Genomic DNA, 144,179 nt, shown 5'->3' with positions numbered 1-144,179 from the left:
GAATCTAGGGGTTCCTTTTCAACAATACAACACAAAACCAGCTCAAGCCCCCACCCAGTGACCTGGGACAATTACACACCACCCCCTGGGTGCCTTTAAGAAGCAATACTTCCCCTCTCACTAGCATAGAGTCTGGTTGTAGCAATAACTTTTAATAAAAGGAGGGAAGTAACTCAGCATTAATTTGGGAAAACACTGCAACTAGGGTTCATAAACACAAACCAGGAGCAAAAGACCCACCCCCAAGTAAGTTGGGCAGTGTCCCTTTCCCCTCAGGGTCTTAAGTCCAGCAACCCAAAAGTCCCTTTAACATGCCTGTCCCTTCTCTGCACCCCCCTCACAGTTGCTGTCCTTGGCCAGTGTAGCCCCAGAGGGCAGGGGGTTGGGGTGTTGGGGGAGGAGTGCGGGGTCCCAGCAGCGCTTACCGCAGCTCCCAGGAAGCAGCCGCCAGGTCCCTGCAGCCCCTAGATGCATGGGCAGCCAGAAAGGCTCCGTGCACTGCCCTCACGCCCGCAGGCACCGCCCCTGCAGTTCCCATTGGTCGTGGATCCTGGCCAATGGGAGCTACAGAACCGGCACTCAGGGCGGGGGCAGCGCCATGGAGCCTCCCTGGCTGTCCATGCGACTAGGGGCCACTTCAAGGAGCCACGTGGAGCTAGAGCAGGCAGGGATGCCTTAGCCCCCGACCTGCGTTGTGCTGCCGACCAGACTTTTAACGGCCCAGTTGGCAGTTTCGACTGGAGCCACCAGGGTCCCTTTTCGACCAGGCGTTCCAGTCGAAAAACGGAGGCCTGGCAATCTTAGTGCTAGCAGAACGTATCGAAAGAGGAACCTGAGCTCAGATTGAGACCTGGAATTCAGATCGAGAACCTGGGCTCACGTCAGGAACTCGAATTCAGATCGAGAACACGGGCTCACATCGGGAACTCAAATTCAGATCGGGAACCCGGACTCACATCGGGAACTCGAATTCAGATCGAGAACCCGGGCTCACGTCAGGAACTCGAATTCAGATCAAGAACCCGGGTTCACATCAGGAACTCGAATTCAGATTGAGAACCCGGGCTCACATCGGGAACTCGAATTCAGATCGAGAACCCCGGACTCAGATAAAAAACTCGAATTCAGCTCAAGAACCCAGGCTCTGATGCAATGGGCAACGCGAACTCCTCCTGCAGTCCTCAGCCTGAGCAGCTCTTGTGCCTGCTGTGGGTGGGCGCTGCGCCCTGCTTTGCGCCTCTCAGGGAAGATGAACTTTGCAGATGCCCCCTAACGCCTCTGCCCCGCGGCGCGGCTGGGCGGGCAGCGGGCCAAGCTGTGCACCGCCCGTGGAGCTGCTATAGACTCCACCCCCGACACCCCCCCACCCTCGCTCTGCGCCTCTCCTGGAATCGAACTTTGCAGACGCTCCCTACCCCTGCGGGTCCCGGCCGCGCTGCGGAGGGGGCGGGGCCGCGCGCGGGTCACTCACTCAGGTAAACAGCCAAGATGGCGGCGGCGGAGGCCGGCGGGATGGGCCTCACCGACCTGCCCGGGGAGCTGCTGGAGCTGATCCTGTGCAGTGGGGTCCTGAGCGCCGCCGACATCGGCCGCGTCTCCTGCACCTGCCGCCGGCTGCGGGACGTGTGCCAGGCCCGCGGCAAGGTCTGGCGGGAGCGCTTCCGCCTCCGGTGAGCGCCGAGCCGGGGGGGCGGTTCCGACCCAGCCGGGGGGCGCCGGGGCAGAGCCGGGGGGTTCCGACCCGGGGGGCGCCAGGGCAGAGCCGGGGGGTTCCGACCCAGCCGGGGGGCGCCGGGGCAGAGCCGGGGGGGCGGTTCCGACCCAGCCGGGGGGCGCCGGGGCAGAGCCGGGGGGGCGGTTCCGACCCAGCCGGGGGGCGCCGGGGCAGAGCCGGGGGGGCGGTTCCGACCCAGCCGGGGGGCGCCGGGGCAGAGCTGGGGGGCGGTTCCGACCCAGCCGGGGGGCGCCGGGGCAGAGGCGGGCGGGGGGGTGGTTCCGACCCAGCCGGGGGGCGCCGGGGCAGAGGCGGGCGGGGGGGTGGTTCCGACCCAGCTGGGACAGAGGCGGGGGAGCCGATTCGGACCCAGCCGGGGGGCGCAGGGGCAGAGCCGGGGGGTGGTTCCGACCCAGCCGGGGGGCAGAGCCGGGGGGGGCGGTTCCGACCCGGCGGGCGCCAGGGCAGAGCAGTACTTCCAGGATGCTGAAATGTGGAATAAACTGAGTTGAGTGAATAATTTCTGATTCTGGTGCTGAACCAAAAAATCTGGGGAAAACATATTTAAAAATATTCCCTAGTTCTGTTTTTTCATGCCAACCTCCATCCCCATATTTTTTTGTTTCGGGTTCAACAAAACATTTTGATGGACCCAAAATGTGGTGGTGGTTTTTTTGTTATTTTTTAAATTTCCTTTTGGGTCATTTTTAGGTTTTGCTGCTGTTTGTTAAAAAATGGTTAAATTTCTAGTTAAATTCCTTTTCATTTTGTTTTGCCAAAGCTATTCACCAAATTTGACCCGAATTAATGAATAGTTTCTGTGTTTTCAAAAGTGCATTTTTGGCAAGTTTACTATTTGCTGGAGATTTTTTGCCCAGCTCTAGTTTGGAGAGAGAGATTAGAGGGCAATGATGCACCTGTCAGGTGGATGTGACTCAGTGCAACTCACTCCAGAAATTTTGGTGATAAAATCCAATAAACAGGACATGTTATTCTTAGGTGACCCTATCTTCTCTGAATCAAAAGCATCATACTCAACGTGATTATCATGTGAAGAAGTGTACATATAGACGAATGCCCTTGTAGTAACATAAGAAATGTTACATTTGTTTTTGTAATTGGGAGTCCATAATGTGTATTGCATCTGAAGACTGTAGCTCAAAACAACAACCAAAGCTTGTAAAATATTTTTTGCTGACTTCTGATGGAAAGGACAAAGGACTAATTAGGGAACTCTTCTGCCTTGCCCCATCTCACCCCTATCCATTACTGTATTTGGTAACCCATAGTGAGCAAGTGAACCAAACTTCGAGATTCTAGCTTGGTGAAACAAGGAAAACAACGTTGTCAGTCACTCCCATCACGAGCATCGGTCGAAATAGATAAGTATGTGTGTAGTTCAGAAGTCTTTCAATATAAGCTATTGTCAATAAAATTAGTTTTGAGGGCTGCCAAATTGGGTAGTGCAAGCGATTACATCTGCTTGTTTCACTTTCTCAGAAATGATAAACTCAACAGATAAAAATGTTCTCAAATTAATTTTTAACATATAAAATTGAACGCCTATAAAATTTCAGTTTGAATATACAATGTACTGTTCAAGGGCTAAAATCACTATATAATCTGTGATGAATCTCTAGATGAATCTCTGTAATTCACTAAAGCTACTGGGCTTTCTAGATTAGAATAAATTCATTTGCTACCTGGTTTTGTTCACGTCTTGGCACAAAAAGATAAATTGTGTTGCTTTCTCTGCCAGTTGGCTTCTAAAATTTAGGTTAGTAAATGAAACTATTCTTTCTCCACCTGTGAAAGAGGCTACTGAACAATAGCTGGTTCATCAATTCAGCAAGCTATGACTTTGGATAGGTAGCCAGATATGTTCATCAATTCAGTAGTTATAATTTCAGGAGCAAGCCTGAACTTTTAGAATGGTTCAGAGTCATTCTTGAAATTGATTATGGTGAGTGATTAGTAGATGCTCATGTTGCAGTAGCATCCACGTCTTTGATAATAGAACTTTTGGCAAGAGTTTAGATGTTGACCTTGTAATCCTGGCCAGATTCCATTTTGAGTATTTACATTTTATCTCTCTCAAATTCTCACTGTAATTTTAGTTGGACAAATTATTCTTGACTTACCATCCTAAAATAAACAGTTGTTAGTATTGTTGCAATGTGGCTGCATTTTAGTCATGGGTGAGTAATTGTGGATCCATTAAAATGAAAGGTACTATAGAAATACAAATGTATTTGGCTAGCCTCTGAGTTTGTGTGCCAGCAAATTCAGGGTAGCCTTATTTTTAACTAATACTAAAATATTCTCCATATGTTTTAGTTCAAACACTATTAGTTACACATTGACGTAGTTAATATCTATTATATAGAAATAAAACATGTCATTCATTACTTTAAGAATCTGAACACATTTTATTTAAGGCAAGTCATGTCATTGCTTGAAGAAAACCTAGATTTTTACTTTTCAGATTTGTGACAGGAAACACGGGTGCATGAAAACCTGTAACATTCTGATAAAATTTTAAAAATAAATATTAAAAATTACAGCAAGTTACAAGTAACCTCTTATCTTAAGAAACCGCACACAATATTTCCAGCTGTACTGAGTGCAATTCTGCTTCATCTTTTAAACACCTTCATTAAGCAGCTGATTTTCTGTGAGCAGTCATGGGTATCACTGTGCTGGTTCCTATTCTCTTACACTGGGGCTGCCGCGGAGCAGGTGTCTCAAATGATGCCAGTTTATTGGGAAAAGTGCTTTTGTCAATACTAGCCTCAGACATGTCAGTTGCAGTTGACCTTTCATTTCAAATGCATTTTGTGGCTTAGAGATAGTGAGAAGGGCTTTGTGCTTTGTTAGCTTTCAAACTGAAGGGCTGATCAAAACAGGTGCATCTTTAAGTTTGTGTGTGTTTGTGTACTTTAAAAGTACTTGCAGAAGCCGTTAGTAAGATCTGATTTCAGAATTCTGTGATTTTTCCTGCAATAGTTGGTCATTGTTTACACCTAACTCCGTATCCAGAGCTACGTTCTGCATACCCTTTTAGTTAGAGATCTCAGCTGTAGCAGGAAAAACATAGGGCAATGAATTCAAGTCCTGTTAGTTGAGAACAATGTCACCTTTAAGCTGTTTTGTCTTTAATATTAGAAAATATATGTAGTTTAAAACTATAAGCTTATTCTCTTATTGATCTGAGGACTTAAAATTATTTTGTAAAGCTTTAGGGGGAGATTCTCAGAAGTGCCTAAGATATTTAGGAACATAAGTCCCATTCAAGTCTCTGATATCTGTGCCTCTTCAGCACTTTTTCCCATAATGCTTACTTTGTGTTTACTGTAATTTCTTATGATTTAACCAGAAATAATCAGACTGAAGGGGAATAGGAATTATACTCTCCTTCTTTTACTTCAGTATGTGGATGAATTTTAAAAATATAACTTGTCTTGACTTAGTCTCAGGTACTCAAGTCACAGATGGTTAACCGCCTAGTAATAAGTAACATATTTTACAATATTAAACTGTCTTGCGGAGGCTGCAGTATTAACCACTGAACCTGTTCTGTGTGTGTTATATAGGTGGCCATCACTACTGAAGTATTATAGCCATACAGACAACGTCAATTGGCTAAAGGAATATAAAGCACGGCACAATGCTGGCTTAGAAACTCGACGAATTGTAGCATCATTCTCCAAAAGATTCTTCTCAGAACATGTAAGGTTTCTAATTTATTATACACTTGAAAATAACCTAGCCGTTTGTGCACTAGTATCTCTTACTTCATATTTCTTGTCGTCGTCTTCTCGCTCTGAGGCTGAATCTTTACATTTCCTTCTAGCCATTATTCTTATGATTTATTTGTATTGCAGTAGCATCTAGGAGCCCCAGTCATGGACCAGGACCTCATGTGCTAATGTGCTGTACAAACATAGAACGAGAAGACTGTCCCTGTCCAATAGAGCTTCCAATCTAAGTGTAAGAGAAGCGAGAACAGATGGATATGAGGGGAAGTACGAGGAAACAATGAAACACTATTGACCAAATAGACCAGATGGATGTAGAGTGGGGGAAAGGGTGTAACACGCAAGCAGAGTGAAAAAATATGATGGTGGTAGATGGCATGTTAGTTCCATGATTTTTTCCCCCTTGGGTGGGTTTACTTAGGAGGGGAACCGCTAAAGGGAAAGGAAGGGGGTAAGGCAAGGGAGGAGGGACAGATGTGGACTGAAGCTGATGTCAAGGGACTTGGCGGGGGCGGGAGTAGGAGCAAACAGACAATCAGCACAGGGCAGAGAAAGTCAGAAGTTGGAAACGTACTGATCCTTCAGAAGCGGCTATCTCATTCTTTTCAGATTAGTTGGCTCTGCCACTTTTATAGATTGTGTGACAATGTGTTCTCATAAGTGTTGGGTACTGGGGCTAGACCAGCATTTTTAAAGAAATAATATGGATATAATCAATAGACACACAAAGCACTATGTTTTACAGTAAGTAAAAGTAACTTAAGTATTTTCCATGTCCATTTCTGTAGCATTTGTGTAGTTTTACATACACTGTAAAACTAACAGGACCACTATGTCACCCACATCAGGAATTACTGCCCTGTTATTTGTTTACTGGGGCCCATGGCTGGTCATTGATGTTTACTCAGATGCATCTTTCATCATAGCTGGAAGACTGCAAAACTTCAGGTCACTTGAATTATTGGAGGCCTAGTATTATAGATGAGCACCCTCCAACCCTCTCAGTTGCCAGGCCTGGAAAATCTGTTTTCAGTTCAATTTCACTTGTATACACAAAGTATTAAATAGGCTCTTGAAACTTCTTTGAAATTACCTATTTCTTCTTGAGAAAGTAAACTCTTCAGTAGTGTATAACACAGTGTTCTGTTTGCAGGTCCCCTGTGATGGCTTCAGTGACCTTGAGACTCTTGGGTGCCCGGGTCATTTTTTTGAGGACGAGCTGATGTCTATCCTTAACATGGAAGGAAGGTGAGAGAAAAATTAAAGGAGTTAGAAATGGAAGCGGAAAAGACTAATTTCATCTTTGCTGAGTTGAGGTGAATCCTAAAGTGCTGAATGCACTCCGATCAAATTCAGGCTCATTTCATCCTCCCTCATTTAAAATAGATAAATGTCACACCCTAATAAATCTCAGCATTATGAAGTTTATCTTGATATTCACCTTCCTTTCCCTTAGGTAGTAACTGTCTCTTTGTTTTTAAACTTCAGAGCAAGCTTAATGGAAATAACTTTCCAGAGGGAAAACACTTGAAATATTCTACAATAAGCATGGTTTTGGCACAATGTGCTTGTAGTCCTTTTGTTGCTTTTCTGGTTTTTGGTAGGGAAGTGCAGCTTACAACTTTTTTTGTCCTGAAATCAGCTTGTTTGAGCCACTACAAAATGCACTCTTTGGTTAAATTGCACAAATACAAGCGTGTTACACTGATCATTTAAATTAAAGGTAGAAACAAACCAATACACCTCTGGTTCTTGTCTGTGTAAATATTTTTGTTGCCATTGTTAATCTCTGGTGCAGCGAAGAGGTGAGCATTATCATTCAAACAAGGGTCCATTACAGTGCTGTGCTATCAGTGGCATACAAACAGTAGAATGCTGCTTCTGTTGTGATTGAAGTGACAGTAGATTTCTCTTAATGTTGCCTGGTAGCCTGTTGTCCTGATTAAAGGGACTGTTTGAAAAGACATAAACTAGAATGAAACTATTCATTTAATTTTCTCTTCGTGTTTATTTGGTTACTTCTGTGTTGAAATGGTGGCTTTCATTTCATGTTTGACAACTGGTTAAACACAATTTGAGCCTTTGCACTCGCCAAATGCATTCCCATAAAGCAGAATTCATGCTAATTACACCCTGATTGAGCGTAGTCCTTGCCATTCAATATCATTAGGCTAAATGGTTTCCCTGGAAAATGTTCCAATAAAGCGGCTGTCCCTATGGAGCATCCTGATTAATTAGTGGAGGATAAAGTATTATGGGATTTGATTCTTTCAGTTGGCAGGATGCAGAAGAGTTGCCTGGTCTATGGCTTGGGAGGGAAGGAAGAAGAGAAGGGAATTCTCTTCAAGGAAGCAATTCAAATGTGCTTCAATGGAAACTCCACAACATGAAGAAGGAAGCCAGACTGAACAGCGACTTTTATTTTCTGAGCAAATGTAAGAAACAGAACATTCCAGAGGACTCGCCGTCTGTAACCCTCTGACCACTACATACAACTTCATATACGCTGAACAGCTCTGTAGAAGGACCTCGGAAAACTGAGAAGTCATTTTCTGTACCTTAATACTCCAGAATAGACCAGCTCAAACAAGAAATCATCATGTGCTCCTACACATTGGAAGAAAAAAAAATCAGGAGACCTACTAGTGATCATGCAGGAAACACAAAACAACTATTTAAAAAATCCCCACCTCTGACAGCCATCCAACACAAAAACAATAAGTGGAATCAACTTCCACAATGCACAGAATACCATCTCCGGGAGAAACCAAAGACACCATGACCAAACACAAGGACACCAAACAACAACCCAACATCATCAACCTATCAAGACTACTCCTTACCGGAACTGAAATATCTGTACACTCCAAGAGACTGAATTTCTGCCCCACCACGGAACCTGATACCTTACTAGCATGTGGAGAACTAGAAGAAATCTTCTGCTGACTCCATGACAACACTACTCACAACTCCACTGACAGTCCATAAGAAAAAAAAAAAAATCTGATTGGATGCACCCCCCCCACACACACGCGCGCAGACAAAACCACACACTGGATCATTACATCAATTGCTTTAAGAAAAAAAAATTGACTCTGAAATCCTCATCAAACGTTATATCCGCCACAGTCTCTACCACTGACTGGATAGCTATACAATCCCTGAAATCCCAACCACCAGATAGTGATCAAACCAGCAGACAAAGTGGGTGCCATGATAGTCTGTATGTTGTGATGTGTACATCACAGAGAAAAACAGATAACAACTCAGACACTACCTAGTGTAAAGAATTCAAAAAAGACCCCACACCACTGTTTACACTGGAGTTTAATGATACCATCAAATCCTTCCTCAAACAGCTCCAAGAAAAACTTTACAATCTCATCACACACAAACCCAGGGACCTTCCTTCTGCATGCTTCCCAGGATACACAAATGAGGGAACCTAGGCAGACCCATCCTAAATGGCCTTGGCGCTTTTCCTGAAGGAATATGAGGACTCATAGAAACCATCCTCAAACCATTTATGACACACAAGTTTCACCTTCCTCTGAGACACAACTGATTTCCTCTAGAAACCCCACAACATTAACAACCTCCCTGAGAACACCATCCTTGCCACTATAGATGTCATCTCCCTATATACCAACATCCCTCACAATGATGGCATTGCTGTCTGCCTTAGATACCCACAACGTAATTTACAACACTCAGAATTCCACCCTAAATGCAGCATCAAACTCATCCATTTCATCCTCGCCAGCAACAATTTCACATTTAACAGACGTTTTTTACAAACCATAGGAACAGCCATGGATATTAGGATGCCTCCCCAGTATGCCAAACTCTTCATGGGCCACCTTGAGGAAGAATTTTTGGGAAAATGCACCATGAAACCAATGATATACCTGAGATATATCAATGATTTTCATCTTCTGGACAGACAACCTAAACTCCCTCATAGATTTCTACCATAACTTCAACTACCATCACCCATCCATCAAACTCTCCCTAGTGCACTCCCACACCAGCATCAACTTCCTGGACATCATGATTAGCTTCAACAGTGGAATCCTACAAACGACTATACAAGAAACCCACAGATGACCACACTTGCCTTGACAGATCCAGCAATCACCCCAGACACACCGAGAAATGTATATACAGCCAGTTACTCAGATACTACAGAATTTGCTCAGAAAGGAAAGTGGGATACACACCTAAACACACTTAAAACTGCCTTCACTAAAGAAGGGCATTCCACCAGAGAAATAGATTGCATCATGGAAAGGTCCACCCAGATACCCTGGGAGAACTTGCTTCAATACAGGAGGAAAAAACCCACTGACTGCACAGTTGTCACCTGTCACCCCACTTTGGAACCCATATTGGGTATCTTCAAACAGTTACAATCCATATTTGATGGGAACCACATCCCCAAAGAAATCTTTCCCAACCCTGCTCTTCTGGCCTCCAAACAACTCCCCAACCTCGCTAGGCTCATCAGAAGCAAGCTCCCCACCAATATTGACACACCAACTCAAAGCTGCCAGAACAACAGATGCAAAACCTGCAGATGTACTACCACTGCTACAATGATCGATACACCCCACAACACACCTTTCAAGATTCATGGCTCCTACACTTGCCTTGTCTCATGTGGCGTACATCAACCAGTGTATCAAATGGCCCAACAACAATTGTGTAGGTGAAACCAGACCATCGCTGTGCTTTGAAATGAACTCACAGAAAAATGATAAAAGCCAGTGGCCGAACACTTTTCACAAAGCAGTTGCTCCATATGTGACCTCTCAGTCCTTGTCCTCAAAGGAAATCTGCGGAACACCTTTAAAAGGCGATTTTTGGAAGCTTAAATTCATAATTCTGCTAGACACCAAAAATCATGGACTCAATAGAGACACTGGTTTTATGGCTCATTACACCAATTTGTAACACACCACGTTACCTGCTAACTGTCAATTGCCCATTTCTTTTTAAATAGTTTCCTACAGCATGCAGAACCCGATTTGTTTAGCAATCTGTCCCAACATGTATTTAGTTCAGCCACTCTGTGAGGCTTGAAAGCTTGTACCTTCTACCATCAGAAGTTTGGTCCAGTAAACACATGGCAGTAATAGTGGGTGAAATAAAACTATGGTGAAAACGAATGGAATTCTGCTTTGCTATTCCGGGTCTTGAACTTGTCCACTTGTTAACATTCTGGAACAGAAGAGTTTGAGGAAATTGGCAAAGGCCAGTGGTGACCCTGATAGATGTGATTTAGAGTGTCTGTAAATTGGAACGGTTGGCATTTAAAGCCCCTAACCACGTATGCCTTGACTGCATTCAAGATCACCTCCTTAAACATCCCCTGATGGTTATTAGATCTTTGAAACAACAGGGCTTGCAGAGATTCCGCCATTACTTGTTAATTTAGTAGGTGATAGGGCCTTTACGTTTTTATGTTTAATTCTACAGGAAGTGTCTAACCTGGAAATACTATGCAAAGAAAATTCTTTACTTTCTACGACAACAGAATATTTTAAAAAATCTGAAGGCATATCTTGAACGACCTGGGGACCAACTGTCATTTTTGGAAGGTGAGTATTGGCCTGAAAGAAGTCTCATGGTTTATTGTGATGGATTCATGAGGTCTGGTCTATGCTTTACCCTGAAACCCGTGTCCTGGGAGTGTTTCTGCAGTGTGACAGACTCCAAGGATCCACGGGGCAGAGCTGTGGCCTTCACAACTCAGAAACTGGGCTTTCAGGCACCAGCCATCCCTGTCTTTTTCCGGGGCTCCCTGCAGTGAGTCCAGCCAAGCCAGAGTCCTGGGAGAGACTCATTTCCACCCCTTTAGGACAGTGTTCTGAGGAAGTATCTGCAGTGACACCAGGCAGCCTTTTCAGAACAAGGTAATATTGATTGATCATGTGCAATACAGAGTCTGAAAGTCTTTAGGTTAGCATGAGAGAGGCAGGATATGGTTTCATGCCCTGCTCCCCTTTTGTTTCCCAGTGCCAGGAGAGAATCTTCTCCGTGTCCGTATACCCTGCTCTTAATACAGACACCTGACACCTTCCCCCTTTGTTCTCCAACTTGCGGCCTTTGCTCTGCTTTCCTGCAGAGATGTAGGGGGAGTCTACTCCTCCTTTTGGCTGTCTTTTGGGTGTGACTCTTCCAGGGCCATTGGGATTTCCATTGTCTCTTCTGGATAGGGTTGCCAACTGTCCCGGTTTCGCCGGGAGTCTCCCGGAATCGGGCTGTACCGCCCAGTGGCTACTGAAGCCAATCTGGGAGATTTTAGGCCACTAAAAGTCTGGCAGCATAGTGGGGCTAAGGCAGGCTCTCTGGCCCTGCACCTCTCCCGGAAGCGGCCTTCAAGTCCCTGCAGCCCCTGGGTGGGGGGGGGAAGAGGGAGGGACGTGTCTTTGCATGCTTCCCCTATCCTGAGCACTGACTCGGCAGCTCCTATTGGCCAGGAACTGCAGCAGGTAAGGGCAGCACACGGAGCCCCCTGCCCCCCCCCCCCTCCCAGGGGCTGCAGGGATGTGCTGGCCATTTCTGGGAGCAGTGCAGGGTCAGAGCAGGCAGGTAGCCTGCCTTAGCCCCACTGCGCCACTGACAGGGAGCCACCCTCCCACACCCCAACCCACTGCCCCAGCCCAGTAAAAGTGAGTGAGAGTGGGGGGAGAGTGAGCAATGGAGGGAGGGGGGGAATGGAGTGAGCGGGACAGGGCCTCGGAGAAGGGGTGGGGCCTTGTGGAAGGGGCGGGGCAAAGGTGTTTGGTTTTGTGTGGTTAGACCATCGGCAACCTTACTTCTGGATCCTCCGTTCACAAGGGTAGGCTCTGTTCAGTTAGTTAATGATTCTGCTCTCCAACCAACAAACAACTTTTCCCTTCCCTTTACCCTCAGGCCATTTCTATGCTACAGGAACTGTAGAGCCATGGTTGTGGTGCCATACCTATGCCAGCATAATCCCATAGTGTAAGTACGGCAACAGCAGGGTTTTTCCATTGCTGTAGGAACACCAGCTCCCCAAATGATGGTAGCTAAGTCAATAGAAACATTCTTCCGTTTACCTTGCTTTGTCTACGCCAATGGGGGGTAGGTCGGCATAGGGTGGTCTTTCAGTGCTGTAACTACATGGACCTAAAACTTCACTGTAGACAAAGTCTCAGTGCATAGCTGTATAAAGGACTGAGGGAAACTGAGGCACAAATTGACTCCTCAAAAAGTTACCAAAATCCCTATGATAGTCACCATTATTAACAAGGTAGTGATTGAATGCTGTCTAGCTCAAACGGACTGTCAGCTGTTTGTATTTTTACTAGATCTTGTTGAGTGATTGAACAATAGACCTGAGCTCTTCAGGTAGCTGAAATCCTCAAAAACTAATGCTATCTGCTTGGACTTGTATCGCTGTCAAGACTTCATTTGTTTCTCTCTCTGCTGAGCACGATAATGCTCACAAATGCCGATGGGTGTGACTGGGAAAGCAAAAATACTTGTCAGATGGCACTGTCTGCCAGAAGGCCTCTAGGAGCCTGATTCAACAAAACATTTAAGCACATGCTTCTATCGATCTATGCTTTTATAGACAAAATACCATTACACATACGCGGAGGCAAAGCTAACTACAGCTCACATTCGAGTGCATTTCCTTTGGTCGATTATACTAATATAGCTACCGTACATCTCAGGCCCAGCTTTCCGAACCCCTTGCATCTACTCTTTTAGTCCCATCAGCTGTCTATGGAAATCATTGATCAGACAGTTTTTGCCCTTTTTATTGAATGCATTTTTAAAAATCACCATTGTTATTTTGTACATAAAATATAATACTTCTGAATTTTTTTGATGGTAGGAGAGGGAAAGGGCCATATAACAGTGTATTTAGTTGGCTGTTTTAATGAAAATGACTTAACAGTATCAGTTAAACCAAGCCAGACTGCAGACATACTCAGTGACGTGACATATATAGTACCTATGTGGTATCTTCTAAGGTAAGATGCACAATGATACCATTTCCCTGTTTTGATTTTATGTTGTTTCAGCATTAACTTTTTTGGAGGTGTGGGAGGTGGATGGGTGGCTTTGTGTTTATTTCTGCACCAGCTTGGCTATTTGTTAGACTATGGAGATGTACATTTTTTTTTTATTAGGCACCTTGGCCTAAATCAGAGGTTCTCAAACTGGGAGTCGGGACCCTTCGGGGTCGCGAGGCTATTACATGGGGGGGTCGCGAACTGTCAGCCTCCACCCCAAACCCCGCTCTGCCTCCAGCATTTATAATGGTGTTAAATTTATAAAAAAGTATTTAAAATTTATTAGGGGGGGTTACACTCAGAGGCTTGCTATGTGAAAGGGGTCACCAGTACAAAAGTTCGAGAACCACTGGCCTAAATTCAGCTGTCTGTCTGTATTCAGCAGAGCACTTAAACATATGCTTGAATTAAACACTTTGCTGTGAAAGAGACTCTGATAACTAGAACTGAGGTATATGGTAGCTGCATTGTTGTAATTGGTCAAAGTAAATGTGCTTTAATAAGAGTTGCAACTAGTTTTGCTTCTGTATATAAATAAATAAATAAATTAATGGAGATATCCTATCTCCTAGAACTGGAAGGGACCTTGAAAGGTCATTGAGTCCAGCCCCCTGCCTTCACTGGCAGGACCAAGTACTGATTTTGCCCCGGATCCCTAAGTGGGCCCCCTCAAGGATTGAACTCACAACCCTGGGATTAGCAGGCCAATGCTCAAACCACTGAGCTATCCCTCCCCCCAAATGATGTTTTATGTTAAATGATATTTTGTCTAGAAAAATATTTCTGGTGTTTTCACTTTGTCCTCAAATGTTTTAGAATAAATATTTACATTCCATGCATATTTGACTAACAGAATGAAGATTAATGTCACTATGAAAGGTTTGTTTTTATACCATGTTTTGTAACCTTCCTGTATACAAATGAAATCAACATTTATTAACTATCTTTCAACTTTGTTCCTCAGGGTTACTCTTTGCCAAAGGCATTTGCTGTCATTTCTTTTATCAAGTAATCTTACTTTTCTTTAAAATGTTTGCTCACCGGTGTCGTCTTAGGAGATGCACTTATGTGATTGTCCCAGGGGACAGTATTTATGTAATGTCAAGCAGCCTACTTCACTACTGTATTAGCATAATGTAAGGCACTCACACTACACGAGGCTTCTTAAAAATGAGATGTAGTTTATTTAAAATAAAATCCTCAACACCCTCCTTTTAAAGTTCTGATAGTGGAAACAAGTGCTCTTTAGAAAAAACTTGTGGTATTGCTGGACACCTGCTTTCCCCAAAGTTCATACTCTTGAGCTACGTCATGTAAGCCTGAAATAGAGAATTAGGGAGAGAATATGTTTAGACTTTGGAAGTGCAGGGTCCTCCCAAGATTTGGGGAAGAAGCAATCAGTCTTGGTGTGTACTCTAAAAATATGATAAATGTGAAAGTTAAAACATAGTTTAGAGAGTTTATTTTGGTGTTATGAGTTAAAAGTGGTGGTAGACTTTAGAGAAGGGAATGTGTTGGGGCAGGACATAGAAGCCAAAGGCTGACACTTTGTGGGCTTTTTTGGAGGGGAACTCTGGCTGATATTGCAGGAGGTGTTTTTGTCGTGCATATTGGGCTGCTGATGTATGTGGCACTTTGCAAAACTAGAAAAGACATGATCCCTTTTGCAGAGATCTTATAGACCTTTGGCAGCTGAATATAGTTAGGACAAGAAGTTGGACAATAGGGAGGTTTTGGAAAGAGCAGTGACAAGGCAACCAAGGAAGGATTCTCAGAAAGTGTTTTTTTCTCAAGGAGTTTGACACAGGACACTTGGACAAAAATGGGAGACTGTTCCAAGAATAGTGGACATATTAAATGAAGACAGCATCAAGGGTGGGGGTAGGGGACAAATGGAGCAATAAGAAGAGAGGCCTGAAGGAATGCAGGGAGCAAGGCTGTAGTAGAAAGAAATATGAGCAGAAATGGAGTTGGATTGAGAGTATGGAAGGCCTTAAAGGTAAGATTCTTGAGTTAGACATAAGTGACAGCAAGCTGCTGAAAAGATTCAAAGAGGCAGGGAAGAGAGATGACTGGTACAGAATTGATCTAATGCAGCTTCTCCTATTCCGTGTGAGATTCCATTACTTCTGCTTTCAAGAAACTGGGGGACAAATTCGCTCTAAAGAGCAGGAGGTTGCATACTTGAGATTCAAAATCTGAAAGTCTGAGAAGTGGTTGCAAGACTTAAATAAATGTCTCTTTAAGTCAAAGTATCCGTATCATTTGTGTCTGTGTCTCTGTTTTATGATTTGGGTATGACTTTATATCAGAACCAATGAACATTTTAAAAAAAAAGTCTTTTGTTTTGCTAAAATATGTGCTTTTAAACAAAGAGCTGGAAAGTGAAGAACAGACCAAAATCCTATTTTTAAATAGCTTATCTGTTCCAGGTGCTGTTTTAATTGACCAGTACTGTAATCCTCTCTCAGACATCTGTCTAACAAGTATCCAAGCGCAGGTTGACGATATCACAGACAAAGTTCGCAAAGTCCTGCGGACCAAAAACCCTAGGCATCCAAGCTTGGCTCCAAAGGCAGGTACTGTAGAGAAATGTGGTCCAGTTGGCCCTTTCAGACTGATGTTGCTATAGTCTTGATCTTGCCTAAACAATGCTTATTTTGTTTAACTTACTCCATAATTTTTAAATAGTCTTAACATGGGGCTTGGGAGGTATTCTTTTCTTTCTTGGAGCCATTACAGACTGAACAGCAATCAAATCACACTCTTGAGTGTCTTCTAAGATCTGAAAGAGGGGAGTCTCTCTCCCCTGAACCTTATGAAGTGTTCTGTGAAGTTTGCTCTCTTTCAAGGAATGATTTTATTATTACTTAATAATCTTTTCTCTCAGTCTTGTCACTCTGTATTCATTTTAGGAGAGGTCTTGATTGTTTCTGATGTGGAGTTTCAAAGGCAGGTACTGGATGCTGTGAATTGTGTCCTGTATGAACAATTAAAATACAAAGGAAATGAGATGGATTACTACAACTCCTTGAATTCATACATTCACCAGGCAAGTGTGTATTTACTGAACCAGCCAAGGAAGCCACTGCTAGTACAAGTGTGAGAGAGAATTCTACTTGCACTTCTGTCATGTTTGCATAGATGAGTAAGTAAAATAAACCTGTATGCACCAATGTCACAAAGGGGTGGCTTGCTGTAAACAGCGTAGTATGTTAACTCTCTCTTGTTGCTGGGTCAGTGCATTTTGAGGCATTTTGAATAAAATTGCATCTCAGCTGAGAATCCTGGTACTCTGTACATTGAATTTTTAACATCCTGCATTAAATGATCTATGATTTGTAAGCTTCCCTCTGATTTAGTCTCATTTTTCAGGTTTTAATCCGTAGGACGGGAATCCCTATCAGCTTGTCTGTGCTCTATTTAACAATTGCCAGGCAGTTGGGAGTCAGACTCGAGCCAGTCAACTTTCCTAGTCACTTCCTGCTGAGATGGTGTCAAGGGAAAGAAGGGTAAGATTTCTGTTAATTTCATTTGACTTTTGGGAAGACCAATAAACCATTTACCCCCCAGGAGGCAGTTTTCCCAGCCTGACTCTGTTGGCAGAGAGGTCAAGTAAAGCAACCATCTCTGATGACAAGATGTTAAAATAGATCAGGTTGAAAGTTCCTGGTTAACTATTTTTTCACATTTTTTTTTCTGATGCAAATAGAAAAGTTACTTCTTGTTTCAGCATTAAAGTATTTTCTGAGGTAACCCATAAATGCAGGAGCATCTTGTCCAATATAGATATGAGTTTAATTGCTAAATCTGTACATCAGCCAGCAAGTGAATACACAGCTGTGTATTCACTCAAAGGGTTCTGAATGGCAACAGACTTCCTGAATCAATATAACAGTAGTTAGGGTAGCACTTCTGCTTTTCATAATTTTATAGCTTTTTTTTTTTAAGGAATTTCATTTAATCCTTTGTGCAGCACAACTGATAGAAGCTGATGCTATTGTGTCATGTACCCACCTGCTCTCTGAATCAGTGTTGGTGACTCCTCGAATGACCTAATGATTGGCTGTTGGCAGTGATGTTACTCCCAGAAGTACAAATTTCAGGGGTAATGTTAATGATCTCATTCAATACAATGAACTTGATTACACAACCCCCTGATGGGTATTTGACTCCCATCCCGCCACAATACACTGCCATGGGCTGCATTGTACAACAATCTCTTGTTAGCCAAACATGGCCTTCAAATATATCATAGAATTAGGTAAAGCAAACTTGAGAATAGTTTGCAAGCCTCTCTGGGGAGACGAAGCACTACTGATTAAAATAATTTGACTTTTGTAGTCTTTTGCCGTGTGTTTGCAAGAAGGTAAATAAGAGGAAACTGACTAAACCCTGTCACTAAAGGAGCTGAGGTACTGACAATATTCACCTCAAACTTAAACAAACTTTATTTTCTTGGTGTTTCATTAGAAGCACAGACATCTTTGACTACATATACATAGATGCCTTTGGAAAGGGAAAGCAGCTAACTGTGAAAGAATGCGAGTACCTGATTGGCCATCATGTAACAGAGGAGTTCTATGGAGTGGTTACTTCAAAGGAGGTCTTGCAGCGTATGGTGGGAAACCTCTTAAACCTTGGAAAGCGGTAAGGTTTACATAAACCTCATGAAGAATTTAAAGCCTTACATAAATGTGGACCTGAAAAATTCTGCTTTGATCAGTAATATGCTTCTTTGTGGCAGTCATGAGTGGATTTACGGGGTATAAGCCGTATCAGTTATTCACTTGGCAGTTCTACCCATCACTTCTCGTTATTTAGTGACTCTTAACAAGAATATTCCTGTAGAGTGAATATCAGAGAAAGTATTTAGTAAAACAAATTTCATACAAGCAAATCAAGGGACTGTTTTTCCTTTAGGGCATATTAGAGTTTTCACTATCCTGTAGAGAAAAAGGATCTTCCATTGTGATCTGGTGGATTGATCCCACATGATCAACTGGGTGTGGTTACACTGGGGCTGTCATCATTAGACTTGTAATTCTGTTTCTATTTATGAGCACCTTTCTTCATTTTGTCTAAGGAGTCTTCGCTGTTAGTTATAGAAGACCAAAAAAGCACAACCCTAAAAGAATTGCTCCAAGCATGAATGAGCAAGGAGAACCATATCCCAATCTGAGAGAAAGAAAGCTTGCAACTTGGGGAGTGAAGTCTCTGAAAGGGGTCTTGGAACCATGAGATTTTTTTTTTCCAAAGGGAAGGAGTAGAGTTTGGTAGGGCAATTTTAGTGCAGTTCCCTCCTAGCAGAGTGTAGTGGATGCTGTTAGCAACAATAAGCCCCTGGAGTTGCTCCAATTGGATGAGTACCAGTACTGTGTAATGTCATTATTGATCATTGTCTCCCGGATGCTGAAGTAATAGGGAAAGGAAATGAAGATTTAACCTTAAAATTGAATTTCTTCTTTGCTGGTAGGGAAAGCACTGATCAGTCCTACCAGCTCTTGAGAGACTCCTTGGATCTGTACCTGGCCATGTATCCGGACAATGTGCAGCATCTAATGCTCCAGGCTAGGTTATACTTCCACCTGGGAATCTGGCCAGAAAAGGTACCCTAACGCTTGGTCATATATTTTATCATAGGGGTAAGCTATAAAAACAGTAGATGATTGATTCTGGGCTACAGTAGCTTGTGTTGTAGTCAGCCAAGAGCTGTTTCTGTTGTACAAACAATGTAAAGAATTATCACACTTCAAAAATCAACATCTCCCGTATAGAGAAGAGATTTTCCTTTTTGTAGTCCCCACTGCATATCTGTGGATAGCCTCTGACCTGAGTCAAAAGTTAGGATTACCTGCCCATAACTGTTTTTTTTTTTTTTTTTTTTTTTTTTTTTTCATTTTAACTTGGGCTTTCAGATTCTCTTGATGTATCTAGTGCTTTACCTCTGCACCAAGATTGTATGTTTCTAGGTAGACTTGAACAGCCATAGAGCTGTAAGATACACAAGTGTTTTACATAGGCTGTTCTCAGGGGTGGCAGATGACAGAACAAGGAGCAATGGTCTCAAGTTGCAGTCGGGGAGGTTTAGGTTGGATATTAGGAAAAACTATTTCACTAGGAGGGTGGTGAAGCACTGGAAAGTGTTACTTCGGGAAGTGGTGGAATCTCCATCCTTAGAGATTTTTTAAGGCCCAGCTTGACAAAGCCCTGGCTGGGATGGTTTAGTTGGGGATTGGTTCTGCTTTGAGCAGGGGGTGGGACTAGATGACCTCCTGAGGTCTCTTCCAATCCTAATCTTCTATGATACAGAGGTCATGGGTGTAAGAGCTCTTACTGGGTTAAGGAAAAATATTTCCTGATAAAGTAAATCTTTGGGATTACCTGTTATAAACTAAACTAGAACTGTGTTTTGGCACGCTCAACCCTTTCCCACTTCTTTTCACAATACAACAACTGCAAAAGGAATCCTAAACATGAGAATAATGGGGCTCATGCTTCAGTCACGCCAATCAAGGCAGGAGACCAAATAATTTGACAGAGAAAGGACCTGGACATATAAATTGTCTGAGTCACTCAAGCCTTCCATCAAGCTGAGAATAAAGCACATCATTAAGGAAACCATTTAATTACATTGAGCATGTTACAGTGCAGCTGCATATAACTTAGCAAAATTCAATTCATATCAGTGAAGGGGGATACCTTTTAAATCAAAATACATGTAAATCTCTGCTCAGCAGGGACTCGCCATTGGAACTTTACTCCCTCTCCCCCCCGAATATAACCCCATTCGCTGCTTTAGGGCTCTGCTGCCAGATCTTTGATTGTTCTGAGGGGCAGGAACAGTTGCTTCCTATATGTTGATGCAGTGCCTAACACAATGGGCCCCAATCCTGGTTGATTATGGAGAATAATACGTGGCTGCATATTCCACAGATCTTGTCAATCACTTCTGCACAGCACAATATTACCCAACGTAGTGATTGTCCAAGTGACGTGATGAAAGTTAGTGGCTAAATTAAGAGGATCATTATATGTGTACTGTGTTTTTTTTTGTCCATTTCCTGGAGTCAAGGGGAATACAACAAAACAAGATCCCCAAAACTCTATCACGTGTCTTTATTTGTAATATCCTTTAAAAATCAAAATCCAATAGCTGCTTGTTCGGATTGTGAAGAATGTACGAAGGGAGCCCAACCTTTCAACAACATTCACTTCATTCCTCTTGCGGTTGCTTCAGCAACTTCTAAGCAATCTCTTCTCTCTCCTCCCTTTCCCCTTCCCTCCCCCCCCCCCCCCCCCAAGAATTCTAATATTCTTGTCTTAATCTCCATGGACTTCAAAGTGACCACCTGTCCATTACCAATTTTGGAGTATATAGAAACACCCTTCTCATTACAAAGATACGTGATCTGACTACAAAACCATTGATTGAAGGCCCATATAACTAAATTCCTCTTTGGCAGGCATACTTCAGTAAGCTTGGGTGGTATAGCTAGCGTGAATGTCTACCTTTGTATAATAAAATGTTCACCAAGCTTGCCGTTGTCTGAAGGAAATATCAGATTTAAGAGATTCACCCACAAATAAAATGATACAAGCTAATGAAGATTCTCCATGGGACTCTTCAAGTAGAAATGACAGATGTACTGTGACATGGGACAGCTAAGCTTTGTGATTCAGAGAGCTACCTGTGGCAAATTCCCCAGACCATCAATTTACTTCCTCTCACACCAGTGATTTGAAGGTTTATGGTTGATTTATTTTCAGTTTCCACTTTACTGTCCTGCAATTTGTTGATCTTAAGTACAGATGATGTCCTTAAATTGTATTCTCCATATCACTAATTTACTGCTCCAAATTTGCCAAACACCTTGAAAATCCTCAACCTTCTCAGTTATTGAGGATTCCTGAATTGCATCCATCTGTGCATGTGTTAATTCCAGACTTCTGGACCAGGGATCCGTTACTGGCACCTGAGAACAGCTGACAGAGGGCCCAGCATCTTTCTCCAGCCGAGAATGTGCTTTCAACTAGTCTCTGTGATGTGGAATTTTTATTTTTAAGGGTTCCCTTTTAGCAAAGTGTCCATCCAGCATAGGAAAAAAAATAAACCAACAACAATGGAGAACATCACATTTGTGGAAATAAATGTGAAATCTTAAGAGCCAAACAGAGCTAACCAGAATGCATGTTTTACTATTGCTTAAATGTGTACCTTTTGCAAATGACTTAAATCCCTAAACTGGATTAATTAAGGATAGACAAATTGGAGAGTGCTTATAAACAACTTTAATGCCAGATGAAGAAAAGATCCCTTTCTTTTGGTGTCACTTGATGCAGAGAAAGCTTTTGATTAAATGTAAAGTTCCAGACATTCTAAGTCATGTCCCATGTGGACCTTGGCCCCCAATTCCTTAAATGGATAACTGCTCTTTACGCCAGCCCAAAAGCACCTGTGTGAGTTAATGGGGTTAAATCTCCCTGCTTGAATTACATAGGCTAGGTAGGGGATATTCATTGTCTCCTTTACTTTTTGCATTGGCCATGGAGCCTTTTGCAAAAACGGTAAAGAGCAATGAATCTATCGCAGGAATAAAATTTGCAGGAACATATCAGAAAATAGCTTTATATACTGATGATGTAATATTTTAAGCTAAACCAAATATGTCCCTAAAACTAGTATCTAAAGAAATCTGAGAGTTTGGAAAAGCCTCTGTATTAAAGTAAGTTATGCCAAATCTGAAATACTAGCTATAAATTTGCCAGACTCTGAGAAGTCATTCCTCCAGAAAACATTTGAATGCAAATGGGCAATATAATAAGTCCTATAAGATACCTGGGAATTCAAATCTCAAACACCCTAGATGAGCTGTAAGATTTCAATGTCAAACTGGAACTGCAGTAAATGGGGGGTGGGGGGAGCTGGAGTCCTGAGGGAAATATGCAATTTCTTGGTTGGGAAGAATAGCCCCAGTGAAAATGAATGTTTTGCCAAGCAGAGTCTTGTTTCAACAACTTTCTGTAATCATCACAGATAAAACCCTAGCAGGAATACAGAGGAAACTCTTAGCATTGATATGGAATAAGAAAAGACTGAGTGCTGATACTTTGTACAGATCTTTAAACAGGGTGCACTAGCTGTTCCAAATAGTCAATGGTACTAACATGCCAGCCAGCTCAAAGCAGTAGTGGATTGGTGGTGCCCTAACTCAGACAAACACTGAGGTTTTTATTGAACAAGAAAATTGTGGCAGTGCCAACATCACTAGACTACCATGGATAATAAATTAAAAAAAAATCATGTCCTCCAGACATTTATACTTACCCTTAACAAAGGCTACTCCGTGGTTTGGGATAGAACTAGAGAGAAGTTCTTTTCCCTCGCCAGTGACACCCATTGTAAATAATCCAGAGCTTAACCCAGATCACAAACTATAGAGCTTTAAAGACTGAGTGTGCCATGTTGGCTGGCTATTCAGTAAAGAAACTTCTCTAACTTAATTTTTTATCTCTAAGTTTAACTGGCCCATTCTTCCATGGTACTTTCAAATGAGGCATTATTTCTCAATTCAGCTGTTTTATACAGAAAGCTAACTTTAATAGAAGTAATGGTGTCTAGTCAATTAGGAAACAAAAATATATATGACTAATTGATATCAATCTTTGCAGGCAGCTTTCCTAACCAAAAAAATCTATGTGTAGGATAGGCTGTGAAAAGGATCTGGGTAGAAAGATTGCCCCAGAGGAATAGGATTTGATTTGGAAAAGAGGGTCAGCAGCCTCAGTCTGTAACGCAATCAAAATTTCTCTAAAATGCTGTTTCAATGGTACCTCCTACCAGGCAGGTTAATATACGTGTATGTATAATATGTGTATATAAAATATAGATTGAATGAAGATAAATGTGTGGAAAAATTGTGGCGAAAGTGCAGATTTCATGCGTATAGGGTGGACATGTCCAGTCGTTAGACTGCTGGATTGCAATTCATAACCAAACATTACAAAGTGTTGAATATTTATTACTAAATGGTCCTTTGGTAATCCTCCTTGGACTTCCTAGCGGAAATGGTCACACAAAAGGAAGTGAAGAATTAACTTCTTATCTGCTAGGCTACTGATAGTTTCTCAATAGAAAAAGAAATAGCACAACCGTAGAGGAATGGCTCAAAAAAATGAGGTTCTGGTTATGGAAAAATTAATGCACCAGTTACACCTCAATCTAGGACCGTTCTTCAGATTTGTCACCTAAAAAGAATGGCTCAGGTTTGGGAATCTCCCTCACATCCTCAGCCGTGAAAACCGATGCAAAGAATTCATTTAGTTTCTCCACAATGGCCTTATCGTCCTTGAGTGCTCCTTTAGCATCTTGATTGTCTGGTGGCCCTGTTGGTTGTTTAGCAGGCTTCCTGCTTCTGATGTACTTAAAAATTTTTGCTATTTACTTTTTGAGTCTTTGGGTAGCTGTTCTTCAAATTCTTTTTTGGCCTTCCTGATAAAATTTTTATACTTCACTTGCCAGAGTTTATTCTCCTTTCTATTTTCCTCAATAGGATTTAACTTCCACTTTTTAAAGAATGCCTTTTCACCTCTCAGTGCTTCTTTTATTTTGTTGTTTAGCCATGGTGGCACTTTTTTGGTCCTCTTACTATGTTTTTAAATTTGGGATATACATTTAATTTGAGCCTGTATTATGGAGTCTTTAAAAAATTTCCATGCAGCTTGCAGGGATTTCACTTTTGGCACTGTACCATTTAATTACTGTTTAACTAACTTCCTCGTTTTTGTGTAGTTCCCCTTCCTAAGTAATGTTTAAAACAAAAATTGAGCAGGTTGCTTTTAAATAGCAAAAGATCCGAGACAGCTTTGATCACTATGCCAGGACTTTGCTTTTCCAGAGATTTCTTGCATTTGATGCTCTTAGCTGAGACATTAAATGGGAAATAAGACCCCATGTCCTATGCAGCACATTTGACCGAAATTAAGTAGCAGAGGATCTTGAACTAGGCAGCACTGCCCTCCAAGCCCTCTGCTCATTACTTGTCTAAGTATTTTTATGCCCTCGTTCATTGCCTCTCTGCCTCTGAGTCATATGTCAAACAGATCAATGTTTACTCTGATATTAACTTGTTATCCTATCCCAGATTTTCAGTGTTCAGTGTGCTGCAGGCATTTTGTAATGAAAATGCATAACCATGTTGCAGAAGCTATTAGGGGGATGCTGGGCAAGGGATAATTGGGGTATTTGACAGCTGCTGAGGTGTGTAAGTCAGTTTTGTTTTTTAGCAAATAGTAAGCACATGAGGCTTTTGATACTGGAATGGGATGCATTTCCCCTTCCCCTGACCCTTTAAGACAAATCAGACTACTTAAGATGACTTGGGCCCCGCTGAGTATCCCATTTTTATAACGCATGTCTGTGTAATATATGTTTCTAGAATAGTCTCATAAGAGCGGTCTGGTAGTCTAGCAACAACAAGCTCCCACCATCTCGGAAGCCTTGTTTGGAATCCTGAACCCTTCTCCTAGCTCTCAATGGTTGTATGGCTTACGAGTCTTTCAGGGGCGTACCCCTCATGTTTTGCAACGCTAACCTTTCTGAGAAATTAGGAGTGACATTAGTTGGCTTTGAAAGGACTATTTCCACTCCTTCCAGCTAAAAGGCTAGTGACTGTATTAGTGGGCATTAAGGGTGCTTGTAATTAGAAACAACTCTGAAGGGCTCTTTGGCTCTGCAGTCTAGAGCAGATGCCGGTTTTTGAAGAGCTGGCTGGTTGCAGGGTGCTGGTTCCTCGCTTTCACTGCTAAACTGCAGTAAAAGGCAGCTGATATGTTAAATATTTTCCTAATATTACTTTTCCGGTAAGTAATTGCAGTAGTTGCCATGTGCATGTTACATGATGCTGAATGAGAAGGGAGGTAGTCTGTGCAGAGGGGGATAGGTGGTGACTTGTTCAAAATCTGTAGCAAATGTGCTTCACCTTATGGAAAAAGTTTAGAGAACCCTCATCTGAAGAGGAACGGACATCTAGAATCGGGCACTTAAGCTCTATGGAGAAGATAGTTTTCTAAAGCTACTATAGAGACCGGTTTATAAACCTAGTTTTCTTTCTCTCACTGCTGAAGGTTCTGGACATCCTGCAGCATGTTCAAGTGTTGGATCCATCCCAGCATGGGGCAGTGGGGTATTTAGTTCAGCATACCTTAGAGCATATTGAACGCCGTAAGGAGGAAGTGGGACCTGAGGTGAAGCACCATTCTGAAGAGAAGCACAAAGATATCTGCTTTTCTATTGGGCTGATCATGAAACACAAGAGGTAATCAATTCGGAACCTTTCAGTGTCCAAAAGCTGCCACTGTAACACTGCGGGCTCTTGTTTGTATATGGAATGATGTATTCAGCTGCTTCCTTCTTCCTGCGAGTGAACATCATTTTTATTACATGCTAAGGAACGGTTAGAGAAGTGTCTGAGAAGGAACATACTGCCCCTATGTGTAGTTATGCATGTATCCTTTTAGAGAGATGAAGCCTGACTTCTGTATACGTCACTGTCCTTTGACAGATTGCAAGTGTGTTGTCATTTTTTTGCTTAGTAAGAGGACGGTGAAGATGAGCCATCTGAACCCGAAGTGTTAATGTATTGGTAGGGATTCTATGGCTAAGCTCTTGAAATATACTGATAGCAATGAATATATCTCATTATTTTCTCTGTTCTTGCTCTTCTGTCCTCTTTGAAGGGACAGTGGGAAGGAACAGCAAATTCTTATACATCTTTTTTCTCCCATAATATCTTCTCTCCTCTTCCCTCATTCACTGGAGACTTCATTTTTCTGTTTTTACTTTTTTGGGGGTGCGACCTGCTGGTGATGTGCTCCTTCAGCTGCCTTTCTGGCCCCTGTGCCTGATAAATGCATGAGGAGCAGATTTAAGGGCAGAGACAGTAATTTTGGCTTCTCAAAGGATATCACACAATCACGTATAATGCTATAAAAATAAACTAGGTTTTATAGTTCTGGAAACTCTTTGCCCAGAATCCTTTGGTCACTTGGCAGGAATGGACAATAATTGTCCCTCCCAATACAATGACTTCTAAACTGGGTGTTAAATGTAAGCTGCCGGTCAGTTTGCATTGTAATAGGTTTGACTGCAGTTTTAGTATTTGACCAGCACATAGCAAACTAAATATGCTTTTCTTGCCAAATCTACTCTTAGAATGCATCTTGTCTCCTTCCCAATTCTTAATTTTTCTGTTTTACTGTAATTTCACTGTAGTTTTCAAGTTCGCTTTAATCTGTGCCACATACTGTTTGTCTTTTAGTATTTAACTCATGATTTGTATTTCAGTCATTTGGGAGTTAGTTCGTTTGAAGGGAACTTTACGAGGTCCATTGTATGAATTTACCAAGGGTTGTGTGGATTCTCCATCACTGACCATTTTAAATTCCATATTGGATGGCTTTCTAAAAAATCTGCTCTAGGAAATATTTTGTGAAAGTTTTCTCAGGCCTGCGTTTTATACAGGAGGTCAAACTAGATGATCACAGTGGTCCCTTCCGGCCTTGGAGTACATAAATCTATGTACTATGATAGCAAGGTGTTTGTTACCAAAGAAGATGGGATTGGGGGCAGTATACATGAACTACATACCTGAGGTTACTACAAGCTTGTACTTCACCCTTTAGAAATTCCTGTAACCTAATTCTACATAAAAAACTTCTTTATTGGAATTTGCCCTTGGGCTTACAAGTTGTGGCATGATCCCTTATGACCATTTGCTGCAAAGGAAGATTTATGGTGTATGGGCTGTGAGCTAGTGAATGCTGTCCTGCTCTGGGTATTCAAATACTATGGTGAAGGATAGGCTGGGACTGATCAGCCATTGAGTAAAGGGAAAGAAGGTGTCAGCATCTCTGAAGTGATTTGGGTGTGAGGCAGTAACCGTGGTGATAATGATTATTGGTTTATCAGCAGAGATGGGGAGAGAATGGCTGTTTGTGTTCAGTTAAACAAATGTGAGTTTGCTTTATTATTCAAAATATTTTCTTTGACCACAGAGTTAAAGTACAAGATGCCTGTTCCAATTCCCTCCTATATGAAGGAATATTATAAAAGGATCTCTTTGAACAAAAGTCTCCTCAGGTGGATTGGATTAGAATTGGCACCATGAGAACTCCATACATTTTTTGTTCTCAAAATGACTCTTAATTGGCTTTGCCTTCAGTTTGAAGGTGGAACGTGAATTTCTTAATCTACTTCGGTCAACGGTGTTCTTTATACAGAATCTCTCCCAGGAGCTCATGAGTGCCAGCATGCAGCTCCCATACCCTTTAGTGGCAGTCCTCCTCTCTCAAGAAGAGTATCTAGCTGTGCACCTTTCCAAGGTTTTGATTATTATTTTTTTTATACTTCTAATTAGATATGGCTATAACTGTGTCATTTATGGCTGGGATCCCACCTGCATGATGGGACAAGAATGGATGAGAAATATGAATGTCCATAGCCTACCTCATGGCCCCCATCAACCTTTTTACAATGTGTTGGTGGAGGACGGATCCTGCATATACGCTGCTCAAGGTGAGCAAATAAATCAGCCTGTAGATGTGATATGTGTGCATTTCATTTCTACGTACATGTGTGGTATATCAAATCGGTTATGCTTACTATTTGAACAATGTTAATATTTACACTAAAGTTATATGGCTACTAAATCACTAGTGTTTATTATTTAAACAAATTAATATGTACTCTGAAAATCAAGATTGAATCAGGAAGGAAACTGATATTCAAATCTTAAGTTGACCTACTTTGCTTCTGAACGCCCCGATAACTTCTCAACGAGATCAGGACTACTAGGAATAAACTCAAAAGTTAACTTCAGTTGAACTTGCCACCCTCCAATTTTATTTTGAAATATCTTTAATAGTTTACATAAGAAAACACTGCTGAAAACTTTGATTGCTATTATTTGGGAGAATAGATCCAACTTTCACTTAAATCTGAAAATTATTTGGTGGTATTATAGTTGATGTAATTCTGTAAGGGGCCTCAGAACAGTCTGAACACGTACCACGTGAGCTTCATTGTCTAGGCAGAATATGTTAAGGATGGAATTTCAGCCTTAATCCTGAATTTCTTGGCTTTTGTGGGTTTTTTCTTTTTTGTTTTTTGTCAGGTTCCTAAGGAGATTTGGACAAAAATCAGGAGTAAAGTAATTGTGTAATGGAAGGCTTCCTTTTTTATGATCACTGTGCCTTTTATAGAAATTGTTCTGGCCATTTTTTTAATGCATTGTGCTATATAAAAAAAGAAATCTTGTGGTCAGAACACAGGCATACTGGGTACTAGGAACTTCTGCTTTCTAATCCTTCCTGTGACACTAACTTCCCCTTTGAGCTTGGGCAGATTACTTCACTTGTCTTCCTCTCATTATCTATAAAATGGGGACAATACTTTCATCACAGGGGGGTTGCAAAAACTGATTAAAAGTTTCTGAAGCACTTTGATTATGAAAATTTATTTTGACTGAATATGGTTCAGCTTTCACTAGAGGGTGCTGTCTAACATAGTTTGCAGTACAGTACAAGAGCAAGTTTAAAAAATAAATTTAAAGGTCAGATACACTTGTAGGTGTAAAATACAGGGAGATTTGTGGTTCTAGATTTCCCCAAATATTTTACTTTGCACTTGGTAGTCCAAAAATAAGTATTACTTGGGATTCTTGAATCTGCCCCAATGCTTGTGTGTTTATGAAGCAGACTTTGGAAGGTCCTGCATTTTCTAAGAAACAATATTTTCTTCTCTCTGCACACGCTGCTATTAGGATGAGAATGAAGTATCTGCCCTGGTATCTTACTATAAGTGTTATGTTCTCATCTGTTTCACTTTTTTTTCTTAAACAAAATTAGTAACTATAGTACAGGTTGGTCGCAGAGCCCAAGTTCTCCTACATAAGCTGTGGGCTGGTACTGTCGTCTTGGTTCTCGAGCACAATCTTGTATTCTACAGTTGTTTTGTCCTTACTTGCCATCACGTATCTCCCTTGACCACTCGCACTTCCTGTCCCTTCCAAACTATGTGCAGGTCACTTTTTGCTTGTTGCATCAGTTTCAATTTTGTGCTTTGGAGACAGAGAGTGGGATTTTGAGGGGGAGAATGTCAAACAAATGTGTTTTGTTTTTTAAAGTTTTAACAGTTGTGGTTTATATGGTTTGGGTCACAACTAACTACTAAACACGTTACCGGTAATTCTAAGTGGTTTTCACCATATTGCTTGTGACCGATCAGTTTAATTGTTGCTAGTTTCAGAACTAGCGATGGATGGATTGTTCCTAAGTGGTGATCTCAGCATCTTCCCCAAGCACTACAGATAAGCCAAACAGTGCTATGCATAGCTTGTATCCACCCATATGCCAGTTACTGCCAAGTATATGTTACATCATTCAAGGCCTCCACAGGGATCGTACACCTGAGAGTCACTAATTGGCCACTGCACAGCAATGCTGCTTTACACAAATGAGAGCTTTTCCTCTGACAGAATAAATGAGTAGTAGGCATTTGGTTCATCTTCTTACTGTAGCACCATTGCTTCTGATCTTACTTTAATCTGTGTGTGTGCAGTGATTAAACGTTAATGTTTTAAAAATAGGAAAGAACATGAAAATACTGTGGTGGTAAGGAATAAACATTCACTTCTTATAGGACTGCTAGTCCAGAAAATGTGGGTTTTAAATGGTAATCTCTGTGTGCTAGACATAGGTCAAATCCCAGCTGATCCTTAGGAACCTTCAAAGTGGAAGACACAATTCTTCCTTCATGCATGTTTGAGACAACTGACTTCTCCTTAGCTCTTCAAACAATTTGGCAGTTTGTAAGGACCTCTTCTGGGAATTGTCTTCCTGACTGTGGGAGTTAGAGCCCAATTGTGTAGATCCTGCATAGATGGAGTGCCTATAGGATTGGGACCGAACTCCCAAATGTCCTTGTTCTCTCTTCAGTATGAACCATTTACTTCTCTTCTGCACAGTGAACTGGTATCCATTAATGACTTCACAGCAACAGCCAGTCACTCTAGTTTAATTCCAGCAGTACTGTTCTCAGACACAGTAGTTTGGTAGTAGTATAAAAAATATCAGCTCTGCTCAGAAAACAGAGCAGGTGAAACCCTGAAACAGAAGACTGACTAGCTTAAGGCAGAGACAAAAAGCTTCTTCAATGCTGGGCATTAGTGTGCTGATAACGGCTTTTTCTTCTCTCTACAGAGAACCTGGAATATAACTTGGAGCCTCATGAAATCCCACACCCTGATGTCGGCCGCTATTTTTCAGAGTTTACAGGCACTCACTACCTGGCAAATAAAGAGCTGGAGATTAGGTATCCTGAGGATTTGGAACTTTCTTGTGCAACAGTCCAAAAGATCTACAGCAAAGTCAAGGAATGAGTGAAACTTGATCACAAGGACAGAAGAAAGTTTATCACAGCTGCTGCTGTATCCTCTTTGTGGACAGAATTATGGAAGCCAATTTTCACAATAATCTTCAGGCGTATGCCCCAGGAATTGCATCGCACTTCATAACCTGTGAGATCACGTATGTCTAATAACCACTCAGTTACCATCTGCCCACACTAGTCCATTAATTTGGGATGCATTGGTATTCCAGACAAGGCATTCATTATCTTGAAGTGACAATCAAAGTATGAAGTGTATTGTCCCCTTGAGTGCTTGCATTTACCACTTGTGTGTTTAGGATCGATTTTTCATATTTAGGATGTGAGCATGTTACGACTCTAGCTGGAGTCTGGAATAATCCCATGTTATGGATAAAGAGATTGATCATACTTGCAGTATTTTTTTATATATCTATTCTGTGTATACAGTAGTTTTAAGGTCTCTCTGAAGTTCCACAATTGTTTGTTTCCTCAATTCTGATTTTCCTCTTACCCTGAAAATGATAAGTGTTGCTAACATTCCAATTCTGAAATCACTTGTCAGCCTCGGCAATGGCACTGAAACTTTCTTGAACAAGAATCATGAGGCACCATATGATGGTGAGTTCAACTGTAACTTGAATGGACCTCATACATGTAACGCTTCCAGCTGTTACAAACGCACCGTTGAATCATTTTATAGAAAATAAGATCCTGGCAATTTTCTCTCCCCAGTATACTTGTTGTTGGGCCCCTGATTCCTACCTGTACTTTTTCTTCCATTATGTTCTCTTCATGGTGTTGAATTTGTGATGTGGTCATATATGTATTTTTCTACATGTCTCCTTTTATCTGGTTGAAACTGTTAAAACTTGTAGTTTGAACCACCATCTTGTGGTGAAGTCTTTATTTAGTGAGCTGTTATCTATACTGTCAGATTGCAATTGTGCCATGAAAGCCAGTAGACGCCAGCATCTGGCAAACAATACATGGAGAACTTATTTCCTATATCATGATGCCTTCTTTCTTTTGATCAAAAGAAAAATGCCCTTTGAAGGGGAAAAGAGGGTTAACTATTTGTCCAAATTCTGACTTCTGCAAGGGAGGTGCTTCAGAAACGGAGGACACTTGAATTGTAATGAGGCTGCCGCCGTAGAGTCTGCAAAGCCTAGAAAAATAGTACATGATTATTTTCTTTTAGGGTTACATAAGAATTGGATGTGAAGTTGCAAAGTATTTACAAAGATATGGAATATCTACAGTACTTTCGTTTCTAAATTAATAACTCCTGGCAGGCTGCAGTCATGGTTTCTAATTACCGTGTGGTTACATAGTTATAGACAGAAGACTTAGTTATCCTGCCCTGTAGAGTAAAATGACACCCTTATTCTTGTAACATTTTAAATGTGTCTGTGCACTAACGTGCACCCTTCTTTTTAAGATAATTGATTTGCACGCAGTCTTGTGTAAATATTTAACAAGCAACTTATACTTTTCACAGTGAAGTTTCATGATCTGCAAGTTCCTCAACGCTTGAGAGGCAGCAGAAAAAAACCTATTAGTGCTAATAAAAAGGAAAGAATAAAATTACACTACAATAAATTTTCTGATAATCCCAGCTGAATTAAAGGGGATTTAGGTACAAAATTGTCACTGATTTGAGAGTCATGTAGCTAAATCCTTGTGCAAACTTCAAACTAAAATCCAAATCTCTGTCACTAAGGGGTTGAAAATTGTAATTTTTAGGGCATATCCTGAAAGATTGCCCATGTTTGGAACGACTCTGCTAGTAGAGTAAATGAGGGAACACTGCCTTCGGTTTTAATTTCTAGGCTGTTGTGCATCTGACCCTTAAACATATAGTAGAAAGAGACAGATGACTAGGAGTCAGGATTTCCAGGTTCCCAGCTCTGCCACTACCCACTGTGTGACCTTGGGCAAATCATTTCTCTCTGCTGCACTTTTTATCTGCAGAATGGATGGTCTAATATTTACCTGTTGTACCTCCCATGGGTGTTTTTGAATGTTTGGAAAGCACTTTGAAATTCTCAGCTGAAAGGTGCTTTATAAATGCAAACTCTTATTCTGCTATTGAATATCAGTGGTACATGTGCAATTAAACTCCTACACAAGCTCTGGTCAGCATCGTGTTTCAGTGTGACTTGGTTTTCCTTTGTCTTTAAAGGTAACATTAAAACAAAATTTTAACCTCAAGTTATAACTGTAAATATGTATTGACACATTTAAATATATGCTATAATTTAGTAATACAAAATGGGCTTGAAAGTAGCCCCTATAGCCTGTTTGTGTAAATTTTTATTTGGGCACTTATATATCTTTTTTTAGAAAGTGGATTTTGGACCTGATAAATCATAACAACTGTTCTGGACCTTTTTCACAAATCTGTGACCTAGTCCCTTGTCACACTTACTGTATCCATTTGTGAGGTGGAACCATTGCAATGTACTATTGGATACAAGTATTAAAAGTGAGTTATGTATAGCTACTTTTCAAACAATTGTTCAAACAACTGTTAGCTTGTGTCTATATTACAGAGTAGGTTGATCTTGTCCAGGGGTTCTCAAACTATGGGTCGGGACCCCTCAGGGGGTCGCGAGCTGTCAGCCTCCACCCCAAACCCCACTTTGCCTCCAGCATTTATAATGGTGTTAAATACATTAAAAAGTGTTTTTAATTGACAAGGGGGGATTGCACTCAGAGGCTTGCTATGTGAAAGGGGTCACCAGTACAAAAGTTTGAGAACCCCTGAATTTTCTTATTTATACAATGGACACATCGGCTGCAGAATTTTATGTACGAATTACTTGTGAATCATAGGATCTGTAGAACACTTCTGCATGTCTATGTACTAAAAATAGCAGAAAGATTTCTGTGGAGGTTAGAAGGGGAAATATCTTTGTATGAGAGAGTTTAGCCCACATTGTGATTCTGCTCTGCCGTATGATTCTGTAAAAATGGCATCATGTGACTATATGTACAGTTTTCTTTTTCATATGAACTAAGTTTAGGAGTAAAAAGATTAACTTTCTAACTTCCAGTCCTACACACCCAGTTTGGGATCTGAGTCAAGTTTGGGTCTTTTCTTAGATATCACTAGTAAGAAGGTTCTGTAGGGGAAATTACGTCCTCAGTGACACCCACGTGATCCTATTGCTTTCCATGGGGTTGCAGAAATGTAAGTGATTGGAACTTAGTAAACAACTCTGTTGCACAAGAAGAATTGCTCCTTCTTAGCTTCATTGATTCTGCACAGCTAACTGGAATAAAAAATAGTGTGAGCTTTAGTGATTTAAATAAATGGTCAGATCTGATTGTGTTTATACACAGATCTGATAAGTCAAGTGCCATTTTCATAGTGACTTCTTAGAGTAGAACTGTATTTCACCCGGAGTATATCATTAGTAGATGATGATTCGGGAAAATAAAAGATCAGGGCCTGGGGGAAAAGACCCAATGGTCAGGATTATAGATGTATATAGGGTCAGACTTGCTTAACTTGACAAATCACTTCACCTAGATCATTTTATCCTGAGTAAATCACATCCAAAGCCAAATTCTTGAGTTATCACTTCATACTCAACAAAAATCTGCCTTTAGAATAGTCAAAACACCTTTCTAATTTAGGAGACACCTTCCAGGATATAAAACAGCTCTGAGAGTTGTATCTTGTCCTATGAACTGTTGCATATGTCATCGGTAGTAATTATGTACATGTTAAGGATACAAAAGCTTTTCCTAAAGCAGTATTAGGCTTTATGAACTTGCCATTACAAATTGTATTCAACATTCTCTTGGTTTTGAACGGTTTCCATTCTTGCAATTATGTTCCACTCTGTTAAGCAATTCTACATGTCCGCTTTGTTCCTTTTCCGTATTCAGATTTTTAGTATCCTGTATCCCATAGCAAAATATTACTTGTGTATTTCCTATTGCAACTCCTCTCTAGTCTTAGTGGGGGGGAAATGAATGTCACATCTTGGTTATTATTAACACTGCTTGCATACACACCTAAGCAGAGGCTAGATTGATCTTCCAAAACTGTCAAGAAAACTTTCTAGAATGGGCACAATACTTACATGTCCACATTTAATACACTGATACTGATATAGGAGAAACAAATATTTTACTGGCCTATCAAAAATTAAAATTATTCCAGGTGTGTTTTGTGAGTGCAACTCTTCGAAGCCATGTTAGATATATCTGTTATTGGGCATGAAGAGACACAAGGGGTTAATCTGATATCTAGGGAATGTCTGTCCAACTTCATGGATCTTGTGCAAGGATAGCTCGAGTAGCCGCACCCCCAAACCTCCTCCACTGGTGTGTGCATTTCCTAGAATCTTTCCTAGGCTGTACTCTCTTTGTTTCAGAAGGACATTGATTCTGGAATTTCTGAATCTCTTGAGCTATTCTTTTTGAGTGACTTCAGCCAGTATATACAGACAAAATATCTAAGCTGGTCCTTACCAGGCCTGTGAATAGCTTGCTTCTGGAAATATGGCACGTTTTCCAGAGAAACTGGAAGACTGTCTTTTCTTGTGTCATCCAACTTCGCTCCATCTCCTTTCCGCCAAGTAAAATGGATTTCTCTACCTGTCCAGTCTAGTACCAAATTCCTGTTCCCCCTGGTTAATATATACTCTACCTTTTTTTAAAAGAGTAGAGCATAAAGAAGCTGCACTTCCTGCTGCAGCTAATACTGTCCTATTCCTTTTCACCCTCTGCTTCATGGATATTAGAAGGAGGCTCCTGTCCATATTTCAGGATGATAATAGGGACCACTGAGGTATTAATTGCATTAAAAAAATATCACCTCACGAGGCTTTTGGCAATGGACAATAATACAATAAAGTACGGGGAGGAGAAAGGAATGGGAGGATAATGAGAGCTAGGGGAAGCGATATATATTAGGTGCATGATTTATTATAATCTTCAGCTGGTGGGTGATAAATCTGATTGGGTCATCTTCCAGCCATATTGGTTAATCCACGTGGGTATTCTGCCCAGTTATCTGGTTCACTGTCTTTAGTATGTGACTGCTCAAGTCATGGAAGCGCTGAGCTCCAGGCACAGGTGGAACTGATCATCTATTTCTACTACTCTTTGAGGTAAGTGTAAAGTCTGTTGTACAAGGTCCTACTCTTTCCCTTACTCCCAAGACACTTAAAGAGACCAAACTCTTTGTGAAAATAAAGGGCTTTTGTCTTTTTTCCAACTTCCTTTTGAGAAACCATAAAATACTTGGTGCTGAATTCTCTGGTTTACTCTTGCATTGATTTATCTGATGGGACAGGGCACTGGACACCTCAGTTCTGGATGCTAGTACTCAAATTGCTATGTAACTTTTACTTCATGGGACATGAGGATGATGGCGAGTGGATATGGGGGATGTTGAGACTTGCCTGCAATCACCTTGATTCTTGCCAATGTTTCACTTGTACAACACTACTGAAACGTAGTATTACATCTCTCTCTTATCATGGATAGGGAATGTTCAATACCTAATGACTCACGTGGTTCTCTAGGTGCTCTGGTTTTTCCCAATTTGTATTTCTCCTGAATTTTTTTTATTCAGTGTGTGGACACCTTTCCCCCCACACGTCCTTTATGACTTGGAAAATCCCAATAAAATAAATAATTGATTAAAAATATGGCTATTTGTTTTTATTCTAAAGCAGACCACCTACCATGTTACAAACCAAGAGGCTTGTGGGGTTTTAAAACAGATCGCAAAGGGCTGTTAGGAACTTTTTTAAGAGTAAAGAATGCCATAGGTAAGAGATGCCCCCAGGGCTTTCAGAAAGAGAAGAAACCAGCTGATATGCTGCTTTCTACATTCTCTGGTATGTCTGATGAGGAATATAAAATGGGTTTTTCTACAACGTGGACAGGAGTTCCATTTTAATATTAAGTTCGGTTTTCTAAAGCGTATGCCTTAGAAGACCCTAAAAACAAAGCATCTTACTAGTGTCCATGACTGGCCTGTGCTTCTAGATTCCTTGTAGGATCCTCAGCAATTTTGTCTTGATGTTGTGTTTTGAGTTCTTTCCTCCCCCACCCAACCTGCTACAATTGTACACAAAGCCCAATTCCCTCTTCTAGCACCGGGACTAAAGGCAGGAATGGGAAAGCCATGCTTCTGACTATTGCTTATGGCTCTCCAAAACTCTAAGGCCATCCTGGCTGATTTCCTCCAATTTGTTGCACTTACCTTCTTGTCTTGGCAGCCATACTTTTCTGAAGTAGCCCTTAAGGAGCTGAACTATGCTAATATTCATTTTTAAAAAACCTTTGCACCAGGTGCAAGACCCGTAAGCTGGGGAGGGACCATGCACTCTTCTTCTTGCTGCTTTTTCCTACAGGTAAGTAGATGGATGATTTGCTTAACAAATGTAAATTAAACTTGTTTGGAAAAAAACTCAGGGCAGAGGAGCAAATACATGATTGGAGATCAGTGAGTGCCTTATGAATAGTTTTGATGCCTTTTTCCATCCCGCTCCTTCCCAAACAAAGCTAGTCACAATGATTTGCATTTGTCACTCTTGGGCTGCATGACTGTAATTCACTGTGGGATGGAAGTCATGTTCCAGTTGTCCAGAAGGTGGCAGCTAGCCTTCCGATTGTGAATAGCTGCCATGGGAATGCTTATCTCTCATGCTCCAGATCCCTCTTCTGGCTATTAGGGCTTGTCTCTTTTATGGAGTTTTGCACTGATCTAGCTACAACAGTGCACGTTCCCAACACAGACACCTTGTACTTGGATGAAGTGTTGGCAAGCAGGGTCACTTGTACTGGTACAAGTCCTGCTTTACACTGGCGTAACCCATCTAAGCTTGGAGGTTTGCACTGGTGTAAAAATCCCTAATGTAGGCAACCCCCAAATGATGTCTCAATCCGGGACCATCTGCTCTTCTGGGATGACCCAGTTGTAGAACAAACTTCCTAAGGGAGGTCAGAGTGATCCAGATTCTGACCCGTTAGGCACATTGTAATACCCTTCATTTTGAGAGCGCTTTCCCATTGTAACCAGAATGGTGGAGGTCTAGTGGTGGCATATCTTTAGAACAGGCTCCTAGGCCTCGGAAGGACGAAGAGCCAGAAGCCATGAAATCCACCAAGGAGTATGATTTCCTTCTTTAACAATGTGGCTGCATGATGGCTGATGGATTTAGGCTCTCTGATGCATCTCTCGCTGACTCGTCTTGATGGTAACTCAGAGCCATACCTATGTCGCTTTGTAACTTTAAATGCTTTCACACAGGTTGGTGGAATTATCTTATCTACTGTGTACAGAAATTCCCCGATCCGCCTCTTTCAGTCACTTAGCATTGATTTCGCTGCCTTTACAAATAGCTCTTTGACCTCGCGTCCTGGCAACTATTGTGCGTGGACATGTTGATGCTGAACAGCAAGTGCTGCATTCAGGATTGGGATCCGTGCACTCTGTTTAGCGACTGAGAGCTGCGCTTTTATTCCAGAAATGTCTGGGAGGTGGACAGACACATCCACAGCAACTCTTACACGCTAATGGAGGATGGGAAGGGGAGAAAGTTCACTCCTCATTTGGACAGGATACCCTTTAAAGCCCATCTTGCATTTTCTTCAAAGCCAAGTGCTCCAGCGTGGCAGACCTGCCCATGATGTTATCTTTCTAGCCGTGTGGTATTTTTGTCTCTAAACTTTCAGCAGTGCATGAGAGGTATTGATGTGCATTATTCCTTTATCATGACACAGGCCAGGAGTGTTTTCTTTTCTAACAATCCCAGCTGCCCCCTGCCCTAATTCTGTCTCCCATTCCTGCTCTAATCACATTGCACTCAACCCTAAGAGTTGTTTCTCAATTGTATCCGAAACAGGAGGGAGACAGGATGGACTTTGAATTGCTCTCAGATTAGCCATTTGCCCAAGAATCTGATCTAGTCGATTGTATTCTTAATTCAGAATAAAACAAAACTTGCTTCTACCAAGTGTTATGAAATAACTAGTCCTCCCTTAAGAATTTGTCCCTCTAGAGCCCACTTCTGGTGTGCATGCTGTCATACCACGCTGGGAGGGGTTGCAAATGCTTTGGAGGAGAGGATTAAAAGTCAAAATGATCCAAACAGGATCAAATTCAATATGGACACATTCCAAGTACTCCACTTAGGAAGGAACAATCATTTGCACACATACAAAAATGGGAAATGACTGCCTAGGAAGGAGTACTGCGGAAAGGGATCTGGGGGTCATAGTGGATCACAAGCTAAATGAGCAACTGCGTGACACTGTTGCAAAAAAAGCAAACATCACTCTGGGATGTCTTAGCAGGAGTGTTGTAAGCAAGACACGAGAAGGAATTCTTCTGCTCTACTCCGTGCTGATTAGGCCTCGACTGCAGTATTGTGGCCAGTTCTGGGCACCACATTTCAGGAAGGATGTGGACAAATTGGGGAGAGTCCAGAGAAGAGCAACAAAAATGATTAAAGGTCTAGAAAACATGACCTAGGAGGAGAGATTGAAAAAATTGGGTTTGTTTAGTCTGGAGAAGACTGAGAGGGGACATAACAATTTTTAAGTACATAAAAAGTTGTTACAAGGAGGAGGGAGAAAAAATGTTCTCCTTAACCTCTGAGGATAGGACAGGAAGCAATGGGCTTAAATTGCAGCAAGGGAGGTTTAGGTTGGACCTTAGGAAAAACTTCCTGTCAGGGTGGTTAAGCACTGGAATAAATTGCCTAGGCCTAGATTGTGGAATCTCCATCATTGGGGATTTTTAAGAGCAGGTTAGACAAACACCTGTCAGAGCTGATCTACATAATTCTTAGTGCCGCCATGAGTGCAGGAGACTGGACTAAATGACCTCTCAAGGTCCCTTCCAGTCCTACGATTCTATGGATTAGCGGGGGGTTTAATGCCCCAGCCTTTGTACAGTTTCCTAAGGAGTACGCCTATTATTTGCCATGCCCTTGGGTAGGGGTTCTCAGACTTCACTGCCCCGCGACCCCCTTCTGACAACAAAAATTACTACACGACCCCAGGATCGAAGCCTGAGCCCACCCAAGCCCAGCTGCCCCGTGGGGTGGGGGTGGGGGGTGGCAATGCCAAAGCCCTGTGACTTAGCTGGAAGGTAGTGTACTAGATCCCCAGCAATGCCATGCATTGCCGTCTAGCTCGGGACACGGGTTGGGAGGATCTTTTAAAGTTTATTTAACAGTGACGGAGTGACGGCATTTGAACAAGGATTCCCCTTGTTAGCAGCCTGAACGCAGTTGTTTGTTCTGTGCGCTACCCCGAAAATCTACAAGATTAATGTTAAAAGGACACAATCAACTGGAAATTTAGTCACTTTCAAAAAGTAGCTTTACAGTAGTTTCAGGCATTTCCCTTTCATGTGTGTTTTTCCTTGTCAAACTTTGGTTTCACAGTCACTTTCCCCACCCCACCCTTTTTCAAATGTGTTTCTCTCCTGTTTGTGAGACCCACACAAACACCTGGAGAATCTGCTCAGAGAGGGGAATCCTGAAACTGACTAGATACAAAGTGCTGTCCTCAAATGCACACCTTGAAAAATATGTATTTTTCCTTCTAATCACATGACAGTGATCTTAGAGGCTACATAATAGCTACATCTTTTCCCACAGAAGGCGCAGTCTGTCTCTGGATGGTGGGAGTTGCATAATGTTCTACTGTGGGGGGAAAGCGATCACTGTATTTTTATACTCAGCAGTGGAAGAAGATGGATGAATGGATGTGGTATAGCACAATCCCCTGGAGCATTGACAATGCTGAGTTACGTACCTCCCTAAACTGGTTGAGATCTTGATATAGGCAGAGCAGCCTAGAGCATGTGTACTCACCAGAAAACAGCAATCACCCCCTAGCCCTGTTCAAAGGCAGCTGGTTTGTGTGTATGGGGCAGAGGTGAGCAGTAAATATTTGTGCATGGCTATTGAAAGTTTATTCTTTTCATTGGATGTATTTAGAGCTGGGGAATGTTGCCAGATTCACAACCCTGGAGACTGAAGCCCTCTCTCTCATCCACAGAGCAGGTGGAGCATAGGCAGAGCTTGATTTCCCCAAGTGCTGGACTCCTCCCAGCCCATCAGCTATGAGCTGGGGATGTCACCAAAAGACTGAATGACCTAGTTCACCAAGACTATCAACAATGGTGCCACCAGTTGATGAGACACAGGTGCCAGGCTCCTGGGAAATGGATTTACAATACCAGCTCCTTTCACAGAGACCACCAAATAGCCATCACACAATGACTTTTATTAACTACTGCCCTGGGCCTGAGCAGCCGAGCAATCTCCCTTCCCCATTAACCACCCAGTGCCCCTTCTACTTCTCATGGGAATTCTGGTTGCCCTGACTCTGGCGGGGATCTAGGTCTGTTTTGGGGAACAATGATTGTCATCTAGGGAAATGCCTTTCATTTTTCCATCACTTACCTGACAAGCTAGTAATCTCTCTGTATCTGTCCAGCACCTAATACAACGAGGCCTTGGCTTCCATGCACCACTGTACTATAAATATGATTTGTTGATATACAGCCTCTTTATTTACTAAGGAAACAGCAGAAAGGATACGGTGTCTGCTAAGCAGCAGCTAATTTTTACACATTGGAGCTGCCAGCTAGGAGATACAGCTGTTGATGACACACAAGGCAGTGAGCAGCAAGCATGTAAAGAGATGAGATAAGGGAGCAACCAAAAAAGAAACAGCGTGAAGTCCGTGGTTGCCTGACTGTGCTGAAAAAGGATGTGGAATTGCTTATGCTTGATAATCAAGTGAGACAGCGTCGTAGTTTTATTGCTGTGGTGTCTAAACACCAGCAGACAAGCAACCACTAAATGCTGCTGCTTAGACAAGTTGTTTTGGGTTTTTTTCAAAGAAAACTGTCATACTTCAGCAATGGAAGTTCCTTTGCAGAGAGGTTTCAATATGTGCCTGTATAATTTATCCTTTCTGGTGTTTGCTTTAAGGTTTTTTTGCTATCGTAAGCAACATGGGGTTCAAAAAGATGTGGCTAATTTTGTTATAAAATTAATAATGGGGTGTTATGCAGGCAAAAGATTCAGAAATCAAATCTCATCTTCAGGGCATAAACTGGTCAAGGGAGGAATCACAAGTGGCTAATGAATATATATTATAGAACTGTGAAAGGAAGGATGGGTTGGTGGCCTTTGTGGAGAAGGTGGAACACACCTGTATTTTAATGAAAATAGTGACAGTTCCCCACTCACTTTTGTATTGTTACTTCCTTGATATAAAGGGGTTTACTCTCTTTCCAGATACAGAAGAATAAGCAATGAAGTGACCGTGTGAGCCAGGAAGACATGTCAGGGTTGGTATGAATGGACTGTCAACATGTGAATGGAGCTACCTTAGCGGTAAAATAATGGACCTGTTGTTGGCCGTCCAACTTTTAACAAGTGCTAACCACGGGGACTTTTGAGATGTGGATGGGCAAGTTACTTGTGTGACCCGGGAGGGGAGTGGGCGTGAAACCCAAGATGGGGGGCAGTACATGTGCAAGGAGTATGCCTGGCACTTGAAACAAAGAACTGAGGTATGAGCAGCCTGCTCTCCTCTGGAGGGTGAGTCCGTCCCCAATGATTGGGAAAGGCAGCGAGGTTTTCTGCAGCAAGAGTTCACTCTTCCTTCCAGCAGGGTCCCCCGAGGCGGGGGGGGGGGGGGCAAATGGGGCAATTTGCCCCGGGCCCCACAGGGGCCCCGCGAGCCCTAGCCCTGCGGCGGTCCGGGTCTTCGGCGGCATTTCGGCGGCGGGTCCTTCAGTGCTGCCGAAGACGCGGAGCGACTGAAGGGCCCCCGTCGCCAAAATGCCACCAAAGACGCGGACCGCCACCGGGTGAGTACAAGCGCTGCAGCTCCCCCATTTTGCCCCAAGCCCCCTGAATCCTCTGGGTGGCCCTGCCTTCCAGGGCAAAGCAGAGCCGGCACAACTGAACAAGCAGAAGCGCCTGTGTTAAGTGAGACATGCATGTAGACTTTGCTTTACTACTCACCTAATGTCCCTATCCCCATATTTCAGCTGGCTAATCAATAATGTCCTGTTTGGAAAAGGCTGCCCTGTCACCGCACACCCCTGCCACTTGCAGAGCTCCCACACCAGAGAAGTCTCCAACAGCGGTTCAAGTTCTTCTGGACTTACTGAAGGAGCCACAGTGAGAAACAGGTGCTGAAGCCAGGGACCCAGTCTTGGAGTAGCCAAGTAACAGGGCTTGCCCTGGCAAAATGCGGAGGCTTAAGGCTGAGCAAAAGGAAGGGACTGCATAACAGTCAGAGGCCTACCACACCCTGTGGCACCTCCGCCAGCCTTCTTTCGAATATTGGACACTCCAAGAGGCAGCAGGATACTGGACATAGAGGATGTCTCAGGCCTGGTCAAGCTCTGCCTTGTTGGACATGCCTCACGCTGCTGTGTTTGGATCCACATGCTGGGCCTTGTGTTTGTAAGCTCCCCCTTGCCTGGGCAGGCTTCAGTCGCAGTCTCTGGCCTCACTGGCATGCTTCCTGGGCACAGACTGTCTGGTACCTCGCCCTTGAAAGTGGGGGCCCTACAGCCTAGCTGCCTCTGCCCCTGTACCCTCTGACTACTGCTGACACCCCCGTAGCTTAAGGGCACACTTTCCCAGAGCTCCATTCTCATGATCACTCTGGTTTACAGTTTATCCCTTCAGTGACACCTCATAGTTGAAGCGAATAGCCACAGACTTTATGGAGGGACGACTGTCACAATCACTCTGCACTTTAGACAGCAGCCAATACACCGATCCATGCAAAGTAAGAAATACCTGCCGGCAAGTCCCTGCCTGAGTTGCTTCATCTTTTTGACACATTCTTTGGGGTTTGGTCAGAGTCCTCCAAGGAGTTCAAGAACCTTTCTCTCCCCAGTCTCCTCTGGAGCACGGAGTCTCCTCTCCGACTCCTGGAGTCAGCATCCTTCAGCTCAGCTGGTCAGATAGCCAGAAAGATCCCTTCTGCCTTATTCAACCTGCTCCAGACTTCTTACCCTCAAGGGCTGTTCTACCCTTGCAGAGTCACAGACTGTGTTCCCCTGCTGGGGATTTTCCACTCCTCTGAAGAGTTGGAGCGACCTGGTTTCACCTAGATTGTCGCTCTGCAGCTTGTTCATTGTTCTGCCAGGTCCTGGGGGCCTATTCACTTGTTGCTGATAGTACTTAATATCTGCCTCATTCAAAGGCAAAAGTTCAGGCCTGGCTCCTCACCAGGGTTGCTGGAAATAATTTAACTCTTTGAGACCGAGTAGGTAGCAATCCAACTGTGAGTGGGGGAACTGAGTCGTACAATTTTAATAAAAGTACAGAAATTTCCCACGTTCCCCATGTCAGGATCCTGGCCTGCTCTGGTATAGCAAATACCTAAATAACCAGCCACCCCAGCTCCCAGTCACTTACACTAAGAACATCATCATCTCTTGTTACCCTTAGGTGGCCACCATTTTAGATTGCATAGTGAAGTTGGCCATGGTCATTGGAAGAAGGGAAAATTCTCTCTTCTCCCCCAACTACATTCATGCATTCTTGTAAAGAAACAGGGTTCTGGACTCCCCGCCCCCCCGCTTTCTGATTAATATTTGGTGTCCTCCGATTCCATAAATGAAAGTGCCTTTCAAACCTAGAATCTGAGTCCAAATAGTCTTGTTTTCAAGTTTTGTCAGTGTCAAGCTGTCCTGCATTGGTTCAAGAGGGGGAGTATCAAACTCTGGGCAGACTGATAAGAATCAGGGCACAAACCCCAAATTGGCTGTGAGTTCTAGATGTAGATTTTACTAACCAAATATCAAGCATAAACTCCTCGACCACTCTAACAGCTTTGGAGTACTAGACAGGCCCCTTGGGTACTTTGAATTCTCTCTTGCCACCCAGGTAAGCCTGTCTTTGTGAAAGATAATCCCTTGCACCAACCATCACAGCAATATTCAGTCACTTACCCCACGTCAATTACACCTTAGATCTCACACCAAAGGCAACACTTGTAGCCGATCCTATAATAAACTATCTACAGATTTATTAATAGGAAAAGGAACTAGGAGAGTTGACAAGGTTATAGCACGTAAACACACATACACAAATGAGTTCCAATCTTAAGTTTCCAAAGCAATAGATATTTCTATGATAAGCAAGCTCTATATGTCCTCTAGAGCCAACGCAGGCTAAGCACTGGGGATCTTTTGGTTATGTCTAGTAACCCTTGCCCCATGGAGTCCAAGCAGCATAAAGAGAGAGTTCCTCCTTCTTAGGGGTTTTTATTCCCTTCCCCCTTCTGTGTTGAGCTGCAAACTCTGCTGATAGGAGGAATTCACTTGCAATTCTCATCTGCATGGGGGAGGGGCAGAAGAGTAAACCACAAAGTCTTTTGTCCTCTGCAGTGTTCCACTCTAGTCCATCTAGTGTCGATGGGACTTCCTCAGCAGTCAGGATGTAACGCCTTCTGTTGGAGATCACATGCTTTATGCTAGTTAATGTCTTTCTCCTGTCTGGTGGTTTATACAGTCACAGAGGCTTGCAATGCAAACACTCAATACCCCTGGGGGAATTGTGCACCACTGCGCATGCACAGAATTTATGTCCCCCACAGATTTCTTTGCTTCCCTGCAGAAAAATGACTTTCTGACAGGGAAGCAAAGGGAAGCCTCTTCCCCTGCATGACATCCGGGGCCATGTCAGACCCACCCCCCAGATTTCTCCCCTGCCTGAAAGAAACTCTGCAAATCCCACCCTGCCACCACGCTTCCTGCTCCCATCACTCCTCAGCTGCAGGGGGACGGATCACTGTACAGGGAGCTGCTCCCCCATCCTCCCAACCCCCATGCATCCAAACACTCTCCTACCCAGACCCTCCCACTGAGCCTCACACCCCCACACCCAGAACCCCCCCTGACAAGTCCCACTCCCCCTGCACCTGGACAACCCTGAGGAGCCCCCCTGAGCCCCAACCAACTGCACCTGGATCTCCACCTGAGTGATCCCCACTCCCCCAGCATCTGGACCCCCCACTAAGCCCCCCACACCCAGACCCCCCCCGCCAAGCTCTATCCCCCCCCCACCTAGACTCCCCCACTGAGCCCCAACCACCTTCACCTGGGCCCCCCTGCAGAGTCCCATTACCGTTGCATCCAGAACCCCCACAACAAGCCCCTGTGCATCCAGACCCCCCACACCCAGATCCCCCACACAGAACCCTCTCAACCCACACCTGGGTCCCCCACACTAAACCCCTCCACACTTGGATCCCTCCTTGCTGAGCCTGCCTGCTCATACCTGGTACACCTGGCACGGAGGGGCAGGGCCCGGGGGTGTTTCTGGGGCAGGCCCAGTCCTTGTGCTATGTCAGGGTTGGGTGCAGCCTCACCACTGAGTTCATGTGCCCGGGGGGAGCTGCACAGTGCTCTCCCTCCTCTATGCAGCCAGTGGCCTGTGCTCCCCAATGCCATGCTGGAATCGCCACATTTATTTGACAAATAAAATTAGCAGAATTTTAAAATATTGTGTGCAGAATTTTTAATTTTTTGGTGCAGCATTCCCGCCGGAGTAACTCAAATATTACCTTAGCGTATGGGGTACAGATTTATACAGGAGATTAATGCAGGCTGCAATTTACAAGCATTCTACAAAGTCTAAACACGTTCCAATTCTTTTTTTTTTTTTTTTAAACAATACTGACAGAGGTGAGCCACACTGACTTCAACTATGTGTCTGCCAATGTTCAGGTGACATGGGGGGACCGTGGCCTGAGCTGGCACCAGGGTCGGCTCCAGGTTTTTTGCTGCCCCAAGCAAAAAAAAGAAAACAACCGGAGAGCCACCGCCGAAGCAAAAAAAAAAAAAAAAATCTACACAAAAAACCCTGGAGTGCCGCCCCTTGAAAAGTGCCGCCCCAAGCACATGCTTGGAATGCTGGTGCCTAGAGCCGGCCCTGGCTGGCACCTGGCCTGCCAGCATCACAGGCATGACTCACTCGCTCAAAAATACCCAGCAAACTGACATTAAAGAGGTGATTGTAACTAGGTGTTGTAAGAAAGCAGAACAAACCTGCTTAGTGTAGTAAGGTCTTTGTAATACAAGCCATCAGTAGGTTGTTTTAGAAAAAAAAACGTATTAGGCATGAGGCAGCTATAACTGCTTGTATTTTTAGAAGAGCTCTTGGGCTATTTAAGTGCAATGTGCGGCAGCCCTTATCTCTGTCCCTAAGCCGGGTTTGAGTTTGTTTTGGTACCGGAAAAAACAGCAACATAACCTGGGGTGTGAGAAGGGAGAACTGTTTAACGGTTCTCCGGCTGGTAGAAAAAACGGTGCATTCAATAAGAACCTGAAAGCAATGCTGTGAGGAATTTGCCCCCAGTCTGAGTCAGGCATTCACATAAGCGAAGCACTCGGAAGTGCATTCCAAACATTGCGTAACGACTGCCGTCTAACTCGTCTGAGGTCGGCAAATAGTCGAGTTTTGATTTTACAGTTGTAGGTGGGACACCTGGGGGCCAATGAATTGCTCGTGTTGCTCATTGAATTTAATCCAGCATGATTTTGATTTATGCAAGGTCGTAGGTGGCAGCTGATGTCACAGCTGGAATTAGTACCGAGCCGTTCCTGGCTCCCAGTTCTGGTCTTAGCGCAGGCCCCTTTTGCTGTGCAATACAACTCCGCCTCTGATTTCCCCGGCACCATGTTTCCACATCGCCCTCATTTTATCCACATAAATCATTTTGCACAGGTGCCTTGTGCCTTAAGTCAAACTGGTTGTCCTCTCCCTATTCCCACTTCTTGCAGTTTATTCGGAGCGTAGCCAAAGTCTCCATGTGGGTCTGGGAAGGAGGCTAAGCTGCAGTGTAATCCCCAAGGGGACTTGGGATTTTCAAAAATGTACTCTGGGTGACTTGGCAAATTTTAGAATTTGGGGGACAGGGAGTATTAAACTGCTGTTGGGTTATAAACTCTGAGGTGGTCCTGCGACACTAGAGTTAGCAGAGACAGCAGTTTTCATTGATAATTTCAGTTCTACTGGGGTCATTAGATATCAATGCTAAAGATTTTTCATATAACAGAGCAGCACAGAGCTTAAGGCTCCCACTGAAAGAAACACTAGCTAATAGACCACACTCAGGCAAAAGTCCAACCAATCAATGGGATCGTCTTAGGGGAGCATAGCAACCCCGGAGACAGGTGTGTGCCTTGGGTGGCTTAATCTGCCCTTATCTCATGGCTCTTCCTGTTAATTTCTGTGGTTTTAAAGTGCAGATACGTGGGCCTGGAGCTCACGCGGGATGAGGCGTACGATAGAATGACAGGCAGAATCTGGCCGTGTCGCATCTCCTTACGCCTAATCTCCCAGCAAAAGCCAAAGGATCGGATTCTCATTGACACTGAGCATGCCCAGTGCTGTGACGGTCCCTTTACGGTGATGCAAAGGAGTCTTAGCAGAAAGGAGAATCAGGCCTCAAGTCTTTTTTTCCCTCTGAATTTTCCAGTCTGGGGGTTGAAGTGGGCCAGTTTGTGGGAACTTGGTACCTTTTTCCTGGTAACTGTTGTTTCAGAATCTCAACGTTCCTTTAAAGAAAAAAAGAAGTTTCTACAGGGTTACAGTTGTGCAGAGAAGTGTGAAAACACGAACGGCGTGCAAACCAATGCCGTGTTGTCATCTTAAGGAAGCCTGAACCAATAGCTCTGAGCAGGGTAAACTGCCTCTCGCTTATCTCTCTGGGGTATTGGCACCTTCTGGCCGGACGCTCACCAAGCTATTGTGTTTGGGTCTCACAAGCTGGACCTATATACGTCTAAACTCCCTGAGGCTGAGAGGCGCCCAAGCCCTGCCTCTGGTCTCACCACACACTCTCTTGGGGTACGGCTCGTCTGTCTAGCATCCTCTTTCTGACAACTACAACCCCCACAGTCCAGCTGCCGCAGCCCCCAGGACCAGTGCTAACCCCCATGACATGCAAGTTGCTTAACTATCCCCTTCCCCTGAGCTCCAACCTTGTGGGCGCTCTGGATTACAGGTTACCTTTCCGGGGACATGGAATAGTTGAAACACATAGTACACAGGCTTTGCAGGAGGAATTCTAAATCATTACTTTTTACTTTAGACAGCACAAGAGAGATACAGGTCCAGACAAAACAATAAAACACCTACACACCCTTCCCTGCCTCAGTTTCCTCACCACTCTGGACATTCTTCAGGTCAGTGCCTTCCGCGCACAGTGTCTTCTCTCTCTTCTGTATTCAGGCTTCTGGTCTCTTTTCTCACTCTCCAAAATGGCCAATGGCCCAACAGGAATTTTTTTTTTAAATAACCTCCAGTCCCCTTAGGTGACCCCCGATCAGCCTCCTGATCGAAGTCCCCCACGACATGATCCTTCCTTATTTACCAGCCTGGTTTTCCTGGACAGTAGCCAACTCTTTGTGCCAAGGTGCATCCATTTGAATAGACGGCCATCAAGGTTTAACAGCCTTCCATCGTGAGCCCTGTCTCACTGCCCCCTGGGAATTCCAGTCCAACATGGAGGTAAAAAGACCACAGAGAAAGCTCATGTTAAAAAATGGAGTTTGCCGTTTGACACTGAGTGCTCATGATCTCTGACAGAATTAATATGTTGTGCAAAGACAGATTATCGCAGCTGTTACCGCTGAAACTTGACAACAGTAGATTAAGAATTCTCTCGTGTGTGGCTATTGCCCCGGAGGCCGAAAATGGTACCGTTCCTAGCCAAATCTTGGGGACATCTACACCCACTGTGACTTGTTTATTAAGGAGGGAAAATAAAGAGAAACAGCGATAAGTACTAAGAGAGCAAAACCTTTTTCTTCTTCTCTTGCAAACGGAGACGTCTGGAACCAGGTTGGTGTAATGAAGATTTTTAATCCTTAGGAATGCCTAACTTCAGACCAGGAAAGCTTCTTTGCCTGAAGAAAGGTTGCCTTATGGTTAGAACCACAACGGAGAGGTAAATCTGACCACTAGGGACTCTGTGCCTCAGTTTACCCCATGTAAAGGGGAAATAGGAACAGTACACCTGTCCCATTGGAGTGTTGTAAGACTTGCTTAATTTAACTGCTTTGAGGTCATTGGCTGTGATGTGCCATATAAGTACAAAGTAGTATTGATAAATGTGCATATTCCACATCCTCCCTGCCATAGTGCCTGGCCACAAGGGTGAAGGCAGAGCAATACACTTTTCCTGTTAATATAGTTTCTTCTACTGCAGCTATAAATGCAGAAATAATAGGCTGTATTGTGGCTTTCTATTTCCAAGTGATATAGTGTGTTAACAACAGATGATCACCCTGCTGTCCTAAACCAGGTAGCTCTCAAACTTGGAGGGCTCTTGGACCCTGAGGAAGCCTGGATCTCTCTCTATATGTATGTAGCACTGTATTATAATTAGTGCCTCACACTTCCTCAAGATTTAAACTGATGCACTGTACATTCGGCCGGCTGGCACTGCTGTTAGCCAGCACCTTAAAACACTCCCTTCGCAGGGCTGCTTCCTGCTCTGCTCTCTTTGACTGTTGATTATTTTATTGGTTTTGGTCAAACAACTTCCTCCCACCACCACCGCTCTTTAATATTCATCTCTGCCCCTGCCCCTAGCTTGGATTAACTGGATTTTGCTTAAGCTGTTTCATCTTATTACTCTATACGTTTAAAGGGATGGGTTCCTCCCACTCTATGCCAGAAGAGATTCAAGAACTCGCTGACAAGACTGGCTGTGAGTACTGCTCTGTGTTTTTAGCTTCTTTATTTCCAATGTAGTATTTTTAATCATTGCGAATGGCTTGAAAGTGGATCTGGCGAGGGCTCTTTCTCGTCTAATGCATCTCCAATAGCCAGCTGTTCCGGCAAGGTTCACTAAGCGTGGGGCTCGTGAAGAATGTGGTTTAACTGCATCAGTAACTCGGGACTTTAGGTTGCTCTATGTTGTTGCAATTTACAGTGGCTTTCGAAACTAGACAAGTGATGACAGCAAGATGACAGGGCTGGTTTGAGCAGGAAGGTTTTATAAGTGAACTCAAAACACAACTCGTGTTTTCTCTGCTCTTGCTTGCTACGCAGCCCTTTTAAGGAGTGAGTTAGTTTTGAGTCTGTCTAGCCGCTGATTGTGTGACAGAAGGATTCACTAGGAGTGCTAAGCGCTGAGAAATTGAATATACAAACCTGCAGTGTTTTAATAACAACTGCTGGTCCTTCAACCTCTCTGTGCCTTGACATCCCTGGCAATAGAATGGAGATAATACCAACCTCCCAGGAGTGTTGAAACTCTGAGAATTAATGTTCGTAAACTGCGTTGCGCTCCTTAGATGACGAGTAAATGGGAGCTGCTATAGCCACACATTATCGATTGTTCCATCATTCTGATAGCCAGTGAGACACAGCTGAGCATCTGAGGAAGGCAGACGCAGAAACGCCTTGTGAATGTGTAATTTCTGCATAGCTCTCCTTTGCCAAGTGAGTGGTGGGAACACGATAACATGGGGTCCTGCAGGAATTGCTTCTTGGCCCTAGGCTGTTTAACGTTTTTTATCAGCGCCCTGGAAGAAAACCTAAAATCATCACTGATCAAGTTTGCAGATGCCACAAAAACTGGGAGAGTGGTAAAGAATGAAGAGGACAGGTCACTGATTCAGGGATCGCTTGGTGAGCTGTGCACAAGCAAACAGTATACAGTTTAGTATGACTACATGGCAATGTGGACATCTAGGAACAAAGCATGTAGGCCACACTTCTATGATGGGGACCTCTGTTTTGGGGAGCAGTGACTGTGAAAAAGATGTAGGGGTTGTAGTGGATAATCAGCGGAACATGAACTCCTCAGTGCAAAGCTATGGCTAAAAGAGCTAATGCGATCCTGGGATGCATAAAGAGAGGAATCTTGTTGAATAGGAGCCGAGAAGTTATTTTACATCTGTATTTGGCACTGGGGAGACCCCTGCTGGAATCCTGTGTTCACAATTCTGAGGCCCACAATTCAAGAAGGACGTTTGATAAGTTGGAGAGGGTTCAGAAAAGAGCCACAAGAATGATTAAAGGATTAGAAAACCTGCCTTACAGCGATAGACTCAAAGAGCTCAATCTCTTAACAAAGAGACAGTTAAGGGATGACTTGCTTACAGTCTGTATCTGTCTACCCGGGAACAAATATTTAACAATGGTCTCTTCAGTCTAGCAGAGGAAGGTATAACACAATCCAATGGCTGGAAGTTGAAGCCAGACAAATTCAGACTGGAAATAAGGTGCACATTTTAATGGTGAGAGTAATTAACCATTGGAACAATTTATCCTCGGTCGTAGGGGAGTCTCCATCACTGACCACGTTTAAATCAAGACTGGATGGTTTTGTAAAAGTTCTGCTCTAGGAATTAATTCTTTGGGCAAAAGCTTTATAGAGAAAATATATTAAAAACAACAAAAGTTCCTCCACACTTGGGTGTGATCTCTGGTAAGCTTTTCCTAATTCCAACACAGGGGTAGGGGTCAGTCGTTCTTCAACAAGGGTGGAGGTCCCCTAAGATCCCGTCAGTTTGTTGAGTCAAAAGGAAGACTACACGTCAGTTCAAGCCCATCCCATTATACCAAAAGCCCTTTCTTTGTTTCCTAGTCTCTGGAAAACTGTGGTAATTTTCCCCCATTGAGTAAAACACAATCACACATAAACCATTCATAAGTTTAATATAACAATCCCAAAAGACAATTCATGGGGTAGCACATATGTGCTAGCCATTGCCCTGATCCTAAACCAGATCTAAACAATCTGCATTTGGGAGCTTCAAAATTCAGTTCATCCCCCTCACCTAACCCTCAAGAGTTCCATTTTGGAGCTTTTTATAGAGGGACAAACTGTGACATTTGGATCTGGATTCAGATTCTGAACACGGCAATGTTGAAATCTGGGGTCTTAGTTTGAGCATGTTTCCTTTTAAAAAGTGTGTGTGTGTGTGTGTAATATTAATATCTAAAATCACATACATGCATTTTGTAATGAATACGTTTGGGGAAGGTTAACATAATAGATGTTTTCTAGATTCAGATGCTTTTTCTGTTTCTGTGCTACTCTGAACTTTTAAAAGTTGCAGTTTTGCCCTTAGTTCACTACTTGTGCTCTTAGACCTTCGTAGAATTTTTTTTTAATACAAAATGTTCTTAATTAGAAACAAAACACACACCACATCCGAGAAATGGTAATAGCTCGCCATGTGAGGAAGCATTTTGTTTACAAAAAATTAGCCTGTCTGTTGCAATCAAGGCAGAAACAACAAATTAAGTAAAACCACACAGGGCCAATTAATTAAAATCAAATGAACGTGGACTAATTTAAACGGACAATTCTCCAGATTCTCACCCAGATGGTTAAGCTATTAAATTTATAACTTATAGCTGGGAAGATAACCAGTTGCATAAGAGGGGCCTGGTTAGGAGACAAATAAATTTTGCTTTGATTTGGTGCATCGAGAAAAGAACATACATCAGTTTTAACCTCCGTGCTTCCAAACGACCTGTTGTGGCAGGGAGCGTATGTCCAAGAAATGAACTTGCCCTTTATAGCTGGGAAGCACCTGAGACTAGAGCTATGTGATGTTTTCATCCTGAAATCATACAGAGTCTCCTGTTGGGGGGAGGGGGGAGAGAAGAGAGGATTGTTACAAATGTGCCCAAAGCTCTGTAGGCCTGGGCTGGGTTTTGTGTCAAGGGGGTTTGAAAACAGATGAGGCAATATCATCCTGCCGTGAGGGCAGGGGACTGGACTAGGTGATCTCTCGAGGTCCCTTCCAGGCCTATGAGTCTATGGTTCTCTACGATCAGCTGAGTTTTGGGACTGAACGAAATTGCTGCTTGTCACTCTGCTTCATAACAGAACCATGAGTGTTTGTACAGCTCCGCCACAGGGACTGGGCCCCGGCTCACTCAGATCTGGGCTTGTTGTAAAGGAACTGAACACAAAGCTCTGGCAGTGGAGTGGGGTGAGACTCTGTGTAACGCGCCCGCAAAGAAACCATTTGCAGGACACGCTCCTCCTGCCTCCCACCTCGAGAATCATAGCAGGTGAGTTTCCCTGCAGAGCCAGCCGGTGCTTGAGCCATTTCTGGGGATGTTCTGCTGGGGCAGCCCTGTGCCAGAAAAGGCTTTTTCGTTTTTGTTTTCAGTAAGTGATTTGTGCAGGTTTTTGATGTCACTGCGGTTTTCTCCCTTGGCGGTTGAAACCTGCTTCACTCATCCATTCTACAGTTGCACCCTAAAGCTGCCAGCAAGAAAGCGAGGACGCATGGGTAGGTGTAATAAAAGAACTGATTGCAAGCAGCAGGTTACCATCTATGTTTGTTGGGCTGATTCATTCCGTAAAGTACAGCTGGGGAGTGTATGAGGTTATTTTCCTTCCTTTGTAATCCTTCCGGGTCCTCGTGTGAGTTAATGAGAGCAGCACAGCGTCAATTTCACATAGATGTTACAAAAGGAATCACTACTCTGTTGTGAAACAAGTTGCCCACAATTTGAAACACTCATAGATGACTTCTTGGCTTTGATAAGCAGTCATTTGGTTTTGTTCTTGAGTTATAATGTTTTTCAGTGTATGATTTGAAAGATAGACCATGTGTGGGGGCAGTTTGTACAGCGCCTAGCACAGTGGGGTCGTGGTCCGTGACTAGGATTCCTAGATGCTACCACAATACAAATAATAAATAATGTATTGGGATGAGCTGAGAAATACTCACCATAAAACTATCCTCACAGCCTTTACGGAGGTCTTATCACAATGTTAATAAGAGTTGGTATGCCCCAGGGATTAATTATGCATGCAAACACACACACACACACACACACACAGATGAGCTTCAACACAAATAGAAACCTAAACAATATTAACCCTCTGAAATGTTCAAATACTTTAGATGAAAGATTGTAAATGCTACTGCATCCAGAAGTTAAGCAGCAATGAATTAGTTTCAGCATCAGAAATATGTTCCCCATCAATCTAGTTCTATTTAATTTAAATTTAAGAGGTTGATGTTTGGATCTACAAATCAGTAGATCCTAAATCTTCCATACCACTTCATTTTGCAAAGTGTCTTTCTTACAAATTGCATCGTAAGATGCTTTATGGCGTTGATACAATTACAGAGTTGACTAATACATAATGGCATAGGGAGAGAGAGATGCAATGGTCCAGACCAGGGAGAAAAGAGTATTCTGGCCAGCTGAGATTTGAAATGAGAAGGAGAATCAATGCGCTAGAGAGAAGCAGGGCAGCTGTTCCAGGTGTAAGGAGCTGCAGAGGAGAAGGCTCTTGCATGCCTACTCTGGTCATGTGAATGGCTGGGACCTGTGCTCAATAAGAGGAGAGGTTGCAGCAAGCCCAGGATTAACTGTAGGCATTGACTGATTTTTGAGCATGTGGTAGGTGTGTCACAGGGACAAATGAAGAGACTGCACTTGCCCTGAAGAGCTTGTGCCAGGTCTGCTTTGTACTGCAACAAGTAAGGGCTGTAAACAGACAAAAGGGAGAGACACCATGGTCTAGTGCAGTAGTTCTCAGACTTTTGTACTGGTGACCCCTTTCACATAGCAAGCCTCTGAGTGTGACCCCGCCCCCTTATCAATTAAAAACAGTTTTTAATGTATTTAACACCATTATAAATGCTGGATGCAAAGCAGGGTTTGGGGTGGAGACTGACAGCTCGCGACCCCCCATGTAATAACTTCGCAACCCCCTGAGGGGTCCCAACCCCCAGTTTGAGAACCCCTGGTCTAGGGGATAGGGCCCTGGGAGACCTAGTTTCGATTCCTGGCTCTGCTACAGACCTGCTGCGTGACCTCGAGCAAATCACCTCTCCCCTCTTTGCTTCTCTTTCACCTCCCACTCTGGCTGTCCCATCTCTCTAGAATGGGGCAGGGATCGTCTCATACTGTGCAGCTGAACCGTGCCTAGCGCAATGAACCCCTGATCTTGACTGAGGCCTCTAGAGCAGGGGTAGGCAACCTCTGGCACGCGTGCCAAAGGCGGCACGCCAGCTGATTTTCAGAGGAACCCACACTGCCCGGGTCCTGGCCACTGGTCCGGGGGGCTCTGCATTTTAATTTAATTTTAAATGAAGCTTCTTAAACATTTTAAAACTTTATTTACTTTACAGACAACAATAGTTTAGTTATATATTATAGACTTATAGAAAGAGACCTTCTAAAAACGTTAAAATGTATTACTGGCACACGAAATCAGAGTGAATAAATGAGGACTCGGCACACCACTTCTGAAAGGTTGCTGACCTCTGCTATATTGAGTCTCCTGCATAGGGCATTCTGCTGTGAAGCTGAGCGTGCTCATTGTGTTTGAGACGTCTCATGTAGTGATGGGCCTTAATGAAGAGCTAATTTGGCTGCATTTGAAGTGTCTGTGCTTGCAGACGGTGACCGGTGACCAGTGGGTCTATTGGCCTGGTTGATAACTCTTCCCCTCTTCATCTATTAGATTAACATTTGAGAGAGAGAGAGGCTGGAGCCTATGGTTTTCCTCACTGTCTGAGTGCGCGTCTGATTCAAGCCTCAGTCGCACCAAAGCAGGAAGGGATGTTTGCAGAATGAAGGACTAGTTCATTTTAAATCAGTCATTTAAAAAAAGTCAAAACAAATTATTGGAAAAGGGACAGTGGGCCGGATTCCATCTTGCACGGTTCAGAATGGAGCACGGCCAGACATAGTCCTGGAGACAGGAGAGAAATATTGCAAAGCGTGGTCTCTTGTGGAGTTTTTATAGGGGTCGAGCTGCCCCTCCCTGTGGGCTCAAGTCTAACACTGACGCTGAAATGGTTGCTATTGGGCCGGGAAGAACTTAGACATGTCATTTCTAAGGTTGAGCTGGTGGATGAGAGGCAGCACAACTAACTGCCTCATGGGGGCGGGGTGAGCTGAGTTCTCCAAGGCCAGCTTGGGCTCTCATTATGGAAGCAGAGGTCAGGGTCACTGTGCAGGCAGATTGCTGAACCCCAGATACGGTCTGGCGAGCTCCTGTTGCTCTTCCAGGTGATATTGTAGCAGCACGGAGACTGAAGGAGGTGGAGTCTAGCTATCCTCTGCCAGGTAGGGGGTTGCTGTGATGTGCGTAGGGACATGGCCAACACACATATGCGAGCCCCACAGTGTCATGTGTTCATGGTGGGCCTCCTGCTGCCTTAATCCAGTCTCAGCGAGGCAGGGTCATGGGTAGAGAAGGGGAGGGAGAGGAGAACAGGGAGGTGTTTTAAAAGCTCCCAAATCCAATGTTGTTGTTGTTTTAAAAAACATTTCACTTGCAAACTGAGATGCTTGTACAAAAACAATAAGGAATCCGTATGCATCCGAAGAAGTGAGGTTTTTACCCACGAAAGCTTATGCCCAAATAAATCTGTTAGTCTTTAAGGTGCCACCAGACTCCTTGTTGTTTTTGTAGATACAGACTAACACGGCTACCCCCTGATACTTGAGATGGTTGTGTGTCTGAGCAGAGGGTAGCAGGCGGTATCCTCCTATCACTCCTTAGCCTCAGTGGAATTCAGTCACAGACAGGCTAACTACAGCAGCTAATACAACACTGCCTGTTTGGGCTCCAGTTCCCAGGGAGGAGAGAGACTCTGGTATCGTAGTCGGATCTGTTGGCATACGCTGCTCTCAGCCATGGATTGGTACCTGCTTGGTGTTCTGCAGAGGCTTGTGCCATGATGAATTAACCAGTCATTAGAAAGAACAGACCACATCACAGAGCTGATCATTTCCAGGTATCTGGGGCTGGAAGGATGGAGTTGAGGAGAGAGTAAATTAACGACAACTGTGGGGTGAATGTGACAATTGTCACATATATTTAAGGCTGTGAATGCCAAGGTGGGGGAAAGATTACACAGAGTGGCTTGGGGGGGTGGGATGAGGTGGGGAAGAGAGGCCCCAATTCAAACCAAGACCATTTTAGGATGATACCTGGAGGTATTTCCTAACGATGCAGCTGTCAGACCACAAGAGTCTCCAAAGGGAAGGGGTGAAAGCCACATCATTGGAGATGTTTGCAACTGGACAAGATAAGCACTTCTGTAAACGCCCTAGGGAACCATCCTGCTTCAGCTGAGGGATGTTCCAGATGACTCAGCAGGTCTCTGACTCCCATGAACTGGCATGTGACTGTCCCTGATAGTCTGCTCAGGCCTTCACCCTCTAAAGCAGAGGTCTGAATAGGACAGAGCGCATGCATTAATACCACTGCCCAACAAAAGAGTTTACTTCACCCACGGTAACTTTGGGCCCAGATACGTTTTCTATTGTAAGCTACAAAGAGTTTTGCTGTAGATTTCAAGAGCCGAAGGATCAAGCTCTTAAGGAGCAGGTGACAGGAACACAAACTATCATTTGTTTACAAGCCGCATCCTTAAAGGCAAAACCAGCCTCCTTTTGTCTCCGCTCTTTAGGGCAGGGCTGCAAGGCCTAAGCGGTCACTTCAGGAGCAGTGTAGCACTATGGTAACGCACTGGACATCTCAGCTTTCCACACAGAAAGGGAGCAAGGCTGCCTTTACAACCTGGCTTTGGCTGGAGGAGAAATCCGATCGTTTAAGGACATACAGTGCTGTGTGTTTATGAGACCGTGACTCATGCTGGCCACCTGAGCCAAAATATCAAATTAACCACCTGAGAAGTTAAATGCTAACCCTGCCCAGGTGGGGTGATACAGACGTGATTGCTGATTACCAGCTGGCTGTTCGGTGGCTTTTGTGAAATGAGTTGATGGTCTCAAGCCTGTTTCCAGCGCACAGGTGTTCATGGTACCAAACTAGCTGTCACATTGGCAGCAGAGCGGAGAGAAGAAACCTGCGCTGTCCCTGTGTCTATGTGCTTCCAGGATAAACTCTCAGTCCAGCACCTTTCTCTGGTACTGACATTCACTTAGGCAACAATAAAACTGCCCTCATCCTCAGCCCGGATTCCTCTCTCGAACGTGTATAAAAATAATGAAATGATACAGCTTAGGTTCCCCTCCTGTACAGTGCACATCCAAGCAGTCAGAGGAACGTGGAGAGCCAGTAGGAGGCAAGGGCGTGTCACATGATGGCCCCCAGGAACCGGCTTATTCAGCTAGATCAAAACTCAAGCCCCCAAATTTACAATGCACCGTTGGTATCAGGCAGTCTGCCTCAAGGCCCCATTTTACTGCTGTGGCCTTTCTAAAGTGGCCATCATTGTGGCATCTAGGCACTACAGTCGTGTCATTATACTGGATGGGTGCCTGCCTTGTTAGTATCAAACCTCTCCAGCCACATCTTGTTCCAGAACAAGGTCTGTAAATCTCTACAGGAGCAGTGTTCTAAAATGGGAGGGAGGTGAGGGAGTGGGGAAGGGGACTAGTTCATGCTGAAGATCTGCATTTTCGTATGAAGTGCACTTATAATAAAAAGCAATCCAGCCTGGTCACTTTTATTTGTTATCCAGTCCCCATCGGTCTTTGTTCTGGCATAGCTCCATTGAAGACACTTGACCCAACATAAGCCCAAATAATTCTTGCAGTGTTTGGATAAGAGAAACCAACTCCATCAAAGTTCTGGCACCATTTCTGACGCCGCTTCCAGAGCAGAACCGTCTATCCTGAGCCTCTGTAACGTAGCCGGGCTGAGATCAGACTGCAGTGCAAATTGGAGCCTTTGACATAATTGTGCTCCTTTGCTGTGAACAGTCCTGTCTGGAAAGCCAGGAGCCCATAACCATCAGCTGGTGAGTAACTTCTGTCTCAAGCCCGGACAGCCAGGAGTGTAATGGCGTGGGCTCCTTCCCACCCCCTCCAAAAAAAACGTGGCTTTGGCCCAGATCTTCAAAGGTATTTAGGCATCACATTCCTGTTGATTTCAGTGGGAGTTAGGTGCCTACATACCTTTGATCTTGGCCTCGGTGTAAATGTCAAGGTGGGATTTCATATTCACTGTGTCTGTGAGTCCAGATCGAGTCTACTCAGTTTGCAAGTCAAAAGATGTTTTTCTGACTCCAAGCCCGATGAACTCAGCCTGGGCTCTGACAGCCAAGCTAGGTGAAAGTGAAGCTGCAGGTCAGATTAGGCCCAGTTTCACCTGTACAAACCCTAATTGTTTTCCAATTAGGCCCTCAGTGACACCTGCACAAACCCTCAGCCTGCATATGGAGCCCTGCAAGGTGATGTTGGGGGGCTGGCAGCTAAGAAGCTGTTCACTTGCAAACAGAGAGATTTGATCTGGAATCAGTGAATATTGGCTAAGGAACCAGATTATGCTAGTTGTTGAGGAGAGAGAGTGTGGCCTACTGGATAGATTGCTGGACTGGGCCTCAGGAGAGCTGGGTACTATTCCTGGCTCTGTTACTGGGTGACCTTGAGCAAGTCGCTTCACCCCTCTGTGCCTCAGTTTCCCAACTGTAAAATGGTGTTGATCATACTGACCTCCTTTGTCAAACACTTCGATGGAAAACTCTGTATAAGAGCTGGGGATTATCATTGTTGTTATTACAGTCACTTTCCAGGTCTGAACCACATTTAAAGTACCACATAGCCAGCCCCCATCATCTGGGGCTAGACTCTATGCTTGCCTGTGGGAAACCCAAGTTCAAGCGAGACCTTGCCTCTTTCCTGAGTCACTCAGGACCTGTGTATGATCAGAAACTGATTCCCTTCCGAGTGCAAGCTGTGTGGGACCGTGAGTGGCAGGTTGCATTGCCCTAAGTCCTGTACTCCTGGAGCAGTGGTACTCTGTCGTGTAAGTGCAGCTGCTGTTGGCTAGGGAGAGGGCTCCGGCTGGGAGCAGCAGGAGGCAGGAAGGGAGGGAGTGTGCAGGTCTGGCCTGCATGAGCACTTGGCAGCATGGCTGAAGAGAGGGCTGCGGAGTGGCTGGCCCTTGCCAGGAAAAGGTACATCTCAAGAGAATTCTCTGTTGCGCTAAATAAGTTGGGGTGGTGGCTGGTGCAGCACAGCCTGTATGGATTGAGGCAGAAGTGTGTTTAAGTCTGAGTAAAACAGAAATCTTGGCCTCTCTAAAAGGGTCATCACCCTGGATTATTTTGCCTTTCCTGGCTGTTTACATGTGTGCATTAGCAGACAGGGTGGAGAGGGGGCAGTTTGTGAAAGTGAAGTTAGACGCCAAATACGTGTAGGTTTGGCCCAGCCCCAATATAACCCGAGCTCTGAGAACTCTGCTGGGAAGTGGATTCCCACGACTACAGCTAGCCCTAGAATGTCATCTCTCTGGGGCAGGGACGGGTTTGTATTGCGCTGGGCCTGGGTGCCGCTGGAATTCAAATAATGCCAAGGGACAAAGTCACAGTGTGAACCGTCAGACACAACTCTACTGTATTCACGCCACACTGTGAGCTGGGACCCTGCAGTTCTGCTGGTACTCTGAGCCAAAGGCCCGTGATTTAAAGGTGTCTGGGTGCCTGAAGATGCCTTGCGGGATTTCCAAAGCACCTAGATGCCTACCTGTGTCTTCAGGCACCTAAATACCTTTAAAACACTGGCTCTAATGCCTCACCTGGTGACCTTGGCCCCCAGTGGTACTTGTGGACCTGGGGCCACTAGAAGTTCCATCGGAGCTCAGCCTCTCCCCCCATCAGAAGGGACTCAGACTCCAGGGCATCTATACCAGCCTGACTTCAGTCACTGAGGCTCCTTTCATGTTGGAGGTGGGAGCAGGGAGGTGGCTTTGTTGTAGGCTAGGACGGTGATTGTTGTGCATGGGGCTGACACAGCTGGTTAAGGGAGCCCAACAAAATGGCAGTGGTGTTCAGAATCTCTCTGAGGCCAGGATTGGGCGGCTCTGACTCAAACAGCACAGAGCCCAATGAATCCAGTGCCTTTCTCTATAGCCTGGAAGCCTGCATGTGGGTACGGGCCAGGGACATCAGAGATGAACGTTCTTTCTAGGGGATACGAGCAGGACGTGTTGACCCTGCGCATCTCTCCCGGGGAGTGCTTTCACTCGTGAGGGTGTTGCTGCTTTCTGGAAAAGGATTGAGATTCTTTGAACACAATGTCCGATCGCAACTGCTCGTCTGCCTGTTCGAAAGGAGAGCTGGGCCCAGCCTTGTGCTGCCAGTGGTGGCACGGGAGGAAGACCTGGCTTTGGGAGAGACCCCTTTTGTTTTGTACCAAGGGCAGGTGAGTCACCTGGAAGGGAGAGGTGACGCGCTGCAGCACACAGAGCTCCTCCCCCTCTCCACAGAGCAGTGCAAGCATTTCACTAGCATGTAACATGGCTACCTCATGATCACTAGTGGTCCCTACTACACATAGCACTGTGGGCGCACTGTACCCTCCATCTGTGAATCTCAAAGCGCGCCACAGCCCTCTGAGGGGTGCTACTTCCATTTTACATATGTGGCAAGCTACATTACAAAGAAGTGGTGACTTGCCCAAATTCACTGGCCCAACTGGGAATAAAACCTCTGTGCTAATCATAGACTCCCTCTGAACACTCTGACGGCTGGGAGAGGAAGCGGTACCATTTTGCTGCCAGATGGGATTTTTGTCACCGCTTGTGCGTTTCCTGAGGTTTATAAGACTTCGATTTAAAATTAAGTTCCAGATGTGTAAGCCTTCCTTGGCCCCATTGTTTCCATGGCAATGGTGATCTCATCAAGTGGCAATGTGAAAGGTCAACAGCTGACCTCTAAGCTTTGGAAGCAATGTGTAGAAAAAGTTTCCATTTATGTGAAAACCATGAACAGAAGTAAAACAGCAAAGCATAAACCAGAGCAGGATTTTAAAAGCACTACATGGCTATAGTAGAGATGTAAGAGTAATAGGTCAAGTCCCACGTTAAGCAACTAGAGAGTCAAAATACAGCAGGATCTTGATTATCCAAACAGCTTGGCCAACCCCACCAAATTTGTTTGACTAACTGGGAGTCAGTGACAAGGGCAAGGAGACATGTCACATGTTACAGGGGGTTCAGATCCTGACAGTCTGGGCGTGTAAGAACTTGTATTTTAATAGTAGCTTTTTAAATAAAGGTTCTGCCCCATTCCATGATAGATTCAACCACTCACCCATGGGACATTGCCAGAATTCATTGCCGGCAGACTGGAAAATCCAGGTGCAACTGTTCCTGGTGACAGTGAAAAGTATTAGCCGATGGAATTTACACCTGTGTGTGAGCGCGAGAAAAGGGAAGTCTTGAGACACTTGGGATGGAAAAAGAAATGCTGTGCACTGGATTTCTGGGCCCACCTGGTATTGACTCACTCATGAAGCCTTAAGCAGTCAGAGAACAGGAGCTGGATGGCTGTGCTCACCTGGACGTGGGTGCTGAGTGTAGCCTGTGTGAGGGGAAACCTAGCGCTGATGTCTATACTCAGCTGGAATTGATGTTCGAATACAGCCACTCAGAGAAGAACCTGAAGTGGACTTCAGGCTACTTGCTCAAACACATTTTTCCATCCACCTCCTAAAGAGGAGATTTTGCTGCATTGTTGACACTTGGCTGAGCTTTGAACTGTGGCTAGTGGCCAGCCCATTCTTAGTCTCATGCCTTTCATCCTGTTACACGACACTGGATCTTTTTCAGGTCAGCCATTGGGATGATGTGGATCTGGTCTAGCCATGGCTAGTCATAGATGTGTGATCATGGCATCCTTCCACAGCTGGAAAGCGTGAAATTGTCCCATCCTCAACAGCTGTTGTTGCTGCAGCAGATGTAAGGCTATCTACTGTGAGTCACTGAGGGAAATATCAGCCTTCCAAGGGGAACAGTGGGGGCAAAAAACCTAATTGGCTTCAAGACTGAACTTGATAAGTTCATGGAAGGGATGGTATGATGGGACTGCCTACGATGGCATGTCGCCCATCTGCAACTGCCAGCAGCAAATATCTTCAATGGCCGATGATGGGCCACTAGAAGGAGAAGGGTTCTGAGTTACTACAGAGAATTCTTTCCCTGGTGTCTGGCTGGTGGGTCTTGCCCACATGCTCAGGGTCTAAATGATCCCCATATTTGGGGGGCGAGAAGGAATTTTCCCGCAGGTCAGATTGGCAGAGACCCTGGGAGGGTTTCACCTTCCTCTGCAACACGAGGCATGGGCCACTTGCAGGTTTAAACTGGAGTAAATGGTGGATTATCTGTAACTTGGAGTCTTTAAATCATGATTTGAGGACTTCAGTAACCCAGCCAGAGGTTATGGGCCTGCTACAGGAGTGGGTGGATGAGGTTCTGTGGCCTGCAATGTGCAGGAGGTCAGACTAGATGATCACGATGGTCCCATGATCTGACCTTAAAGTCTATGCGGCTAATTGCACCAAGTTGCAAAACACTTCAGCAATGGGAACAGAGAGAGACAAAAGCTGCAGCAAACAGCATAGAGAACTTCCCAAGACCTGTAAAATATTTAGGCCAACGAACTGGGGAGGTTTCCCTTTCAAGGCTGTAAAACAACAACAAAAACGGAGCAAAGCCAGTTACTTAAAAGTTAGAAAAATATCAGTATAGACCTGATACCTTCTGGCAACTGTAGTTAAAATCATAGATCTGCCAATGATTTTTTAATGTGCTTGTGAATTACCTGCCCTGCTGCGAAAGGCCCATTAGCGAAAGCTTGTATTCCATCATAGCCCATGTGATTCCATAGGTCATGTCGCCCATCTCTGGGCCTGGGTCAGAGAGAATGTGATGCTCAACGGGCACATGGCCAAGAGCTAATATCTTGTGCAAACAAAGCCAAAGGTTGCTTTCCCCACTGCTGATAATTACTATAGTCAATATTTATGCACGTCTGAAAAGTACCAGCCCGTGACTGATTTGAGTCCTGTAAGTATGAACATGAGTTTCTGGCGAGTGAAAAGAAAATAACTTCCACCAAGAGATTAAGGAGTCAACAAATCCGGATTAGTCTCACCACAGCTTATTGCAGGTTAATATTAGGGCTAGTTCCTCTTGCTTAGCGTGCTTAGAGCATTGGAGTGGGAGTCTGGGGTCTGTCCAGGGCTCTGGCAGACTTGCAGTGTGATGTTGTGCAAGTCGCCAGCTCTTGTCTCAGCGTCCCCATCAGTAAAGCGGGGATCATTCCCACTTCCTGTGTGCTGTGCAAGGCTTAATCAGGGCTTGTACATCTCCTTGAGGTTCACAGACGAATGGTTCTGTATGCCAATGACTGGTATGGAGTTCACTCCCAGGCACTGAGATTCTGAGTAAGATTGTATCATTACTTCTAAGCTCTCTGTGGTTAGGGGTAAACGCCAGAGTTTCTGTTCTCCCTGCATGAGCTTCCCCCAGCCAGCTTCTGTGCACGGTCAGGGCAGTTCCAGCATGTACCCATAAGCATTAACTAGTGGGACAACTGAATTATTGTACCCAAATAGTCTTCATATGCCGCTACACTGTCTTTCTCCACCCAGGGGACATAAACTTTGCCACACTGCAGCAGAGCAGTGGTCTGTCTATCTTGGTACCATATATTAGCCAGTAGCTAATGGCAGATACTTCAGAATGTATAATATGCCACTACAATGCCCATTATTATTCCCGGGGTAGGGGAGGAGGGGGGAATTGAGCCCAGCTGGTGATCATCATCATGATTTGAAGCAGGAGAATCGATGACTCTTAATTTTATCCTAGGTAGCATAATTACAACTTCTAGGCTGATGGAGTGTCTAGGCAAAGATTTTCAAAAGTGACTAGTCTCTTTGAATGCCTCCATGTTTGGAGGCCACGTTACAGTACAGGGGCCTGATTTCCAGACAAGGGAGCTGCTTTCTGAACATGAGGTCCATTTAAGGTGTCTCAAATTGGCATCCAAAATTTATAGTTACTTCTGAAAACCTTAGTCCAAAAACTGTTTCCCTTTTCTCTTTCAAATATATTGCTTTTGAATTTCATAGCGTCCCCTCCTAGTCTTGAAGTAAACAGGAAGACCTGATTGGCTGCCTTTATTTATTTTTTAATGTTTTATTTTTAATCAACAGCAGTGCACTTATGTCACTGACACCTCTTAGTGGTACTTCCCCAGATATAAGATACATGACACGGGGGAGGGAGGACGAGACAACTCTGTATCACTTAGAGACCAGATTCTCATCTCAGCACTTTGTATCTGAACTGTATTGTCTGGGTCTAAACTCTTACTGCAAGATAATGGGCCACCAGGGCATAAAGAGTTTGCTTGAGTGGCTCAGATGGCAGGATCAGGACCATACATTATAAATTCCTTGGGGCAGGGACCCTCTCATACTATGGGCAGCTTTCAATAAATAAGAATTCTACACCTTGGTGCTACAATACAGCTATCGCGGCTGTGGTATAGCCAGCATTGTTCTGGGCCTTTTCCCACACTGCCGGGGTGGCCAGCCTGTGGCTCCAGAGCCACGTGCAGGCACCGACTCCGGGGCTGGAGCTACAGGTGCCAACTTTCCAATGTGCCGGGGGGTGCTCACTGCTCAACCCCTGGCTCTGCCACAGGCCCTATCCCCAGGGCTGGTGCAAGGACATTTCGCGCCCTAGGCGAAACTTCCATCTTGCGCCCCCGCACCCCCTCCACCTTGAGGTGCCTCCCCCCCCCCCCCGGCAGCTCCCCACCCCAGCTCACCTCTGCTCCGCCTACTTCCCGAGCACGCCGCCCCCACTCTAATTCTCCTCCACTCCCAGGCTTGCGGCACCAAACAGCTGATTGGTGCCGCAAGCCTGGGAGGCGGGAGAAGGGAGTCTGAGCCGCACGTGTCAGCGTGCCGCTGGCAGCCCAGCCTAGGAACGCTGTAAAAAAAAAATTGGGGGCACCGCTTTTTGGTGCCCCCAAATCTTGGCGCCCTAGGCAACCGCCTACTTTGCCTTAATGGTAGCACCGGCCCTGCCTACCCCCACTCCACCCCTTCCCGCCCCCTCCCTTGAGCTTGCCGTACCCTCGCTCCTCCCCCTCCCGCCCAGAGCCTCCTGCGTGCCACGAAACAGCTGATCGGGCAGTGCGGGGGGGGAGGGGGAGGTGCTGGGAGCAGGGGGGAGCTGATGGGGGGCTGCTGATGTATTACTGTGGCTCTTTGGCAATGTACATTGGTAAATTCTGGCTCCTTCTCAGGCTCAGGTTGGTCACCCCTGCCATACAGTGAGCACTTGGCTTATGTTGTACTTCACATATTCAAAGCAGTTTACAAACACTAAACAATCAGTCCTCGCAGACACTTCTGAGATAAGCAGGTAATGATACTTACCTGATTCATGGATGGGGGAAACAGAGCCGCAGAGAGGTTAAGTGACATGCATAAGGCCACAGAGGGAGCCGGTGGCAGAGCTGGAAATAGAAGCTAGGTCTCCTGAAACCAGTCCTGCATTCTGACCACTAGTCCATGCTGCTGTAAACACCAACACTATTTGATATCTTTGCCAGGAGTCTCCTCTGTAGCTTTCCAAATAAAGTGGCCCTAATGGGTCAGATTTTTTCAAGGAAGTCACTGGAACTGTAACGGAGCTGAATTATTTAGCCGAGTCCAATGTCTCCTCTTAAGAAAGCGCCGCAGCCCCACTACTCCGTTGCACCAACATGCAACGTTCAGAAGAGCTCTTGGACCTTTGACCTGTGTCTAGAAGCATTGAAGCGGCAGAGCTGCAGGTTTGCTACTCTAGCCCTGTAATGTAGACGCCTGCTACAGCGGGGAAGGGGCTTTTCCGTTGCAGTAGTAAATCCGCCCCATCGAGAGGGGGTAGCTAGCTGGCCAGAAGAATCCTTCTGTCGCCCCCGCAGTGTCTATGCCAGGGCTTCGTTTGGTTTAATTGCGTCGCTCAGTGATGTAGCAGGGTCAACCTAAGTAAGTGTCTGGTGTAGACCAGGCCTACATGTATCTATGTCCACTCTTTGCCAGCTATTACCTCCCCCACCTCATCTCTCTAAGATCCTGGGACTGGCCTGGTTACAACAGCATTGCCTACGCTAGGCACCGCGTGACGCCCTGATGCACAGAGAGATTTTCACTTTCATGGGTGGGGACACACTAGCTGTGCTGTCCTCTGGAGCAAGATTTCCCTTGACCAGGCTTTCTCCTGGGCTGATCATTGGCAAGGCCCGTAGATATAAAGACCAGGTTAACACGGCTTCCTGCAGCCACAGCGCTGTGCCACAGACTGCCAGCTTCTCTGCAGGGATGTGCAGCAAACGGTGCCACAGAAATGTTCCCTGTTGGGAGCACGTGCAGACGAGAGGAGCAGGGAAGGAATGGGGACTCTGCTCACTAAGACAAGACGCTTGGTTAGGAGCAACGGGGAGAGAGAACCCCACTTAACATGTTTGTTTACTAAGGACTACGTGCCTTTTACCAGGGAGTAAACCCTATACTGACCTCGCCCAGTGCTCAAGGGGTGTGACGTGACAGAGACTTTCCAGGGCAGCCCGTTGTATCTTCTCTTGTGGGAGCTTTCTCTGACAGCAAAAAATAGGGTGCTTTTCAGAAGTCCTGGGCATGCTTAGCAGGGATGGAGGGGCAGTAACCGTAGGCGGAATGAGACCCAGGAAATCCACCCAACCCTTTTTCAGTGCATCTGCAGAAGGTTAAAAAGTCCCTGTGATCCTCTTCCAGTACAGAGCTGCTCCCCCAGGGAAGGTCTGGCAGAGTCTGGGAGCCCTATGCTGAGACCTCCTCTGGTTAGAAGGTTGATGGACCTAATCACATCAGCCACGCCATCAGGGTACAGACTAACACAGCTGCTACTCTGAAACCCATCAGGGGTTTGTTCACCTGCACATCTACCAATGTGATACATGCCATCATGTGCCAGCAATGCCCCTCTGCCATGTACATTGGCCAAACCGGACAGGATCTACGCAAAAGAATTAATGGACACAAATCTGACATCAGGAATCATAACATTCAAAAACCAGTAGGAGAACACTTCAACCTGTCTGGTCATTCAATGACAGACCTGCGGGTGGCAATTTTGCCACAAAAAAGCTTCAAAAACAGACTCCAAGGAGAAACTGCTGAGCTGGAATTGATATGCAAACTAGATAGAATCAACTTAGGCTTGAATAGAGACTGGGAATGGCTGAGCCATTACAAACATTGAATCTATCTCCCCTTGTAAGTATTCTCACACTTCTTATCAAACTGTCTGTACTGGGCTATCTTAATTATCACTTCAAAAGTTTTTTTTTCCTCTTACTTAATTGGCCTCTCAGAGTTGGTAAGACAACTCCCACCTGTTCAAGGTCTCTGTCTGTGTATATACATCTCCTCAATATATGTTCCATTCTATGCATCCCAAGAAGTGTAGCCCATGAAAGTTTATGCTCAAATAAAGTCTCTAAGGTGCCACAAGTACTCCTGTTCTTTTTTCTGGTTAGAAGGTTTCAGCTATTGCCTCATCTGCTGTGTCAGGAGAGGTCAGTGACAAATGATCTTTCTCTTCTCTCTTCCCAGTCACTTTGGAACAAATTGAGCATCTTCACCGGAGATTCAAGCAGATAAGTGGGGACCAGCCAACCCTCCGGTAGGGTGCTTCTATTTCTGTGTCCTTTGTTTATTGCCCTGGCTGGGTTGTTGTTTATAAACTAGTTCCTTTACCGTGCACATGTGCACTTGCTCTGTCTCCCTCTGGGATTACAGAGCCCTATAGAGCGCTCTCTGGGTTATATCATACCATGCATTACAGGTGATTGGTTCTTGGAACTGCCCAGAGAGGGAGAAAGTGAGAGTAATCTGTTATGTCAGGAAGAAACCATCTCTGACTCAGAAGGGAACAGATACCACAGCATAGTGCCAGGAGTTGCTACGGGGCTGGAAGGAGCATCCCTTTCTTGGAATTAGACGTTCAAACCAAGGTCCTGACCTTTTTCTGGTCATGAAGGATCCCAGGGCATTTTTCACAAGTCGGTGTCCAGGTTGAATCCCAATCTGGAGAGTTAACTAAATTCCGCTTGTAGTTTCAGCTGCCAATGGTGCCGGAGGGGAGGCCCTTCAAAGGAAGAGGCATAGTCCCCTGCACGGCGGAAAGGAGGCGAGAAGCCGCTTCTGTAAATGATGTGTGTGAGGAAGGGAGTTATCCTTATGGAGCCTCCAGAAATACTTCCCAGGTGGGGGGAGAATAAGGAAGCATGGGGTCTGCAGAGAGGCCCTCCCCTACCTGGATAGTAGGAAGAACAGGGAACCCCTCTCTCCACCTCCAGTCAGACACATGGCCTGCTTCCCCACTGCCTCCCAGCTGGGCGCTCCACTTGCACTTGTGGGAAGTAGGTATTAATTGCTATCACCAGGGCAACAGAGTGGAGGGTTCCGATATCCTGCTTGTCTCGCTCCCACCCCCCTTGCCCAGGTGCAAATGACTCGAGAGGATGCAAGGCAGTGAGAGGATCAGGCCCTGGAGAGGGGAACGATCTTGGAGCCATGACCCAAAGCTCTAGAACGGCAGAGGGCTTTGCTAGCAGTTCCATTCCCTGCCCTGGCCACTAGCGGCATTTTAGAAATTGATGGTCCAAGATGGGGAGCACCGGCCAGTGTGGTGGATCCCTTCCAGCAGGAACATGCTGCCCTCGGGGTGTGGTGTCTGTAGTCACAGGGATATTGGTGGGGAATCGGAAGCTACCAGCTAGAAACGGGGATGTTTACTCCTGGCTCTTTGGTGAGGGTGAAGGTGGAGGGAGGGTTCTATGCTACATGTTATCCAGGGCATGGAAAAAACCCACCGCCCCCCATAGCTACAGAACTGTAACCCACACCTGAGCTTCCCAGGGCGCTGTGGTTGAAGTCCTCAAGCCCCTTGCTGGTTGAATGGAGTTCCCGGCCAAGTCCAGTACCTGAAACTCATCACATGTCCCAGCAGGATCCCCACCACAGTCTTAGCCCTTCCTTTGTTCCAAAGCTTTGGTCAGCTAGCCATGAAGATGCCATGCTGGGCTCTCCAGGAGACCCACTGGCCGCAGGGACAGGACCTCTGTGCCTTCACTGTCGTGCTGTGTCCCTCCCGGGGCGACTGGCCACGCTCAGTAAAGCTGCTCATTCCATAGCGAGTTTCTCTCAGTAACCAGCCACGCCGCACTCTCCCGGCCCTGCCATGAGTCAGCCCCCCTGCCCGGAGCGGCAGGGTGACCTTTCTGTCACAGCACAGTCAGGTGGAGACCCGGCCGGGACAAGGTGGCACCGCTCTGTGATGGAAGCTGTCTGTCAGGAAGGTGCCAGGGGCAGACGACAGAGACGCACAGGAACCTGCTTTGCATAATCTGTCTGTCACTCTCTCCCCACGTCTTCAAGAGAGAAAACAAACAGCAGCTGTCACAGTGACTGACAAAGGAAATGGGCCTCCTGCAGCACAGTGCAAATGTCTCCACTGGCGCGTTGGCAGTAACCCTGCTTTGTCCTGGGGACCGTGCAACAGGCTCATTAAAACTGGTGTCACTGCAGCAGAGCAGGGGCTATGGGATGCTGGGGGCTGACACGGAGGAGACTCCTATTCCTTACGGAGAGCCCCAGCGCTGCCCTTGCTGTCGCTGCCCCGCTGACTCGTTCTGCGGGGAGTGGAGAGGGGAGTTTGTTGGTGCAGCCTGGCCCCCCTGGAGCAGTAGGCGACTGAGTTTCTTCCCACTGCCAATGCCCGGCGTGGGTCTCCCCACTGCAGTCTCCCTCCATCGTCCGGCTTAGGGACCCCCACGACAAGCACTGAGAAGCGGCAAGGAGGTGGGTTAGTGATCGGAGCGGGATGGCGCGGTACCCAGGTGAGCTGCCCCTCTGGCCCCTCGGAGTCTTGTCGAGTGCAGCCCCACCCGGGTCTCAGGCCAGGAGCCACCATCTGGCTCTGGGTAGGATAACGTGATGCCCCCACTCTATACGAGCCCTGGGTTGCAGTCCCCTGGTGCCAAGAGTGAGGCTGGGACCCTGCAGTCCTGTTCCCTCCGGGGCAGTGACAAACTGCCTCCTTAGAGCCAAATATGCTTTATTCAGAACAACAGCAGGTCCGAGAGACCCTGTCCCGCAAACCGATGTTATGCTGCCTAGCCACCCGGGTGTCTAACCCTCTTCCACCAGGGACTAGCTCCCTAGAGCCTCTTACTCAGAGCATCTCCCGTACACCTCCCGGGAGAGCCTCTGGCAACGGATGGTCTTCTCTCCCCCCTCACCCCAACTTCTCCTCCTCAAAGGGCTTATCCCTGTGCAGTGACCTTTGATCTCCGGGCTCCAGCCTGGCCAAGCTGCTGTGTCACTGTGGGCCGGAGCCTGACACTAGACCACTCATCCATAACTGCCCTTCCAGGGATGTGCCGAGCTGGGGAGTCATGTCTCCCCTTGCTGCACAGCCCGGTTGAATTTAAGCATTGTAGGCATGGAACAACCGTTCCACCACCCACCAGTACAGAACAACCCAGGCTACAGGAGACTCTAATAACCCAATATACAAGAACTCTCCCGCACTGCCCAGGCCACGTCCAGTGTCCAACTAAGTCTCCATTTCTGTCACGGGGGAAGACCTGGTCCCCTGACCCCAGCCCCCAGCTTGCACCCAGCACTTTGCCACTTATTGTTCCTTCCTTGAGACTGTTTGCACTGGCAGGTTTGCATCCGCCCGCCGGCCCCAGCTGGGGTTTGCACCCAAGAGGTGACCAAGTTATCTTGTTCTAAGTGATTTAATTCAAGTCCTTCCTACTGTACGTGCAGCTGCTGGAAACATGGTCCATGTCCGGCACCTAATGGAAAGCTGGAAGGAGGGGGTAAATTTTGCAAAGCTACTTCCCTTCCCCCAGTAGCACGAGCAAAACATTCTGATTAAAGGTCTGTTTCTTAGGCAGATAGGGAGCTCTCTGAATCAGTCCCTATCTCCATAGATAGCCAGCCCTCCCTCTGCCCCGTCGTGCTGTGAGATTCTCAGAGCACGCAGATCACCCACCGTGTAGTGACAGTGAGAGCTTGTTACAGCAGGTAAGAAAATTGCAGGCGCTATCGCTAGGGATGATGCGTGGGCCTGTTCACGCCTGCGGTGCATGCGCATCTCTGCCACAATGCACCTGAGCCACCTTTGGGCCAGCCTTTGCTCCCTGACCAAGAAGCAGGGGGTGACACCTGCAGGAGAATGCAAAGCACGAAGGGAAGCAGCATTTCACCAGAAAGGCTGTTACTCCCTGGTTCTCCAGCCTGGCTGCTTCCTGCCAATGGTGCATACTTGCAGATTCAGGGAGGAGGTGATGGATTTGGCAGAATCGCCCCCCCTCCCCCAACTCAGAGCACTAAAAAGTTATGAGTCAGCCCCCCCCCAAAATCATGAGCTTAAGGAAAAAGTACATATTGGTTCTTTTAATTTGGAATCGGTGCTTTCAGGTTTTCAAGCTTTTCTCTGCAACGAGGGTTAGAATCTTTTTCAAAGCTTTTCTACGTGATCACATGACTCCAGGAGTTGTGGCTTTATAAAAAAAAAATTACCGAATAGCATGACCTGACAATGCTGATCCTGAGCCAGCCCTGCTTCCATAACAAGTAGTATCGATAGACACCCTTGGTGTGGCCCGGGCTATTACCAGGGAGTGTAGCGCGAGAACAGAGAGCGAAAACAAAAGCTGAGGGATTGGGAAAGCAGCCAACTGGAGAAGGCAACATAACGTGAGCTGCAACAGAACAAGAACTGAGCAATGCAGCATCAGTGAAAGTGACAGACAGGAAGACACTATTTCCTCCTGTCCTTTCCTGAATGGACTACGAATAGACTGACTAATTCCTCGGGGGGTGGAAGGATCCGCAGCTCTGCTAGTTGGGCTGCTGCTCGGTGCCAAGCTCTTTCCGCTCGCACTGCAGGACCGTTCCATGCTGAGCTGAGTTATCTGAATGGTACTCTACAACGTGTGGGCAATGCCTGGCACGCACTGAGTAAATGCCCCGTTACCAGAAGGGTTAAAATAATAAATCCTCCATCAGTGAGAGAACTTCTGAGATGGGAGGCTTTTTTTTTTTTTTTTAATTGAAGGCCCAGCAGCTTCACGGGACGGGAAGGTTTGGCTGTCCCCGTTAGCACACAGCTGTTGGGGATTGGTATGGTCCTCTCTCAGTTTTGCAGGTTGCATTGTACCTGTGCCCGGCTGGTTAATCCACTTAATGAAGCTGGGCCCGTGGCAGGGCTGAATCTGATTAAGCTTTTGTGCTTTGGAAAACGGCTAGCGCGTAGTAATCTGTGACCAAACCGGCTTGAGCTCGTCATGGGACAAGAGCCACTTTCCTGCCCCAACCCCGGGTGTCTTAAAGCAGTAACTGAAGTCCCCGTTTTCCCTTCTGCTCCGATTCATCCACCCTTTGTGGGTGTCTCTGTTTCCTTTACAGCAAAGAGAGTTTTGACAGGATCCCCGACCTGGAGTTCAATCCAATTAGGTCAAAAATTGTCCGGGCCTTTTTCGACAAGAGGTAAGACAAGCAGCCCTGGCAGCTAGCCGGGAGGTTTGATGTTTTCCTCGTTCACGGAGTTTAAACTATAACAAGCCCTCAAACAAAGCTGCGTGGGTTTTGTTCCTTTGTAACCCCTATTTAACTTCTTTCTACTTGGTATCATTTCAATCTCAGGTTGCCAGCTGAAGGGCAACCCCCTCAGCCAAACGAAGCGGCTAGTGCCTGTCGCTTTACGGGAGCAGTGCACTTGAGAAGGTTTTGCAAGTGCTGCAGTGAGGGGGACTGAGCACTGCAGGGGAGAGGCTTTGGGGGAGACTCGGGGCTGTTGGCGTCCCCCTGTCAGGAAGCCGGGGTGAGGTCACTGTTGTGAGCCGGCTGCCAGAGCTAGGATGCTGAGCCAAAGCTACACAGCACAGAAGCACCCAGGCAGGGTACAGTTAAGCATAGGGAGTAGGTGAGGTCTGACGAGTGGCTGACCCAGGGTGGTAAAGCACCCATGGGCCTCTGTGTCCCAGACATTTAATGTTAGCCGGGGGAAAGCACTAGCAACCATAGGGCAGGGAACAATCCTGCACCAACCAGTGTGGCATGGCTGGAGAAGCTCTAACAGGCTGCATCTCTCAGCTCTGATTTGCGATGGAAAGGCACGTGCTGGCTGAATGCTCGCTGCCAGTAGCTTCGTCACTGTCCGATCTGTCATTTCTCACCTTGTCTTCATCATCTCGTGCCGCTGCAGGAACCTACGGCAAGCGCCGGATGGGTTAGCTGATGAGATCAACTTTGAGGACTTCCTGACCATCATGTCCTACTTCAGGCCCATTGAGATGAACATGGACGAAGAGCAGCTGGATCACTTCCGGAAAGAGAAACTAAAATGTGAGACTTTCCCAGAGTCCCCAGCTCAGGGCTCCCCAGTTTTTGAGGGTGGGCTGCACAGACACTCGGTCCTCCTGCTCTTTCATTATTTCCTTACATTTGCAGTAAGCCTCTGGGTTCTGGGGTGCAGGATTATGATTTGGCTGTTAGCCATTGGAGCCCATGACTGACCCTGTCGCTCTCCTGTGCCTTGTTTCCTAGTTCTCTTTCACATGTACGATTCGGACAACGATGGCAAGATCACCCTGCAGGAATACAGAAAAGTAATGTATTGTTCCAGCCTTCCCCTCTCCCAAAGCCTTTCCCAAAACCACTGCCACCCCTAACACCCGTCCGACTTGCTTCCCGCTAGGTGGTGGAGGAGCTGCTGTCTAGGAACCCCCATCTGGAGAAGGAGTCGGCGAGGTCAATTGCGGATGGTGCCATGATGGAGGCTGCCAGCATCTGTGTGGGACAAATGGTGGGACCCCTTTGGGTGGTATAATTACGTGTAGATATTGCGCCATGTGTAGCTGGATGCCAGGCCCTGCAGCGTACTCTGGTGCTGCTCCATGGGCGAGCACGCTGCACAGGACCGGTCTGGTCTGTGTAATGCACTCTGCTCTCATGTGCTGTACTTCAGCGCTGCTTTTGGTCTGGGCGCTCCAGGGCTATCTGTGGTGCTGTACCCGACGCGGTCACTCTGCCCCCTCTTGCTGTCTGCCGGATCCCAGTTGCAGCTGGGCACATCAGCAAAACGGGTGCACCCAAAATTCATCAGCGAAACCCCACTGGAGTAAATGGCCCAGCTCTAACCCCAGCGTGGGTATAGACAAGTCTCCACTTAGGCCCCATTCAGCTTGCGCTTACGTCCCATTGCAGCCTCGGTGCCTTGAAGGCTGGAACTCTCAAGCCTCCCTTTGCTAAGAGGTCCAGAGGCCTGAACACCAAAGGAACAACAAATTATTCGTCCCCTTTCACTGTCCTAATGTGGCGGCATTTGGTGCCTGTTCCTTTGGCCTGTATCAAATGGGCAGCTGTTGCTGCTGACTGGGACTGAGAAGCAGGTGACGGTGCCTAGCGCGGAGTGTGGCGCTGCAACAGCAGCAGTCAGTATTATGGTGCTTGTTTGCTGCAGCGTCCCTGTCCCAGCAGCCTCGGTGCCCAGACGTCCAGTTGTCTTGGGGCTGGCGTTCTGCTCTGTAATGTCTTCAGCTGTGTTCTTTTCCTCTAGCTCTGTTAGTCTTGGAGCCTCGTCTCACCTCACAAATAGAGCAGCCCATGCCAACAACAAACTGGTTGCACTTGGGTTTCCCCCCCCCTCCCCCCCGGTCTTATGTAATAATAATCCTTCGCACCCTATCACTGTGAGAGTAGCTAAGCATTACCCCCATTTTAGGGGTGTGGAAACTGAGGCACAAGGCAAGGAAGAGGCAGACCTTCTGACTCCCCGACCCCTGCCCAGACCACCCTATCTCTTTCAATCTTTTCAATGCTATTAACAGAGCTGGAGTGGAGTTAATTCTGTCTCTCTTCCCAAACTGTAGGAGCCAGACCAGGTGTACGAGGGAATCACGTTTGAAGACTTTCTTAAGGTTAGCAAAGACTTTTGTGATGCTCAGACTAACTTTTAAACAGGGAGCCTTGTTGGGATGGGAGGAGCTCTAGGGCTGAATTCAGCAGGAGAATTCATTCCCCAAACTTGTCTTGTGCAGTAGTTGCTACCCAAACCGTTTTGGGGTTGCAGTGACGGTGAAAGTACCTGTGCGCAACACCTAATCCTCTTGAGCTAATGTGCCCAAGCTGCTGGTTCCCATACTGGGCTGGCTCCCAGGGCTATTGGAAAGGCTGTGGCCTCGTTTACCCACTGCCACCTGTCCTCCTTTTGTTAGTTGCAACGCCACAACTGCCCCAGGCTTTTCTCCCCTCCAGACACTGCCAGGGACGTGGTAACAGCTTCCCAGGGTGCAGCACAGGCAGTGGCTGGGCAGGTTTCCCATGCGCCGTCTCCTGCCAGTGTGCTCGGTGTTGTTCTGAAGGGCTCACTTCTGAGAGGCGTTTGGTCTCCAAGGCCCCTTTGTTCTTGACAGAGGCTGTCAGCTAGGGGTGCCAGATGGGACAGTGGTTTCTGTGATGTGGACCCTGGCCCCAGATGAATTGGACGGAGACACTGAACTTGCTTCACACAGAGCTGTCAGGTGGTAGCAATGTTCAGCCATTACCAGCGCTGGCCATTCAACACGGGTATTAAACAAACAGACCAGCTCAGGGCAGAAGGAAATGAGAAGGGCTCCTGCCACTTAGGAGCCCCCAGGCAAGTCCATTGCTGGGAAAAGACCAAGCCCCTGACGTCCATCGCATGTAACCCGGCCTGTTCCAATTGCAGATGTGGCAGGGGATTGACATCGACACCAAGATGCACGTCCGCTTTCTAAACATGGAGCCTATTGCACATTGCCACTGACCTCTGCCAGTCCACAGAGCCACTGACCTGCAGGGCGAGGGGAGTGGAGCCTTGGGCAGAGGAGCCAGGCGAGTGACCTCCAATGGCAGGTCCATGCTTTGGGTACCAGATGTCTGTCATTTTGCTACTGGTGTGTGTGATTAAATCTTATGAGGTCCCTGTGTTCCCACAGGGGCTGCATTGTAGAAATGTCTGGGGCTTAAATGCCGACTCCTTTGTATAATAAAAGAGTTTTGTTTTTTACTCTCTGCCCGAGGAACGTTGTTCCCCCTTCAAGGTGGCCTGAAACCTGGGCGTGCAGCTTCTCTGGAGCCTCCTGTTGCAGAGCAACAAGCTTAGCGACAAGGAGGCGACGCTCTTGGGGGGATAATAGGCAGCTGTTGTTAGAAAGCAACTGCTGCTGTAGCCATTAACATTGCAAGTGCAATAAATCACTCTCTCCTGCCCTCTTGCAGCCAAGGATATGCTCAAGCGTGTGGCTGGGGAGTGGTTTTTCTCCGTTTGCAATTTTCACAGTGGTCCTTTCTGGATCTTTGATCACAGCAGCCAAAAACAAACAAACAAACAAAAAAAAACAAAGAAGGGACCCAAGCTTAATGTAACAGGAAAATGAATTAGACTGGACCTTTGTCACCGTTCAGCTCCAATGTACAGATGGGCAAGCCTCCCACGGTCAACCTGTGACTCATATACCCGCCCCCCCAATACACACTGAATTTATCATGCCAATCTGACTCACCTGCCCTCTGCCCACTAACCAATGGGCTGCTGGCATTCCCATCAGCTGAGCAGCTTAAAGCAACCCCTCCCCACTGTTCGCATGGTAAGCTCTTGGGGCAAGCAGTATCTCTCACACAATATGTATATGGCATCTAGCCCAGTGGGTGGCTCATATCTTTGTTGGCAGTTCTAGGTGCTGCTTGTTGATAACATCAATTTAAAAAACAGAATCACCTGCCCTGAAAAGTTTCCTTTTCTTCTCGTTTATTTCCATCTCTAAATGTGCACAGACGCAGGCAGGTAATGGAACAGTGTCAGGTTTCGAATCCTGCCAATCCCAGGTCCCAGAAATGGAAACTTTCTACCGGTGAAAGCGGCTAAGATCCAATATCCACTGAGATGTTCACTTATTTCTAGGCCTGGCAGATCAAAACCCATATTCTGTATAAAAAAAGCAAACTGAGACGACCTTCTTGGCTGGTATTACTATATATAGTTCTTCCTTTGGACTCCTGTCACCAAGGCAGCCTGTGGTAGGCAAAAATAGGGGCAAAAATACTGTTTTTAGAAACTATAGTTTTTTTTTTTAAATAGGCTTTTCTACAAAAGACGTGGCACAAACCAAATTCGAGTGGCCTAAGCAAAAATGTTTCTATGGCACAACAGGGCAGGGCAGGGCAGCCCTCTTGCACACCAGTAAAACCATTATGCCAGCACGGAGTGTGTGGGTGTACACTAGAGATGGTTTAGTGCATGGATCTGTCTTAAACGTAACTGGGCCCTAGGGTGCTTGCTTGGTTGCCTAGCAGAGATTTGCCCTTAATTAAAGGGTGAGCAAATGTGTGCTGGGCACCTTGAAGATACTTGAGAGCATGTTCTTAAGAACGGGCATTGGGGGGTTCTTAGTGCAGGAGCAGCCGTGGTGGGGTGACACGTTTCTATGGGCAGGTCTATGTAGCTATGTTACATTGCTCAGGGGTGTGAAAAAGTGTCTCCCCACTACCCCCCGCCCGTGCAAGTTTCACGCTGTCCCCACAGGCTCTATGTCGGCAGGAGACGCTCTGCTGGCGTGTTGGATTTTAAACAAGCTCTGGGGAGCGTTTGAATATCTTCCCCCCTCTCCATACTGAGAGCCCAGGCCCAGCTTTGGGCCCATTGCCCCCCCTCCCCAGCACAAGGCAAGTGCCAACCACTCACACTGACATAGGGGAGCCCATGGAGTACACACTGATGGTGGAATTATTAGCATCGTAGAGCTTTTCCTGGCAACCGAGACCCCAAACAGACCACGCTGCAAGGGGGAGATGTGGGATAGTCAAGGCATGGCTGCGTAGATCCACATGCGTTCAGGAGCAGTCTCCACCAGGGCTGTGCACTACGAACCTGTCTCCTCATACCACCTACCCCAAGCACATGCAAGGCTGTGCACTCCCAACCGCCACCCCTTTCCTTCCTTCCAGCTGGGGCTGAGAGCCAGCAATCAGTTTAGTGTATCTTCAAAAGCTCGGCCCTGGCATCCGCTGGAGACTCTTCCATGAAAGAGAGCTACACCTCTCCTCCTGCAGCAGCAAGCACTCTCCTGCTTCCTTCCAACACGGCCCAATTCTAGGGCTCCCTGAGCACCAGGACCAAGTGACCCCATGGTCACCCTCACTGCCCTCAGGGATGGAGACAGAAAGATGCCAGGAGATCCCTCAGCCCAGTCTTGTTCTCCCTTCACCGATTCATGTTACCCCATAACTACCCCCATCCAGTGACCCACCTAATTACAACTAGCCTGATCCTTAGGGAAACATAGCCCTGTGACACTCTACTTTGCAACAAGGCCACAACCCGAGTCTCAAAGAGACCATTCAAGGACTGGACAGCCCAGCAAAAAGATCAGGATCAACCTTTGCTACCAGGTCTAGCAATAGCGTTGCCTGTTAGCCCAATGCGCCCCCAACTCCAGATCCTGTGTCTGGGCAGCTCTGTGGGAAACTGTGCAATCCCTGTTACTGCTCCCTGAATTTAACACCGCTTCAAAAGGCCATCTGATACAAAGAACGATGCATCGCTCATTATCGATCTGTCTTTGTCCCAGGAGCGAGTAGGGAGCCAGCAGAGAGGATAGAGTTTCCCCTCTGGAAGAGGCAGTGATGAGATCCCTCTCCCCTCAAGTGCTGCTCCTGCTCCGGAAAGGCGCTGCCGGGCACCAGTGCTGGGATTCACACTCCCCACCCAGCCAGGCTCCTGGGCTAGAAAAAGCGCACTTTTGTTCCTTGTGGCTTGAGAAGCAGCCCCCTCAGCAGGGGCTCTCCGGGCAGTTGGCACTGAGCACATTGGCATTTTAGGCCATCCTGGATCTGTCCTCGCCCTGGTAAAGGCCAGGTGGTTACCTGTTATTGCTGCAGGAGCACTGGAGTTCTTTGATCACGTGCTCAGGTGGAACACAGGTAGGTTGATTGCATCTAACAGATCCTAGTGAAAATAAATCATATTTCATCTTTACAGCACAAGGTCCATTGATAGCACTGTATAAATGATGACTCAGAAAAGCAGAGCAGGACATTCCCTTTCAGGCAAAGAAGCTAATTACTCATATCCTATCATGGCTACTTTCTAACACCAGCAATAGCCTAGTTTGCACTTGGGCATGGAGCACAGCTGGAATTAACAGAAATCATTCTGAATCCGCCGTCTGCTAAATGAATGCCAGGGATAGGATCAGTCCTGCTAAAGGGACAGCCCTCCAGTACACCCAATGGAAAACTGCAAAATAGTAGCAGCATTAAGGGCCCATTGCAGACCAGAGCAAACCCCCCACTAACGGAATAAGCCCATGTTTGGTCCTACACGAACTGGTGCCAGTGCCCCAAACCAGGCTATTTCATTAACAGCAGTGATTCTTCACAGGACACACTCACAATTACTATGCAGAGCATCTCCTTCACAGCAACCCATCAACCCCTTCAGTCTATTAAGGAATCCACGTGAGGGTCACCCCATCCCCATTACCCAGCCCACTTACTTATACCCATGACTGTCTCTACTTCCTGTATGGGTGATAGACCCTCACCGCTTATCGGCTGTTTCCTGATCCCGCCCACCGGTTACCCCCCCCCCTCGTTGGGGACATTGCAGTCTGTATATAATGTGTGCTGCCCAACCCCCAAAACACTAACATCCCCCCTATACTCTGTATGTTACCCCCAATGACCAATAACTGACGCCTCAAATTTTCTGTATCGTTTATTTTATTACTATGCAGAGCATCTCTTTCACAGCAACCCAGCAACCCTTCAGTCTATTAAGGAATAATAAAGTGAGACAAAAACAAATTAGATAAGGCTGGGGAGGAATGTGAAAACGGTAAGATGGATTGCAGGGAGAAGCTGTGAAACAGGTTGGGATAATGTGCCAAATGCTTCAGTTATCATCCAAAGGGAAGGCCAAAGTTGCCTAGGGGCAAGGAGGCATGGGTAAGGAGTGGCCAAGTGAGTCAGAGAGCACGGTGTGAGGTTGAACAAAGGTTTACACAACACAGCAACAGGTCACATGTTGTATTCTATGGGGGACAGAGACAAATAAAGAGGTGGGTGATCTGGCCACACGCGCCTGTTCATGTTAGAATAAAGACAGGGACATCTTAGACCAATTAATGAATAGCCTAGCTATAGCAGAAATGTTCTTCAATAAGTTTCTACTACACACCTGAACGAAACCAGATGCCCAGGCTGTAAACCACAGAGCAGAAGGAAGGGAGCTGGCCTCTCCGAAATGGAAGGGATTGTTAAATTACACTACAAAGATCAGAAATACCCAGGGCTTCTTGAAAACGTAAACTGTATTTTATTGTGTGGTCAATTTGACTGAGTTTTTCTTACACATTTCCACTAGCGCAGTGTGTTAGCAAAAAGTAACGGGGTTGTTACAACCAAATAACACACAGAAGTTTATTGGGGGTCATGGAAAACATCACAAGCCAAATACAATAAATAATTGTAAATTATTTCTTTTCTCAGGCAGGAGAGATTCCCCTGGGACTGTTTCAGTATCCAGGGTGGCTAATTTTTATGCGAAGAGACAGCCCAAAAAGAACCATTTCACCAACAGACTTGCTAGGCCTGCTCTAGACATAAAGTTGTGCTGATTTAACTAAAGGTGTGATTTTAAACTCATTTTGTTAAACCAGTGAAAACACAGACACACTGAATCCATTTTAAACCTGATTGATGGTGGTTTAGCTTGCACTGAGAGAAGTACAGGTGCAAACCAATAACCCCCAGTCTTACACTGATGGAAGTTACGGCCATGCAGGACTTGGCACCAACTTAGCCAAATCAGTTTTTAAACCAATTTTAGTTAAACCAATGCAGCTTTTGTCTGTAGGCAAGGCCATAGTTCTACTCTTCTTATCAAGAGTCAGACGCAGCCATATACAATTCAAAGAAGTCAACACGAGTTAATCACGCCCAGAGGATGCAAGACAGAACATGTGTAGTCACCTAGTCTGGCAGCTCTGTCCTCTCTACTTTGCTAAATGGGCATGATCCGTCTCAAATATCATGTTATCTCAGTGATTACAAGAAGGTTCATAGAATCATTATTAGAGACAACCTGGAATCAAAACGACTTCCGAGACAGTGGAAGGATGCAGTTCAGTTACAAGGCACTGCCCAGCCTTGTACCTCAGTGCACAGGGATTAGCCCACCCTAAGTCTGTAAGGAGGAAAGTCCTTACAATAACAAACATTTATGAACCTTTAAGGTACAGATTCAGAGAGTTTTAAAAATTAAAACTTATTTAAAAAAATAATTCTGAGTTGTTTGGCCAGCTTAGGCCTGGTCCCCACTAAGTCCCCAAATCGGACTAAGGTACGCAAATTCAGCTACGTTAATAACGTAGCTGAATTCGAAGTACCTTAGTCCGAACTTACCGCGGTCCAGACGCGGCAGGAAGTCTCCCCCCGTCGATGCCGCGTACTCCTCTCGGCGAGCTGGAGTACCGGCGCCGACTGTGAGCACTTCCGGGATCGATCCGGGATCGATTTATCGCGTCTTAACCAGACGCGATAAATCGATCCCAGAACATCGATGGTGTGCCGCCGGACCAGCCGGTAAGTGAAGACTAGGCCTTAGTCTCCAAGCCACTCAGGCCTGGATGAGAGCGAGCTGCCTCCTATGCAGAGCGCATTGTGCTTTGTTCTGTTGCAGACTGCTGGACAGTCCCCTGCCCGCAGCTCACGCAGGGAGACAAGAACTGGCAGCTCGTCACGCAGGAAAGAGATCCCATGCTTGTGGCTCTGCAGCAGGCCTGTTCCCAGTTCTTGTTTCTTTCTCTCAGGACAGCCAAGCATCTGCGTATGCTTGAGCTCCTCTGTGCCCTTATCATCCTGCCGAGAAAGTATCAATTCTCTTTCACTTTGCCACTCAGGGTTCTCCTTTGCCCCACCATGGCACATCGATCTGCCATGAGAATGAGGTCACCAACACTCTTCCTGTGAGCAGTAGGAATGGACCATTTCCCCAGGTTTAAGTCTCCCACTCATTTTTCAATCTCCACTGACCAGAGCAAAGGTTCAAAGGTCATTTTGGATCATCAGTATGTTTGAGTGATACATTTGGGGGCAGCCTCAGAATCTGCTCTTGCATATGCCTTCAGTTTTCAGCGAGAGCCCAGCCCACTAAATGTGTTGGAACAAGTCAATGCAATCTTTAGTTACCACCTCTTGTGACTCCCAGTTTCCTTTCTGCTCCATGTTGGTTAGTAGGGGACTGGACCACAGAAAACCAAGGAAAAACCATTCCTAAGTTACCAAAATGTTGTCATAGGGGACAGCAAGGCCAATGTTGTAGTTGTAACCAGTCACTTCATCATAGGAAGAGCGGCAAATAGGAAGGACACTCTCTCGAGCCAACTGGTCCACTGAGAATTCATAGGCATAGATGATTCCTCGATGCCTGGGCAAAAAACAAACAAGAAGGACAACGTGCCATTTCTAATTGTGTTACAAGCAAAGTCAAACCTTTACCAACGTGCAACAAGTCTGGTATCCTGCTTCCAAAAGCAGCCAACACCTGTTGCTTCAAGAAAGCAAATGAGGCCTCAATACACCATGAACACTTGTGCAGTATTGTAGACAGAAGGAAATCCCTTCCTGACCCCTGCAGTGTTCGCTGTATGCCCTGAAGATGAGATTTGATTCTCTTACTTTAGCAATATATAGATATAACAGTTACCTGCCCATAAATGATCTAATCCGATTCAGGGACAGGGAAAGTCAGTATATTATAGCTGGATACTTGGAATCAGAAAGGGAAAACTGAACTGATATGCAAATGCCAGGACCTTAGTTTAGGCTTTAGCATTTTCCCTTTGGGAGCTAATGCCATCACTAACATTTAATGCAAGGCAAGGAGCTGCATTCCCTATGCGGCTTCAGGGGGTTGTGTGTTCACCTACTGAGGAGGAAACAGACTCGAGTTCAGAGGCAAACAGAGAGAACATTGCTTCCCAATAGCTTGGAAGATTTATCTGCTGTTAAATGCTGCACCTCTATCTCGTTGCTGGTTTGGCATAAGGTGTTTTTGAACTGATATATTTTCATAAGTGTCTCCACTCCTCTTTAAGACTGAGCGTTCAGATGCAGAAACTTCTGCCCTCCAGAGCCTGTTCACTCACCTACGGTGAGCTGTCAGGTCATCATCCATGATGCTGGCACCCCGGGGGTTCTTCTCATCTGGGATGTTTGCTGTGATGAGGCTGTGAGTATTGAACCAAATATGACGGACTGGGTGTCTGGAAAATAAATAGCAGAACTGGGTGGGAGAATCCACTTACACACGTATCAGACACCTAATGATCTAATAGGAACAATGATAAACCTAACTCCGCGCCCTGTCTTTAGTCACAGGCGGAGAAACTAGACTTTCATTTTTTCTAGGCAGTACAGTGAAGCCTCAGATCTACGAACACCTCAGGAATGGAGGTTGTTTGTAACTCTGAACAAAACGTTACGGTGGTTCTTTCAAAAGTTTACAACTGAACATTGACTTCATACAGCTTTGAAACTTTACTAGGCAGAAGAAAAAATGTGGCTTTCCTTTTTTTTTTATTAGTTTATGTTTAACACAAGACTGTACTGTATTTGCTTCTCTCTCTTTTTTTTTTGGTCTCTGCTGCTGCCTGATCGTGTACTTTTGGTTCCAAAGAAGGTATGTGGTTGACTGGTTAGTTCGTAACGCTGGCATTCGCAACTTTGAGGTACTACTGTATCTATTTAAAGTATGAAAATGAAGCTTTTAGTACCATCTAGTGGCGTATTGCTAGAACGCAGATGGAATTCAGAGCCTATCGCAGGCGATGCTGTGAGGCAGCACATTTGCTTATCTTCTGTGTGAATGCACTCGTCCACATGTGAAGACAAGAAAGCCTCTCAAAGCTAACTGTATCCACGCCCACCACCTTGTGACACCTCAATCGGAATCGTGAGCTGTGACTGCTTCAGACAGCCACTGTCTGACACAAAGCTGAGTGGTCCTTCCATCATTCCCTTCACTTGTGAACAGTTTAAATATCGACCTCAGAACCCTTGTATCAAGGCAGGACTCTTTCAATTTGAGACACACCCAGAGGATTTTGTCTCCTGTCCTCTCCCAAACAAACAAATCATTTCCCCTGCTTGTTTTTTCCTCCTGCTTCCCCCTCTGTGACTGTGGGTTATGGACACAGACACCCAATAATGCCTTTCCTTTCAGTAAGGGCCTCCTGGCACTATTCATTTAGATTATCCTTTCTGGCTCATCCACAGGTTAATAATTTTATAACTGCTAAATCTAATGACTTCAGTCATATGCTATGTTTCCTCCTCCACCCCAAAGGCCCATCAGATACAAATAACCCTCTTCCCTGACATACTCATTAAGTGTTGCATTGGAAGATAATCAATGCAATAATGTTCCTAATGCATCAGCTGCATCACAAAGAACTTAACAACTCATGGTGTCAAAAGAGAAGGGGACCACCTAGTTTTAATCAATGACCTAACTTGAACTCTCCAGACAGTAAATACCTTGTCTCATCCACCTCAGCCTTGGGAAAGGGTCATTACAGTTAGGATATATCTGTCCATTTTATAATAGTAGGGTATCACTCTCAGACTTACCAAAGGCTAAACCTTGAGGTCTTTGCTTCGGCAGAACTTTAATCAAATGGGAATTTTGCCTGAATAAGAACTGCATAAGGAAATCGTTAAGATTTGGTGCATGCAACTAAGGGGTCTGTCTTCATCTCCAAGATATTAAAACATTGTGTACTGTCAGCATAAACAGCGATGGGTATGTCAGTCTGCTGGTGCAGAAGCATTATTTTTGGCCCACTGATTATTGCTTTTTAAAGGGACGTGAATATGTTGTGGAATAATCTCTGTAGTCTGATCATTTAAAAAAAAATTATGTCCTCCCTTTTGTCCACTCAAAGGCATAGGACAATGCTGTACAAACAGTTAACACAAGAGTAAAACAGACAAAAGACTGGTAAACCAAAACTGCCCAAAATTCAGGGTTTGTAAAGTGAGATTTGACAAAAGCTAAGACAAAAGAAACTTTCCCAGAATTCAATACCACACACCAGTATGAGAAATTTCACCGGGACCAACACTGTTTTTATGGAGGTGAAGCACATGAATTTACAATTTATTGTCTAATCTGAGAGAAATGCAAAAAATAAACCATGAAAAATAAATCAGATTTATAAAAGTTACCTTTATTGCAGTAATGATGTGTTAGAAGTAGCCTATTTAAAGGACCTCAGTCTCTTAAAAGTTTGTTTTATCAGTGCTCCTTTAAATTAAATTAGCAACAACACCCAAGAAAGTTGTGGAGAATACACACACACACGCGCGCGCGCGAGATTAACCATTTGGAATCCTCTTTAATCTGAGTCCAACTGAACAGACCACAGATTCCAGATTTCAGTTTTCAGAGACTGAAAACTAACAGAACTATCATGCTGTCCTCAGAAAATTCAGGCCCAAAGTGAAAACATGCCAGCTCAGTCTGTCCACTGGATCTGGAAATGTCATGGCAGTAAAGCCCCTCGAGCAGATGAAGTTACCTGGCGTGCATTTCCCATAGCTTGGTGCCCATTCGCTGATCCCACACGCAGACCAGACCCTCCTCTCCTCCACTGACAATTTTCCAGTCATCCATCTGCACGGCAGACACTCCTAAATGGTGGGCATAGAGGGAGCACAAAGATTTGCTTCTGCGGAGGTCGTATACCCTGACCCTGAACACATGGAAATCAAGAACAGAGAGAGGCAGCTGTTACACTCCTGTCTGCAGCTCATGAGAATGCAAACACTGTTTGGACTGTTAGCACGTTGATTACAGTTGCATTACACTTACAAAACACCACAATACTTTTAAAGAGCCTGCAATTCACTGGCAAAGGCAGAAATCCAATAAAATCAGCAGCTAAAAACTGCCAGCTAAGCCCATCGCTCTATCGACTGTCTAAGGCCATGTCTACACTATGGGCACTATATATCATAGCTATGCCATGGTAACCCCATAGTGCAGATGCAGATATAGCAACAGAAGGAATTTTTGCATCACGATAGGAACTCCCTGAGCAACAGTAACCAGATCAACGGAAGCATTCTTCCGTCATCCTAGCGGCATCTGCACCTGGGGTTAGGTTGACATAGCTGTGTCGCTCAGGGGTGTCCATTTTTTTTACACCCCTGAACGCCTCAGATGTATTAACCCAAGTTCTAAGAGCAGACCAGGCCCAATACTATATCTGTTTTCCAAAAGGACTTTTGGCATCTACCCCAAGGTGTGATTCCATTGGGACTGTTAGGGTTTCTTCACTGGAAAACTATGTAACATGTTAGACATGTGCCTTACTTTTCAATTACTATAATACAGATGATATACTACTGTTGAGAATGGAGATTTATTCTATAAGGATTAGTAATTAATATAATACTAAACACTAGTAAATGCATTCCCAACTTGGGCTACAGAAATTGCTAATCTTTGCCTTGCAATTCCTCTGGCATGCAAATACCCCTCTCATGGCAAAGCGAGCATCAAACATGAAATTCTCTTCTACGTAGTGTTTAAAATTACTCCAGTTCAGTGTCCCTCTACCAGCACACAGCCATACACACGACTGACAGAATCAGCAACAGATCTTCTGTAGGTCTTTCTGCACCACTGGATTTTCCCAGTGCAATATCCACTGTCAGTTGAAAGATTTTGCATCAGGGCTCTTTCCAGCTTTTAGGAACTTGGCTTCTTTGCATGTACTATGTAAAGTGAATATTACAATGAAATATAAGGAGAATTTCGGTCCAGAAGATAATTAGTTTGCCTCATGAACTGCTATCAAGCAATCTACTTGGGGTATTGCTATGGCACCTGTTTCCTTGGTATCTAAGCACTGTCCATAAAAACCCCAGAACAATAGTAAAGACACAGCTAAAGGACGAGGAACCAAGTGTTACACCAACCAAGAGAAAAATCAAGGGAATCGTAGATTAACATGCAAAAGAGACATTAACACTGAAACAAAGCCATCTACAAGCATCCAGCTGCCTTCTTTAAGTATCTTTGGCCTAGATTTTCAAAAACAACTAGAGATGTTGGTTGCCCAACTTAAGACACCTTAAAAAGTCCTGATTTTCAGGAAGTACTGAGCACCCAAATAAGCCATCCCCTCAATTTAGTATTTAGTACACCAGACATCAACAACATTCAGCGCAGCAGAGCTTTTGATGAACACCTGAGATTGCAACTGCTGGATCAATTAACCAAAATACTCCATGTTTTCTATCTAAGGCATATCCGTGGCCATCATTCCATAAAGTTTCCATTACCATCAGCATTAGCAAAAAAAGTTTGCAGGTAATATTTCACTTCAGATTTTGCCTTCTTTGCAATTTCAGTATCCTGTCCCACACTATTACCACAAGAGCTTTAAATGCTGGGGAATGGCTGATAGGTAGTATCTATATTATGCTTTTCCCCACACACACACTTCTGCCTGGGGCCAATTCTGATCTTAAACCAATTTTACACACATGTAAATCATCTGATTTCCATGGAGTTCCTCCTATTTTATAATGGTATAAATGAGATCAGAATCAGGCCCATTAAATTCAATATTTTTTACACGAGACAAAGTGGATGAGGTAATATCTTTTTTTGGATCTTTTATTTTATCTCATCCACCTTGTCTCTCTAATATCCTGGGACCAACATGGCAACAACACCACTGCATATAATATTTTTTACAAGTCAATTTGTACGCTAAAGCTTCTTGTTAATAAGGGATCATTAAAATCCTAGTGGTCTTCAAATAGAGCTCCTTTTCTTCTGCTTTACAATCCTCTATTGATTTTTGTTTGGATACCATCACGTATGACTGGGAGGAAAATTCTATTACAATACTAGGGCCCCGATTCAGGAAATGTAAGCAATGCTTAGGTGCATTCTTGAATTAAGGACGCTCTCCTGAATCAGGGCCTAGATACATAGTGACTGGAATATCCAAGTGAGTAGGAGAGAGAAAACTTCCAACCCCTGCAAGGGAAAAGCGCTAGTTAGAGAGGGAGAAACCTCCATCAAGTCTCATTTTGAGATAAAGAACTGAGTTTATTAGCTGCTTCTTTCCTTATTTACAGAGCCAGTAAGAATGGGTGTCTGTGTGTGAGGTAAGGGTTACTTACACCCGTTCAAATCTGTCTCTGAGCTCAGCTGAATACAAAGCTATAGCACTGCCTGGTATGCCTAGGAAATCATCATTCCATATTAAAATCCAGCACACAGTAGAAAAAAGGGTGTGTGTTTTTTAAAACTTAGTATTTCAAGGTTAAAAAAATAAAATGTAGAGCTTCAGGAAACGGAACAATATAGTGAATGGAAATGAAAATAAAGGAAAATCGTTGATCCCAGAGTTGAAAAGAAGCTGCAAGATGACCCTCTGAATCTGATAAATGTCAGAAATGGAACAATCAAGCAGACTGAAGTCCAAATTGTACTATATTCAATATTCATGGTTTGATCTTTGTGCTGTTCCAAGAAGCGCTCCCCCTTTCCCTGTTCTAATGAAAACCACACCATAGGAGCTTGCAAATAACTCTATTCCAACAATTAAAACAAAAGAAGACAGACCCGTCCAAAGACTCCAACAGGGTAGCATCCATCTGACAGGCAAGAAAACATGCTGGAACAGAGATGGGAGTACACTGAGGATGGTTCTGTAGCAACACCTATGGCACAACTCATCAGAACACTTACAGACAGAGGGAAAACAGCTCCTAGCTTTCTCCCACTTCAACAGTGACAAAGAGCATCTGGTGTGCATTAGACCGTTGTGTAAGGGTATAATATTTCTGAAACTCTCTCATTCACAGCACTCTTCCCATCTTTGGCTGCAAGTGCCCTGTACGATAATTAAGGTTTCTTCTATTAGTAAGCACAGCTGGAAATGAAACTGACTGCATCCCAGTTGATACATCAGCAAGGGTCCAGCTTTCAGGCACATTTCCAACCTGCATGCCCTCAGAAAATTAAAAAGAACACTTGAGTTGTTTACGTTTGTTTTAAAAGGAAAAGGAGTTTTACAAACCTGAGATGAGCTCTAAATAATCGGAGCCTCGGCTATCGCAGAGGCTGCCATTCCCCTCCATGCTCTGCCATGACAGCTATGCTCAGTGGGAATGCCTCAGTTCTATACTAGTCCAAATGAGTCAGGAGCAAGCCTTTGTTTCTGATATTTGATTGCTCCAGAAATAAGCCTAGCCAGGTTTAGGGGTAGATGTAAACCAATATCTCCTCGGAAGGCTTTCCAGCATTGGCAGGTGCTAGCTTCCCCATGCTATCCACCATTTTAGGTGCCTTCAAGGAAAGCAAGGTAGCTGCTGTGGAGTGCGTCACAGTGTGCACTCCTCATTCTTGTGATGGTGTTTGAAGTGCACCTAGACTGAGCTCTATGGTTGCTCCCAAAAGAATCATTCCTTTCCTCAATGGAAGGGAGTTGGGGAGTTTGGGTTTTGGTTTTTTAACAGATGATGTTGAATACAGGACTTTCCCTATCGCATAACAATGAGGTCAAATTTTGGGCCCAGAAATCCTGAGAATGTCCATTTTAACTCCAGCAGTAGGCTCCCCCATTGGCCATTATTACTTAACATTCATATTGTGAATCCCTCAATGGGAATACTTGTTCTACAATAGGAATCCGGGGATACTAAGTCCACTTGATACAGATGGCGGTGGGGGGGGTCCATCTGAGAAAACATTATACTGCTCCTAATGCCCTTCAAACAAACTTTCATGAGTAATTTGACTTTGTTCTGGGTGGCGGAGGGTCTCTTTTCAGGGCCCTATTTAACTGCTGAACCACTGGATTTCTGCTTTCCTGTTAGTTTAGCTCCAGCCAGGCCTCTCCCCTAGATACCTGGGCTGTAAAATTCAGAATCATAAAGCTTTTCGTATTCATATTCTGAGAGGAGAGGACTTCAGCATTTATTCTCATATAAGGGGAGTTACTTTCAATTCCTTACATGAACAGGGATATCAAATTTGCACGTGCTCTTCTGTCTCTCCCTGCACAACTGACACAACATTATACAAGAGAATAAAACTACAAGCAGATTTGTTGGGATTCGCAGGACCCTAGCATACATGGGAGAAATTTGTATCTGCTAATTTAAGAAAAAAATCCCAAGAATTCAGTTACATGCATCAAACTTAAGCTGCTTCTTGTATTTTCTTTGCTGACAAAGCCGGCAGTTTGCTCACATTGCCTCTTTGCCGAAAAGAAAAAAATTGTTTGACAAAATAATCATTTTTGCAAGCTGCTGCACTGGCAGGACAGAGGTCTGGGATTTGGCAATGGAAAGTATCCGCCTCACAATCTGATACCCACCACCGAACCAGACCACCACCTGCAGCCCCATGCCCAGCACTGAGGGGAGGAGGGATGGAGTGGAGAGCCATTAGAGACTGGCCTCTCGCCATCCCACATCTCTTTGGTGCAGTGGCGTGACCCTGCAGATAACCAGCCAAAAAAGAAAACCTAAAAATTGGACTCAAAGGGTCTTTTTAAGCACTTTAATCCTTTCACACTGACTGTTCCCAGTGCGTCCGTTTCTGGCACCGGATATCATGCAGGGAAAATCCAACTCGCCAAGCCAAGGAGTTAAAGAGAAGGCTGTTAATCAGCTAAACAGAAGCTGGAATCTGTTCACATGAAAGTCTCTTTTCTGTCACCTGAGGGACTCTGCAGTGTTCCGAAATACACTCTTGACATCATTTGGCAGGCGGACCCATCTCGTCCTACAAGATTCATCCCTTAGGTTATTTTTTTAATATCAGAAAGTGAGCTTTTAAATGCCAAACTAATTTTGTGGGTGACGGGGGAAGGGGGGGAAATGGAAGATATTCCAAGTAGTCTCGCTGGGCTGTACACCAACTGTGTCCACCAAATGGCTTAAAAAGAAAGTCTTCCCATGGTGCTTTCAGAAACAAAGCAAAACGGCAGCCACATCCAACTATTACCTAATACTTTGTTCCTGAAGTTCATGCAGGCTGTACGTACAGTATACGGGGGAGAACCTAACTCTCACTGATCCGGTCTTTGGCCAGCAGGGAATGAGGGACAGAAAGTGAACTCCAGCTCTAGATAAGATATTGCTCTTGCTTGTACATACCTCCTGTCTTTATTGCCTGTGACAAGCATCCACGGAGGACTATTCTGGAGGTTGACACACGTGAAGTCACCCAACGAGCTGCCTAGCTTTGTTAGACACTGACCTGTTTCCAGGTTGTAGAGAAGTATCTGGCAGAAGGAGGAGAAAAAACAAAAACGCACAAGGTGAAATATAACAGGGCCACGTTGAGGGCATTTTGCTGTAGCATAAACCAGAGCATGGTCATTACCACTCAGATTTTATTCAAGAGATGGTTTACAGGCCTACTTCTCAACCTTCTAGCATGTAATCAGGATACAGGGACTTTGACTACTGAGGACAGCAGCAATAAAATGCATACAGGGGTGGCAGGCAACCAGACTGGCACTGTAATAGACTGTCATGAATTAGGGATATGTAGCCTGAACACTAGCTCTGGGCAACCATGGTGGGATAGGTACAAACTTTGGGAGTTCAAAGGAAGCTACATTGTGTTTGCTCAGGTCATACTGAAGTCCAGATCGAAAAGCAAATCTCCTCATGAACAGACTTTGGACTGTATTTGAAATAGTACTGGAAGCGAAGCGAATCTGCTTTTAAAAGAGTATCTAAGGAAAAACAGCAAGAGAAAGATTCTACGAACTATGGTAAAGGAGAAAAAGAAAGGAACATAATTTGCTTAGATCCGACAGCAGTGAGCACTGCAGAAGACCCTTGCATAGATGGTCAACTAGATAGACTAAAGCAGGGGTCCCCAACACGGTGCCCGTGGGCACCATGGTGCCCGCCGGGGCGTCTAAGTGCGCCCGCGTACTGGCCGGTGGACGAGCATCCGCTGAAATGCTGCCGAGAAGCAGCGTCATCCAGAGGCGTTGCCGCTGAAATGCAGCCGAAAATTAGCTGCGTTTCGGCGGCGACGCTTATTGACGTTGTTGCTTGTCGGCAGCATTTCGGCAGATGCTCGTCCGCCGCCACGGTCCTCCGTGGCTCGTCGTCTGGCGCCTGCCAGACAAAAAAGGTTGGGGACCACTGGGCTAAAGGATCATTCAACTAAAATCACAATTCTGTCTGACTTTTTTTTAACCTACTATTACAAGTAACTCACAAGATCACTGTTACAAAGATTAGAAAAAATATATATTTTTCCTGTTTGTGTACTTTCTGCTTTTGAAAGCACTATGTTTATAATCAACTTGACTGTTTCTCCTACCCAGTCAGCTTCAGCTGTTTATGCGGGACTTTCACATAGCAACAGGAGACAGAAAGTATATTCAAAAATAGGAAAATGCGATTGTCAAATTATAAAAATTGGCAAGGAGGCTCAGCAACAGGTGTAGAGCCTAAACATGCATTTAAGTCATTTTGTGTAGTTAACTAGATTTCAAGTTTGTCCCCCTTTAAATGTAAAAATCTATGAGGTTGCATAGTTAATGTCAAGCAAAAGGGAAAATAAAGGTTTCTATAGCAACATTAACATGACCATGTGGTACACGTGTAGTATTTTCAATGATTTTTCTTGTTATAACCTGTGTTGCTTAATAAATGTTACATCATGGCTTATAACAAACATGAAACATACAATATATGCAACATAGCCAAGTTAGCTCTGCTGTAAGAACCTTAACACCTGCATTGTCTGACTTTCAAATTTTAACTGAGCAACCTTGATGTTATATTAACAGCTTTAAAAAAAAAAAAAAAAGGAAGGTAGATAGGTAGGAAAAAAGTTACCTCTGCTTAATGCAGATAAGCATTTGGACAGCTTTCACTAGACTTTCAAGTTCACACCCTACCAAGAAGAGCTCCTAATTTTGCCTCAAGATAGTTTTCTGCAAGGTTGAAGTACAGCAGTAGCACATCTTTTGTGATGGCTGTCTCTTGGCAACAGAAAGGGTTTTTTTTAAATAATTAAAGTTTAGAAAATGTGAGGAATATAGCAAAAATTGCAGAAAGACTGCCGTTTTTCTACATTTCTCCTGTTGCTGAGGAGGTGGTGTTTGTAGGGTGAACTTTGCATGCATCACTGCAAGTTTTACAGATTTCCCTCATGCAAATTGTCCTAGTAACAGTCAATGTGCTTGACCCAACTCTTTTCCTCTCAGGCCAGGCACAAAGAACATGCACTATGGTGATGTAGTAAAAAGGACAGGTTTTCATCAGGCTCTACTACAAATATTAGCAGCAACCCAGTAAGGATCCATAAGTGATTTTTCTTCAATTGTTTGTAATGTTTATCATTATCCAACCAGTTCTTCTCCTCCTCCCCCCCACCTCCCCATCTTGGTCTTGGACGATCGCCTTAGTGAGTGCTAAGTTACTCTGTTAGCTTCCATAACCATATTACTGACGTGCCATGTCTCAGAATTAAGCCATTTTTAGTGTGTATTTTTTTCATCATCACAGAACTCAAATGTACCTGAAGAACTTTTACTCAAACTTTTTAAAGTAATTCACTCTTAGACGAAGGCCTAGCATGGAAAATATCATCCAAAAAGGTGAATTCATTTGAAAATCTGAACCTGTGAAAAAGGGGGTTATAAACGTAAACTGTTTCATCAATAATAGAGAGACAAGGGGGTGAAGTAATATCACCCACCTTGTCTCTCATACCCTGGGACCTACATGGCTACAACAACAATGCAAACATCGCTATTTTTCACATATATCACCACTGAAACACATCCCTTTCTGAAGTAAAGCACAGCAACCAATCAGCACTCTGCACACAACACCGGAGAAGAAGACATTTTGGCCAAGACACTGCGGCAAACCATTTTTTGTATTAAAATTGTAGAAGAAACTAATGGCCATGCTTGCTTGGCAGACCAGACTTCTGTTTTGAAGGTCTCATTTGAAAGACACAGACAATAATCTCCACTGAGTTCAGTTTATCTACCTTGAGAAAGATTAGCGATCTATCAAGATTCCTGTAGTTCCAAAGAATCTAGACCATCTCTTTCTGGTTGCACACTTAGCCCCTGGAGATAAGGCAGTGCCTCTTGTTGCTCTTGAGAAACTCCCTGCAGCTGCTACTTTGAGTGTCTATAGACTATTAATTCACCTAATAGATTTTAGCTCCAATCTATCCTGTCAACATAAAACTGGAACATAGTTTTCAAATATGTATCATTATGAACAGGAATGCCCTCTACGAAAACCTGTTAATGTGCAGGCATTTAAATACCTTGAACTTTTCTTAGCAAACACTGAACACTATTATTGTCCTAATTGCTTGCCAAGTTTCATTTTCAAAATCAGAACAATTTTCCAGTTCTGTAGTAAGTGAGCAAAAGGCATTTTTTAAATTAATATATTCACTTATTTACACTCGTGTAGTTTACAGATTGCCCAACGCTTTAACCTTTTTATCTGTAACAAAACAAAACTTTAAAAAAATATTCTGATCCACCAGACTTTCCATATCTATTGACATTCATGACAGGATAACGTCTGTGTCTCTTTCCACTCTCTATCTCCCCTCTTTTTTTAGGGATTTGTTTATGTTACGTATATATGTTTTTCTGCCCTAGTGGCTCTTCATCTGCAAAAAGATACTCTTCAGTGTTGTTAGTACATATTTTCACCTTTTCTTTGCGCATAAGATTTAATTTTTTTTAAACCCACCCCTTTTGCTTTTACTGCTTTCTCTGTCTACCAAGCTTCAAACCAGAATACAATTTTATACCTGAATTAAAAATCATTAAAAATAGGGAGGTTATAAATGAAATGACAACACAATTTTGAAGTTGCTGTAACACTTCTGGGGAGCTCTGCTGTAATACCCTAAAGTAACTAGGATTTTCTTTATAAAGGCCAAGGATAAAGCATGAAAATATCTGGTCACTTGGGAGTTAAAATAAGGGTCTCCATGTTAAAGGGCAAACAAAGCATAAGGTCTCTAGGAGGTTTATAATCTTATAATGCACCCTGCAAACGGATTATCCTTTTAAAGACACTTATAATCCTATAATGGACACACAAGACTAGTGACCTAATGGGTACAAATCTGGTAAAGGTAAGTGAACCTAGAGCGTCTGGGTGTGAAATAGGGTACCCTAAGGTAATACTCTACTAAGGTACCCCCTTCTTCCAACGGAACTTTTGGGCAAGAGGGGTGAACGGCATTATATCTAAGCAGATTCTCTCTCTCTCTCTCTCTCTATATATATATATGTATGTATAATGACCTAAAAAAAACCCACAAAAATCAAAATCTTTACCTACTAACAGTTTTCAAATGCAAAAGTCTAAGTTACTGGATGAGAGTCAAGTGATCTTCCAGAATGTTTAATAATTCAGCAAGGCAGAAATATCCAAAGAGTACCTTTACCATTACGTTTAGTTAAAGACCACAGAGATTAGAAAACACATTATCCATCTCAGAGGCGATTCTTTCCATGTTACAAGTCCCTTAACGACCTTTACCATCTCTCCCTCGCGCGCTCTCTCTCTTTTAATAAGGCTGAGCAAATGGGACTTCATTTTATCTGACTGCCACAGACTAGTGATATTAATTATTCATGCTCCTACTCTCCCTTTTGTTAAGGCGGTGCATTAGACTAATTTCCCTCTTTGTTGCACGAGCTGGGCGAGTCTCAGCCTGTGGCCACTGTTCTCAGAGAGATGTGCTGAGAAACAGGCTCACTGACTTATTAGAAGGAATGAAGGGGGGGTGGGAGAAAGAGAGAATGGAAAACTTACTGTAGTTAGGAAACTTTAAATCAGCAGGTGTGTGGAAATTTTAACAAATGCAGTCCAAGAACCTAACAGAGAGAATACCAAATAACAAAATTACAGCTTCTGCAGCCAGACCAACTTCTGCTGTGAGCTTTGTTAGATCTTATAGCTTAGTAAGGTCCAGCATGGCATAAATACTTTGGATGAGACACTTCCAAAAAAACCAAAACAAAAAAACAACCAACGCAGGTGCTGAAGGAAATGGTGTTGATGGAACTCTTCCATGCACATCCAACATCCCAGCATGGGGCTAGGGATACGATGCTGCTGGAGATGCCATTTTTGGACAGAACATAAAATAGAGTCCCCAAGCACTTGTTATCAAAGAGCCGGCAGTACTTTTCACAAGAGCAGGGGTATTCACCCCAGTGTCCTGGCTAATGGCCAATTCAGGCAATTGCATTGTGAAATAACTCCCTACAGAGCAAATCCAGCTATGTTTTTTCTTCTTGCCCTAAGCTGTTGTGTTTTGTTGCCAGTAACACCCCAAGAAGTGGCTTCTTTTCAGCAGTGGTTACATATAAGAGGCACTATGTAACCGTAAATAAATAATAATTAATAAGAATAATAAGGAAAAGGCATATCAATGGTCAATGATGTACTGAAATCATTGGCCCCTTCACTACGGAACAACATACTGGGGGCACATGTTCCTGGAACATCTTAACTTTCCATTCATTTGAATGGACATATTTCAGAATAATGATACTTAACACTTACAGAGCTGGGCTAAGGTCTCAAAGTGCTTTACACAAGACACATGACATTACCCTATTTTACCGAGCAGGAAACTGAGGAACAGAGAAAAATTACATGACTTGCCCAAAGTCACAAAAGGACTCAGGGCCAGGGTTGGGAACAGAATAGACATCATTTTGTTTTCAGTTCTGTGGCCTATCCACTGGATTTTGCTGCACACATCGCCTGCATACACCAATATTCTCTCAGCAATAAGGAGGTTCATGGAATTGCTAGTCAGTCAGGGCTTCCTTTAAGAAAAGGGCAGATCTTGTGAGGATTTTTTTTTTTTTTTGTAAATCCATGGGTCAAGAGGCATTCAACCTACATGCCATCTACAACAGTGGACACAGCTCTAACACACATGCTTGACTCAGATCTCCTCCTCAAGTTAAGCTTCGCCCCTGGTGGTCGCTACTGCAAGTTCTGAATTTTATTTCTAAGAAGCATGTGGGAAAAAATATAAAAAGTTTACAAGCCTTAGGGGGACAGTTTGCTGGTGTAGATTGTACCGAACGGTTATAGTGGTTACTGTAAACACAACACACAGTATTGCAACATCAGAAATTTGACTATTAACAAATGCGAGGTCAGCATATTGATACTCGTACAGAGACAAGTGTACTGGCTCCATAAATTTAAAGATGAGCTAAGATTTAAGAAGAGCAGATGAGAGAGAGAGAGAGAGAGGAGAAAAAAATCAGAAAGAGACCCAGAGATAAAAAGAGTAAATCATACACAAAACAGCCAGTTAAAAAAAAAAGCGGTTAATATACATGAATAATGGATGTTTGATTTAAAAGCAGTTTACTCCAATATGATGTAATTTTTGACAATCAGCCAGAGAGACTATTGTGCAAGTCTTTGCCAGATATAAGTCATTGTGCAGAAGTGGTAACACAACCATGTCTGTGAGCATGTGGAAAACTGACTTTCCTGCCATCCCAAAGGTGACTTTATGCTGGCAAACAAAAACTTTTATCTCAGGTGCACTTAGCTGTGCTCCCCAACCCTAAGTAGTGCTCAAAGGGCCATCTCAGAGAATCCATGAAAGCATTGTTATGATTCATCTAAAAAGTCTGCAGCGTTCCCAGCTCTTTACAGAATCCTCCAAATACTTACGGCCTGCCATATAAATTATCTATGAAGCTATAAACAATTAAATGTAGGTTTATTTTTCCTTCTAAGTTTTTATTTGAATAGAGTCAAAGCTGGTAACACTAAGTAGAGCCAGACATTGTGCAGGCAGCCAGTGTACGAGCTTCAGCAACACAACTCTGCCAATGCACCTGCAACCCCTGCTGTTCCAGTACTGGACCCTTCCTGAGCAGGGACTGCCAATCATCCAGCATTGTGCCAAATTTGATGGTTCTGTGATGTGGACAGATGTCTGCTAGGGACTGGAATGAGGTCAGCAAAACTCATTTAACTTGTGGCTGAAGACTGATGTACAAGTTCAGGGAGCCAGAGGTGAAAGGATATTGTTTGTCCACTAAACCATCTATCCTATAGAAAAAACCCACTATTTTATCCCCCTTCCTGCCTGATAAAATTAGGATGGGTAATATGAAGGCAAGTTGGTCCTCAAAATGGAATGAATTATTTGCCTGGCTTTGCAGATAATCTCCTTAAATATTCATGATGCATCCTAAGGGCAACATTTTCAAAATCTCAGATACTTGTCTAAGCATTGTGCCAAGTCTCAATGCAGGCATATAAAAAGCGGCTTGTCGTTTTCATTAGGAAACATAGGTAAATATATTTTGCATAATTTTTATTAAAAGTTGCAAAAATGAATGGCTCTTTCAATTTAGTAAACAATTTACAAGTTTTCAATGGAAAATCATCGAGGCAGATTCAATTATTCTTGGGCAAGATACTGGTTAATTACTCTAGTGTGTGTGTCTGTGTCCACACTAAGGTTTTCCTGACTTAAGTCATTCATCTTAGCAGTACTAGGATGTTACTAAAGGTTTGAATTAGAAAGACAATTACAAGGTTTAGAAGGCAGTACCTGGAAAAAGAAGGAAAGACAATTATACATAGGAATCAATACTAAATAACAAAAAAGAACAAGACTATTTTAATAGTGCTTTTCATCCCAAAAGTTACCCCGACACTTCACAATATAAGGCCCAGCTCCTGCAACTGGACCCACTTGGGCAAACACCTGTGTTCATGTGGATCCACTTGCAGGACCTTTCAGCCATGACTGAAATGCAATCCCTTCCAGGGTGAAACAGCAGCTGTTTAACAACACGTTAACACGGACCTTACGCAAGTGAAACTGCACGGAGCACTTAGGTAGCCAACGGCAAAAGTAAATGTATAGTAAAAGCTAAAACAGTAGCTTTATAAAGCTGGCCAGCAGGCCTCAGGATGCCAGCTCCAATGCCATCACTGAAAAGGAGCAGAAACAGGGGATTAAAAACAGGCCAGTTTATTAGTACGCTGATTTTAAAGCTGACACGTAAAGAAAAAACAATAGGCTTGTGTTTCTTTGCTTTTTAATAATGGATAAAGAAGGCCTAAGAGGTTTTAGGCAAACAAAGTATTTTTTCTACCTTTTAAAAAAAAAACATTAGAACTTCAGGACTTGCTCACCCTAGAAGACCTGGTAACCAAAGGCCTAGTGAAACTGACACCAGAAGAGAGACTGAAAGCTAATCAAATAAGAAAGGAAGTGAATTTTGGTCAAACATCTTTTTAAAGAATGGCCTTCCCCCCCCATATGCACAGAACCAAAGCCACCCCTGGTTTAAGTCTACTGACATTAATGGAGTTACAGCAGGGATGAATTTGACCCATTACGCTTAAAACCATTACTCACACCTCTGAATTCCATGGACTGTGGAGCATTCGGGCTGTGTCTAGATATTTCAAGGATACAGTATTTCTGGAAAGCAGTACATTCTGCATTGGCCTGTTAGTGCCAAAAGGTTCAATATAAAAAAAAAAAAAAAAACATTGAGCAACTAGTGTGTGGCCAAAAATACTCCTACAAAAATTGCCGCTAGCTAATAATTTATAGTATACGGCACATGAAACAAAATGGGATGCAGCTTTTACATTGGAATGCTGTAGCTATTAGAAAACAGCACTGGAATTCACTACCAATGTGTTTCTGAGATCTAAAGCTCTTCTAGACGCAGACCATCAACTTGTGACTCAAGTAATCAACCGATGCAAAGTCCCTTCACGTCTGTGTGTGGGGAATAATTATCATAATAGACATTAGTAATTAATTTCCGGCGTGATGTCAGCTGGTGTAGCAATGCCAAGCAAGCGTCCTTGTCAAACATACCCCCGCCGTCTGGACTACTTCAGTCACATTGCCCTGATTAGGATGCGCGCTGATGCACTGCTTAATACAATCTGCCATCAAATGCCAAATACTTCAGAACTAAATTAGGAAATATGTCCGACTCCACAGAATGATGCTAAGGACTCTAAGTGGATTTCTCTATTCCTTTATGAGGCACAAAGGCGATAGCCAATGTAATGGTCTTGAATGAGGCAATTCTATCCTCTAACCCCCCACCTCTGTGGGGAAAAATATTGGATTAGGATGGCAAAGGATTTAATAAAGACAGTACGGCCTCATAGCATCTCTCACCCCTAGAGGTATTTATGGCTCTTTCAGTGTTTCATGTGTGAAAAGGGAACTTTAAGGGGAGTTTAGATGCAGATTTACATCAACAGTGGAACTAGACCGAAAGAAAGCTGCCCCATTCTATTTGGTTGTCAAATGGGGAAAAGTGATAAAACTGCACTTGTGCACCACTTGCCACATTCCCACCCCAGCAACAACCCCTTTGCTCCATGCCCCACCTTCCCTTCCCCCAGGGGTTGCTGTTCCCCTTTCCTACAGCTCACTACAAACCTGAGTAGGAGTAATGCGATAAAATTAATCTGTGGAAAATTTAGACAGGAAAAAGAACCAGGAAAGATTTCTTAACAATGAGATCTATTAACTGAGGAACAACATCCCAGGGGAAGTGACAGAAACCCCATTGCCTGAGTCATTTAAAATGGTACTGGGAAAAGCCCTAGACACTAGCCTATGTAAGGTATAATCTGTACATTGCCAGTGAGATGGAATTAATACCTAATAGGTCTTTTCAATCTAACTTCTTTGATATTCAACCACAATGAACACACACAGTAGCTGTATGTTTCCAATAAAGACATCAGCAGTAAAATAATTTAAAACATTTAATTAGTCTTTGTGCAGTTTCAGAATTAACATTCCATTGAGATGAATGAGGCAATTCACACTATTCAGAGCTACCGTTTCAGTCTGTCTGCAGACTCTGGAAGACAGCCCCTGTTCTGATTCACATTTGGAAAAAAAAATACCATCAGAAGAACTAGAAGCTTTTTTCCCAGTGAAAGTTTAAATTCTACAGCAAAATATTTGACATATTATGCCCACACTGCAACACAAAGTTTCTGTGGTGCGTATGTCCAGTGGACTTATCTAGACACTAGGTCAAGAAAAAAAATCAATATTTTATGATGTAGCGAATGACATATGTCAATCTCATTGAAAAATTAAAAGCTTGCCCTGTTAAATCTCAATAGTTTTAAAAGCTGTAGAGCTTGCCTGAGCCATCAGCTTTTTAAGCATAGATTCAGTACAGTTGCAAAAACGGAATCTGCAGCTTATCAACTCTGCCACTGCCAAAAGACGCTTATGAAGGGAGCAAAACGCAGAAGGCTTCAGACATATGAAGATTATTTATCCATCCCCCTAAAGCAACATCTCACCATTCTTATGTGCTTGGAAGTAACTTAGCTCAAATACTGAAGTGAAAAATAAAAGCATTCTCCAAGGATTGCACAAACAGGGTTTGACTCATTACTTAGGATACCTCAGGTAGATTTATTTTTGAAAAGAAAACAATTCCACCTAGAGGACTGAAGCAGTAGAAGATACAAATATCTCTCTTGCAGCTGGGGAGTAGCAAATAGAATACTTCCAAAAGCTAGCATGAGTCTTTTGACTAAGGACATGTCTACACATACAGCGCTGCAGCTGCACCGACGCTCTATGCCGATGGGAGAGAGCTCTCCCGTTGGCATAATAAAACCATCTCCGCGAGCGGCGGTAGCTATGTTGGGAGGAGAAGCTCTCCCGCCGACATAGCGCCATCCAAACCGGTGCTTATGTCGGTGTAACTTACGTCACTCAGGAGAGTACTTAAACTACCAAAGTGCTGGCATTTCCTCATTTTATGCTCACCGAAACAAACACTGAAAGTTCACATAAGCCTCAGAGGAGTGTGTTAAGAAACTGACCTCCCACTCCACCCACACAAAGCAAAAAAAAAAATAAAGAATTCCTTTGGCTTTTGTTAATTGTACAAAGGGACCTGTGGGTTTTCCCATTTGAAGTTCTGACTCTAAGAACCACTCACTAGAAGTAGATTACAGTGCTATTATAAAGGACCCAATCCAAGTTGTGCCAGTCAAGCTGTGTGTACACTGTCTTGTTGAGGGCAGCTTACCTGGTAATTACTATGAGTATCCAGTGATGGACTGGAGACTGCAGGGAGCGCTCCGAGGACATGGGGGTTAGACTGTACCTAGCAATAGCCTATACCAGGAGGGTGAGGTCTGTGGAAACCTGCAAGTCAGTGCTTGTGGGGCCAGAGACTGCTGGTTTCAGCAAGCTGAACCACACCAGACTGTTACACGCTAAGGTGAGGTAGTGACCAGGTGCCTCACAACCTTGAGTACCCCGGGGAAGCGACAAAGAAATTTACTGTTATATGACTCAAATACCTTGCTTGCTACTTAAATACCTTGTTGGTCTCATTCAACAGCCAGCCAAAGCCCTTTACTCCAAAGGCTGCCTCACTGGCAGATACATCTAGACATGTGACAGGCTGGCCATATACAGAATGGAGAACTTTGCAAGACTCTTCTGCTTTCAGGAGGTAGACCATATCTTCAGCAGCTGCTATAGTCACTGGACTCCCAACAACATCTGGAACCAGGTGGAGAAAGTTGACCTACAACAGCACAGACATTTCTTAGTTTTTTACACTTCAGTCGAAAATTCCTTTACATTGTCATCAGAAATACACCGCATGGCCATACGCTACACAGCACTCTTTAAAAAATGAATTAACACACAGCTCCAGAGACGGCTACTATTTAAAACCACCTTCTTGGAACCAAGATTTCTTTCTTTCTTTTTTTTTTTAATGGTGTTTGATTTTTGGTCTATTTGAATTTTGGAGGTTTGACGCCTACAACAGAATACTATTACACATAACACCTTTCATCTAAGACTCTCAGGATGTGCGCGTTTATTAAAGAAGAAGAATTATTCATTAAATCTCATAACAGGCCTAGGAAATAGGTACACATGTGACACAAAAGCCAACAGGCAACGGGTTCACTGTTGTATAATTGCAACTTCTACCGGGTCTGAAAAACTCACTTCACCTAGTACACCACTTTCACAGTATTTATCCATAAATGATGTCAAGTGAGGTCTCTAATAAAAGCTTATGTCATACTGATCCTCATAATCATTTGAGATGTATGGATGGATGACACTGAAAGGTTTTAAAGTCGGTCATCAACCAAAGAGAAAAACAGGTTTCTTCTAGACAGTAGGTAAAACATGTATCTATCAAAATGTAAATTAACCATTGTAAGCTACTACAATGGAAGCCCCATTTACATGTGAAGACAAGAGGGGGATGGGAAATCAACTGGGAGACAAGACTGAAGACTGAACCACAGGGGATTGCCTTGTCTCTGGGGTCAGACAAAGAACTTTGGGGAACATAAGAGAAAGGCAAAAAGATACCTTTTTTCCTGCACCTGGGGAATTAAATGGACAGCACTTTTACATTCATGAAAACAGGCTCTTAACCAAGCTCAGCTGAAATGTTGCAAAAGACATTTAGGGTGAGAGAAGTTTCTTTAGACAGATGATTAGCCTGTTAAAGTTAAGTTTAGTCTCTAAGATCAGTGTTATGATTTTGTTTTGTGTGTTACCTTTCCGCTTCCGTTATCCTTACTCACCATCTCTTAAATCTTATCCTTTGATAATAAACTTACGATTGGTTTCACTATAAATCTATCTCAGTACTGTGATGTTACACAGGAGCTGATCCTGAATTGAACCAAAAAGGCTGATAAGTACACAGTTCCTCTGGGGACAGCTGACCTGGTATTTCTGTCAGTGTTCAGTGGATAAGGGGCTGGATACTGCAGGGGAACGCTTCAAACGGCCTCGGGAACTGTGTTGCACCTACTATTACCCTGCAAGGCGAAGTCAGGGCTAGCAGAGCCCAGCGGAGATTGTTTGGGTGGCTAACAGACTGGAGGTGTCAGGGAGTTACCCAGGTAAGCACAAGCGAGTCTCTTTCCTGCTGGAGGCAAGGGGGTAAGGAGGTGACTCTCAGTCCTGGGCACCTCAAGAACTATCACCACATATTAACAGAGTCATTTTACAGATGGGGAAATTGACGCAACACGAGGTTACATCAGGTGACCTGCACAAGGTCACAGTAAGTCAATGGAAGAGCCAGGAATGGAGCCCTGACTTTCAGTTCCCTAACCACTAAGACCACAGAAACGTTGCTAGGTTAAAGTAATGTGCTGGTGAAAATGGTGAGGGGTTCTCAACCTGTGGGTCACGCTCAGGTATGGGGGATCATGGTCACTCTGCTTTTCCTATACTGCTAAATGGAAGAGGGGTTGCTGGGATTTCCAGTATGAAAGGGTTGAGAACCCCTGAAATAGATAATTGCATGCAGTGGTTTCTAATCCAACCTTAGAGACAACTGACAACGTCTTCAGTGTTTCTTTCAAATATCAGAAATTGGTATTACATACAGAGGAAGGGGAAAGAATACTGAAGATGGATATCTTTCTGTATATCCACAGAAATAAACATGATGGAGCACTTCACAACTACATGACAGGGTGACCCAGTTCCAATGGAGTTCTTTCTTTGATGTTTTAATATTTTACTAGAAAACGTGTCAAAATTGTTGGCTTCTTTGTTCTGTTTTTAGGTATTCTACAGATGTTTCCATTTACAAGATGGGGAAGTCGTATTAGGGTTTGTTTAATCAGAGCTCTACAGCCATTCGTTGTACAGTCAGTTTTCTTGTACTGATCAGAAATCAGAAGATTTATACTTTAATACGCTCACTTCCTCCCTCACACCATTTAACAGACTTGGCCCATAATAAACTTTGGATTTTTAAAAAAAGAGAAAATAGCCTCAGAACTCCATAGACAGAAGGTGTAATCTAAAGACGCTGTGCAACCAGTTACAGCTTCGCAAGTGACAGCATTAGCTAGCTTGTGATATCCTGCCTAAGAACTAATCAGCTAGTGTTGATCTGAAATTCTATGTGAGAAAACCTTGATCTACAAATGAGCCAACTTAGTTTAATGTTGACAAAAAATAATTAAAAAACAACAAAACCTCCCACACCATATGGGCTCAGCTTCATTTTCACTTGTGGTTTAGGCCAGGATTTCATCCTAGCTCTTCAGGGATGAAAGACCTGCATTAACTCACTGCAATACCAGCTAGCTGCTAATGCTCTCACATAGTTCATGCAACATCCTTTTAAGGTCACTGTAAGATCCCGCTTGGCCAGGAAGAATTAGGAGATCTGGAACACCTGGAACCAAACTGACCAGCCGGAAAATACTCACCAATTTCTGGATTTCAAACTGTGCAGTAGTTTGCCAGTATCCCCTGTCATCAGGGCTTTCCACCTTGACCTGGAAGCCAGATGCAGTTGCTATGGCTGCACCCTCCAAGCCAAGGGCCAAAGCCTGTATCCTTTGATTGTGCTGGTAATGATGGATAGGTTCACGCCCTATCATGAGACTCCAAACGTTAACAGTCCCTGCATATAAAAGGCAAAACAAATGATTCTGTGTTACCCTATTTCATAAACAAAAGTAGCTTGAGGATGGCAGTGTCTGTGTATTAGTGAAATGGGTTGGTACACAGGAAGCAGGTTCTGGAGGACCTTCAGGACTCACTCTCTACGGCCACTAGAGCTCCAGCACACTGCAAAGTAGTGCAGAGTGGGCTCTTGTGTGGGTAATAACTGTTCTTTCCCTGATCAAGTCTTACATTGTGACTTTTAGAGAACATTGGTATGTGCTTTAACCCTGCTCCTCTCAATGCACCAGGGATGGAACAAACCATTCACAAGAACACAAGGAGTTCCAAAAAAGAGTTGCAAATATAAGACTTATCTACTGTACACTTACCCTCACTTAATGGCGAGGAACTATCCAGGAGAAGCCAGGTTAAATGCTTCAAATGACCTCCCCCTCACATTCTCTCACGCAAAGTGTCTTTGCATAGTTTTGGACTGTGCACAAAAGGGACAGGATGGGAGATTTCAGTGCCCTTCGAAAAGTGGAATCGAGGGTCTGATCCTAGCAGGGCAGTTACATATAGCTTGCAACCAACACGTAAATTCCAAATCTTGATGTTTCAGAGAATGAGGGAAATGCAGAGAAGATTATCATTTTTTGAAAGCTAAAGAGCACAGTATCCCAGGCTAGGGAAAAGGAATATTGCTCCTTTCAGTGGTACAGATCAGTGGGTAACAGGTTGGCAATTGCACTGGCTTGTGGCATAAATCAAAAGAATTCCACTTAAAAAGTAAAGTACATAAAGTCAAGCGCTTTGATTTCAATTTACAAAAGTAAACTGGAGTTATTAGTGAACTACAGATCAGCAGGGCTGAACACACAAAGTGAGTTAGAGCTCACTCCCAAGCTACCCCTGCATTGAAACGGAGCAGCAATTCTTCAGCCTGACAGACAGGATCAGAGCTGGAGAAGCCCCTTTCCTCTACTTGAGCATGGCCATTAATGATGAAATGATTAATGGTGGCTACTACTTCAAAAGGAGACATAAAAGCTCTGACAAGCAGCTGTGGACAGGTACCCATGCCAGTTTGCAAACGCCTCTCCTGTGTCCCAAAGGAGGCAAAGCGAGAGTGTGGTAATGAAACTGCTCATAGTGGAAATGGTATCTAAATGAGTTTAAATTGATTTATGTTCGCTTTTGTAAAGATTATTTGGTATCTTGAAAGTGCTATCACTATAAAAGAATGCAGACAATCCTTAAGGCCTCTGTCTAATGGCACTCCCGGAGAATATTTATATTCCTCGTCATGGGAATGAGAACCATAATGGAGACCATTTTTGTTTTATTAGGGATGCATATTTAAATTAATCTGCTATTTGCCTAAATAGTTAGCAGCCTCTGTTTGTGTGCCCAAAGCCAAAACTGCAATTAGGCTTCCATTAAAAAAATAAGTCCCAACTAAAACTGTCCCGGTGGAGTCGTAAGGGCTCAGAGCAGAACTTTCCAAAATTACTTCTTAGCCTAATGGTAATTATGTTAATTGCTTGAAAGGTAAATAACTGCTGAACTGGTTTTGAAGAATAGAACGTTAGCACATGCCACATGCACATCCATGCTTAAAACAAGTTAACAGGTTTAAATGGATGGTGTAGACTATTGTTTGCTTTGGGGACTGTAGCTTGTGCATCATAGACACTTCAGGCTTTTGTGATTTTTGGTTACCTCACTCTATAGTGAACAGCAGGTCCACATCTCCAAACTGGCACAACTGAGCTGAAGTCTGATCTCAGGCACTTTAGATCAGCTACTGAGTACACCAATATTGTGCTTAATTAAGTTTTCAAGAAAGGAAGAGGTACATATTTCTGAGTATCCAAATTAGACCTTTAATTAGATCTAATCTGTTTCATTTGTAAATTTATCTAGGCAGGGCCCTGTGTTCATATTTTTCTGCTGAAAACCTACTCCACTTTTAGCACTCTACAAACAAGAGCACTGAAATACTGGTCAGAGAAGAGTATAAAACAGAAACAGAGAGTGAATTGCTTCTCTCTTCATAAAAGAAATGTTTTGCCTTAAACTTGGGGGTTTCTGCAAGACAGCGTGAAGTAAGCCCACCACACAGAAGCCTGGGATTCAGTGTTTTGTCTCAGAGTTTGAGAAGCAAAAACCATTTCATTAAAATGTGTATGGCACATTGTATCCATTAAAACCAGAAAAGGAGCTCGGATTATGAGCTGCAATTAAACATACATAGTATAAAAACAATCTCATGTAACTAATCATCAATGTACATAGCATTTTACCAAATATTTAAAAGACAAAGTCCCTGCCCCAAGACACTTACATTTCAAGTCAGAAAAATAAAATGCACAGAATACCAGTTCCAGCACAAGGGGATATGCAGACATCATTGGTAAGATCAGAGAATGAAGGTTTTGTGAAGATACGGGATTCCAGGTTTGTTTTAAACTGTCAAGCCAAGAACAGAAGATGACAGAGGCAGCAGTTTGGAGGATGAATGCAGAATAATATAGGGAGTAAGAGCTGACTAGTATTTTCTTTCATTATGAGTGAACTGAATATCATGTGCACACATCTGTGTGTGTGATGTCTGAGAAACATGTATAGGGCTTGCTTGGTTACAGGGAACAGTTAGGAAACACTTCCCTCAGGGGCACCAACAGGTATGGATTATACAAGCTCTAAACAGGCGTTGCTATGAAGCAAAGAAATGGGAGCGCAGGTCCTTCCACTCCAAAGCACCAGAAAATTTATTAATTAATGGGCAAGTCAGCCTTTGCTTTATTCACTCACATTGTATTTGATAGGACAAAATGGGGAAAAGCCATTTTTATAGTTGAAATTATCTCTGTTGAGATAACACACATTGTAAAGAAATATTTAAAAAAAAAATATTAAAGCATAGGATTTGCCAGGTTGGATGAGATCATTGATCTACCCAGTCTGTCTTCCTGCCTCCAGCGGTGGCCAATATTTCATTCCCACACAAAAAGCTTTGCTAAGGTGAAGTTAAGGTTGCACGCACATAGCAGTGTTTGAGCACATATTAACTTCCAAGAACATTACAGTTTAAAAAATAAAAATCCATCAAATGTTAGAAATACACAAAATTGTGAGTAAGAAAAGCACTTCCACAGGAAGCCAGAGTCACACCACAACCTTAACTCTGCTCCAGTGGAGCTGTGACAGGTCAGTATTCTCAGACTGACTGAGAAACTACTGCATACTTCCTTTCCTTTTTGGCTTAAGGAGACAGATGTTCAGTTGGGTTGTCTAAGTGCGAGTAGTCAGTTAAGAGCAAGATAGCGTAGCTGTTGATTTATGATATTACAATCACTGCACTTGCACTTCCCGATGATCACTTAGTATTAACATCCACTTGCTGCATTATGCCTCAGACTGTAAGCTATTTGGGACACAGACTGTCTTTTACTCTGTGTTTATACAGGGCCTCACACGATGCAGCCCTGATTCAGACTGAGGCCTTTACATGCTTATTTAGAAGCAGACAACTACATAGGTTTTTCCCTGAGTAAGAATTTGAGTGAGATGCTCCCCATTAGCAATGGAAGCTTCCCACGCAACTAGTTTTATATTTAGTTTCACATATATTTGTCTCCGGTGCCAAGTACGATGCTTTACCACCATATTAATCTGAACTGTTTTCATATCAATGCTCTAATTTCATGACATGGTAGGCCTGCATAAGCAGACATGCAAAATGATTATCTACATTTTTAAGTGTTACATTGCAACTATCTGCCAGTGTGGGCTTGTCTATGCCGGCAGAGCCCCCTAGTGGAGATGCAGCATAAGCTGATAGAAGCTCTGCCGACATAGCTACACCACCTCCCAAATGACATTAGCGAAGCTTACAAAAGCGCTCTGTTGTTGGCACAGTTTTATCTTCACAAGGGGCTTTGCTGGCATAGCTATGTTGGCTAGAGACTGTGATTTTTTTCACAGTCGTAGCGGATATAGCTATGCCAGCAAAACTTTGTAGTGTAAACTAAGCCCAAACCAGTGCGTGTTGCATCTCCTTGTTAGTAGCTAATCAAAATAGAGGATAACTGCCTACTACTGCTACCAGCTAATAGTTAACGCATTCGTTTAAGTGGAAATGGACTGTGATTAAATCGGATGATACCGGGTTGAAATACTGCTTGATGACCCACGCTGGGGGTTCACTTAATCAGCTCTTCCTCATTAAGACAATACTGCACAGCTAGTGGTTGCTGGTAACCTTGTAGACCGAGACATAGGCCAGTCTAAATGTACATTATCTGCAAGGATCAAAGCAAGAAAATCATCCATATGATTCCATTTTAGAACAGGGAACCTGGACATTGTGGTGGTGGGGATCTTATTCTCTCACTTCAGCTTCAAAGCAACGCAGCCATGTGGGACTGCCGGAGCCAATGTGATTTACAGGGTGTTTTTTTGGGGGATGCTGGCGGGAGAGGTTTTAAATGCAATTGTTCCTGTTAAATCTCATCTATTCTGTTTGGGAGCCCAACTCCCACCTTTCCTATCCTGATCCATGTTAATTTAATGTAAAACTTCTCATTTTTAAACACTGTATTTTATTTTCAATAGGGGAAATCAGGAAAAAATACAAATTGAAAACTCATGTTATTATCTGGAATACTAGCTATACTATCTACAAGTATGATATTGCCTGAAATTATAGGGAAATAAACCATTAATGAAACATGGGTTTTTTTAAAAAAATAGAACTGGCCTGAAGTCTCAAACTTGTTATCTTGAATCCTAGACTTTTGCCAAAAAACACTCATAGTCTGAAATGATAAACAGCAAGATCAGATATCATTCAGACTACTAGGGCTAGAAATTAACATTGAATACAATTGGAAAGTTAAGATTCTCATCACGGCTCAGTGAACAAGGCATAGAACTAGAAGTAAGAAAACTTGGATTCCGTTCCCAGCTCTGTGACTCGTTGGAGTCAATAAACTATTCCTTATCGCCTTTTTCCCATTTGTAAAATGGTTATAATTATACTTACCCCTTTACTTGGCAACTGCAAAATAGAAGTGACCTTGGCCAACTAGCTTCAGATGTTCAGCAGAGAAAACTTGACATTTCAGTTAATTTCAAATCATCAAAACGTGTGTCTTATTTGTAAAGTGTAAAATCAAAGTTCAATTTACATACCTTTTACCAATGAAGAGGTACAGTAAATTCACAGCAACATTTACCCAGGCACCCTTCTTCCTTAAAGCGTCTGCAAGCTACACTATTTGGTGTCTTAACTATTTTGTGGCATGTTTTGGAACTTAGAAGTATGCTACACATAGACCTGTTCACCAGAACACTCCATTTCTGAGATTATAAAGACAGGGTGCTTGGTGGAGGAGGGAATGGCTCGGGGAGCCTCTCACTCACCCTCTTGCCTACTGAGATATCAGGTTTTCAGTTCAAAAGCAGCACTGCCTCAATTCCTAATAACAGAGCATGCGTATAAGCAAGTGCATTCTGGTCACTGCAGAAGTCACTTTCGTTTGTTCTATACCAACCTATGACAAGTACTATTAGCTACTGCTGATCAGGTTTCAAAATATTAACATAAATGGGGGCAACATTATTTCCCTTCTATACCCATAGACAAACACGACAGCTTATGTCTTACAGGTGGTACAAAAAAGATGTTCTCATTTTACACCATAGAAAGTTTCCAAGTCAAACTAAGAGAATCTGGGGGAAAGGGGGCAGTTTAAGTAGACTTCAGTTCCCCAAAAGCTGTGGCTTACGGCCAAAGTCAGGCAAGCATGGAGCAGATGGAGTCCTGGCAAAGCCGCTACTGTCCCTGCATTAGCAGCATCTGCTCATTACCCAGAACCCTCGCCTGCTTTATCTAATGCTCCAGGAAAAGCATTTTGATTTGATTCATTTCAGTACGGTAACGTGCAACACAATTAGCGGTAAAATCAAATTGGAGGACTGCCAATGCTGACAATAGGAAACAAGGAAGAAGAAATACGAGGCCAGTGGGTTGGAATTCAAAAACCACAACTGTGGATCAAGTTGCCAAATCTCATTGCCCCAGGTGTACATATAGTGTGCCTACTGGGCACAGACAGTGGAGGATAGAACTTACATTTTCTCCCAGTACAGTTTTTCCATCTACCTTTCCTTGCATCTGGTTCCTCTGTGGTTGACTCCCATTGAATACCCCAGGGGTGCAGTCACCAGGACTCTCAATTCAACTTTTCTTCAGTGCAGTCACAGCCAGAGTATACCATAGCATGCAGGCACAAATTACTGACAGCCTCCATACAAGATGAACCCTTTGCTTGCTATATTTCTTATGCCTTAGGAACTATTAGCAACTGCTGAACTGTAATAAAAAAAATATATATATGGAGATATACCCATCTCATAGAACTGGACGGGACCTTGAAAGGTCACGGAGTCCAGCCCCCTGCCTTCACTAGCAGGACCAAGTGCTGATTTTGCCCCAGATCCCTAAGTGGCCCCCTCAAGGATTGAACTCACAACCCTTGGTTTAGCAGGCCAATGCTCAAACCACTGAGCTATTCCTCCCCCCAGGTCACTAATACATAGTGCTATCAGCAGATGTTGAATGAGCAGAATCTGCCTGTTAGTTCTTCCATGCAATCAGATGTCAGGCACATCACTGCTTGAGCTCTGTTGAACTGGGAGAAACTGATGTTATCTCAAGGAGTCTGCTAGCCATCGATTCTTTGCCTGACAACACCTCCTCCAACACTCTGGTGTTTGTTTTCTCTATATTAGTCAAACGTACAAAACGAAAGGAAGAAAAAGCTGGAAAAGAACAACAAAAGGCACACACTAATTCAGGAAGTTTTTATCATTTAGATAAAAAAATCATTCTCTCCACTAAACTGTAAATGTCATTCATGTTAGTAAACAACTGCAAAATAATAAAAGATGCTAGTGCATATGGAAACTAAGCTATTTTGACTGAGGCTCTCAAATCAGAATAATCACTGACCTGTCACAAAATCCATTAAGCAATATGCCCAGCAGAGTTAAGACATACAGGTTTACTCATGACAGTTACTTATTCTCTCATTGTAACACTCAGTTCAACACAACGACCATGAGACAAACAGATAATTAGACTTTTAGTCACTGGAAAGACTAAAACACAAACTAATATAAAACCAGAGAACTCTGCTCTCTTCACTGCTTGCACGAACTAGATAGAAAGCCAGAGATCGAACCACCTTATTCTATAATATCCAGTGACTTAAATGACCAAGCTCAATTTATAGATGTTAATCACAACAGAATGGCTGCTGTGAGGAAATATTCCATTAACAGTTTCTGGTGACAACAAACAATGACAGAGTTCACACTGCAACAAATACTATAATCAAAATACTTTGTTTCTATCAGAGGTTTTGCTTGTTTGTTCTTAAAAAAAATTAAAAATAAATATATAGATTTGATTTGGCTGTCATACTTCGTTTTTGTTCCCATCTGCCAGCTGGTGACATTACAGTGCATCAAAATCAGCACTAATACCACAGAGCTCTGTAACTTTAACAGGTTTTGGTTCTGACAAGATGAGAGGAATAGGTCTTTTTGATGTCAAATCACGTCACAAGTTACATGGAGAATGGAGGATACAACGGTGGTTAGCTTTGCTTGGAATACTCCTACTGCAGAATCCCAATTACTTGAATCCACCTTATCCAAGCCTTCTTTTTTCATGACCTGCCACCATGTGTCTTTGGTCTAGTCACTCTTTGCCTCAACTCCATATCACTCACACACATCTGATACATCCTAAACAGGAATAGATTGCTAAGATTATATATTCCCATTACACACACTATTAGGCAATTTTTTTTTTATTTTACAAGTAAGTGTACCTGATAAAATAAGCAACTGGTATTGCTTACAAAAAGAAACTTTCCTTCTTAGCCATATTGTAACTCAACATCAGTGAAAATGACGGTATCAGTAAAGGAAATGTTCTTTACATATACCCTATGTATATTCTATCCAGGGAATTAAGAGTGAAGATGCAGAATTCTGATTAACCAGGCACTGAAAGTTTAGCCATATTCCCATAAACATGTCTCAGGGTGCTCTAAGAAAAACAAGGCTGCAGGAAGAATATTTTACAGCAAACAATTTATTTGCTTAAGACGGCTTGGCTGGATCTCCGCCTGGCACTCAAACCCTGTGCAGCAGTTCCAGTAGGAATTACACATCAGTTTTAATGGGTGCTATGTTCCAATGCCTCCTAATGCATTTATGGTTATTGGCCAACTTTTTCACATAAAAGCAAGCGTGTGTGCAAGCGTGTGTGTATACAGAGGATTATAGACACACAAAAAGCTGAGCACAGCTGCTTCATTTTTGTAAAGCTTTTGTTAAAAAAAAAAAAATAGGGAGGAGAGTTGTGGTTACTTACCGTCCTCATAAGCCGCTACAGCCAGAGAGCTGTTTATCCTCACAAAGGAGACATGTGGCTGGGGTCCAGGATCAGCAGAGCCATGCACTGGTTCCAGGATGGGGGCCGTGTAGTCCCAGGTGCGGGTGTCCCACAACCTCACATCTCCCGATGTATATCTGGAAGAGCAGGATGTTATTCATTCCAAAAATATTTGAAAAGATTTGGGGAAAGAGAGATGGGAGTAGGAGAGAGGAAACAAAAAGAGCCTTATAACCAAACCCCACAGCAATGGGACTCATTCTGTTTAAGTCCACTGCATGGCAACATCACTAAGACAACTTAGATACTGAGTCTGATTCTCTTCTCACTTTCTCTGGTTTTATGCTGGCATAATTCCACTGATTTCAATGGAGTTATTCCTAATTTACACCACTGTTCAATACAGAATCAGGTCCATTACGACTTTCAAACAATCTAGAAATAAATCTATTAAAGTGATCCCCATTGTAGTTATAGAAATATGGCAACAACATACATTAACTTTCTAGAAGGGGCGTAAAGGGAGATGAGCACAGAGGGGGAAAAAAAAACAAATGAATCAGTGCTCATTATATCACACTATAAATGGCAAAACCTGTATTGTAGCTTATGAATCAACCCTCTTTTGTCCTTAAGTCCTGCTTTCACTGCAAAGGCCATGTACAGAAATTTTTAATCAACAGCAGTATTTTTATACACACAAAGGACTGACACTCAAAACTAATGCTTTTTGTAGGCACAAGCTTTCCAATGCCTCATCCATGCATCAAAGTTGCCCAAGTAAAGTCCCTGAAGGCTAATTGATTTGTTCATACAATTAAGTCCTGCCTTTAGAATCCAGGCAGTGCTGCCTTCTCACGGAAAGCTCTCTTGCTGAATCACGTGACAATCTCTAGTTTTACTCCATTTAAGAATACAGAAAAACCAAACAGGCCTCTCAGATTACACCGGCCATACCTAATAGATGCATTAAGGCCACAAAACTGAGAGTGGCACAGAACCTGACTTTATAGGGTGTGTTCTAAGGCATTAACCATAAAACTGGGGGTGTGGAGGAAGAGAGTAATGGATGCTGTATGCAGAATGGAACAGTCAGCAGAAAGAATGTAAGAGGACTATCCCACACACCAGCTCCCTTACTACTGGTCAAAGAGCAGTATCAAACTGGAATGGAAAAAATAAAGGAATGGTGCATTTTAGTGTTTAATATGGAATCACAGTAGGACTGCAACAGAAGCTCTAAAAAGTTTCTTTAGATGCAGATAGTGTTTTACAAATAAAAGACAATCCCCTTTCTCATCAATTTTGACATCCTCCCTAATTTTTTGCAGAGGAGTTTCTTTTAGAATAAAATTTTTCATTAGATTGAAAGCTCTTCAGGGCAGAGGACTTGGCTTCTCCTTGTTTATAAAGTGCATGACACACTTTTCCTGCTATATAATTAAGAAACATAAATACTACTACTACTGATAAATGAGAGGAAGGATGGTCTTGTGGTTAAGGCACTGGACATGTCTACACTAGCACTTATGTCAGCAAATCTTTTGTATCTCCGGGGTGTGAAAAAAAAAAAAATACCACACACCGAGCAACATAAATTTTGCCAGCATAAGTGCCTGTGTGCACAGTGCTATGTCAGCGGGACAGCGTCTCCCGCCAACATAGCTACCACCCCTTGTTGAGCTGGTTTGATTATGTTGATGGGAGAGCGCTCTCCCATCGGCATAACGCGGCTACACAAGTGCTCTTACAGTAGCACAGCTGTGCCACTGTAACCTTGTAAGTGTAGACATGGCCTAAGACTCGTGAGATCTGGGAAATTCCCAGCTGTGCCACAGATTTACTGCGTGAACTTGGGCAACTCATTTAATCTCTCAGTGCAAAATGGGGTTAATATCGTTTCCCTTCGCCTACCCTGTCTGTACAGATTATGAGCTCTTCGGGACAGAAACTATGACTTATTATGTGTTTGTACAGCATCAAGCAGAAGGGGGCACCCATCTCAATTTAAGCCACTATGTGCTATTGTAAAACATTTTTCTACTATTATTAATTTGTAAGTAACATTAAGAGTCTCCGCCCAGAATATAATATTTTAGAAAGTTCTAGCTTAATCAGACAGACCATTTGGGGCTATGGCCCTGACCAAGTGATGGCTTTTCCTTTTTCTGGAAATTGTTCTAGTTCCACACAACTCAAGTGATTGGATATAAATCAACAGAAAGCAAATGCTTCTCTTCCTCTCCCACATGGTCTCCACCAAGATCATGGCTCAAGCAGCTTTCTCCCACCACCAGAGAAAAACTGGCAGCACCCCTACACACACCCTCTCCTTGAGCCACTGCCCCCATTTCTGCCAGAAGACTTGGAGCCAAATGACCAAGATTGACTGTGTGTGCGGGGGAATGTCTCCAGTAGATACCCCTTGAAGATATGAAGACAGCAAATCCATGAATGGAGGTGGAGGGGTGGTGAAATGACTCTTGTCTCCATGGCCCAAGACACCAAGGCCAAAGCTTTCAAAATTGTCCACTGATCTTAAGTGTCCAAATCGAGTCACCTTGGGCTGGATTTTCAGAGGTACTGAGAATCTGCAGCTCTCATGGTCTTGAACTGGAGTTGTGGGTGCTCAGCATCCTGGAATGTAATCATGCACAACAGGACTCTAGTTGGGCACCCAAAAATCAAGGCACCCAGAATAATTGGCGTATGCCTCCTAACAGAAACTCCTGCTAATGGAATTTCCCCACTCAGAAGCAGCAAATGACAGATGCTACAGTGTTTTTCTTTCAGCAGCAGAATCCTAACTCTTCAGAAAGAGGCACTGGAGTTGTGTGTAAATCTTCATCCACTGCATGAGAGAAGCAGGCAGCAGCCAGTATTCACAGCTCCAAGCATTAACAAATTATAAGTCAGGACCCCTAAATCATGAGATCTGAAAAGTAATGAAGTCTGCATTGTCTTTAATTTCCCTTCTATTGTCGGAGCACTAGGGATTCATGTTTCCAAGCCTCCCTCACCTCCCAAACATGAGGGTTAAAAACATATCTTATTTTTTAAATGAAAGGTCTGATTCTCCTGTAATCACATTACTCCAGGGGCTGGAGCTTTAAGAGAGATCACATATTGCTAGAGCTGACAGCACTGAGCAGCAGAATATTTACCTCCATGCTTAACAGAAGGAAAAACAGTAGCCTCTCTCCCTCACAATGCATATTTGTTGGTACTTATTCAGATGCGTGAATGTAAAAAGAAAGTGCAGGAGACTGGAGTGGGAGGCTGAAGGTTTAAGCAAAATCAGAGAAGGAAAAAAAAATAAAAAACAGAATTTGATATTCCTATAAGCACTATGCCTAACTTCTCTATACAGCATGCAAGATAAGCACTCTGGGACTTAAAACATCCTACCACATACGAGAGAATAAAAATAGCTGATTGGAGTTGGGTTCCTTAACAGTGAAACTGCAGATTCCAGTGTGAAAAGGAGTTTTTAAAACAATTTTCCTTTAATGCTATTTTAAAGGACAATACAGTCTCAATGTTAGCTCCATAAACATTGTTCAAGTATTAGAAGAAAAGAATAGCAGCTTTTCTACTTAAAGCAATTCATTTTTACATCAAGGGATTTGCTGCACAAGGCAAAGTTTCATGTTCATGTGGCTGTTTCGCCTACCATAGGTTAGCTCAGCAGAACAGTACACTGCACAGTAAATAATCTGCTCCTAGATGATAGGAATGCTATAATTAATCTATTAAAGATTCTCTCTTCCCCCCCAATAATGTTTAGGGTTCTCATGCAAATTTTCTTCTGATGATTTATGCTAAACAGAGAGGACCACAAAATGAAGTCCTTTAGACACAGATTAGATACTGAAAGTCTTAAGCCCATTCACACATTGGCTTCTCTAATGAGATTGCCAACAAGGATGACAATTAAAGCTCATCTGGACTTCTTTATGCCAGAAAAAAATTCTAATTTATTTTTAATAAAGCAATAAATAGGTGCTATTTTCTATGGTATGGGTATCATTCACCTGCTTTCTATTTTACCCTTGCTGTTTTGTTGAATTCAGTAGCAAATTCATACTCACGTTCCATGAAACAGAGACATTTAAACACCTACTCCATTGAAAATAGTTTATTCTACAAGGCATCCTATGTTAAAGAGTGGCAGAACGTTCTGTATTTGCTCCCCATTCTTGAACATCACAAGGCATTTCAAGATCCAGTTCCAGATCACAAATACTTTATTCACACTCTGTGGTCTTGTTGAAACGTCTAAGGACCTTTCCTCGAGCTAATTCCCAGCCACACCTAGCACTCAACAAGCACCCACTTCCTGAGTCCTGTTCTACTACTTTGCCAGTGGTGGTGATACAGCCTTTGCTTCTGAAACTCCTGCTAACCAGAAGAGCCCTTTCCTACCTCATCACTTAATACCTCTAAAAAACAATCTTTTCTCCCTTTGAATGTGTTAATGCCTTTCTCCTACTACTACTCCTTATTGTAGAATATACTGACGATAACCTTCCATAATTATATTATTTATTCTGATATTATGTTTGGTACTGCTATTACATAATTCTGAAAAGCAGTCTGTAATACACCTCCAAGGAAGTTACCATATAAGAACCACCCTACCTTGATTTGCTTGTGTTAACTAAACCTATTTTTAATCCAATAGTGAACATGTGCCATTTAACATGTTCTTTACATCCAAATACTTTACAAAACATTAATTAAATCCTTGAAACACCCCTTTGAGGCAGATAAGGATTATCATCCATATTTTATAGATGGGGAAACAGAGGCAGAGAAGTTAAGGCTCAGATTTTTAAAGGTATTTAGGAATTGCTGTGATCAGCACTGTAATGCTTAACTAATTAAGGAGCCTAAATCTCATTATCACAAAAGAGTCAGGCACTCAGAAGTTTAAATTCCATTTAATCTCTTTTGAAAATAGGATTTAGGCTCCTAAATCAGTTAGGCATTGAGACGATCAGTGCAGCAAAGCCTAAATACCTTTAAAACTCTAGGCCTAACTTACTAGCCCAAGACAAAAAGTGTTACAGTCAAAGTTGAAAGCACACCACACGAATGAGGGTTTTTCTCCCCCATCTGCTTACTTAAGGAAACAATAATTTAACTGCTTTTTACTGGCAGCAACTTTACAAGAAGGTAAGCAATAGTTTCCTTTCTCTCTTTTATAGTGGTGAAAGTGGAAGACAGGTGGTTAGAAAAAAAAACCTGTGGCCTGCTTCAGCTGGTATTCCATGCTGACTCAGCAGCGGGCACTGAAATGCAGCACATGTGGAAGGAAGTGGAGGTGTGGGAGTTGGACACGGTTCTAATGAAGTGGTACTGAAGAAGCAGACAATTTCATAAGGGCAAAAACTGGGAAACTGGACAAAAACAAAATCAGATCTGAAAAAGCTTAACTATATTCGATAGCAAGAGCCAGAACAAATTTGGGGAAGGGAGAGGAAGACTGATCTCTCTCCAGAGCCCCAGATGTCTTTATGGTTGCCTAATGACAATTACCTTCAAGCAATTAAGACACTGCTATCACAGTTGCATTGTTAGTAAGCCTTTGGCCCTCAGTGTTGATGGCTGTCTAATTAGTGTTTGTGCAAAGTACAACTGCAACTAATACATAAGCTAACAAATACACAAAAGAAAAACTGTTACCAGAAGCATTTTCAAAACAGTAGTGAATTTATTCATTCAGTCCATGGCAACAGTGCAGGCAAACTGTTTCCTTCTTAATGTTCTCAGTGCTGGCAAGACAGATTTTCACTCCAAACAAATCGGTCATATAGGCCATCACATGTTTTCTGTTTCTCTAGGATACTGGTATAGATCCTCAATTTGAGCTACCCCAAGTACATCATTCCACAGCAACCAGCTACCCTTGAATGGTTTAACACCACACAACTCTGATAAGCAGGCTCACAAATCAATTGACGATTCTCATAATTCCTCTAAAGAATATGTAGCAAGAAAAAAGGGAGAAAAAATTGCCTCACAGTTAGGTTTAATTTCCAGAAGGCAAAGTCTGTTCTATTTCCAGATACCTGTGGTGATCAACAAAACAAAACAAAAAAAAACCCAACAACTTTGTTTCAGGCAGTCAGTGACCATCTGTTAATACTCAAAAGATCTGATTATGAAATCCTTATTAAGTCACAACTCTTACTGAAGTCAGTGGGAATTTTTCTCAAGTAATGATTCACAGTGATAGCACCGAGTTTAAACAGGTGCCTGTTGATAAGCAAGTTAAATAATAATGAGCACTTTGTATTGTCGTGCTGCACTGAACATCTCAAATCTTTCATCTTTATTCTACTAACAGTAATTAAACCAGTCCTTCGTGAAGTTAATGAAGCTTCTGTGGCTTCTGTCATAGCATTTGGTTTTTTGTGAGGGCGGTTTTGGTTGGGGGGAGGGATTTCTTTTCGAGAACAAGACTCCGTTAAACATGCAAATCCAGTCCACAAAATCCCCAGCCTTGCTCATTTAAATTGCTCTATGTCTTCTTAGCTATTTATACGGCACCAATATTGTAGTAGATGAGTGCCTCATAGTCTTCAATGTATTTATCCTCAAGACCCATGATGTAGGGCAGTGCTGTTATACCCATTTTACAGATAGATAAATTAGACATACACAGACTAAAGTGCTTGCCCAATCTGCTAAGGACAATTACCTTCCACAAGGCCCATATAATAAGGTGACAGATTATATATTCAAAATTATGACAAGTTAGGAGTCCATCAAAAAGCAACACACACACACACACACACACACACACACACACACACACACACAGAGTGATTAAACAGATTCTATGGCCTTGTCTATATTTAGACAGTTAAAACCATGAAATCTTCACTTCTACCAGAAACAGTGGAAGCTGTAGTTTAGGCATAGCTTGGGTCTGTGTACCAGTGTCTTCTGACCCTGCGCAGAGTAAGGTTAGATGACAGAGGGATAACAATGCCCAATCCTTACCTATGCTCAGATATTTAAAGGATGTAAACACCAGGGATGGGGAAGAATTATTTAGGAAGGCACAAGAGAGTACAACTAGAATAGGATGAAAATGAGAAAAGGAAATTTAAACTGAATATCAGGAAAAGGGAATGGTGTAAGTCCCATCACTTAAAAAAACTCTAGATAAACTTGGGGAACAGCGCATGGAGGAAACCCTGCAACTGGTAAAAGAGTAAGCTGAATTATCTTTTTCATTTTTAATGTCCACAATTCCATCCCACACTTACTTTTGAGTGGCTTATTATTCAAGACAGATGTCTCGGTGTGTGGCCAAATGGTAAGTGCGGACCATTTTGGCGTCAGAGTGTGTGCGACTTTGTACCCAGCAAATTAATTGTGGGCATCACTTTGTTCCAATCCCTAGAAAATAGGGGCTAATAGCACCCGATGACATGCTGTTGGAGAAGGCACAGAGTTCTTTTGTTGAGAAGCTGTACTGGATGTAACAAAATAGCATTTCAAAAGAGCATGCAGAAATATTTACAAAAGCTACTGATATTAAACAACTTTTCAATCAATTTATTAAGTGCACGCAGCTCCTATTCCAAGGCAGTTGGAACAAACAGAAGTATTAAATAGCATCCAGGACATTCCTTGTTCAAAGCCAGCAACCTGCCCTTAAAATATATTTTACAGCAAATTTGATTCTAAAATTTTATTATAATTCCTCCTTTAAATCCAAGGAGAAACAGGATTTTTTTTTTTTTTTTTTTTTTTGAGGGAGTAGGCTTCTGTAGCATGTGAGTTTTCTATTGCAGTATAATCTTTGCTTGGTATGAATAAGAAAATACCCTGACAACCAATTTAATTAATAGTGCTGGACTGCCACACAGCCACTGAAACCATAGCTGGTATTTACCTCACTGCCACAGTATCGCTAAGCAGGGATGTTGGTTCTTCGGCATAATAGTTTCAAAAGGGGACAAAAATACAATGTAAGAAACATACAATAATTGCTCAGACTTCAGTTGGGGACAAGGGAGACATGATAGCTCAGTTTAAGAAGATATGAAGTAATGTGTTCTTACCTAGTGTGTTAAAATGTGCATATCTTGCTGATGTCAGAGGAGAAAGTGCTAATTGAAAAGGCTATATTTGTAACAGCCCAGAAGGTATAAGGTTATTATAACTTTAAAATGAAATATATGAATTTGCTTCTTTTATTAAACATAATTTTAAAGCAAGGACAAACTAATCTAGCCCCAGGAGAAAATTGTGCTTTACAAAATGAAGTGAACTGTTGCAGATTTGGGAATATTAGACATCACAGCTGTTCAAAACAGCCATGCTCTCCTTGGAATCTGATAAAAGCTTTGAGTAAAGCAGCAGCTTAATGCTCAGGCAAAATGGAGTGAGTGGGAGCTTCTACAAAGAGCCAGTCTCAGGTTTCTCCTGCCAGTTTCACCTGAAAGGCTCTTTTTCACTAGGTGGCAGTGAAGTGAATACACCTGTAACCTGAACTACCTCACACGTTTTGTAATCCTATCTGCACTTGTGATGTCATTTGTTTTCAACCCTCTGAAAGGTGACCCGCAAAAGGAAACAATATTAAGCTTGGGCCATTTTTGTTTCTTTATAATTAGTGACAAAGACATGAAAGTTTTTTTGGTCTATTAAATGTCTCCTTTGTTTTTGTTCGTTTGTTTTTTGAGGGGAGTTTTGCATTCAGACCCTGCCCCACCTGAAAAAGAATTACTGAAATAGTGACATCACAAGAATAGAGAGTGAAAGTTGAGCAATTAAAAGGAGGAGGGATTTTAGTGAGTTTAAAACTTTTGTTTGTTAATGTGTCACGGTCCTAGTTAAACTTTGTGCCACGCAACGTGAAGTAATGTCTTTAACTCTCCACACACAAGCATGTGTAACCCTCGCAAGATAAAAAATTTCTACAACCCCTTCTCCAACACAAAGAAATTTAAACATCAGAGGCCTCATCTCTTCACTTCCCAGTTGTTGGAAGAGTGGTCTGTAGAGCTTTCAAAAATATGTACAATAGCAGTAAATGCAATGGCAAAGAAAGTACTATTTCCACAGATAGATGGTGTCAGGCTGCACAGAGAAAAAAAATCCTTAGTAAGAGGAAGATCAGGGAGTTTTCTTTGTTGGTGGGGTTTTTTTTTTGCAGGGAAAGACAGAGGAGGCAGACACCACAGCAAAGTGAGTATTAATGTAAATGTAAAAGTTGAAAGGAGCCTGCAACACAGTTCAAGGATGCCTGCACATATAGCCTATCAGGCAGCAATAAAACAACTGCTGTTGTACTACCAGAACAGTGCTCTGTGATAGTGGCAGGATCCTTTACCTAGAAACAGCCCACAGTCTAATGAACTCCAAATAACTTGTCAAGTAGGGCTTTGACTTTTTGTGCTTCAGAGATTCATTGTGCTAGCAAAATGGAGTGATTAACAACTGACTACAATGTCCAATAGGGTATAGGAATACTAGCAAAGGAGATTAATGCAGAGATTACTGTGCAGGTATACATTAGCTTAGATGATTGTGATGGATATTTTTAGAATACTGTAATGATGGAGGAAAGAACTGCTGTAGAACTCAGGTGTGCTACAGATATTTACTGCATAACAGTCAAACATATATTGAAAACTAACGTATTCAGAATTTGTGAAACACATTTTCCATGCCAATTTATAAGTTACACATATACAGACAAGCTACTGCTTAGGTCAGTTTTGACCTTTACATTTTAACAAAAACTCCAATTATGTTCAAGAGAGACACTGGGGGTGGCTGAAAGGCCGGCGTCTCTTTAAGTGGATCCTTTGAGACGAGTAACTGTAGAAAGGCTGGTCTATACAACATTGATTGGGAGTGAGGTAACCACAAACATCACTGTCTCAAATGAAAAGGAATTCAAGGTCTGACCCAGAAAACAAGCATCGTAACCACTAGATAAAATTTTAATGATAAACACAAGATGCTCCACACACAGGCCAGACTGAATTATCTGATGTCAAAGCCATAAATGCAAGGTTCTTTTAGAAAGAAGAAATCTTAGCAGCCTCCTTCAACCCACAGCTCAAGCTGCGCTAAATCAATCCTTGATATTCTGCCATCTTCTGGTTTAGGTATTGGCAGCAGGACGGAGAGAATGTGGAAGGCAGAGAGACAAATTACAGGTTTCCCTATACAAGAGTAAGTTCCAATCTGTTCATGTTTTGCTTCCTTACAGGAAGCAGGAAGACAATGTCTCAACCTACTTGGTTCCAAATGACTGCATACTCCTGAACTAGTTTAGACAGGTTAACAATAAAGTTCGCAAAACACAATTCAGGGTAATAGTGGTAAGTCACCCTCTTAGAATTGTCCGTCTATAGCTTTTTCAGACAAATTAAAACCCTCTATGGCAAATGAAAGATGTACTATTCCATGTTTCTGTCATGCAAAGAAAGTACAGTGAAGCATCTAGAGTTTGTATTTATTTCTTCCAGAGGGGTGATGCTGAGCCACAAAATGACGCTATAACATTTAGCACACTAAGTGCCACTGTTTTCAAAGCAATAAAATATTGATTCAAATGCCACTCACAACAAAATTAGCTTTAAGATTATAAAAATAATCTTTAATGTCAAAATCTTGTGGACAGTAACTCACATGTTGAACTTTAGGGACACGAGGAGTCCCATTCAATTCACATGTGTAAATCTAAGCATAAGTGTTTGCAGGGCTGGAGACACGATCACTAAATGTAAAAGATTACTGATATTTACACCCAGAAGTAAATTGACTTTTGTTAACCTCAGCTATTAAATTACGCATTCACTACTAGGATGCAACAGCTAAATATTGATCACTGGATTCATTATAGTTTTATGACTTATAAATCTGAAAGATGTGACGCCATTAGCCACAATACTATAAAGTTTTTTTGAGGTTTTTTTAATGTTTGGAATCCAAGAACCACCTATTTCAATTAAAGCTGCATATTTAGGTACTTCTGTTCATCATGTGAGGACGGGAAGGTATTTACTTATATAGTTAGCAACTTGTAAGTTTCAGCTACTTTTCTGTAAATCTGTCTTGTTTTTATTCCTACTATTACTGAAGACGATGGTGTCTAAGCTTGAAAGCTTGTCTCTTCCATGAGCAGAAGATGGTCCAATAAAGACTACCTCACCCACCTTGTCTGTCTAAACATTTAAATAGAAACACTGCTATTAAAAAAGAAAAACAAAATCTGAAAATATCAATATACCAGGCCAAAGACCTTCTGAAATAAAACTTCTTAAAACTCAGACAGAAGGAACTGGGAACTGTAGGCTCCACAGACCCTCTGCTTTAAAAGAGCAGGAGAGCACAAAAGGCAAGATACTTGGAAAAAAATGCCACAGACTTGAAGCTGAAGACACCGCATAAATGGCAAACATGATTACAAGTTGTGACAGCAGTACCAGTAGTCTCATTTAAATAACAACAATTCTTAAAAACAGCTGGGCAGTTCTGGGATGGTATGAAATTTTGTGCTATCTTGAAGGAATCAGGTCTTGAATGTCATTGGTAGAATGCCAGATGCATCTTCTTTTGGAAAATGGTATTCGATATCTGGAATACAGTTGTGTGCGTGGCGATTTAAAGCAGACGTGGGCAAACTATGGCCCGCGGGCCACATCCGGCCCGCGTGACCGTCCTGCCCGGCCCCTGAGCATCTAGCCCCCGGGCCCTCCCGCGCAGCCATGCCACCGCATGGGCCGCGCTCTGGCCCACCGGTCCCGCTGGGCAGCGTGGGGAGTGCAGCTGGTTCTGGCTGGGTGTCGTGGCTGTGAGCTTCTGCTGCTGGTAAGGGGGTAGGAGGGTTGGGTAAGGGAGTGGGGGCTGCTGGGGGGCAGTCAGGGAGGAGGGGAGCAGTTGGATGGGGTGGAGGTTCTGGGGGTGGTGGTCAGGGGATGGGGAACAGGGAGGGTTGGGAGTGGGAGTCCCAGGGAGCCTGTCAAGGGGTGGGGATGTGGATAGGGGTCAGGAGGGCAGCCAGGGGACAGGGAGCGGGGAGGTTGGATGGGGGCGGGGGTCCCAGGAGAGGGCAGTCAGGGGACAAGGAGCGGGGGGGTTGGTTGGGTTGGGAGTTCTTAGGGGGGCAGTCAGGGGGCGGGAAGTGGGAGGGGGCTGAGGCCAGGCTGTCCCAGCCCTCCATACAGTTGCACAACCCCGATGTGGCCCTCGGGCCAAAAAGTTTGCCCACCCCTGATTTAAAGGGATGTTCTCTGGTAGCTTACGTTCCAAATAAGAGTGAAGTGCAGGTAGTAAACAAGTTGTTTGCAGAGGCTGTAACTACATCAGTTTACACTCAGTTTCTATTGCTCATGGTTGTGAAGAAAACCTTTCAAACAGGCATGTAAAAACAACAACAACAACGCACAAACTTTGGAACACAGTAGCACAGCAAGCAGTGGGTTCACAGCAAATTCTGCAACTGTGGGATCACAAAATATATTGGGCCTGCTAATAGGAGCACAGCCACTTTGCTAGTGACAGACTCACAACCGTTGAAGTGACTGCAAAGAAACAGACATCATGACATTAAATAAAAATTACTAAGTTGAGAAAAGAAGAAAAACGAAGGAAGTTTAAGAAAAGGAATAGGCTACAAAAGGGAACATACAAATAGAAACTGGGAGTGGGGAGGGCTTTAAATCCATGAAAAGACAGACAACCCCAAGCAGAAGAGGGACCTGATAAGTGTTCGCGTAACATCCCCTTTCCACTCATTGCCTTAGGATTTAGATCTCAGCTCACATGCACAGCCATACAATTCATCTTGCATGGGACGCTTGTAAGAGTCCTCCATACTCAGCTGATCTGGAGCAACCTTTATTATAACCAGTTGAAGTATTTGCTACGTGGGGTGTCATTTTTATAGGCAGTTTTCTCTAGTCCCACCGCACATAAATGTACCATTAACATGAAGTGTTGCCATAAAACATCATACGCTGATGTGCTACGGGACTAAGACAGTTTGATGGTGTCCTCTAACTATTCCTACGACATCATTTCTATTTACTAGTGTGACTTCTTCTAAAGGGACAATAATTACAAAACCTGTGAAATATAACAAGTGTAAATTTAAAATCATACATCCATTGGGATAGTCAGGGTAATCTCATCAGCAAGTCTGGGATGTTCTAAGAATGAGAAACACTTTCAGAGAACTGTACAGATGAATAATCATAGCAGAATAAACAGGGGTGCCAATAAAGATGGAAGAATCAAATATTAATGAAATTCCTGAAAACCAAGTCTTTAGGTCTGCATCTTAAATCAAGTCACATCATAACAATGAAGTGCAGCCAGAAGTAAAGAAAAATAGTCCCACTGGAATATTCTTTCCTGTAGGAAACACAGGAATCTCTCCTGTAATTCAGTACTATTTTCATATAGGTCTGTTCTGCACTTTACACATTCCAGGTGCTACTGCAATATAAATAGTTGTATTTAATCAGAAGATGCAAAGGTATATACAGAAATTACAATGAAACTAGACAACCTTTCAATGTATCTAAGTATTGCAGTGACTATTTCAAAATAGGCACAACAATAATAAATAAGGAAGGTAAGTTCTTTCCTCCCTCAACATCCCAGCTCCTGCTAAATCATGTTGCTTCTTCCTGTCGAATATTAAGATGCCAGTCCATTCTTTTAATTTCAGTCCGTTTGTTTCTATCCTCATTACTGAAAGCCTTATCCATATCTTAGTCACCGTGACCCCTGGCCTCCCACTTCATTCACAACTCTCTCCACTGCAGTTTATTCCAAAAATCACAGCTGCAGTTATCTACCTTTCTCACCACTTGCATTACATCATTCTCCCTTGAATCCATTGACCGTTTTTTACTACGTCCAACTAAACATTTGTTCTCACCTTCAAAGCCTTACGCATCCTTAAATCTGTCTCTTATGCCTTATCTATACTAGAAAAGGCACCCTAGTGTATCTGCATTAGGGGCTCGCACTGGTTTCACTAGTTTGATATAACTAAATCTATCTTGTTCCCAACACTCCTCCCAACCCTCTCTCCTTTCTTTATTTCCTTCTCTCAATATTGGGTACTTTTTTTTTTTTTTTTTTTTAATTATTGACTATCATGCACCCTGCTGCAAGTAAAAGTCTCCTACACTTATTGTCTCTCCTTAAAACCCAGGAATCTTTCAGATCCCATGTGCATGTGTAATCTCCTTACACTCTCTTCCTTCGCTTGTGGTCCCACACTGCCTCATATTTGAGCTTGCCAACACAGTTGGGGGGGGGGGGGGGAGAACCTGGGGTATTTTACGGTTGTTGTTTTTTAGCAATGGTGTAGCTGCACTAATGTAGTTGCACTGGTGTAAAAAGTGACAGTGACACACACACACACACACACACCAGGAAAGCTGCACTGATGTAAAAAGTGACTTTTGGTGCAGCTTACCCCTAAGTAACTTTTTACATCAGTTTCAGAGTAGCAGCCGTGTTAGTCTGTATCCGCAAAAAGAACAGGAGTCCTTGTGGCACCTTAGAGACTAACACATTTATTTGAGCATAAGCTTTTGTGGGCTACAGCTCACTTCTTCGGATGCATAGAATGAAACATATATTGAGGAAATATATATACACATACAGAGAGCATGAAAAGGTGGGAGTCTTAATTGGCTTCTCAGAGTTGGTAAGACAACTCCCACCTTTTTATGTTCTCTGTCTGTGTGTATATATATATATATATCTCCTCAATATATGTTCCATTTTATGCATCCGAAGAAGTGGGCTGTAGCCCACGAAAGCTTATGCTCAAATAAATGTGTTAGTCCCTAAGGTGCCACAAGGACTCCTGTTCTTTTTACATCAGTGCAACTCATCTACACTATGTGTTTATATTGGAGCTACAAACAAACAAACACAAGCTTTAGTCAGTTTTACCCATCTCAGATTGCAAACTCCTTCAGGTGGGAAATTTTTAACTGTCAACTTTTTAAATGTAAGTGTCACTTCTAAGAGGACTTGCAGTAGAGAATTACAACAGTCTTTCGTCTTGGTGACAGTAGATCTCAACTGGAAAAGAGCTCCTGCTGGAAAACGTAACTTCTCCCTATTATGTCAGTCTGGATTTGCTCGTGAATTAGTCAAGATACAGCACGCAAGAGCTCACAATGAGGAAGACTATACAAACATTAAACAATTTCATACTTACCCAGCAATGGCAACTCCATCACAAGAATGCACATCACACAAAACTTTACCCAACTCGTACTGCAGCTGGCTCACAGCACCGACGCGGTTCTGCACAGAAATACAGGGACACACTGTTTTTGTAATAGGTCCATCTAATACCAGATTCTCCTAGAAGCCCAGGCCTTCCTAATGCTTTTGTATGGGTTACACTGCCCATTGGAGTGGAGGTCAGAGGAAAGAACAGCCATCCAGTATCTGCTCATCTCCTATACGTTTCAGAGTCTCTACTTCCCCACGTATTCTCTTAAGAAGAATGACACTGCTGTACTATGCAAGAGACAGTTGTAGACCGCTACAGACTAAAAGCATCTCTCACTCATCAAATTAAGAAGTGAATTGGGAGGGATGGAGGTTACTGAACCATATGCATAGACTGATTCCAGTGGGGACTCTTCCTAAGAGCAAGGACTGAAGGACCAGGGCTTTAAGTGGTGATTACATGAATAGAGGGCATAGGAGCTATGGTCCAGCGTCAGAGCACATTTTCAAAGTGAAAGCAAGACAGGCAAGCAAGCCACCAAGAGCTGAGAGGAGGGCTCATTAAACCCTGCGCTGCCTTCACCTTCTTACTGGCAAAAAAGACGGCAATAAGAGGCTCACATTTCACTAGCAGTAGAATGACTGGTTTGAGCTGTGTTATATCGTTCTACATGGTCATCACGGAGTACTATTATTAAAACTCCTTTCATTTTACCTTCCAATTGGTTCTTAAAGTGCGCTCTTTGGCACGGCAGTCTTGAAGGGCAAGTTTCCAGCCGGAACAATCAGAGATGCTGGCATCAGGCAGGTACCCTTCCTGCTGGCACAATTTGTACCAAAGCACTTCATCTTCTGCAAGTACTTTCCATGTCCTGCTCACCTAAAAGCAGACAGACATGAAATAAATACCAGATCAGATAATTATCAAGGCCCAATTGTCATCCAAATCAATGCATTTATTTTGCCCTACTTTTGTGACAACATGCCCTTTTAAAATTCTAGTGGGAAGAGAGGAGGTAGGTCACATTAAAGATTAAACATAAATTCATGTTCACAATTGTATTTTCACATTTATAGGCTAAAGATAACTCTGATGTCAGCATCACCCCTCTAAAGCCAAGCTGACAATGACTGATTAGGAACATGACAGCAGTGAGATATAAAATATTGTGACAGGTTTCAGAGTGGTAGCCATGTTATACTCAACAGCAACCACACAACAAAAACACTAACCTAGGAATCTATCCTTGCAACAAAGCCTGTTGCCAACTCTGTCCACATATCTATTCAAGGGACACCATCATAGGACCTAATCACACCAGCCACACCATCAGGGGCTCGTTCACCTGCACACCTACCAATGTGACATATGCCATCGTATGCCAGCAATGCCCCTCTGCCATATACATTGGCCAAACCGGACAGGTTCTACGCAAAAGAATTAATGGACACAAATCAGACGTCAAGAATTATAACATTCAAAAACCAGTCAGAGAACACTTCAACTCCCTGGACACTCAATTACAGACCTAAAAGTCATAATTCTTCAACAACAGACTCCAACGAGACACTGCAGAACTGGAATTAATTTGCAAACTTGACACCATTAAATTAGGCTTGAATAAAGACTGGGAGTGGATGGGTCATTACACAAACTAAAAACTATTTCCCCATGCTAATTTCCCCCCCACTGTTACTCGCATCTTCTTGTCAACTGTTTGAAATGGGCCATCCTGATTATCACTACAAACGTTTTTTTTTCTCCCGCTGATAATATCCCACCTTAATTGATTTGTCTCGTTAGAGTTGGTATGGGAACCCCCATCTTTTCATGTTCACTGTATATTATATTTTTATATATATATATACACACACACACACACACACACACACACACACACACACACCCCTGCTGTATTTTCCACTTCATGCATCTGTTGAAGTGGGTTTTAGCCCACGAAAGCTTATGCCCAAATAAATGTGTTAATCTCTACGGTGCCACAAGTACTCCTCGTTCTTTTTATAAAATATTGTATTACAATGTGCATCAATAAGAATGAAGTATTAAACTAAAATTTTAAAATAGCCTCAAGTTGCTGTCTATTTCAGAAGGAATTGCTTCACCACAATGAACCGTGTGCCTAGAATTACCATTTTAAAGATTCAAAGGAAAAAAACCACTTTAAGCAGCGATTGCGCTACAATTCTTGCATGAAAGAGAACAGTGAAATAGCTCCATGTGAGAGATGCTATTGTCAATGAGATCGGTGATAAGCCTGTTTTCAATCCTAAGGTTGTGTCTCACTTCTAAGTGTCATATACCAAGTAACCCAAAACGTATAGCATGCAGTCCACACCAGTTCAGAGCACTGCCAATCAACAAATATGCCAGATAAGAACGAGGATGTCCAGACTGAAAACAAATATGCTTCATAGAAATGCAGTTATATTTTTGCTCATAAGAATCAAACAGCCAGAAACACCAAATTTCAGTTTGAGACATTAACTACATATTTGGTGGCAAAAATGCAGTCACCAAGTCTCCACTGCAAAACATGAATAGCCAGACTGGTACATGTTGCAATGGTGAATAATATTAACTGCTGCTATGTGTTGCTTGCACTGAAGTGCAGAGAAGTAGGATCAATCAACAAATTCTGCTGTGGCCACAAAATCCTAGCAGCTTTATTGTAACTTGCTTCTTAGTCTGTCTCTCTCTTTTTTTTAAAAAAAGGCCTTTTCAAACAGAAATCCCATTAAGAGAAAATTGTATGTGTATTACAAGATGGGGACATAATTTCTCTAAGGGGAAGAGAGTTTAACACGAACCCCTCTGGGACAAGCAGACTGCAATTTGGCTAGAGTACTGGAAAAGGAATAGCTATGTAATGATATTTGAAGAGTTATGCAACCATGACTGAGTGGGGCGTAAACCCTGGGAAGAGAGGCCAGTCTCTATGGCTGCACAGCCTGCAGAGCTTTTCAGGGTCAGCAGCTGGGAAAGCTGCTCTTTCTTGGACTGGGCACCCACCTCTAGCACAGCTACTGTTCTATTTAGTGACTACAGACCTCAGTCCAAACTGACCACATCGGTTGAATTGGTTTTCATCACTAGACAAGACAGCGATCTGGAGTACAGTGATTCACTTAGAAGTGAGGAAACGTGTAGTGTGCCTTCCCTGACTAGATCGGTCTTAAAACTAAAAACAACAAGGACTTCAATGACCATCACCACTTCCATCCCTAAAGGGACACGGTCGTGTAGTTCAGGAGACTCAAAATGATGCCAAAACTTTAAAAAAAAAAAACGGTTCTGATCCAGTGGGATCTCCTTTCAATTCCAGTGATTTGACAGTAATACAAATCTACACACTGTTGCCTAGACAAAGACAAAAGCTACCATTTTTTGCTGGCACAGACAAAAAAGCAGCTGTTCTGCAGAAGTTAAAACTCTGGGCAAACACTGCGGATAGGAAACGAACCTCTCTGTCTCTTTCGCTGGAACGCATTTCTGCTGACATTGATGAGGCAGGCTTGTGCACAAACAGAGAAGTAAACAAAACCAAGCCATGCCAACTTCTGCCCTGTTACCAATATATGGAAGAAGAAGAAAAAAAAAACCCTATGTGTTGCCAAAATGGGCAAAATTTGTTGAGACATTTCCAGTTTCAAGTTTTTAAGTTGGTTTTAAACAACAGAATAAAAAATATTAGAACTAATTACAGTATCATTTTACCTTTCATGAACAAACATTCAAAGGGGAGAAGAAATCCTATCGTATGATTTTTTAAATCAAATTACATTGAGTCTTGCCAGTTTACAAGCATGGATTTCCAAAGGATGTCTAACATAGCCTTTCCTTAATGCACCAAAACTGGCACGACAATCCCTAGTAAAAGCCCCACTGAGCGAGCCTCAGCTGCAAGAAGTCTCTAATAAAAGTGTCTCAAGCATTTCACTTCACAACACCACTGCGAGCTGCAGCATTAAAAACCAGCTATTGGCTGAAATCAGATTTATTAGCACAGCTTGAATTAGAATTTCAGGTGAGGCCTTGACAGCCAAAAAATCATGGCTTTATTTGTGTACACGTACACGCGCTCACAACCTGCTTGCTAACGGCTAGTCAAAGAGCTCAGTCGAAACTCTCAAAACTCTCGTTAAAAACTAAAGTGGGACCATAATTATTTTCCAAGTCTGAATTATGTAAATCTCCAAAGCTTATCAACACTAACATCTTGCATGGCTTACCCTGAATCTAGAAACTATTTTTTTTATTTTGCCTTTAATGTCACCATTATCTTTTTATCACATTACATCAGACTTCTTGTCACTCTCCATAGAGAAAATTCTGTTTCCCCTCAGCTCCACACAGGGGCATTCACTATATCTTACTTACATACAGCCAAGCATGAAAGTGGTGTTCATATATTTGGAAATTTTACCTAATTTAAAGCTATTTGCATATTTTAATAAGATCCATAGGACTCCTTCCATCAGATTCCAGACTTTATTTTCTTGTTCTGACTGACCAAAATCCAGTTGAACAAATACCTGTTCCTCCCTTTCACTAAGTTTCCTCCCTTCCACCACCAAACTGCACAAAGTCATTACCAATGTACACCCCAGGATGAATCCCAGGGACTTCAATGGGGAAGTATAGGCTGCAGAATTTGGCCTAAATGCTAATAATTTCATCAAGAGCCACTAAGACAACTCTTTGGTTAATAACAAAAGCAATCAGTTCCCTCCAAACACCAAGTTCAGGAAATCTCTGTCCATCTGCTTGTCTACTTCCTCTCTTATCCTATTGACTGGCTTGAGTTTAGCTCATTGAACATAAGAAAAGAGGTAAGCCCCATCCATCCATGCTTCAGAACTGTATGTGAAAAAGCTAAGAGACAACATCAAACCATGTGTGGCTTTGTATATATCCTATACACAAAGCATTATTAAATAACTTGAGATGGTTCTCAATTATTCAGGTTAATTACTCCATAAGTGACAGAACCATGCAACTGAAAATTCTTGTCTTACAGGATCTATCATTCTTGAAATACAAGTCAGTTCCTCCAGTGAGAGCCTTAAATATACACAGCTTGATTGATTAGTATTTCTAAGTCACTCTGAAGATGAAAAGCATGACATTAGTGATAAACATACTTAGAGCAAAGCACCCACCAACATATTTACAAACAAAACTCAACCTTACTCTAGCTACAGCTTTTAATACACATCACATAGGAGCATTTCCAGCACAAAATGCAAGTGACTAATGCTATCTTATTAGTAACTATAAAACATTTAGATAGTTCACACAGCATTTTATAGAACACAGACAAGACACACACTCCCACAGTTTTCAGACAATGTCTGATCCTGCAAATGCAGGGAAGTCAGTGGGAAATATTGCATGAGTTACGGTACTCACAAACATCTGTAGAATCAGGCCCCCCCATATTACACTTTCTAAAATACTGTTTAAAATTCTGCCACATGTGTAGCTTCCCAAGTGCCTCACTCTTCTCATTCCTATCCACTACCAATATGAGGAAAAACAGGCAGGTTTTGTGACTTCTCAAAATGCAGCCGCCACCATGTACCAGAAAAGAACAGCTGTCCAGCATATGCCAATATGGATACTTCACAACCTCCGTGAACCCATAAGAGTTCAGGAACCGATGACACCATTAATTTACATGATGCACATGACCTTACGATGTCTAAAATATCATACAGACACCTTTGCCTTTCACAGCATTAATGCTAAGAAATCAAAGAGCAGCTGTGGGAAAGAAAGGCGGATGGGGGAGGAAGGGGAAATCAGGATAAAATTCAAGTTCTCCCAAGCAGTCTGTGCTGTGATTAAATCTCAAAGAGACTCAGCAGTCAGGCTACTTTACTGTTAGTCAGTTACCAATTTGGCATAAACAATTAAGCAAACAGGTTTTCTCCAAAGGCACTTGCATAGTTCATGATGCCATTTCCACTAACTGGCCCAATTTCACTAAACTCCCAAGGCACCTTAATAAAAAAAAACAACCTTTCTACAAAACACTGTAAAAGCAGCAGGGCATTCCATTATACAGAAGAGGGTGGAGTTTTTTCAAAACAACAATTACCAAGAGAAAAATGAAAATGGTATTTATTTTTATTGCTTTGCTTTTTAGTTGAACACTTAAAAGAAGCCAGTTCTGCACTAAAGCATTGGATATTCATCTCATTCTGAAATGCTTGAAAAATACTGGGCCTTTGGTCAGCTGTTAGCCACTACATAATATCCACAGTCTTTTTCTAAGAACCCTTTGCACATCTCACACTTACCTTCTGTCTAGGTGATAAACAGCATAAAAATGGGCTTTGAATAAAAGAAAAAAAATGAAGATTCGCTAAAAAGATAGCCCTTTTGGTAGCTAACACTACCAAGTACTAGTATGCTGCAAAGTAAATTAGTCACGGCTGCAGAAAAATTATTCTAGCCTACTTGCAATCCACTCTGAAATGCAGACCTGTTTCATTTTTATAGGATGGCTGACAGAAACAGGAGCAAATGTGAAAGCTTCATGGCCTTCTACAGAACACATTAGCCTCAGAAACTTTTCTTGCAGAACGCTTGCAAGAGGAAATCTTTTTCTTCTAATGGTACTTTGTTGTTGTTTTTAAGGGACACTGTCAAGTTAAAACTTTTAAATAATAGCTATCCTTACTTGTGTAACATTACAGATTATTCAAACTGAAAAAATGTTAAAGGTCTAATTTAATCATTCATGCTAGTTGATAACTATTTGCATTTAATTCAACTAGCCAGTTTCACTCTTTGGTAGTTGTGTACTAATATAAGGCTTTGTTATTGCTGTTGCAAACACTTCAGAGGATGTTTAAGTCCACCCCCAAAGGCTGTTTTTATTGGCTTTTGTGTGATTACATGTTGTTGGGAAAGAAATCCTAAATGCCAGGCCCAAAAACATCCCACAGTGTCCATGAAATAGGTTGGGAGTGAATGCCCGAAACACCCCACCCTATTAACATTCCCCAAGATAATTGGCATTTGCTAAGTGGGTTCTGGTGATTCAGTGAAGCAGGTGGCTCATTATTCAATCTAGGTGGAAAGGAGGCAACACTGGCTCCCTGGAGAGAGGATCAAGGGTGTGGACTGAATAATCTTAGGGTGGAAACCATAGGGGCAGCCAAGGTAACTTTATGTAGTACTATTATTAATTTCTGGGTTAATAAAACCAAACCTCAGGAAGGAGAGGAGTTTGAATTACTATATACATAGTATATAGGCTCTCCCTGAGAACAAGCTGGTAACAGTACCTGTTTACAATCCCTCAAAAGGAACAGGGTAAATTTGAAAGGGAAAAAAAATTAAATAACTTCACCCTAGGTTAGGTTACTAAATTTCTAAAAGTGACAGAATTGTTAAGATTCCATTTTTCACTATCCTATTTGTTTACTTTCTACGTATCAGCTTCAACAAGGAAATCAATTTTAAGTCAGTTTCATTTCCAGGTTCTCAGTGCTACATTGTTTGTGTTTCAAACACTGCAAGAAAATGCTCATTTGTTTATAAACAACTATATTGACTGGAAATGAAAATCCAAGCAAACATTTATTTTGGTCTTAAGTTTTCATGCTGTCCCTTTAGAGCTGTTATCAATCCTTTAACATTTCAGTTAGCAACACTGAAGCAAACTATGAATCAAGTTCATTTAATACTGCTTTCAATTTTCTGCTTTTGGAGTATGTCTTAACATGTAAAGAATTATAAAATAAGTCTCTGGTGGAGTAAAATGTCATTTAGGGCTACTGCACAGTGTAGTAGCTGAAATGCATCACGGTGAGCCCCATGCTGATCTTACATGGGATGAGAGAAGCAAATCTTGGATAGTGCTTACCTGAGCACATCTGCCCAGCTCAGTCCTTCCCAGGTACTGAAAAATTTTTAATGCCAGTTCATAAGGCAGCTGGATATCGAAGAAAGGAACCTCATTTATTTCATTCTGAGAAGAAAAAGAAAAAAACTGTCACTTTTTCTAATACATGAATAAATTGCACATTGTTAGTGGCAAGGCAGTAATATCGTCATAGTAAAATCAAGGGGAGATCATATGTACTCTTGGTGTTGTAACTAAAATCAGACCGACCTTCTCTGCTCTTCCATCCTACAATCCTGCTATACCAAAATGTCGGGCAGTCACTCCTGCATGAAAGTGCAGAGCTATTCTCATCCTAGCAGTCAGATCAGGTAAGTCAATTTAGCTCCATTTGGGAACATCTCTCTCAGGCAAGAAAGAAAGAAGGGCTATCTAGATGATTCACTGGGAGTTTTTAGTCAGAAGAAAGGGTTGTAAACATGAACAAAACACAAATCTTAGTTTACCTGATCAACACTTCCTTTTTGTACTCATATGATTATACTGGTTGCAAGGAATAATAAAAGCCATGAAATAACAGACAGCTGACGTTCATGTACACTCGTTTTAAAACAGAGGGGTCTTGAAGACAGGACGTTTAAGTTACTAACAAAAAAAACTTCAAAACTTCACTGTCAACAAGTCTAAAATGAATGCACTTTAAAAACATATACCCGCTACACATTCATTCACTTAAGAGTTTTAACTAGTGTGTGCAAAAAATGTAGTGTCCTAACATCTTTATTTACTTAATAGATCAAAATGAGATTATATTCTATGGCAGGGATTCTCAACCTTTTTCTTTTTGCACCTGCCTCCTCACTCCCAATATGCTATAAAAACTCCATGGCCCACCTGTGCTACAACTGTTTTTCTGCATATAAAAGACAGGGTTGGCATTAGGGGGTACCAAGCCGGGCAATTGCCTAGGGCCCCATGCCACTAAGCTGCTCAACCTTCGGCTTCAGTCCTAGATGGCGGGGCAGCAGGGCTTCAGCTTTCTGCCCGAGGCCCCAGTGAGTCTAATGCCAACCAGCCCTCTGAAGCCTGCTGATGGCCCCCCAGGGGCCTCAAACCCCTGGTTGAGAACTGCTGCTCTATCGTTTCCTGTATGTCTGAAAGTATCCATTTCCTATCAGAAGAAATATGTTAAAACAATAATTTTTTTAAATTTGAGTAAATACCACAAATCAGATCTTGTTAAAGAAAAGAGGATTTTCTAGTATCAGTTACTTCCTGTATAAGCAAACAATAAAAATCCCTCTACATGCTGCAGCTACTGTATTATGAAGGCATAATTCTACATGTTAGGTTGCATTGAGATTTGCGGCTAAAGCAAGATTAAATTACTTTCTTTCCAATCACAACTCTCAACTTCAGTCTTCATGCTTAACACACAAGCTGAAACTGAAATTTCCAGATATTTTTCATGTTGTTACAATGGCAGCCTTGGCACGTTCGTAACATTCAAGAAAACCTACTCCTTCTGAAATTGGGATCTCTGATTTTTTTGAGTTCCTATAATGCCTTCATCTCAAACACTTCAAGATTCTCACACATCTTCATAACGTCTCACACTTAAAATAACTATTGAAGTGTAAGTAACAATACATCCCATTTATTCATCATCTCTGCCAAAGTCAGGCACAGTCTGATTCTTCAGCTACGTCTGCTCTACAGTACTGCTGCAGTGCACAGCTTGCCTCACCACCTCCACTTCATACTAGATCACCCCATCCTTGCCAATTCCTCATTCAAGTCCATGCCCTCTGCACCCCTGACAAAGGAAATACAGAACAAAAAAAGTAGTCCAATGGGTAAGGTTGGGCTTTCTTAGAGTAGTGCTTCCCACCTCCCACCCCAATGAAGTCAAACTGAGAACAGCCAAAATATTTCTAGGTCTAAAGTGTGTATTTATGGTCACATTGTAACACCAGAGTCAGAGATCAGACAGGGACTTAGTTACTGCAATGCAAGGGGAAAAAAATCACCTTTACAGTGACAAATAGCACAAATGTTAGCTCCTAATATCTGATGCCAAGCGGAGTGCACGTTCAACAGTACATATGGTCAAAATCCCCAAATAATCTGTCACTAGGAGAGTGCTCAACATCGCACATGAAGCAAAACCTATAAAGGAACAATGTAATGTTAAGTCAGCACTGGTCTGTCTAAAAGTCTACTGGAATGAATCCAAAACTCTAATACTGCCATCCCCTCTGAGAGGGATTTGCACTCGTGTGTGCTAATGGAGCACTAATTCTGTAAATAGATTAATTTGTGCCTACCTGTCAGAAGTATAATCTGCTCTTTTTATTTTTATTTTTTTAAAGAAAAGAATAATTAGTCATAGTTAAATTAGAAAGAAGCAAAGGCTTTTCCCCCTAATTTCTCCAGCACTGTAAAAAAAAAATCTGTAATGCAGATAGAGCACAAGAAGGATTTATCAAACTAGCTTTTAACTTGTTCAGAGCTGTGATGAGGACTACTTTCAAATTAACTGCTTCATTTATACAATTAATATTGGTTTCTTGGTGACAGGAAAGCTTCTCCACTGAGATACTGTTTAGCAAGATACTTAGTGCAGGCAAACTAATTAAGCACACACTATCTTGTGTGAAAAGATTAGATTTTATTTAACAGAAAAAGGGTAAACTGCAACCTCATCGTAACACTGAGGAGCAAACTTTTTGGTGTTAAAGAAAAGCTGCTATAAAGAGACCATGTATTCCAAAGCCATGGTAAAATAGGCTTAGAGTAAATAAAAACTCAGTAGTTACAATCAAAAGTATTTACACACTAGCCTTCCTAAGTGCTTCTATGATTCGTTGAGAGGAGTGTGTGTGTGAGAGAGAGAGAGAGAAACACACAATTCCCAAGTGACTAGAATTTTGATCTGGAGTATGAAGTCAGTCCTGTACCAAAAAGTAATCTTTTACCCCTTTGAGTGGAGCAACAAGGGGTTCAGAAGAGAATATTTCTTGTTATTGTTCTTCCTTTTCCCCACCCCCTGACTATGGATCCAACATTATGATGAAGGGGGTTATCATTTCAGAATCTAATTTAAAGATTTAGGCCTTGATCTTACAAGTGCACTCGTGCGCAGTCCCACTAAAGTCAATGGAACATCAACAAAGATACAAGAGTCCACTTGCACAGCTCCAACTACATGATAATGACCAGAGGTGATTTTTTTTCCATGTAAGTGTATCCTATCCCATATCCTTACCACTTTCATGAAGTTGAACATATCTTAAAGTTAAAGATTAATTTTTTTAAAATAAACTTTCATAGGCTATTGATAACAAAATTGCCAACAAGCAACACCAGACACAGTAAGTCCAGTCTGGTTATGGTCCAATGTAACTACAGATTTTTCGACCGACATAAACTAACCCCCACACCACCTAAACCAAATCAATAAGAGGAAAAACAGAATTCTATAATTCTACTTCTTGTGACTTATTAATTTCTGAAGATAGGTACAGAATTGAGCCATTTTGTACACTGGGAGCAAATTTAAAATATATGCAGGCCTTTTATCAAGTCAGAAGGCAAAATGAGGTGCCTCAAAACAAGCTACTTTTAAATTAGTTTCAGAGTAGCAGCCGTGTTAGTCTGTATCCGCAAAAAGAATAGGAGTACTTGTGGCACCTTAGAGACTAACAAATTTATTTGAGCATAAGCTTTCGTGGGCTACAGCCCACTTCTTCGGATGTAGCCCACGAAAGCTTATGCTCAAATAAATTTGTTAGTCTCTAAGGTGCCATAAGTACTCCTGTTCTTTTTAAATTAGTGTTATCACATGACATTTTACAAACGTTTCTGGCATAGAAAGAAAGAGCAAATCCTCTTGTCTCCCCAGGACCATACACTCAGCCATGAGAGTTCCTGGAGTTGAGAGGATCTTGGTGTTCTGGTTGGCAGTAGGAGGTGGAAGAAATGAGAGGGAAGGAGCCTGGACAGCTCCAGCAGAAGCCAGAGCAGTGAGTGTGCCAGAGGCCCCTGGCATCACACCCTGCACAGGGAGTCCTGGGACAAGACAAGGAGGTACCCAGCCCCTGCTGAAACCACAAAGGGGGGGGGAGGTTACTATAATGAGACGCTCGAGGGGCTGGGGCAGAGAGACGATCAGGAAGAGGCCGGGGGAGGGGCAGTTAGAGGGTTAGGAAGAGGCCATGGGTGGGCAGTGAGGAGCTGGAGGGACATGCAGAGGACAGGGACTAAGGGAAAGTGAATGAGGAGCTGGGGAGACACGGGGCAGGTCGAGGGTCCGAAAGAGACCAGGAGCTGCGGGGGGAAGAGGGCGCAGATGGCGGGGCAGGAAGGGGGGGGGGGCGGAACGGGACAGGCAGGAGGCCGGGACGGGGGCCGAGGGTGTGTGTGTCCCGTACCAGGTCCCGGATGAGCTGCCCCAGCAGGTCGTTGTCTCCGCCGCCCTCGGGCTCGGCGGCGGGTTGGACGGGCGGCGGCGGGGGGCCCGGGCGGGGCTGACGGTGGTGGCGGCGGCTGCGGACCCCCGGGGCCTTCCCGTCCAGCAGGCTCCGGGCCAGTGCGAAGTACCCGGCCTCCCGCCGCTCCTCCTCGCCGCCGCCGCCATCCCGGGGCGCGGCCAGCGGGACCCCCCCGCAGCTGCTCCAGCCCGAGACGGGCTCCCGGCAGCTCGGGCTCCCCCCGGGCTCGGCCGCCCGCCGCCGCTTCTTCCCCTGGCGGGCTCCGGCCAGCTCGGCCCGCCAGCGGCGGCGAAAGAGCTCCAGCTCGCTCGACCCCGCGGCCATGGCGGCCCGGGCCCCTCAGAGCCGCCGCGCAGCAGGGCCCGTTCCGGCAACACCGGCCCCGCTGCGGAGCGCGCGGGATTCCAGGCCGGGCAGGAAACTGCGGCTGCTGCAACTCAGTTCCGCCGCACAAAGGTTCCCCCCGTCCCTCGGCAGCGCCAGTGGCTCGTCCCGGGAGGCGCTGAGCGGCCGCTGGTGTCAGCAGGAGCTCGGCTCCGCTCGCGACTTGGCCCTTCGGCCGCAAGTGAAACTGACAACAGGCGCCACGTGTATTTGATCCCCGAAACCCGCTTACAAAGGCCAGCCCGTGCCAGGCAAGTCGCCCCCGGGCTGGGCTCAGGCTATCGGTGCGGTCCATTGTTGCCCGCAATGTCCACGGCGCGTTTCTTGTTCCACGTTCTGTAAGAGCCGCAT

The 144,179-nt window shown here is 43.6% G+C and overlaps 3 protein-coding genes across 8 annotated transcripts; 2 read left to right on the top strand and 1 right to left on the bottom strand.

Annotated features, from left to right (window-relative positions):
- Window positions 1-1,439: 1,439 nt before the first annotated feature.
- Window positions 1,440-33,093, top strand: FBXO21 (F-box protein 21). 4 transcript variants are annotated; one of them, XM_008171506.4, is made up of 12 exons: window positions 1,440-1,670; window positions 5,308-5,443; window positions 6,626-6,720; window positions 10,951-11,072; window positions 15,956-16,102; window positions 16,439-16,575; window positions 16,899-17,035; window positions 17,997-18,173; window positions 19,000-19,132; window positions 25,650-25,840; window positions 27,941-28,098; window positions 30,783-33,093. In XM_008171506.4, exons 1-12 carry the CDS (start codon window positions 1,489-1,491, stop codon window positions 30,959-30,961), a joined length of 1,794 nt encoding a protein of 597 aa, XP_008169728.2. In that variant the 5' UTR covers window positions 1,440-1,488; the 3' UTR covers window positions 30,962-33,093. The 4 variants fall into 4 exon arrangements, with proteins under 4 accessions (XP_008169728.2, XP_042699124.2, XP_042699125.2 ...); XM_042843190.2 differs by lacking the exon at window positions 15,956-16,102 and having other exon boundaries at window positions 1,452-1,670; XM_042843191.2 differs by lacking the exons at window positions 19,000-19,132; window positions 25,650-25,840 and having other exon boundaries at window positions 1,452-1,670.
- Window positions 33,094-50,489: 17,396 nt separating this feature from the next.
- Window positions 50,490-77,835, top strand: TESC (tescalcin). The gene is made up of 8 exons (XM_005303238.4): window positions 50,490-50,697; window positions 69,339-69,408; window positions 74,211-74,291; window positions 75,010-75,149; window positions 75,351-75,412; window positions 75,502-75,609; window positions 76,676-76,723; window positions 77,515-77,835. The coding sequence occupies exons 1-8, from the start codon at window positions 50,640-50,642 to the stop codon at window positions 77,590-77,592; spliced, it is 645 nt and encodes a 214-aa protein (XP_005303295.1). The 5' UTR covers window positions 50,490-50,639; the 3' UTR covers window positions 77,593-77,835.
- Window positions 77,836-82,120: 4,285 nt separating this feature from the next.
- On the bottom strand, window positions 82,121-143,847 carry FBXW8 (F-box and WD repeat domain containing 8). 3 transcript variants are annotated; one of them, XR_010592845.1, is made up of 12 exons: window positions 143,385-143,844; window positions 138,973-139,077; window positions 131,790-131,954; window positions 131,055-131,143; window positions 115,808-115,965; window positions 107,172-107,368; window positions 104,282-104,491; window positions 93,021-93,148; window positions 87,410-87,583; window positions 84,977-85,093; window positions 83,429-84,255; window positions 82,121-83,129 (listed from the first exon to the last, which is right to left on the bottom strand). XR_010592845.1 is itself a non-coding variant. In XM_005303259.4 (11 exons), the coding sequence occupies exons 1-11, from the start codon at window positions 143,766-143,768 to the stop codon at window positions 84,102-84,104; spliced, it is 1,881 nt and encodes a 626-aa protein (XP_005303316.2). In that variant the 5' UTR covers window positions 143,769-143,844; the 3' UTR covers window positions 82,121-84,101. The 3 variants fall into 3 exon arrangements, 2 of the variants coding, with proteins under 2 accessions (XP_005303316.2, XP_042699126.2); XM_005303259.4 differs by having other exon boundaries at window positions 82,121-84,255; XM_042843192.2 differs by lacking the exon at window positions 87,410-87,583 and having other exon boundaries at window positions 82,121-84,255; window positions 143,385-143,847.
- Window positions 143,848-144,179: the final 332 nt, after the last annotated feature.

This window comes from Chrysemys picta, chromosome 15 (assembly GCF_011386835.1).
Source record: "Chrysemys picta bellii isolate R12L10 chromosome 15, ASM1138683v2, whole genome shotgun sequence".
Taxonomy (NCBI): Eukaryota; Metazoa; Chordata; order Testudines; family Emydidae; genus Chrysemys; species Chrysemys picta.
The sequence above is the reverse complement of the archived record's forward strand: the minus strand, read 5'-3'. Positions and strand labels throughout refer to the sequence as shown.

What these genes read in the sequence shown, in the direction of transcription:
- FBXO21 (XM_008171506.4), top strand. Translation starts at nt 1,489, where the DNA reads ATGGCGGCGGCGGAGGCCGGCGGGATGGGCCTCACCGACCTGCCCGGG. An exon ending in CGGGAGCGCTTCCGCCTCCG is followed by an intron (nt 1,671 to 5,307) that starts GTGAGCGCCGAG and finishes TGTGTTATATAG; the next exon opens with GTGGCCATCACTACTGAAGT. An exon ending in AAAGATTCTTCTCAGAACAT is followed by an intron (nt 5,444 to 6,625) that starts GTAAGGTTTCTA and finishes TTCTGTTTGCAG; the next exon opens with GTCCCCTGTGATGGCTTCAG.
- TESC (XM_005303238.4), top strand. Translation starts at nt 50,640, where the DNA reads ATGGGTTCCTCCCACTCTATGCCAGAAGAGATTCAAGAACTCGCTGAC. An exon ending in CCCTGCAGGAATACAGAAAA is followed by an intron (nt 75,413 to 75,501) that starts GTAATGTATTGT and finishes GCTTCCCGCTAG; the next exon opens with GTGGTGGAGGAGCTGCTGTC. An exon ending in GCATCTGTGTGGGACAAATG is followed by an intron (nt 75,610 to 76,675) that starts GTGGGACCCCTT and finishes CCCAAACTGTAG; the next exon opens with GAGCCAGACCAGGTGTACGA.
- FBXW8 (XM_005303259.4), bottom strand. Translation starts at nt 143,768, where the DNA reads ATGGCCGCGGGGTCGAGCGAGCTGGAGCTCTTTCGCCGCCGCTGGCGG. An exon ending in CTTTAAGAACCAATTGGAAG is followed by an intron (nt 131,144 to 131,789) that starts GTAAAATGAAAG and finishes ATTTCTGTGCAG; the next exon opens with AACCGCGTCGGTGCTGTGAG. An exon ending in TGTTGAATGAGACCAACAAG is followed by an intron (nt 93,149 to 104,281) that starts GTATTTAAGTAG and finishes TCCTTCTGCCAG; the next exon opens with ATACTTCTCTACAACCTGGA.